Source organism: Bos indicus x Bos taurus, chromosome 20 (assembly GCF_003369695.1).
Source record: "Bos indicus x Bos taurus breed Angus x Brahman F1 hybrid chromosome 20, Bos_hybrid_MaternalHap_v2.0, whole genome shotgun sequence".
Taxonomy (NCBI): Eukaryota; Metazoa; Chordata; class Mammalia; order Artiodactyla; family Bovidae; genus Bos; species Bos indicus x Bos taurus.
Window position 1 is genome coordinate 8,920,198 of NC_040095.1, and position 144,179 is coordinate 9,064,376.

The 144,179-nt window shown below is 43.6% G+C and overlaps 1 protein-coding gene and 1 non-coding gene across 2 annotated transcripts; one reads left to right on the forward strand and one right to left on the reverse strand.

The window, feature by feature from the left end:
- Positions 1–23,259: 23,259 nt before the first annotated feature.
- Positions 23,260–23,331, reverse strand: TRNAC-ACA. The gene has a single exon. It is a non-coding gene; the product is annotated as a tRNA-Cys (tRNA).
- A 13,989-nt stretch (positions 23,332–37,320) lies between these two features.
- Positions 37,321–101,558, forward strand: ZNF366 (zinc finger protein 366). Its single transcript, XM_027520198.1, has 5 exons — positions 37,321–37,493; positions 79,578–80,929; positions 83,576–83,767; positions 94,448–94,622; positions 97,513–101,558. The coding sequence occupies exons 2-5, from the start codon at positions 79,592–79,594 to the stop codon at positions 98,034–98,036; spliced, it is 2,229 nt and encodes a 742-aa protein (XP_027375999.1). The 5' UTR covers positions 37,321–37,493; positions 79,578–79,591; the 3' UTR covers positions 98,037–101,558.
- The last annotated feature ends 42,621 nt before the right edge of the window (positions 101,559–144,179 follow it).

Genomic DNA, 144,179 nt, shown 5'->3' on the forward strand with positions numbered 1-144,179 from the left:
AAAAGTTTAGTAGTTGCCAGGACCTTATGGCAAGTTAATGCCAAGGAGCTCTGGACTCCAGAGCTGTGCCTTTACCTGTCACAGTAGCTGGGAGGAAAGAAAGCATATGTCATTATGTTGCATCACCTCCACTGTCCTTCTTGCCCCACCTCCAGGTGTAGGGCAATATTTAGGGCAGTTTGCTTGCTCTCTAGGGGCCTCTCTAATAAAAGCATGCAAGTCCTTTAACAATGAATTCAAAGCAAGAGACCATGTTATTTTATTTCTTGGAACAGTGAACTGGGTTGAATTCACTATAACTTATCATTGGCTCATTGCTTGAGGAGTTTTGGGCCTCCTCAAGATAATTTGGGAGCAGGGTTGCTGTTATCACTGTCTGGCCTGTTTACTGCCTCTGAGGTTGTCAAGGGACCAGAGTTCACTAGTGCCTGTCTTATACTTGGTGCGAAGCAAGTCCCTGAGTGGGGAGCATCAGGAGGGTCGAACACTGCAGCAGAAAACCTCCTACTCCATCTGACTACAGTGATGTTGGCAGTTACTGTGGAGAATAACTGAAAAACGATACTACGCAAATTTTAGTTTTAATTGTATATAAACATGTAAATTAGTAGGTACACACGTGAATTCATCAAATACCTGTAAATTCACTTGCCATCTTTTCATGTAAGGCTACCCTTTTGCTCTAATTATGGCTTGGCTGATGGGAGTTCTGTATTGCCTTTCTGGAATAAATCACACCCCTAGTGAGTCACCAACTATTTCCAATTCGGGTTTCTTTCAAGTGAATCAACAACCTAAAAACAATTTTCAAGTAAACTGAGTACAGAATACTTCTAGATTTGGGGGCTATTTCTCCCTAATCTTTTAGAGTTGTTTTTATCACATCTAATTTGACAGCGAGGTTTCTGTGTGTGTGAGATTCAACTTTATAAGTCTTTTCAAAGCATTCAAATGAGTTTTTATAGAAACAGTTCTCTTTTTTTCTATTTACATGCTTTGAGTTTACCTATGAATTGATTAAGTTATGTAATTATAGTAATAACACTCCTGGTATAGGCAGATGTGGGAACAGACCTATGCTTGGCAAACTGATCTTTGGCAAACTGAGTGACATAAAAGTTGGAGCTGAAGACTCCATGAAGGCCTGTAAGCAAGCTCAGTTCTGAGGGAGCAGATGAAAAGTTAACTGAGGGAAGGTGGAGGAGCCTGTATGCAGAGAGAGGCAGGGTTTCTGGGGACTCTGATGCACAAGGAGGAGGGAATAGCTGACTCCTTGAGCCATCTTATCCTGATAGCTTTCCAGTTCTGAATTCTGTTGTGATATATACAAGGATTCTTTCGGTAACTTCCCTTTTTTTCTGGGGTCATGAGTAGATCTCTGTTCCTTAATGCTCAAAGGACAGAAATGGAACAAGGACCCATTACCTGAATACCACATATAGACCACCAGAAGTCTAAGGTGGCCAGGGCATGGGGGCCAACACTGAAGGCTTCCAGTCTGCTCAGCACTCTGGCCTGCTGCTATTTTTCCTAGGTTGTCTTCTGGGTTTCCCTTAAGTCCCTTCTCTTCACTCTTGAGGACTCTCTTTCTTCCCAAATCATCAACATTTCTAGCTTTGCTCTGGCTTCTCTTGCCACTTGCTTTTCATTTTTCATCACTTTTTTCTGCTGCTTCTGTTTTTCTCCCACTTAATCCTCCTGGGCTTCTGAGTTTTTGACATCTCCATGACTGACTTCTATAACTTTCAGAGGTCCTGCTCTCCCAGATGTGCTCTTTTGTCTGAGGGAAGAACTGATTGCCTTATGTCTTCTGTAACCTTCAGGGTTTGAATCTGCCCAGAGTCTTCACTCCCAGAGGCCTTGGGGAATATTTTCAGGTTTGAGGCTGTTGTGGAGGATAAGGGGTGTCAGATGTCTGAGTAATATCACTTGACTTTTAGTGCGTTATTATTATTATTATCAGCAAAGTCTTGCCTTTGGAGTCTTTTGCTTATTTTAAAATTAGCTTGCATTCCACCAGCTCAAACTAGCTGAGCTGTAGGGGGCAAATGAGCCAAGGTGTTTGTTATGCTAAATTTCAGGAAAAAGTCAACCTGAATTAAAAATTGACCTCAGGGGGTAATGAACAAAATAAATGTGTTATATAATTAAAAACTGATGATAGTGCTGATTTTAATGCTATCTAGATAATGCTTGAGCATAGTAAGCGAATGTCCAATCGGGAAATCTCTTACAGTCCACTTTCTTAAGAGATTGGGAAACCTATTCTTTGTCTAGTTTCTGGAGTCCCATGGGTCTTTTACCTCTTAGGTAAAGCTGGAAACAGAGATCACATTGGCCTAATAACAGGAGAAAGTAAAGTGACCCAACATGTTTAAAACACCGCTTTCTCCTCTGTATGGTTACAGAGAGAAAATATGAAGTAAATTGGTTCAGAGTACAGCTTTCCCCCTTTTCCCTTGTCCCACCTTAAAATGTAGAAAAATAGGCTTCTCATCCCCGCCACCCCCCACCCCAGTCTTCCTGTGGAGCCTTATTACCCTGGAGTGTAAAAGACTTCTGAGCACCAAACAAATAAACAATCCAGGAATGCATCCCTTCTGAGAGAGTCACATGAAAGCAAAGCAAAGGAAGCGTTGGGAGGAAATATTGAAGGTGTGGCGCTTGGTTTCCTTCAGGGGAAAAGGTCATGGTGAGTTTCCAAGCCTCCACCCAGGCCTCCATCCCTTCCTCCAATCCTCCCTCCATCCCTTCTACCATCCATCCATATATGTAGCTTGGAATTAAAGTTTAGATGTAATTTTTGCCAAGGCATGTGTATTAACATGTTTATTTGAGGTGATAAAAATAAAAAAACAGAAAGCCATATTTTCCATGAGAACAGTTTTGACAATTATGTAACATGGTGGACCATTTTCTATAAATTGTATGAGCTAAGTTTGTAGTTTTCAAGTTTAAAAAAATTAAAGTACTGTATTGATTTAAAACACAGTGGAAATTCCACTCTTTGCATTTATTTACACTGATGATAAAATTTTTCGATGCCAGCTTAAAAATGTGTTAATGGGTATAGAGTTTTCCAAAAATATTTTGCCCTGGGAATATCAGAGCCAAAGAGGAGAATACAATTGGTGAAGAAAATTGTTAAGGGAGCAATGATGTTTTATTTAGAGAAGATGAAGAGAGGTGAGACTTCCTGCTGGTGTGTGTGGAGATTGTGTTCCAACAATTCAGTGCAATCGAACAAATGTTACAATCACTTGCTCTGCACAGGACAAGGTGTAATGGGCCCACAGAAATGAGTGAATGCTGATGGTATTTCCATGTCCTTAAACTAGGTTAATTTTTATTTTTAAAATGTCTATGCAAAAAAAGAAAAAACGAAAGTCTATGCAATACACCTTTGGGCGAGGGAGGTAGTAGGTGCCCTAATAAAATAAAAATAGGGTATCATAACTCCAAAAATGTTGTGAGTCTTGCAAGTGAACTGTCTTCCTCGTAGAGCGGATCAGAGCATCAAACTATTAGAACAATATCTGGCGTTTGCGGGACGTTCATGGCAGCGCCCTGCACATCATGGCAAACCAGACAAAGCCAAGTGTCCGCGGACACACACAGCCTGTACATTTAAGCAGCCGAATACTTTTACAAGCATTGCAAGAATCGACAAACTACAGCTACACACAGTACGGTCGAATCTCACAAACATAAAGTTGAGTAATAAAAAAGACACAGAAGAGGACGCAGGGTATGACTCTAGGTTCAGAAACAGGAGAAGCAAATCCTCGGGTCAGAAGGTAGCCAGGATCAGAGTTATTCCTGAGGAGGCAGTTGCTGAAAGGGACTTGAGGAGGCTTCTGGGTGCAGACTGGATTCCATTTCTGGGCCTGGCTGGGTATAAAGCTGACCACCTATGATTTGTTTATTTTTATGTATAAATATTACACTTAAAAAATGAAATAAATAAAACAAAGACAACAGTAGTCTGGTGTTAAATCAGTTTGGGATCAAATGGACAGATTTGCTACTCTGATTAATTGGACTTGAAGTAGGAAATATGAATAAAGATGTTTCAGGTGGTGGGAAGTGATTTGAATGAGTTGAGGATTTGGGAATGGATATTCAGAGTTCTGTGGTATTGTTTCTACCCCATCAGTTGTAAACCAGAGTTCTCATCTTTATCACACCTGACCTCAAGGGCTCTCAGACCTCTGGCTCTTATTTAAACTGTAAATCTTACACAATGTGAGCTCACCTTCTGGGTCAGAGGCTGGCCCATGGTCCGCTTCTACACATGCCTTTCTTCAGGTGTCTGCAATACAAATATCCATTCCCTTCACTCCCCTTCTGTGTCTGAATACATCCTGAGGTGGCTGGAGAGGAAGCTTCACCAGCCTGAGTGACCTGATGAGAAATCTCTCCTGTGAAAGCTGAGGGGAAGGACTTAGGAGTTTCAGCTTCTAGACACCCAGTGGGTGATGTTACAAGTATTCGAGGATCATCTTCATATGATTGACAGAGCAGGGAAAGAGAGAGAGGCCCATTCTATGAATCTCACAGGAGGTGACAACGAGCTATCTGAATGAAACAGCTTGGCACAGGCAGGGCTGAGAATCCCTCTTGAAAAACCGAGGCTGACTTACCTAAGACCGACACTGCTTTACAGTACTTTGGAAACACTAGAAATCGCTTTCAAGTTTTCCCAGAGATGACATGGCCCACTCCCGACTGGGTGCAGCTCCATGACATCAAAGCCATCCAGCTCGGATGGCACGTGGCCCTGTCCAGGCTGTCTTGGGGAGGGTCAGCTGGCTTGGAGAAAACAGCACTCCTCCACGTGACAGTCCTCACATGCTGCGGACCTGAGAGGGAAATCCTCTGGATTCTGACAGCGCTCCTGGGGCTCAGCCCCGGCCCAGCCCTGAGGCTGCCGTGGGAAGAGAGCCTGGAGAGGCTGCGTGGTGCTGCCATTGCTTCTCCAGGGACCAGAGAGAGCTGCAGCCTGAACGCCTTTGTTCTTCTCATCCCCCCATGGCCTCCGCTGACTGGGGCCTCAGAAACCCAGCCCGGCCTTTCCCTCTTTCTCCTCACTCACCCGCTCCTCACTCCCTCCCGCTTACTTCCACATGTTATTGGAGAGCAGAGCGCTTCTTAAACCTCACAGTCACCCAGAGTTTGTTCCCCAGTATTGTTACTGCTCTACAGGAGTCAGTTCCTATCCCTCCCATTCTCTCATGCTCCTCTCTCGCTTTCTCAGATTCTCCTGCTTGTGTTCCTTCCCGTGTCTACAAAGGCAGGAGAGAGAGGAAGGCCAGCAGAGGGCAAAGAGCACCAGAGCTGAATCAGGAGACAGAGGAGCTGTTTGGGTTTGGTCACTGATGTTTATGACTTTGGGCAAACAGTACAGATTCTTGTCTGGGCACCGGTGTTGTCATCTGCAGATGGAGTTGGGTGCCCCCAGGGCAGAAACCCAATGCCACATGTTGTGTCGGTATTGGTGCCATGAGAATGCAAAGAATAAAACTGTCCTGGCTTTTACAAACTTACTGAATAACATTACATTCTTTCTGACAAGCGTGCCACCACCCCCCCTCCCCCCCAGGGACTGGATCATAGTAGCTTCTTGTTGTCAGGTATAATTTAACACCTCATTTTATTTTTGAAAATTTGGTGAAATGGAGACGATTCAAAGCTTTTCTTTTGCTGCCACAGATGTCCACATAATTGCTGGATCCTCTCAGTGGCGAAAATGGTCTTTGTCCTTACCTCAGGGTAGACAAGAACATGACAGCCAAATCCAGAGAGATGAAGTAGATAAAGCAAACCAGAGGTTTATAGAGCTGAGCCTGGAAGAGCTGGAGATAGAATTGTACTAGGGAAGAGCATTGGATTATGTCTGACTTTTTGCAGAAACCGCTTAACCCACTTCTTTGTATCTTATAGCTCCCACTAACCCTTATGTTCAAAGGGACAGTCTTCTTTTGATTAAGCAAACCCAGATTCTTCTTAAATTTGTGCCCACACCCTGGTAATGATGTGAGCATGTTTTGATTACCTTCAAGCATCAAGGATAAGTGAGAATAAATGTTTCTCACTTTCTGAACAATTTACATGGAGATGGGGTTTTGTTGGATAAGAGGGGAGGAATATAAATGGGGATTTCTGTATGAATATTCAAAATACAAGCCAAAGACTCTGAAGTTTATGCTGGACTCAATACTTCAGTATGACCTAAGGATTAAATTTCTATCAGAATATGAACTATGTTGCTTTGCATTAGGAAGGAGAAGAAAATAAATATATCTCAGTGCCTGCTGTGTGCAAGGCACTTTATATATGTTAATTTATTTGATCCTGAACATAAATCTCTAAGGAGATATTTTATTCTCTTAACAAATGAAGAAACATGAAGAGGATATTCAGCAGCTATAGAACCAAAGCCAGAATTATAACCCACACTCTGAAGCCACTGTTCAGTGGTCTTGTTAAACCACATCTCTGCCATCTTTCCCCACCACATTTAATTTGGCTTTTAAAAATTAATGCATTCATTAGTTTATTTATTTTTGGCTGTGTTGGGTCTTTGTTGCTGTGGGGGCTTTTCTCTAGTTGCGCTGTGCGGGCCTCTCGTTGCAGTGGCTTCCCTTGCTGCGGAGCGCCGCTTTAGGGCACACGGGCTTCCGTGGTTGTGGTTCCCAGCCTCTAGAGCACAGGCTCAATAGCTGTGGTGCGCAGGCTTAGTTGTTTCGTGACATGTGGGATCCTCCCTGACCAGCGATTTTCCTGCATTTGCAGGTGGATTCTTTACCACTGAGCCACCAGGGAAGCCCTTCATGTAAGTGAAAGTCTCTCAGTCTTGTCTGACTCTTTGTGACCCCATGGACTATATGGTCTGTGGAATTCTCCAGGCCAGAATACTGGAGTGGGTAGCCTTTCCCTTCTCCAGGGGATCTTCCCAACCCAGGGATCGAACCCAGGTTGCCTGCATTGCAGGTGGATTGTTTACCAGCTGAGCCACAAGAGAAGCCCAGGGAAGCCCTTAGTCACTTCAGTTGCTCAGTCATGTCCAGCACTTTGCGACCCCATGGACTGCAGCACGCCAGGCCTCCCTGTCCATCACCAACTCCTGTCCCAAACTGATGTCCATTGAGCAGTGATGCCATCCAACCAACTTATCCTCTGCCATCCCCTTCTCCTCCTGCCCTCAATCTTTCCCAGCATCAGGGTCTTTTCCAATGAGTCAGTTCTTCACAGGTGGCCAGAGTATTGGAGTTTCAGCTTTAGCATCAGTCCTTCCAATGAATATTCAGGACTGATCTTCTTTAGGATGGACTGGTTGGATATCCTTGCAGTCCAAGGGACTCTCAAGAGTCTTCTCCAACACCACAGTTCAAAAGCATCAATTCTTTGGCTCTCAGCTTTCTTTATAGTCCAACTCTCACATCCATACATGACTACTGGAAAAACCATAGCTTTGACTAGACAGACCTTTGTTGGCAAAGTAATGTCTCTGCTTTTCAATATGCTGTCTAGGTTAGTCATAGTTTTTCTTCCAAGGAGAAAGTGTCTTTTAATTCCATGGCTGCAGTCAAGCCCTTAATTTAGTTTTAATTCATTTTGTTCCTGGTCATGTGCTAGTGGTGTGGCAAATACCAAAGAACAAGATGAACCCCTTTTGGAGGGGTTAGTAATTTGAGAGAAATTAGAGCCACAGAAACGAAGTGAGTATATTTCATGTATAAAACTCAACATGTAGGAAGATGTTGAGTTAACAAGTAAATGAAATTCAACTGAGTGAAAATAAATGGGTATTAAATGAAGGCCTATTAGGAATCCATCCTGGAACAGATGCAAAAGGCTTCATGCAAGAGGTGGCACTAGGCACTGAGAGATAAAGTTGGCAAGATGAGCAAGGAAGTGTGGTCTTGCTGGTTTGGGTTAAGAAATTCAGTCCTCTGTAGTGTTGTCTAGTTCTTTTTTTCTTTAGCTATACTGCCAGCAATTGAAGGCGAGAACTGAGGCATCTTCTGATAATTACCGTAGTTCAGCACTGGTCACACAGTAAGAATAAACAAATACTAGTTAACAAACGCTGGCTTCCCTGGTGCTCAGATCGGTAAAGCGTCTGCGTGCAATGCTGGAGACCCGGGTTCAATCCCTGGGTCAGGAAGATCCCCTGGCGAAGGAAATGGCAACCCACTCCAGTACTCTTGCCTGGAGAATCCCATGGACGGAGGAGCCTGGTGGGCTACAGTCCATCGGGTGGCAAAGAGTCGGACACGACTGAGCGACTCCACTTTCACTTTCACAGTTGCCTGGTACACTCATGCAAGCTCTGAAAGTACATATATATATATATATACCTGCTGCAAGTCCTTTAAATTTAAATAACCCAAAGAAGGGAACCTAAGTCATAGGTCATCTTCACCGTAAGTTTCTCACTTATTCAGATGATTTTTGCAACTATGTCAGGCTGTATGGATCTTCCCTCATGGCTCACTGGGTAAAGAATCTGCCTGAATGGCAGGAGACCCTGGTTCGATTCCTGGGTCAGGAAGATCCCCTGGAGAAGGAAATGGCAACCCACTCCAGTATTCTTGCGAGAATTCTTGGAGAATCCCATGGACAGAGGAGCCTGGCAGGTTACAGTACATGCGGTCACAAGGGTCAGACATGACATAGTGACTAAACCACCAACCACCACGGGCTGTACAGTTTATGAAAAGACCCTGATGCTGGGAAAGATTGAAGGCAGGAGGAGAAGGGAATGACAGAGGGATGAGGTGGTTGGATGGCATCCCCGACTCAATGGACATGAGTTTGAGCAAGCTTCGGGAGTTGGTGATGTACAGGGAAGCCTGGCATGCTGCAATCCACAAGGTCTCAAAGAGTCAGACATGACTGAGTGACTGAACTGAGCTGTATAGTTTATAAAGTGCCTTCAAATATGATGTCTATGTCCTTACAGTAGACTTTTGAGTAGAGATGGCAGGGATTAGATCCCCATTTCACAACTGAGGAAACCAAGGGGAAGGAATTTCCAAGTGTTTAGGCTATGATGTGTTGTAGAGCCTGAACTAGAGCAAAAGGCTTTCAAATCATTTTTATCCTGTAAAGATCTTACTACATCCAGTGCTGTGTATAAAACTGGAGGCTAGCTTAAAGTAAATTTAGCATATTTTCTTGAGAATTATGATCTTTCAATTTTATGACCATCCTTAAAGAAGTCCAGCAAGGTGGTTATTTTAGGTTATTTTGCTTAATGCTTAAGAGTTCAGATACTGTCATCAGCCTATCCAGACTTCACCATTGAAGCTCTGTAAGTTTCAATTTGCCCAAGTTTAAAATGGAGAGAATAATTATGCTTACCTTATAGGTTCTTTCTCAAGATTGAATGAGGAAACATATAGCAAAGATTGAGCATAGGACCTCTTAAGACATTAGAAGTTACTTCATTACTCCTTTGTAATTTTTTCTTTTTGCTTTTCTTGTAAATCATTTGCCATTGTTTTGTAACTTTATTGGCTTAAACTTTTTAAGATTTTTTGAGAGAAATTTTGCATATAATTAAATGCACCCACCAGCAAGATGTCAAAGTTTTAGTTGCACTATATGCTTACCAATCCTCTTCTTCATTTTGGCTATTTGTGGGCTTCCCTGGTGGCTCAGACGGTAAAGAATCTGCCTGCAAAGTGGGAGACCTGAGTTTGATCCCTGGGTTGGGACAATCCCCTGGAGAAGAGCAGGGCAACCTATTCCAGTATTCTTGCCTGGAGAATCCCCATGGACAGAGAAGCCTGGTGGGCTACAGTCCATGGGGTCACCGAGAGTTGGACACAACTGCGTGACTAAGTACATAGCACAGAGGTTTTGTAGTTGTATCTCACTGTGGCATTTCTGATGATCAGTGATGTTGAGCATCTTTTCATGTGTTGTTTTTTTTTTTTGCCATTTGTATGTCTTTTGTAAAGTGAATGCCCAAATCTGCCCATTTTTCATTGATTACTCATTATTGAATTGTAAGAGTTCTCTGTATATTCTGGTACTTCATCAGAAATATATATTATAAATATTTTCTCCCAGTCTGTATTCTTTTCATTTTTTAGTGGTATTTTCCAAAGAACATAAACTTTCAATTTTGATGAAGTCCAATTTGATAAATTTTCCCTTATGGTTTGTGCTTTTTGTGTCCTGAGGAGTCTTTACTCACCAAGATTGTCAAGGCTTTCTCCTGTATTTTATTCAAGTTTTACGGTTTTAGCTCTTATGTTTAAATCTATGTTCCATTTTGAGTTAATTTTTGTGTGTCATGTGAGGGAAGCGTTGAAGTTTATCTTTTGCCTAGGAATATCTAATTGTTTCTTCAACGTTTGTTGAAAAGATTATCCTTTCCCCATCAAATTTCTGTGGGGGAAAAAACAAATTTTATTTACCATCTTCATGTAGGCCTATATCTGGACTCTCCTTTGATCTATATGCCTATTGTTCCAATGACACCAGACAGTCTTGATTACTGTAGTGTTATTATGAGTCTTGAAATACACAATGTAAATTCTCCAGCTGTGTTCTTCTTTTTCAAAATTGTTTTGGCTTATCTAGGTTCTTTTTATTCTCTTATAAATTACAGAATCAGCTTGTTGATTTCTATCCAAAAAAAAAAAGGCTAACTGCTCTATCTAGCCTTCCATTCCACACCATTCATCTCTATTGCTTCTTTTCTTTGTAGCATTACTTGTAATTATATTATTATTTCTTTATTTACTTGGGTGTGTCTGCTTCTCTTGCCAAATAGTAAGAATTGCATTGACTCTATATATCAATTTGAGGAGAATTCACATCTTACATTTTCTAGTTTCCCAATATTGAGCATAGCATATTGCTGCATATATTTAGGTCTTTAATTTTTCTCAGCAATATTTTCTAGATTTCAGTGTAGAAGAATTGCAAAAACGTTCTTAAATGTATCCCAATGTATTTCATGTCTTTAAATGCACTTATATATTGAATTTTAAAGTTTTAATTATTTTTTCATTGTAATGTATTTGAGTAAGATGATTTTGTAAACCATATACCATATGGCCTTGTTAAAGTCACTTACTCATTTGTAGACTTCTTAGCATTTTCTATGTTTATAGCTATGTTTGCTGAATGTAAAGGCAGGTTTACCTCTTCCTTTCCAATCATTTATTGTTATTGTGTGTATTTGTTTGTGCATTGTGTAATTTGTTCCTTTTATTGTTGAGTCTTACTCTGCTTTTGGATAACCCCAACTTTTTTCATCTATTTACCTAGTAATCAATATTTGGGGTTATTTTAAGTTTTGAGCTATTACAAACTTATATTTTGTTTTACATTTGTTTACAGTTCTTAGTGTGTGCATGGGCTTTCATTTCTCTTTGGTAAATACCAAGGATTAGAGTGGCTGGCTCATGTTCACAGGTGTACATTTACCTTTGTCTGCCTGTAATGCAGGACACCCAGGTTAGATCCCTGGGTTGGGAAGATCCCCTAGAGAAGAGAATGGCAAGAACTCTTGCCTGGAAAATCCCATGGACTGAGGAGCCTGGCAGGCCACAGTCCATGGGGTCGCAAAGAGTGGGACAAACTGAGGGACTAACCCTTTCACTGCCTTTGTGAGAAAATGCTAAACTACTTTCCAAAGTAGTTGTACTATTTTACATTCCCACTAGCAGAAAACTCCATGAATTGGGGCTGCACGTAGCAATCACGTAAGGGAAATTTTGAAAATGTTGATGTTGGGGTCCTTCTTCCAGAGATTCTGGGTTAATTGGTCTGGGGCACAGCTTAGACATGGGGACTTTTAAAAGCTCTCCAGGTGGCTCTAAAAATAGGAAACTTTGAGGAACATCATCATAGTAAATTATTTTACACATTCCACATAGAAAACAAAACTAGATATGTAGTTGCTATTAAAAGCTGGTGTCAATAAGTACAGGATGATCAATATCTCGTGTTTTTTATCCGTGATAATTGTATGGCCTCTCATGTGTACCAACAAGGTTAAAACTCAATTTTAGTGTTCAGAATCATCATGTGAGTCCTCCCACCCCATCCCCCAACCTGCTGCTGCTGCTGCTGCTAAGTCGCTTCAGTCATGTCCGACTCTGTGTGACCCCATAGACGGCAGCCCACCAGGGTCCCCTGTCCCTGGGATTCTCCAGGCAAGAACACTGGAGTGGGTTGCCATTTCCTTCTCCAATGCATGAAAGTGAAAAGTGAAAGTGAAGTCGGTCAGTCCCCCAACCTAACCAGCGCTAATTCACAGAAAGCCCTGCATCCCTCTCCGGACCTCCCCCTCATTTTGATCTTGGAGTTGTCCAAGGTCAATTACTTGCAGTTTACTCAGTTCTAAGGGCCAGTTCTGCTTCTAAGCATCTCACAGAGAAAGAGGTGTAGAATCTACTCCCTCCTCCGGTAGGCCCTCCATCTGTTCCTGCCACACTGACACATGACCCTTACTTACGGTGGGCTGTGGCCACAGGGACGGCTTTGCTGGAAGCAACCAGCAATAGCTCTTCACTTACTAGAAAAATAATAAAGTTGTACTTCACCAGGCACCTGCCATGTCTGTTTATCTATACTTCCAAATCTCCAACTGAAAGAAAACATGAAAGGCTTTTTTCTTTGGTTTGTTTTTTCAGTTTTGTTTTGTTAGCTGGTTAGATGGAACTTGAGCCAGAAATGCTTCCTTTTAAAAGTAGCTACTGATATCTTTGCCTGCCTGGGACTTAAGTGTCCCCTCTCAATTATCCAAGCATAAGATGAATTGACACTTAATGCCCTGGAAGGTAGAATGACATTTATGACCTAAAAAAAGAAGTTTTTTGCCCATCGCAGTGGTCCATGTTATGAAGTAGTGTCACTCAGTCATGTTCGACTCTTTGCAGCCCCATGGACTGTAGCCCACCAGGCTCCTCTGTCCATGGAATTCTCCAAGCAAGAATACTGAAAGTGGGTTGCCATGCCCTTCTCCAGGGGATCTTCCCGACCCAGGGATTGAACCCAGATCTACATTACAGGCAGATTCCTTACCATCTGAGCCACCAGGGAAGCCCCTTTGTTATGAAGAGGTGGTCCATAGAGTTTAAAAAAAAAGTTGTAGGGAGGGAGATGAAGAAACTTTCTGGGACGAGAGATAGAAATTCTCTTATGTTTTAAAGTCCGGTGTGATTCTGACTGAAGTATGCGCCAACAGGAAAAGACATGGAGGGCTCTCTCAGGAAAACCCACGGGGAAGGAGGAGGGTCTGGCTGGTGATCTGGGCTGAGTAACAGGCCTGGATGTCCTGTGAAGAGACCTGGTTCAGGTCAGCCCACGGTTGTAGCTAGAACACATCTCCAACTTGCCAAGTGTAAGAGGCTCAATCAAAATGCTTGTCTTAGGAGCCCCAGCAGGGGGCCCTAGTCGGCCCATTTCCAGCCCTGCGTGTCGCCTGCGTGAGAGGGGCAACCCAGTCCCCAAAGCAGCCTGCTGGAGAACTTAAATCAGCAGCTAGTAGTCACACAGAGAATAAAAAATGTTTTCTACTGAAGTATAGTTGATTTACAACCTTGTGTTAATTACTGCTGCACAGCAAAGTGATGCAGTTACACACATATACACATTCTTTTTTCATATCCTTTTCCATTATGATGGCTTTTGAGCTCTAAATCAAGATATGTGCTGTAAGTGTAAAATGTAAACTGGACTTTGAAGACAATAAAAAAAAGATTGTAAGATATTTCAATAATTTTTATGTTGACTACATGTAGAAATGACAACTTTTTACATGCACCAGGTTCAGTTCAGTCGCGTCCGACTCTTTGCGACCCCATGAACCACAGCACTCCAGGCCTCCCTGTCCATCACCAACTCCTGGAGTTTACCCAAACTCATGTCCATTGAGTCAGTGATGCCATCCAACCATCTCATCCTCTGTCGTTCCCTTCTCCTCCTGCCCTCAATCTTTCCCAGCATAATGGTCTTTTCAAATGAGTCAGCTCTTCGCATCATGTGGCCAAAGTATTGGAGTTTCAGCTTCAACATCAGTCCTTCCAATGAACTCCCAGGACTGATCTCCTTTAGGATGGACTGGTTGGATCTCCTTGCAGTCCAAGGAACTCTCAAGAGTCTTCTCCAACACCACAGTTCAAAAGCATCAATTCTTTGGCACTCAGCTTTCTTTATAGTCCAACTCTCACATCCATACATGACTGCTGGAAAAACCATAGCCTTGACTAGATGGACCTTTGTTGGCAAAGTAATGTCTCTGCTTTTGAATATGCTGTCTAGGTTGGTCATGATTTCCTTCCAAGGAGTAAGCACCTTTTAATTTCATGGCTGCAATCACCATCTGCTGTGATTTTGGAGCCCCAAAAAATAAAGTCAGCCACTATTTCCCCATCTATTTCCCATGAAGTGATGGGACCAGATGCCATGATCTTTGTTTTCTGAATGTTGAGTTTTAAGCCAACTTTTTCACTCTCCTCTTTCACTTTCATCAAGAGGCTCTTTAGTTCTTCTTCACTTTCTACCATAAGGGTGGTGTCATCTGCATATCTGAGGTTATTGATATTTCTCCCAGCAATCTTGATTCCAGCTTCTGCTTCATCCAGCCCAGCATTTCTCATGATGTACTCTGCATATAAGTTAAATAAGCAGGGTGACAATATACAGCCTTGACGTACTCCTTTTCCTATTTGGAAGCAGTCTGTTGTTCCATGTCCAGTTCTAACTGTTGCTTCCTGACCTGCATACAGATTTCTCAAGAGGCAGGTCAGGTGGTCTGGTATTCCCATCTCTTTCAGAATTTTCCACAGTTTATTGTGATCCACACAGTCAAAGGCTTTGGCATAGTCAATAAAGCAGAAGTAGATGCTTTTCTGGAACTCTCTTGCTTTTCCCATGATCCAGGGGTGTTGGCAATTTGACCTCTGGTTCCTCTGCCTTTTCTAAAACCAGCTTGAACATCTGGAAGTTCATGGTTCACGTATTGCTGAAGCCTGGCTTGGAGAATTTTGAGCATTACTTTACTAGCATGTGAGATGAGTGCAATTGTGCGGTAGTTTGAGCATTCTTTGGCATTGCCTTTCTTTGGGATTGGAATGAAAACTGACCTTTTCCAGTCCTGTGGCCACTGCTGAGTTTTCCAAATTTGCTGGCATATTGAGTGCAGCACTTTCACAGCATCATCTTTCAGGATTTGAAATAGCTCAACTGGAATTCCATCACCTCTACTAGCTTTGTTCGTAGTGATGCTTCCTAAGGCCCACTTGACTTCATATTCCAGGATGTCTGGCTCTAGGTGAGTGATCACACCATTGTAATTATCTGGGTTGTGAAGATCTTTTTTGTATAGTTCTTCTGTGTATTCTTGCCACCTCTTCTTAATATCTTCTGCTTCTGTTAGGTCTATACCATTTCTGTCCTTTATTGAGCCCATCTTTGCATGAAATGTTCCCTTCGTATCTCTTAATTTTCTTGAAGAGATCTCTAGTCTTTCCCAGTCTATTGTTGTCCTCTATTTCTTTGCGTTGATCGCTGAGGAAGGCTTTCTTATCTCTCCTTGCTATTCTTTGGAACTCTGCATTCAGATGCTTATATCTTTCCTTTTCTCCTTTGCTTTTCGCTTCTCTTCTTTTCACAGCTATTTGTAAGGCCTCCCCAGACAGCCATTTTGCTTTTTTTGCATTTCTTTTCCATGGGGATGGTCTTGATCCCTGTCTCCTGTACAATGTCATGAACCTCTGTCCATAGTTCATCAGGCACTCTGTCTATCAGATCTAGTCCCTTAAATCTATTTCTCACTTCCACTGTATAATCATAAGGAATTTGATTTAGGTCATACCTGAATGTCTAGTGGTTTTCCCCACTTTCTTCAATTTAAATCTGAATTTGGCAATAAGGAGTTCATGATCTGAGCCATTATTGTCACAACTTTATCTATTTATTTATTTTTTAGTTTTGGGTGTGCTGGGTCTTCACTTCTGCATGGGCTTTTCTCTAGTTTCATTGAGTGGAGGACCACTCTCTAGTTGTAGTACACGGACTTTTCGCTGTGATGGCTTCTCTTGTTGTGGAGCACAGACTCTAGGGCACTCGGGCTTCAGCAGCCATGGCACGGTGGGCTCGGCAGTTGTGGCTGCCAGACTCTAGAGCACAGGCTCAGTAGTTGTGGTGCATGGGCTTAGTTGCTCTGAGTCATGTGGGATCTTCCTGGATCAGGGATCAAACCGATGTCTCCCACATTGGCAGATGTATTCTTTACCACTGAGCTACTAGGGAAGGCCTAAAAATACATTATTGAAATTAATTTCTTCCTAATGTGGCCACTAAAAAATGTTCAGTCACATACATGGCCCATATTTTTAGCTTGCATTGTATTTCTTTTAAAAAATTTTTTTAATTTAGTTAATTAATTGTTTTTGGTTGCATTGGGTCTTTGTTGCTGCGTGTGGGCTTTCTCTAGTTGCGGTGAGTGGGCTTCTCACTGTGGTGGCTTCTTTTGTTGCAGAGCACAGGCTCTAGGCACATGGACTTCAGTAGCTACAGCATGTGGGCTCAGGGGTTGTGGCTCGTGGGCCCCTAGAACATAGAGGGCTCAGTAGATGTGGTATTGTGTTGTATTTCTATTCCCATTCTCAAGTCTGGAGTCATTTGGAAGCAAGGACTATCCACTAGGATGCTTCAGTGTTCTTATGAGAGAAACCTCAACTCAAGTGGGGTAAATAAGAATGAGGAAACAGTCTGAGGCTGCAAGTGCTGGGGTTGTTAACACAGTGGTCCAGCGGCTTCATTAGGACTGGGGGCTTCGCACTTTTCCACTTTACTTTGATCTGGCTCAGCTCAAGGAGAATATGTATCTGTGGTGGTCCCCAAAGTCACATGCACACAGTTTTAATGTCCAGAGGAAATAAAGCGGAGGGAGTGGTGACTTGTCTTATCTCTCTTCTTAGGCGTGAGGAAGTCTTCTCCAGACGTGCCCTCCCTTCCCACCTCTGCCACGCTCTTATGTCCGATGGGCCAGAATTGGGTAACACAGTTCATGCTGAGCCACTCACCAGCTAAGTAACTGGATACTTCATGGCTTGAAGTAATGTGGGCTGAGACATCTGTTGGAAAGAGAACCAGGACCAGGACAGGAAGAATGGCTATTTTGGACTAAATAAGAAGCCCTGACATTCTTGGACAATTCAGGGAGAGGGCACATTTCTCACAAGGGTCTTTATACATTCTGCTATTCCAGCTGAGCTGATTTAGTTTGAAACATGATACAGCTGCTGTTTTATTTGTATCCTCAGGCTACTGAAGTTTAATAAGTATGTTTACATAAATATACCAACAAAGCAAATAAAATATCATAGCTCAATGTGGTGACATGGAGAGAGCACTGTATCTTCATCAAGTGAAAGTCACTCAGTCGTGTCCAACTCTTTGCAACTCCATGGAATTCTCCAGGTCAGAATACTGAAGTGGGTAGCCTTTCCCTTCTCCAGAGGATCTTCCCAACCCTGGGATCGAACCTAGGTCTCCTGCATGGCAGGCAGATTCTTTTACCAGCTGAGCCACAAGGGAAGCCCAAGAATACTAGCGTGGGTAGCCTAGCCTATCCCTTCTCCAGTGGATCTTCCTGACCCAGGAATCGAACCAGGGTCTCCTGCATTGCAGGTGGATTCTTTACCAACTGAGCTATCAGGAAAGCCCTATGAATGGAAAACAAAACATTAAAAAAAATGCCATACCAAAGGGTTCAGGACATTTTAATATGGAGGGGGAAATGGGGTGGAGGGTGGTTTCCACACCATGCAGCAATTTTGGGAACACCAGCTTAGCATCCTGCAACTTAATTCTGACACTGTGAACTAGAAGATAGTGTCAGACCCCACCAGTTAGGGCTCAGGCTCCGTCCCACAAGACTGCCCCCACATTGGTGTCAGATAACAACTGAGAGTCCAGGTTGTCACCTGTGCATCGGGCTCGGAAGCTGCTGCTTAAGGCTCAGAGGTTCCCTTGACCCCCTATTCAGGTTCACTTGATTTGCTAGAGTGACTCACAGAATTCAGGAGGAAACCAGTTTACTTACTAGGTTACTGGTTTATTATAAAAGGATCTGGGACTTTCCTGGTGGCCCAGTGGTTAAGACTCTGAGCTCCCATTGCATAGAGCATGGGTTCCATCCCTGGTTGGGGAACTAAGATCCCACATGCTGCTTGATGCGGCAAAAATAAAACAAAATAATAAAATAAATCTCAGAAACAGCCAGATTGAAGAGATACATAGGGCAAAGTTATGGGGAAATGCTGAGGACCTTCCCTGAATCTCCATGTGTTCCTCAATCTAGGAGTTCTCCGAACCCCAGCCTTCTGGGGTTTTATGAAGACTTTATTACCTAGGTAGGATTGTTTAAGTCATTGGCCATTGGCCTTTTTTTTTTTTTTTTTGAGGAAAAAACAAAGACAATTTTTTTAAATTGGAGGATAATTACTTTACAATGGAGAAGGAAATAGCAACCCACTCCAGTATTCTTGCCTGGAGAATCCCATGGACAGAAGAGCCTAGAGGGCTACAGTTGATGGGGTCCCAAAGAGTCAGACACAACTGAAGTGACTTAGGATGCATGCAATTACTTTACAATGCTGTGTTAGTTTCAGCTATACAACAATGTGAATCAGCTATAGGCATGCCTACATCCCCCCTGCCCTCGAACCTCCATCCCCCAGCCCCATATCCCCCTCTAGGTCCTCACAGAGCACCCAGTGGTGCTCCCTGTGTTATATCGCAGGTTAGCATTATCTGTTTTACACATAGTAGTGTATATATGTCAACGTTAGTCTCTTGATTCAACCTCCGTAGTCTCCACTCCTCTGGGGGACGAGGGGGTTTAGGGAGTGGCACTGAAATTTCCAGCCCTCTAATCACATGGTTGGCTTCACTGGCAACCAGCCCCCAGCCTTAGGTGCCTCTAAAGTCAAATCTTTAACATAACAAAAGACTCCTTTTGACTCACATCTCTTCTGAAATTCCAATGGTTTTAGGAGCTCTGTGTCAGAAACAGTGTTGAAAGACCAAATGTACGTATTTCTTATTACAAAGCACAGTATCACTGATACTCAGAAACTAAAGGAAAAATCTCTTTCTAAAATTAAAAATAGCAAATGTTTGGAAAGTTGAAGTCATGGGGCACGTGGAAAGTAGATTCTGTCAAAGTTCCTTTGTAAATGGGGCTAAGTGAACTGTGCATCATGGTGGACCAAGTTTTCTGAGTTAAGCAGGGTGCTGGGGCAGTATCTCCACAAGGGAACTGGGACTGAAATAACTCAGCTGACCATTCAGCAATGGCCAGACAGGTTCCACTTGCCCAGAGGGGCACAGACTAGAACTGGAGTCTGTCTAAAGTAAGAGCCACTACATGGTAATACTCAACCGTTCTGATCAAAGGACCTGTGGCCATTCAGTTCCCAGGTAGTCCTAGGATTCATGTCATTCTCAAGGTCAGCCCCAGGGATTTGGGGCTTTAAGTAGGCCTAGGGTCTCCAGATTTTTTTTGTGTAGTGCCCACTCCCTACACCCACCCCACCATTTGAGCGTATATCTCCAAAATGTCTGTCTAATTATACAAGCAAGCAATCATATCAATTCACTATAAAACATATGCAAAAGAAATTTTTTAAGGATAGAGAAAAATGTAATAAACCATGCTTTAAGGTTTCGTGCTAATATAATGACCCTATTTGATCATGAGTAGACATCAACTGATATTAATTGAGGTTTTCATTGATGTTGACTTCAGTTCAGTCGCTCAGTTGTGTCTGACTCTTTGCAACCCCATGGACTGCAGCATGCCAGGCCTCCCTGTCATCACCAACTCCCAGAGTTTACTCAAACTCATGTCCATTGAATTGGTGATGCCATCCAACCATCTCAACCTCTGTCCTCCCCTTCTCCTCCTGCCTTCAATCTTTTCCAGCATAATGGTCTTTTCAAATGAGTCAGTTCTTGGCATCAGGTGGCCAAAATATTGTAGTTTCAGCTTCAACATCAGTCCTTCCAAAGAATATTCAGGACTGATTTTCTTTAGGATGGACTGGTTGGATCTCCTTGCAGTCCAATGGACTCTCAAGAGTCTTCTCCAACACCACAGTTCAGAAGCATCAATTCATCAGCGCTCAGCTTTCTTTATAGTCCAACTCTCACATCCATACATGACTACTGGAAAAACCGTAGCCTTGACTAGATGGACCTTTGTTGGCAAAGTAGTGTCTCTTCTTTTGAATATGCTGTCTAGGTTGGTTATATCTTTCCTTCCAAGGAGTGAGCGTCTTTTAATTTCATGGCTGCAGTCACCATCTGCCATGATTTTGGAGCCCCCAAAAATAAAGTCTGCCACTGTTTCCACTGTTTCTCCATCTATTTGCCATGAAGTTGATGGGACCAGATGCCATGATCTTCGTTTTCTGAATGTTGAGTTTTAAGCCAACTTTTTCACTCTCCTCTTTCACTTTCATCAAGAGGCTCTTTAGTTCTTCTTCACTTTCTACCATAAGGGTGGTGTCATCTGCATATCTGAGGTTATTGATATTTCTCCCAGCAATCTTGATTCCAGCTTGTGCTTCATCCAGCCCAGCATTTCTCATGATGTACTCTGCACACAAGTTAAATAAGCAGGGTGACAATATAGAGCCTTGACGTACTCCTTTTCCTATTTGGAACCAGTCGTTGTTCCATGTCCAGTTCTAACTGTTGCTTCCTGACCTGCATACAGGTTTCTCAGGAGGCAAGTCAGGTGGTCTGGTATTCCCATCTCTTTCAGAATTTTCCACAGTTTATTGTGATCCACACAGTCAAAGGCTTTGGCATAGTCAATAAAGCAGAAATAGATGTTCTTCTGGAACTCTCTTGCTTTTTCCATGATCCAGCGGATGTTGGCAATTTGATCTCTGGTTCCTCTGCCTTTTCTAAAACCAGCTTGAACATCTGGAAGTTCATGGTTCACGTATTGCTGAAGCCTGGCTTGGAGAATTTTGAGCATTACTTTACTGTGTGTGAGATGAGTGCAATTTTGCGGTAGTTTGAGCATTCTTTGGCATTGCCTTTCTTTGGGATTGCAATGAAAACTGACCATTTCCAGTCCTGTGGCCACTGCTGAGTTTTCCAAATTTGCTGGCATATTGAGTGCAGCACTTTCACAGCATCATCTTTCAGGATTTGAAATAGCTCAACTGGAATTCCATCACCTCCATTAGCTTTGTTCATAGAGATGCTTCCTAAGGCCCACTTGACTTCACTTTCATTGATGACATAGCATATTTCAAAAATACAGATTCAGTCTTTTAGTATTTTTGGCAGATTTCTTTGCAGATCTGATTATTTTGTTTTTACTTTGTAATATGGATGAAAGTGTAGGGAAAATGTCAGCTCTTCCATCTTCTTGTTCTTTGCTTAAGCTTGCACTATTAATATTCTATTTAATTTGTAGTTTTTTGGCAGGAATATTTTTAAGCCAATTGTTTAAATTGTTAGTTGGCAGCATACACGCTGTACAATGTTACAATGTACTGAAAGAAAATGAAGGCAGGATGGTGTAAGGGTGAACCCCTTCCCATTGTGGAATTCCCAGTTTTCCCTCAGGATAATTTCAGCTCTGTGCTGTATGACCATCTTATATATGGACCAGGTAAGAGCACCAGTGTCATTAGGTATATTAAATGTTGATAAATATAAATTTCTTATGGAAGAGGATAAATACAAATATCTTTGAAAGTTCTACCCAGCCTTCTTTAGAGACCAGTGGGTTGTACTTTTTCATTTGCTAATTCAAGTTGGAGATTCTGGTGGGAGTATGAATGGTTGTTTAAAGGATGTTTGTTGTTGTTCAGTCGCTAAGTCATGTCCGACTCTTTGCGACCCCATGAACTGCAGCACACCGTGTTTTCCTGTCCTTCACTATCTCCCAGAGTTTGCTGAAACTTACGTCCTTTGAGTTGGTTTTTATGCGATGTTTAACTAAGTCCTTTTCACCTATAAATATACCATTTCTATATGCCATCTCAGGTATCTTCTTGCCTAGTAGCTGCCAAAGGCTTAAGAGAATTCAATTTTGTCTCAGTAGAGGGCGTCCCTTCCTTCTAGGACTGTAGCAAGCCCTTAGCAACAAGAGGCTGTCTTCAGACCTGGGACCTATGAAAAGAGGCCATGAGAGCAGTCTGTGTATCTGTAAGGGCTGAATGAAGTTCACTCATTATTCATTTCCTGCGGGGACTGAAGTCCAGAGAACTGCTTAGAACTACATGACTGGCTGATGACTAAACCCACACCTGAATTCAGGCCTGCCACCCTCTGTCCAGTACACTCTCGAATATTCCTCACAGCCCTCTGATGTGTGCTTGTTAAGCAATAGTAACACTAGCCCATTTTTACATAACGTGATTATTGATATAGTTGAGTTTTAATCTATCATCTTATTTCATGATTTCAGTATGTCCAACCTCTTTTATGATTCTTTTCTAATTTTTAAACTTTGTGGCTGCACTTGGTCCTCTAGGTATGAGCCAGCTTTCTCTAGTTGCTGCGACTGGGGGCTACTCTTCACTGGGGTGTGCAGACTTCTCATTGTAGTAGCTTCTCTTTCTGCAGAGCACAGGCTCTAGAGCTCAGGTTCCGTAGCTGCGGCATATGGGCCCAGCTGCCCCAAAGCATGTGGGATTTTCCTGGATCAGGGATCAAACCCACGTCCCCTGCATTGGCAGGCAGATTCCTAACCATTGGACTACCAAGGAAGTCCATCTTCTGTGATTCTTTGTTTTTTGACTTCCTTTGGATAATTTTTTTCTCCTATCTCTTCTTCCAGTGTTAGATTAAAAACTATTTTCTTAATATTTATTACTTTGTTTTTAACTTTGGATTAACTTCTCTAAGTGAAGTGAAGTCGCTCAGTCATGCCTGACTCTTTGTGACCCCATGGACTGTAGCATACTACGCTTCTCCGTCCATGGGATTTTCCAGGCAAGAGTACTGGAGCGGGTTGCCATTTCCTTCTCCAGAGGATCTTCCTGACCCAGGGATTGAACCCAGGTCTCTCACACTGTAGGCAGACGCTTTACCATCTGAGCCACCAAGGAAGACCAAAGTGAAAGTCAAGTCGCTCAGTCATGTCTGACTCTTTGCAACCCCATGGACTGTAGCCTACCATGCTCCTCCATCCATGGGATTTTCCAGGCAAGAGTATTGAAGTATGTTTCCATTTCCCTTCTCCGGAGGATCTTCCCAACCCAGGGATCGAACCTGGGTCTCCTGCATTGTAGGCAAATGCTTTACCATCTGAGCCACCAGGGAAATCCAACTTCTCTAAGTCTAGTATAAAAAATTTTTTTGTATATATTGATCTTTGCCATTGGCCTATGCAATTCAGAAATATAAGAACACTTTAATCTCATTTAACCACATCTCAATTCATTTGCTATTGTTGTCAAAATTTTAAATTCTATATAATTTTAAAATTCCATAGATACTTTGGTTTTTGCTTTTCATATTTTCCTTTATCCCAAACTTTACATCTGGATTATTTTACTTTATTTTGACATACATCTTTTAGAATCTCCCAAACTCTCTCGTTTAATAAAGTATTCATTCATTTTTATTATTGAGCAAGTGCTCTCTCTCTCTCTGTATATATGTGTATATATATATATATATACACACACACTCAGACTAGAAACAGAATTCTAAGCAGGCAGTTGCTTTCTTTCTGCATGTTGATAATACCATTTTACTGTCTTGTGATTTCCATTATTGATTTTTAGAAGTCAACTATCAATTTAACTTTATATCTTTGGTACCATGCCCTTTTCCCTATGGTTGCTCTTTTTTTTTTTTAAAAAAACAAAACAAAACAAAACAAAAACCTTGCTGAGTCCAGCTCCCCGCGATACAGGACCCGGACGCACCGGCGGCGCGGGCAGCCTGAGCCCGCGGCGCACCCAGAGCCCCGCGGTGCACCCAGGGCGGAAGTCTGGTTGCTCTTAATATACAGTCTATATAGAGTTGTTTCTTTGACTTACTATGATTTTATGTATCTGAGTGCATATACTGTATAGAAACAATTAGGCTTCTTGAATCTATGGACTGATGTCTTCCATTAGTTCTGAATATCCTCAGCTATTATATCTTAAAAAACTATTACCTTTGGCTCTCTCTCTTCCTCAAAAATAAAATCTTACTCAAACAAGAGTCTCTCTCTTGCTTTCTTCTTCAAACATAGCAAGGTGGTTTTATAGTTCATGGCTAATGATCTCAGCAGATATTAACTCCAGTGCTTATGAGCCTATTTTAAAATTTCTGTTGTTTTTGCTGGCTCATGCTCAATGTGTTTTGTTTCCCTGTATGACTCGTGATTTTTGACAGTGTGTTGGACATTATATTTCAAAAACTATTTGTAAGAATAATTTGAGGCTTAGCATGATAGCATCTTCTTCCAAAGAGAATTTTCATTTGCCTCTGCCAGACACCTGATGTCCTACCAGTCTGGATCCATCTCAAACCAAGTTCAAGGCTTGAGCTTCCAGGGCTCACCCAGATAACATACAGGCAGAAGGAAAATCAGTGCAGAGATTGGTTTACTCATGATTCACCTTACCTGAAGCTGCAATTCTTTGGGACCCCAGTTTAAGTGGAGGCAGTTTATTAGAATTTCTACCCTTGTTATGTTGCAAGTCTCACATTTTGCTTCCTGGCCCCAGAAATTTGTCAAAAGTGCAGCTCAGTTTTGCAGCTATTTCTTTAGGACTTCCAAATGCTCTGAGAGAAAAATCAGATTTGAATATCAGTCTTGTTCTCCGGGTTCTTTTCTTCTTGATTTTGACTTTAAACTCCTCACTATTTTGTCAACATTTTGATGCTTTTAAGAAAATGTTTTTATATTTCATACAGTTTTTAAGGTTTCTTTAGTGGGAGGGTTGACCCAAATTCCCTGGTCATCAATTACAGGGAGTAAAAGTTATATATTTTTTTATTTACCAGAGGAAAGAAAAATGTTCAGTCTTCTATTTCTAATTCACACTTATCAGTTTGTTAGTTCCTATAAAGCACTTTATACATGACAAAGATGTGCTATATCCTATAGAACCAAAACTACTTTGTAGTACTCATCCTTTCGAAGAACCCAATATAATACGATATGAAATGGTCCATAAGACAATTTGAAGTCATGACTTCCTCTGGTCTTTGAAATTCAGTCTGATAAACTTGCTGCACCAACTCATAAGAAAATAATGGAAGATCCATTGACCTATATATAACATACATACAAAATACCATAAACTTATTACAGGCAATTTCTTTTCCCACTGACTGAAAGCCTTTCCCTCTTTTCTTGTCTCTTTCAAGTGTTTCCTCTATCTTCACCATGTCAACAAGGCCTTCCCTAAAGATCCTATTTGAAATTGCAAACTCCCCCTTATTCCCATACTTCTTAATCTCCTGCTGTCCTCTTCTCTCCATCACTGTCCACTATCTTACACACTATATATTATATATCCTGGCTATATTCTTCACTACCCCTCCAATCTTGATAAATCTGCTTAACCTCTCAAGTTTTTATTCTTCTAGATATAAAAATCAGACCAAGAGAATTATCCCACCATTCATCATATGTATGTTTCACAGATGAGTGTAGTGATAGATTAGAAAGTGATTCTAAAAAAAAAAACCAACTATTTTAATAACAAAAAAGGAGAGAATTCTAGAACTGAAAATTGCCATATCAAAAAAAAAAATACTGTTTGGGCTTTACAGTAATAGAAAGAATAGGAAAAAAAAAAGTAATTAGTGAACTTTAAAATAGTTCAGTAGAAATGATCCAATATGAAGAACAGAGAGAAGAGAGATTAAAAAAAGAAGAAGAAAAAGAGCAGATCTGTAGGGACCTGTAGACATTATCAAAAGGCCTAGTATATGTGCAATTGGAGTCACTAAGGGAGAAGAGGAAAAAATGGTGCAGCAAAGAATATTTGAAAAAAAGAGAATAGATTGAAAATTTACAAGTATGGAGAAAGAGATGAGCCTACAGACTTAAGAAGGAGCGCAAACCCCTCATAGAATAGATTTTAAAACACACACACATATGCCCAGACATATGTCATTTGACATTTAGTCAAATGGCTAAAAACTGAAGTTAAGGAGAAAATTCCTGAAAGAACCCAAATGATTTTGTTATAGACTCACTCATTCCACCCTGGGTAAAATACTTCAGTTAAATTTTAGTGGACTTGGAGTACTGGGGGAAACTTTTCAGTGGAGAAGAAATTGCTGCTTTTCTCTATAGCACATCCTTTATGTGAGAAGCTCATTGATATCGTGAGGGTTAGATAGATGGAGGCTGGTGAATGGAAAGATTAGCAGCCCTTCATTTCAGTCATGGTTGGGTAAAGTCTTCTGGAGGGAGAAGTATGCCACAGGCTCTCTGGAAGACATAAAGATTTTGACCCAAATGACTCTGAAATCAGGGAAAGAGAAGTGAGATCCTCATGGTAAACTTGAGAATGGTCTGACCAAAAAGTCTAGTGCTTCTTGAAGCCAGGGGGATTTTTGAAGTGGAATTAGAGGAAAGAAATTTGGGGGAAATGGGAAAGACCCAGAAGATTTTGATTATTTGACAACATTTATTTCCTTACCGTTATTTTCTTCCTTTCTCTCACAATTTAGTCTAACCTTTCTTGGGGTGGGTAGTTCTCATGAGAAAGCGCTTGGAAAAATATGAAGGCTAATTCTTTCTTTCCCCTTTTACAAACAAATCACACGGTTCTGGAGGTAGTTATAGAGAATTCCATTTTCAGGGCAAATGGGGCCTCTTTAGTTACTGAAGGATGATTTTAATGACTGAAAATGAATGAGACCACCAAAGGTTAACCCAAGGCTTGCTGCTTGTCATTTGCTGCTAGTATTTTCCATATGAGACTGGAAACAAAGTCACGATCTTTTGTTTGTGATGTAAGCCTCTTTTCCTCCTTTTGTTTCCCTTCTCAGTCATACCAGCCATCCCTCATCATCTTCGTGTTTTAGGAAGCAACATCCTTAAGGAAAGGAAGAGCCGATGAAGTCCAAGAAAGAGTTGAAGGCTGTTTGCCTGACGCGGAGGCAACGACTCAGTGTTGGTCCCGGGGCTGCTCATGGAGGGGAAGGTGCATCTCCACTGCATCACGGCAAGTCTTCCAGACCTGTCTGCAGCTCTTCCTGTAACCAAGAGGCCTTTTCCTGTGTTTAAACTCACCACCAATGGCTATCCTACCAAAGGTAAACAGCAGCGGTCTAAGCAAACGGCTCTTTTCCCAAAAGAAAGCTTTTAACTTTTCTTTTGGAGGAGACAGAAGACGGTTGTCTGAGGACTGGGTGGAGGAGGAGAGAGGAGACATGAGACCAGAGGAAAGCCAAGTGACCCCAAACCCTGCCCTGCGTGTTTTTTCTTTCTTTCTTTTATTATTTTTCTCTTCACCTCCCTCATTATTTTTGGCTAGCTCTTTGGTGCCCGGCGCCTTCTATTCCCCGGCAGTTGCTTTGAACATCAGTCACATCAGGTCAACTGCCAAGCTGTGAGCCTCTGGTCACACGGCTCTGAGGCCTCCAGTTTGACAGCTTCAAAGTGCCCCACACGTGGTGATTTGCCTCCTTTGGGTTGGATGTTAAAAGAAGGGGAAGCCTGTACAAACTCATGACACCACTGGAATTAAGGCTGGGAGATTCTATCTCATTTTGCAGAAAAAATCATGACCAAAGAGGAGAGCTGGGGAAACCACTGCCAGGCCTTGTGGCCAGTTAAGTGGAAGGACGAGAGGCGGGTCTGCTTGTGTGTAGACCCGTGGGGCTCTTTCCAGTCCTTGAGCTTAAAACTGTGTTTCTCAAGGAGTCAGCCTGCCTCCAAAGTGCCTCAGCGATGGTGACATCTGAGATGGGAGGGAGGGAGGGAGGAGAATGCTTAATGGATGGAATCCCACCCTCCTCCTCAATGGAGTGTCTTCTCATTGCTCTCATTCATTCATTCACTCATTCATTCATTCAGCTAGTGTCTATTGAGCAGCTTCCATGCGCCAGTGACTTCCAGACACTGGAGATACAGCAAGGAACCAGCAAAGTCTAGGTTTTCACGAAACTTACATTTTGTTTTCTGTGTTAGTTTCTAAGTAAGATTACTTTTCAGTCAAAGGATTCTATCCGTTTTTTTCTTTCAAATAGAATAAACATCTTTCCAATATCTAGCTTTTGAAGCATTAACTGGACTCGTCTGACACTCACAACATTAAGTAGAGATTGTGCTACTACATAAAAAAAATTAGCTGCTGATATTCCAGCCTCTAACAATTTAAAATCTCCCAAGAAAACACTCCTAAAAAGAGAACTTGCCCAGAGAGTATCACTCACTGATGAAAGTGAGAGAGAAATAAAGATACAAATTGATGGTATGGATGGTGAGGCAAACACTAATAGTCCATTATATGACTACCATGGGTCACGGGTATATTCACTTCCCAGGAATTCCATGTAGCATACGATAGGCATGTGGTCTTTTAACGCCGCCCACTTTGGTGGTGGGTGGAGGTGAGTATAGCAATCAGTTAACAGCTTTGATGAGTTTCAAAGTGGGATAGCCACCAGCAAATATTCCCATGTGGGAATTTTGGTTTGAAAAGTTAAGGCCTAAAGTTGTAAATAGCAGCCTTCCCTGCTAGTGTATTATTACTAATTATCTTTTGAGGTATAACAAATTACCCCAAAGCCTGTTGCTGTTTAATTGCTAAGTCATGTCTGACTCTTTTACAACCCCTTGGACTGTAGCCCAGCAGGCTCCTCTGTCGATGGGATTTCCCAGACAAGAATATTGGGAGTGGGTTGTCCTTTCCTTCTCCAGGGGATCTTCCTGACCCAGGGATCAAACCTGCATCTTCTGCAGTTCCACCAGGGCAGCCACCCCAAAACTTAGTGGCTTAAAAAGCAAATGTTACCTCACAGTTTGTATGGTGTCAGGAGTTTGAGAGACAGACTGTGCACTAAATCGTGTCTGACTCTTGCGACCCCATGGACTGTAACCTGCCAGGCTCTTCTGTCTATGGGATTCTCCAGGCAAGAATACTGGAGTGGGTTGCCATTTCCTTCTCCAGGAGTTTAGGGACAGCTTAGCTGGATGGTTTGGCTCAGGATCTCTCATGAGGTTGCCATGGCAGAGGCTTCAGTCTTCTGAAGGCTTGACTGGGCTGGATGACCGTTTGCCAAGGTCCCTTCACATTTAAATTTTACTTTTTCATGTAGACTCTTAAATAAATCACATTTCACTATATATTTTAAAAGTAAACCACCGCACCATTGTCACACCCCAAAGACTGATGATTCTTTAATATCTTTTAAAAATAGTCTGTTTTTAGTTCTAAAATGTTTAAATCAAGAAATTTCACTTTAAAATTCATATTTTCAGCTTATTATTTTTAAAAAAATTAGATGATCTGGTCACATTAGGCTTCTGTTCTTACATGGTCACAAGCCACTTTATATGTCATGGACTATTTTTCCATGATTCCCAACACACCCTATTATGTTACACATGGGGTACTGGTTAAATGAACTTGTTCGGTTCATTTAATATTTGAGTTTATCCCTGGTCTGGTCCAAGGAGGCTGAAAGATGTGGCAATGGGGATGAAGAAGGGAGAAGCCTGACCCCCGGTGTGAGTTGGATCCCTGAAGATTAAGAAAGAAGACAGGCTACAGAAACCTTGGGTCTCACCTATGTAGTGCTGTAGAGATGACAAGGATAACCATAGAGATCTGGTTAGTATGGTCTTAAAAGCCTGGGTGGGCTTTCCTTTGACAGCATTTGGCACTGAGGGTGTAGAGGCACCAGCAGAACCAGGCACATCAGAGGGGACCATGAATCAGCCAACACACACCAGGGCTTAGTGCTATTTTCTTAGGGCTGTGAAAGTCCTGGGTCTGGTACAACCAAAGGAAGGGTGTGAGGACCATGGAAAATAATGACAGAACTTTAGCCAACTTTATCAAGGAAAGGGAACTCTAATCATGCTTAATGTAATGTATAAAAATGAAGTTGTTTCTTGTCTCTTGTGTGCTCCTGAAACATAGGATCTCAAGGCACTTGGAGAGAGCCTGTCAGTAGAAGAATAGACCTATATGATCACTCTGGAGGAAGATTGTGGAAAAATGAGCCCTACTGAACAATGGAAGTGAGTATTGGAGGAGGGTGGTTGCTTACCTCCAGCCTAACAAGAAACCACAGGTGCTTTTTAACACAACTACTGCCACTCCCCAACTTAAAAATGATTATGTGTATGCACGCACAGTCGCGTCTGACTCTTGCGACCCCACGGACTGTAGCCCACCAAGCTCCTCTGACCATGGGATTTTCCAGGCAAGAATATGGAGTGGGTTACCATTTTCTACACCAGGGGATCTTCCTGAACCAGGGATGGAACCCCTGTTTCTTGTCTCCTGCATTGGCAGGGGGATATCACTGAGTCACCTGGGAAGCTCCAACTTAAAAATACTCATTTGCTGATATCAAACATTTGGAGCTCAGAACTCATTTTTCTGTAGAAACCATGTGTTCCTTAAGTCCACAGGCCAGCTCTTAAGATTTAGTCCTGTAACTAACTCATAACACTACCCATCTACTCTGCTTCACAGACTTTCCTTAGGGAATTTCAGCCTGAGTCCTAACGTGGAATACCTAGAGTACATTTTCCCCCAGCCCTAGTAGCTCAAACGCTGAGTTCTGCTGCATCTGTCAGAGTCACCCCTCCTGGGCCAGCTTTGAGAGTGCCCCCAGCTTTTCAGTAGCAGCACTGGGTGTGCTAGAGCGCCTGTCACCAACCTTTTTGGCACCAGGGAGAGGTTTTGTAGGAAACGATTTTTCTATGGATGGTAGGGCGGGGGGTGGGGGGTGGGTAGGTGGTTCAGGCAGTAATGCAAGCGATGGGGAGTGATCTTGGGAGCAGCAGGTGAAGCTTCGCTCGCACCCTCTGCTCGCCTCCTGCTGTGGGGTCTGGTTCCTAATGGGCAGCAGACATCTGGTCCATGGCCTAGGGTTAAAGACCCCCGTGCTAGAGGAAAGGAAATTCTGTTGGGCGAATATTAGGAAACGCAGGCACGGGGCTACACATGAGGACAGTGACGCCAAGGCAAGCAGACAGGAGGCCGGGTGGAGCAAAGGCAGGTAGGTACTGAGCGACGGAGGCTCTGGAGATAAGGGGTGGAGTGGGGCACGGGAGAGGGTGCTGCTGTTCACAAGTGTGGATCTTTCATAAGCCAGCTGTTCGTGTGCCAGGCCATGCCTGTATTCACTCCCCAATAAACTCTTGTCACCCAGCATATCAGCGTGGCTCTCAAACCTCTCTAGACACTAACACAGCCACCTGCAGCTCCTGACAGCCCTTCTGTCCCAGCCGCATTTAGACTAGACTTTACCACTCTCCACCTGCTTCCACTCTTGCCCTCCGCGAACCAGTCTTTGCAGTGACCCACATAGGCTTTCTGAAATGCAATCTGAGTATGTCCCTCTCCCATGTGAAATATTTCATGCTTCCCATCCCTCTGAGGATCAAGTCCAGAATCTGAACTCGGACCCCCTGGCTGTCCCTTGCAAGACTGTTGCCTCCCCAGCTTTGCCTGACGCGCGCCTACTCCTTCTTCAGGCCTCCATATATCTTTCATTTTCTTAGGGAAACTTTCCCTGACCTTTTGTCCAGATTTGGTACCTGACTACAAGTTCTCCTAGCTCTTAGATTTCCTCTTCAGAGCATGGACTGCAATTTTAATTGTTTAGATATCCAAGTGTGTTTTACTAAATTAAAAGTGTCTCTCCTCTGCCAGGAAGTAAAATTCACATGTACATTGCCCATACCTGGCAGGGGGCCTCTGGTTCACAAGACAGGCTCACTAAATAGTGGAGAATGCGCCTTTGTGCCATACGTTTTTGCCTTTTCTACTATACAGCATGTTCTCCAGTTCGAGAGACCAAGTTTTACTATGTGACAGGCAGTGTTTATTTAGAGGGCAGGGTAAGTTACCTTTTGTTGAAATAGGGCTCTGAGCCAGAATTCCCTGGGTTTGAAATCTTACTAATTATGTGATACTGGAAAGTAGTGTAATGTCTCCCCACTTCAGTTTCCTCATCTATTAAACAGGAGGAGGAGATAAAGGGCAAAATAGCAGCGACTTCAGTGGGCTGTTGTGATGAGTAAATAAGTTGTGACACGTAGTTGCTTAGGAAAGACTTGGCACGTGGTATGTGTTGGAAAGACTTTAGCTCCTCTTCTTCACTCCTAAGACTATGAAAAACGGGTGTTATATCAGTGTCCCTACTTCTCAAATGAGGACACTAGATCCATCAGTTCAGTTCAGTTCAGTCGCTCAGTCGTGTCCAACTCTTTGCGACCCCATGAATCGCAGCACGCCAGGCCTCCCTGTCCATCACCAACTCCTGGAGTTCAATCAGACTCACGTCCATCAAGTCAGTGATGCCATCCAGCCATCTCATCCTCTGTCGTCCCCTTCTCCTCCTGCCCCCAATCCCTCTCAGCATCAGAGTCTTTTCCAATGAGTCAACTCTTCGCATGTGGTGGCCAAGGTACTGGAGTTTTAGCCTTAGCATCATTCCAAAGAAATCCCAGGGCTGATCTCCTTCAGAATGGACTGGTTGGATCTCCTTGCAGTCCAAGGGACTCTCAAGAGTCTTCTCCTACAACACAGTTCAAAAGCCATCAATTCTTTGGTGCTCAGCCTTCTTCATAGTCTAACTCTCATATCCATACATGACCACAGGAAAAACCATAGCCTTGACTCGACGAACTTTGTTGGCAAAGTAATGTCTCTGCTTTTCAATATGCTATCTAGGTTGGTCATAACTTTCCTTCCAAGGAGTAAGCGTCTTTTAATTTCATGGCTGCAGTCACCATCTGCAGTGATTTTGGAGCCCCCAAAATAAAGTCTGACACTGTTTCCCCATCTATTTCCCATAAAGTGATGGGACCAGATGCCATGATCTTCGTTTTCTGAATGTTGAGCTTTAAGCCAACTTTTTCACTCTCCACTTTCACTTTCATCAAGAGGCTTTTTAGTTTCTCTTCACTTTCTGCCATAAGGGTGGTGTCATCTGCATATCTGAGGTTATTGATATTTCTCGTGGCAATCTTGATTCCAGCTTGTGCTTCATCCAGCCCAGCATTTCTCATAATGTACTCTGCATATAAGTTAAATAAGCAGGGTGACAGTATACAGCCTTGACATACTCCTTTTCCTATTTGGAACCAGTCTGTCGTTCCATGTCCAGTTCACAGACTTTTTTTTTAGCAGCTTGTTTATAGTCCTTAATAGCATCATTTCATGCTACAGAGAAACTAGAAAGAAAGAAAGAAACAAATGCTCTCAAGTTTGGGGAGTTGGGGCTTGGAGGATATTAGGGCTTGGCAAGACCAAGAAAATAAATCAAAGGAACAAAGGAAGTTTCAAAGCAGCTTCAGGCACGGGCCTTGGCTCCCTCTTTTGCACGTTAATCTAACACGTGAGAAGCCGGCACGAGGGAGGGCAGACTCGGTGGCCATAGAATCTGGAGGGGAATGGCGAGAACATGGAACATGACTCAGAGCAACAGGAACTAGCATCTCCAGGTTGTAGCAGGAAGTGAGAACCATGACTCCCAACCTGTTCCGAAGCTCCTCCGGAGCTCTGCCAGCATCTCCAAAGACATCACCGTGTCCTCAAACTGAGTCCACTTGAATTCAAGAGAAAAATCCATGCCATGTGTCCCATGTGAGAGGAAGTGGGTATAAAGAAGCCAAACAAAGGGCTGTGAATCACTGGAGTGGACATTCTTCCTGGAGAGAGGGGAGTCCTGCACCAGGCTTTAAAAAGACATCTGGCAGGGACAGGAATATTCCTGGCAGCCTGCTGGTAATGGCCCCAAAATAGAAACAACCCAAATGTCATCTTCAGTAGAGTGGATATATAAAGTGTGGCACCGTCACAGAGTGAAGTACTCTCCAGCAAGACAGGGACTGAGCCACACTCAACAATAGGGGTGAATCTCACAAATGTAATACAAAACAGAAGACACAGTTCAATGCCATTTGTTATGTAAACCATGTAATATGTATCTATGTCAGGTTTGAGAACTGAGGACTGTGTGACCCTTGAGGAGAAGTAGAGGAGTGGAGGATCACAGGGATCTCATATTAGGTTTCTCTTAATCAGATGCGTTTGTTTTATAAAATTTCACTGACGTGTATGCTTACTTTTTTGCATACTGTTCTGAATATACGTGTGTGGGCTCAGTCCCTTGAGTTGTGTCCTACTCTTTGTGACCCCATGGACTTTTTGTGACTCTTTGCCAGGCTCCTCTGTCCATGGAATTTCCCAGGCAAGAATACTGGAGTGGGTTGCCATGCAATCCTCCAGGGGGTCTTCCCTACACATGGATCGAACCCATGTCTCCTGAGCCTCCTGTGTTGCAGGCAGATTCTTTACCTAATGAGTCATCGGGAAAGCCCATTCTGAACTTTTCTTATATTTCAAATCATTCTTCATTTTCCCACCCTCTATGGCCAGGGGTTGAATGAGTCTTGGGGTAAATAGATAGCCCTAGAGCTCTGGATAACCAGCAGCTGGGAAAGTACCAGTTAGGATGCTTCAGAAGTGGGAAGCCACTTTGAGTAGAGCTTGTGTTTCTGCAGCGTTGGTTCTGAGTCTTGGGTCACTGGTTTTGTCTCACTGAATTTTAACCTTGGTGTTTATCCTTGTCCCCTGATGTTATAGTCCTCTCTAATCGAATGATCTCTGTAATAGCCAATGCAATGTGAGCTCACCTGCTGGGTCAGAGGCCAGCCCATAGTCCACTTTCTACACATGCCTTTCCTCAGGTGTCTGCAATACAAACATCCATTCCTTTCACTCCCCTTCTGAGTCTAAATAAATCCTGACGTGGCTGGAAAGGAAGCTTCACCAGCCTGAGTGACCTGATGAGAAATCTCTCCTGTGAAACCTGATGGGACGGACTTAGGAGTTTCAGCTTCTAGACACGCAGTGGGTGATGTTACAAGTATTCGAGGATCATCTTCATATGATTGACAGAGCAGGGAAAGAGAGAGAGGCCCATTCTATGAATCTCACAGGAGGTGACAACGAGCTACCTGAATGGAACAACTTGGCACAGGCAGGGCTGAAAATCCTCTTGAAAAACCATGACTGCACAGGCCCCATCCACGCTGTCTGTGGCAGGTCAGCTGGCTTGGAGAAAACAGCACTCCTCCACGTGACAGTCCTCACATGCTGCGGACCTGAGAGGGAAATCCTCTGGATTCTGACAGCGCTCCTGGGGCTCAGCCCCGGCCCAGCCCTGAGGCTGCCGTGGGAAGAGAGCCTGGAGAGGCTGCGTGGTGCTGCCATTGCTTCTCCAGGGACCAGAGAGAGCTGCAGCCTGAACGCCTTTGTTCTTCTCATCCCCCGTGGCCTCTGCTGACTGGAGCCTCAGAAACCCAGCCTGGCCTTTCCCCCTTTCTCCTCACTCACCCGCTCCTCACTCCCTCCCGCTTACTTCCACATGTTATTGGAGAGCAGAGCGCTTCTTAAACCTCACAGTCACCCAGAGTTTGTTCCCCAGTATTGTTACTGCTCTACAGGAGTCAGTTCCTATCCCTCCCATTCTCTCATGCTCCTCTCTCGCTTTCTCAGATTCTCCTGCTTGTGTTCCTTCCCGTGTCTACAAAGGCAGGAGAGAGAGGAAGGCCAGCAGAGGGCAAAGAGCACCAGAGCTGAATCAGGAGACAGAGGAGCTGTGTGGGTTTGGTCACTGATGTGTATGACTTTGGGCAAACAGTACAGATTCTTGTCTGGGCACCGGTGTTGTCATCTGCAGACGGAGTTGGGTGCCCCCAGGGCAGAAACCCAATGCCACATGTTGTGTCGGTATTGGTGCCATGAGGATGCAAAGAATAAGTCTGTCCTGGCTTTTACAAACTTACTGAGTAATGTCACATTCTTTATGACATGCACACACACACATATATTCAGATAGAGAGATAAATTGATAGATAATTACTGGGGGGAGAAAACTGGATAAATTAAGGATCTTATAGTCCACTGAATCCAATAAAATCTTGCAGAGAGAATGAACCAGATTCATCCTTTCCTTGAATTCACTTGACCTGCTCCTTGTGTTCAGGTGTGGCGCTCCACCCCAGTTTTTCACCATTGATTGAAATAAGGAAGCACTTAAAGCTGGTTTTGTTGTGTTTTTTTTTTTTTTGCCGCCACAACGATCTGCGGCTGGTTCCTGCTTGTGGCAAAAAAACGATCTTAACCAGATGATTGAAGGGCATGGGATACACAACACAAATCAGAACTGTAAACCAGGCTTATTCCTGAGTGAAACACACCCTAAACAGAGCTTGCACTCCCTTTGCACTCCTAGGACCCCCTAACTGGGTAAAGAATAGTCCCACCATTATCTAGCTCCTTGTAGTCAACCTCCCATTCCTTTTCAAACTTTGTGGATGACTTACCTAAGGCCTGTACAATATTCTGAAGACAAATTAGAAATCACCTTCTGGTTTTTCCAGAGGTGACTAAATCCAAAGAGCGCTAGGAAAGTAAAGGACATGAGGACATGACGATGTGAACAACAGTTCTGAGATAACTATGTCCAGCAGCAGTGTGGTGAGTTGCTGCTGCTGTTTTTCATCCATCAGCAAAGATGAAATCTTGGTCCTCTGCACGAGGCTCAGCGACCAATGCATACATCTATTGTTTGGTCCTGGAAGAACGGAAAGCTCTAGAGTCAGGCTGAAGACTTGCAGCAATGCTGATGTTTCACAGAGCCCAGAGAGAGCCACACATTCGGGCTGACCTGTGCATGCCCGGCCTCACAGGCTGCGGGTTTGCCTTGGTTAGCATGACAGACCGAACTTTCCCTCCATCAGAGTGGACGAGACGGATTTGTTCCCCTTTCGTTGTGTCTTTTCTGCAAACTAGATGCCAGGCTGCAAGCTCAGGAGAGTCTGCCTTTCTGGAACACCATTTGTTTGGACAGGATAGGCCAGTAAGGCTTTTCATCTCTTTAAAGCTCCCAGGGCAGAGAGCATATTTGAGGAATTCCTTTTTTCAAAGTTTTTTTTTTTTTTTTTTGCCCCTTCCAACATTTTGTTTAAGAGAAAATGAGATGTCTATCTTCTGTTTCCTTATTTTTTTTCAGGAAAGCAAAGGGTTGTTGACTTCCTCCCTCTCCCCTCCCTTCCTTCCTTCTTCCCGAAGGTACTCATCTGAGAAAAAGAGAACGAAGTATTGTTCCTGTTCTCTTTCTTAAGTCATTCGAAACACTGTCCCTGCGAGTTCTTTAAGTTCCCTGCAATCTGTACACAAGGAGGGAGAAAGAGAGGGAGAAAGACAGAGAGACAAGGGATCAGGTAAACCTCGGGGGCGGCTGCAGCCACTCAGACTCAGGAGCTGGTAAGTTACCCACGCAGTCCTTTCTACTTCCATTTCAATGTCCCTGCGATGGATGTTGCTGTGGGCATCTTCCACAGAAAATGCCTTACTGGGTGTAATCCTTAATCAAAGGGTGTGACTGAAGGATGGCCCAGAATTGAAGCGTGTATGTCTTTTTTTTTTTTTTTTTGAGAGAATACTGATGTTCTGCAGGGTTGAGCCTGGCAGAACTGGACATAGAATTGCACTGGGCTAAGAAGGACATTGTGTTAAATCTGAATTTGGGCACAGATAAGCTGGTGGGTTAACCAAGAGCCACTGGAGTGCCGTGTCTCACTGAGAATTCGCTCTTCCTCAGTGCTGTGTCCTGGGAGCCTTCTCAGGGTGTCTGTAAAGAACTGTGGTTTGCTCTGGGGATTTTGTTACCCATTGTCTCGATGGAGGTGCCTGCTCTTGTTCTTTCCTTTTCATTCAACATCCCCTGCCTCAAAGAGGACTGTTAATTTGTGACTGTTATTCTGCCTCACTGAGGCAGGAGGAAGAAAAAGAAGAGAATGTCACTTTGAATTGTATTATAAGCAGGGGTGGGGTGTGCTTATGTGTTCAGGCTCCACATGTGGGTTGAGTGTAAATTTATTATCCACTGTCAGTTGAAGATGTCATCTGCCACACAAAAGAGGGCAAAGATTTAGGGGCAAGCAGCTTTAATTTTGGAAAACAGCATGCCTGTAGGATAGGGAGATTGAGATCGATCACTTGCGTCAGTAAGAGTGAAAAACCCAGCTAAACATTGAAGAATGTTTATTCAGTGCCTGGTTTTTTAAGCCTCAAATAGAATACAGCAAACCAGTCAAGATTATACACACAATTAATTTTTAAAAGTCTATCTTGCTTCCTTTAGATTCATCAGAAAGTATAATGTTACAAAGAACTCATCATGGCAAGCCACAAGGGAGTCAAGATCACATTGTCAAAAATAGACCAGCGAGGTTGCTCTGAAAGACTGTGTATATTTACTAATATTAATCATCCAACCCAGAGAGGTGTTGAATGGCTGAAAGACAAAGGACAGGCAGAGGTTTTTTCTTATATTTATTTCTATGAAATTTACTGATTGAAGTCATCTGGGATGTGAAGAGTGTAATAAAATTAGCTGTTCTCTCGTTTATAAATTAATTTGGCCAGACTATGCATTAACCATGCTCAAGTAATTAATCTTTATTTAAAACTGAGCCATCTTAATAGGAGTAAGAAAATATGATAAAACTGGACTATTATGTGGGTTTTGTTCCATTAGTCAGACTTCTTTTTTCTTCTCCTTTTTCTCCAAGCGACTTTCCTTAGGAGCACTATAAAATGAGCAATGGGAAAGAGATATGATAGCGTTTTCCTGCTTGTGGAGGCACAATTATACTACTAATAATTGAAAGTGGTTTCTAGCTCCCCTCCCACCTACCCTTATTCACCCTGTTTCATAGATCTTCAGGTCAAAAGGTAGCCGGGACCGATCAGCTTGGGCATTTTTTTTTTTTTTTTTATCTTTTATCAGCAAATGTGACTCAGTAGAAAACTCAGGGCTGCAATTTTTCGTGCTTCTTTCAGTTTCATTTTTCCTTGATAATATATTTAATTTTATGCCCGGTTAGAACGACATCAGAGGATACTATCTCATTTGGGTTATTGAATAAAAGCATCAAATGCAACACAATACGAAAAAAAATGACAGCAGAGTCACACTGACAAGTTAGGCAAAAGGTGGATCTGCCTTTGGCACAGAAAACAGCCCCTCCTGAACCTGTGTCTCCAACGTGGCCCAAGATTAAGGAGCTCAGGGTAGGTTCTTCACTGTAAAAGAAAAAATACATATTCAGTATTTCCATTTGAGTCGTTAAGTCATTGCCATGAGAATGTTGGATACTGGGGGAAAAAATGCAGCTCCCTAAAGAAGAAAGTCACTGACAAGCTTAGCCTAGTTGCTACCAATCTGTCTTCACTCAATTCCAAGGAGTGAGTTGGTATTTGTGGAAACTTCCAGTGTGTGATTCTTACTCGGAGTCATCAGAGGCTCTTCTGTGATATCATTAAGGAAACTCCAGCTTGAAATGAGCCAGAATTTGACACACAGAAGGTTGCATTAATTAATTTGGGCCAAAGCTGTACATATAACTAAACCATAAATTTGCTGTATAAATGTTAAATCATGTTAGCATGTGTCCTGTGGGCTGATATGTGAATTAAATGCGAGCAAGCAGAACATCAAAGCACAGGCTTTGTTGTTATCCAAATCTGGGTTGAATTCCAGCTTTGTCGCTTACTGTCTGACACTTAATTTTGGCCAGGTAATTAACTCCTCTAAGCTGCAGTTTCCCCTAACATAAAATTGCATCTATGTAATCGAGTTGTAGTGAGGATTAAACAAGATTATTTATGTAACACAATTAATACAAAGTGTGGTAAATAGTAGGAGTCAACCCATGTCAGATGTGATTTTAAAGTCTTATATTAATACTTAAAGGTACTGTCTTTTGAATGCAGAGAGTAGAATATATGCACTATAATTTGTATCAGATCCTTGATCAATACTATACCAAGAGTCTGTCAAAAAAAAAAATCATCCCTCATAGCTTTGGAGTTGGGCACACATTGAGTGAAGCTATCCTGAATCCCCAAATCTTGCAAAACAAAGGAAAGCAGAGTTTAATGTTTTGATGTTTATCTCTGCTGATGGCAGAAACAGCCAGATTTCGCCTCATTAAAGTGCCAGCTGTGTTCAGCAGAGGAGGGAGTAGGGGAGAGCTTGTCTTGGGATGAAAGCCTGCAGTTTTCATCATGAAGAGACTGCATGATGTTGTGGACGTTTCATTCTCCCTTTCACCCACTTCCCCAAGATCGTGAGCTCTGAGTTGTTGATGACCTTTTCCCTGGCAGTGGAGGGCTAGAGACTTTTTTTTTTTTTGGAGACCATTGTGGCAGTTCGTGACTCAGCCAGAGACGAAAAGATTTGAAGGGACATGTTCCCCTCACAGTAAAGACTAAGCACACTCAGTGACCCCTCTCCTCAAACATTTTAGCGGCAAGCCACCGATCACCAATAAAGAGAACACGGGTGTCACTACTGTGGGTGTGCGTGTGTGAGAGAGAGAGAGCTCCAACTGCTATTTTTCTCTAACTCTAAACTTTAAAACCTACATGCTAGTTAGTCTATCCAGTAATAATGATACTTAAACTTAGTTAAGCTTCCCTCTCCACTTTACCAGAGCAAAACACAACCACAAAAACGACCAGAAATCGACCACCAATGTCCCGAACCGTTGAGGCTCCTTTGTTAGAGTCAGAGGCCCTCATACAATAGAGACTCGCTTGGAGAACTTAACCTTTGGAGAGTAGATTGCAGCTGTGTTCTACCCTGAAGTGCAAAACAAGCGTCTTCTCAGGTGGCTTAGGATAAGAGAACAAAGACCAGACTGGAGTCAGGGCGCTTCTGCCAACCTCTGCTGCCCTCTCCACGTATGACCTGACAGGTCTGCACTTGCTTGGACCTCGGTTTTCTCTGTAAAATGATGAAGTTGGATGACACCAGTGACTCTCAAGGGCGACTGTGTGTGTGAGTGTGTATTAGAATTCATCTGGGACTTGTTCACACTCTTCTGCCCACTGTACTAGATGATCTGTAAGACTCTCATGCTGACATCCTGTGATTTTCTAAAATGGGTGATGACTGTTTTGTTCTATCTTCTTCAGGATTGCATTGACGTTAAAATGTATTTTTACATTTTTGTTCTAAGAACCATACTTTTAAGCATAATTCCTATTCGGCATTGGTTGTTCTCTTTAGAAATTAGTTTCAAATATATCAATTGTTATTCTAGAAGCTGTTAGTTTTATGGAGTAAGGAATATGCAACCAATCTGATCAATATTCTACAATGACATATATTATAAAGAGCAATTACTTACAATTATAAATATTGGAATTCTATATGAATAGTGCTTTTTGATTTATGCATTTATATATTATTTGTCTCTTATAGTGAGCATGCATTCTTTCTTTAATCAAAGAAAACACAGATACTGTTTTCATATTCACTTTAAAGAATATAGATTCTTTAAATATAAGATTCTTTATATAAGTTTTTTGGTTTTATTTTCACTTTTTATTTTGGTTTTATTTTATTTTGGTTTTATTTTCACACAATGTGTGTTTTGCTGAGCCTTTATTAGAAATTAGATCCCTGTCCCTAAGTTAATACTGACATGGAAAGGTGAAGGATTGATAATGGTGTTTGAAAAATCAGCATCCACAAGTCATGTTTAATCTGCTATCAAAAGAAAACTTTGTGTGGCTAATAAGTAGAGCAGCGATGGATATAGTTCTCCACGTGACAGAGAGACAGCAGATACTTTGATGTGCACTGTCAGAAACAGCTAGCCTGATGATGGCTATTCTTTTTAACTATTCAAATATCAAATGCATTTAGATAAAAGAATAAGAGCTTATCTTCATCAGAAGTTATGTATAATACATAAATTCACTAGAAAGTAAGCACCATGAGGACAGGGCCTTCTTTTGTTCACTGCTGTAAGCGTACAGCCTAGAATATATAATAGATGCACAAAATATTTGTTGAACGAATGGTAAATAAGCGGGCTGTAGAGTGAAACATGCCACTTTTCGTTAATACTAAACACAGCAGTTAGTAAGTTAAAAATCAGGCAAACTCTCTGGGATTCTGGACATTGCCAAACTGCCGGCTTGACATGTTTATTCCCCACCTGAATTGACTGAATGGCTTACTCCTCCATCACATCCCTGGGGCTGCTACGTGTATAGTAATGTGTCATCTTGGTAAGGACCCTACCCACTTGTTCGTGGGTGATAAACATTTACCAGATACACAGAAAAGACTGTTGGTTGCATTTTGTTTTCCATTTCTTTTCTGGGCAGATGATGGGTTAGCACATTGTTTTTGGCGAGAGAGAGCGTGGTCATTTGTTTTTCCTTGACTGAGGCAGTCGTGAGCCAGGATTTAGCCTTGTAGGAAATGCTCAGTGCTCTCTGGTTTTTACAGGCAGGGCTGTAAATCCAAGTTAAAGGGATGCCACTTGGGTTGAGTTTACACAAACATGAAGGAGTGAATTCAGGGAGGGAAACATGATATCCTTGTGGTGCACAATACCCTTTCCTTTATATAATTATGCACTGGAGACAGCCAAAATGAACAAATACTGGCCTGTGGCAGTTTTGCACTTACATGGCAAATGTAAAAGTGGTAAATATATGTATAAATGTGATAACAACTTTGCTGTCTTAGTTGTTAAGACCTCTCATTGGTAAAGCCTATCTCTTTGGTGCCAAATACCAGGACCACACAAAGGAATTCTTCCCCTTCTCTTTCCCTATGATCTGTTACGGCCCCACTTTGACCTCATTCTGTGATGACCACTGGTGTTAATGGGGAATGAGATAACCTCAAGAGCACCACCACCACCCGCAGCATTTATGGAAGAGTTTTTAGCAAGTTTGGGGCCTGCCAAGAACTTTACGTACATTATTTCACTTAACCCTCCCATTCTAAGAAGTAGGCGCTGTATTCTCCCCCACTTTAGAGATGAGGAAAGGCACCTACCTTGTTTAACAGATAAGCTAGAAAAAGTAAATGATTTACGCAAGGTCACTGAATTGATGTTGCTTGTTTTCAGGTTTCTCATTAAAGAGGAAGCAGATGATAACTTTTTTTTAAATTAAGTATCCCTTAAGGTGTGCATGCATCCTCAGTCATGTTGCTTTGTGACCCCCCCCCCACACACACACACGCAGACTGTAGCCCACCAAGCTCCTCTGTCCATGGGATTCTCCAGGCAAGAATGCTGGAGTGGGTTGCCATTTCCTCCTCCAGGGAATTTTCCTGACCTAGGGGTCGAACCCACATCTCCTGCACTGCAGGCAGATTCTTTACTGCTGATCCATCGTGGAAGCCCATCCCTTATGGCAGTGTTCCTCAAATGTAGTCAACCAACAGTATGGTATCACCTGGGAATTTGTTAGAAAAGCAGAATCTCAGGCTGTATCCCAGACCTTCTGAATCAGAATTGGCATTTTAACATGATCTCCATATGATTCAGGTGCACATTCATGTTTGAGCAGCACTGCCTTAGGGTTTTGATCTGTTGTATACACAGATTGACATAGGTCCCTGTCCTATGGAGTTACAAAGCCCTTTCATAAACTCTGAACTTGTCCAAAACAGCATTACTCCCTCTTGGATAATGGTGTTACTGGACAAACTTCAAGTCTATTCAGCTCTGAGCAACATTAGGCATGACTTTTATGGTCTCAACTAGCAATGTGATACCATACAAAGGGACCCTGATAATCTCAGAGAGTAAAGGTCTGGGGTATTGTTATTCAAGTGTGTTCTGAGAGCCGAACATCAGAGTCACTGGGATAGATTCCTAGACACTTCTCCAGCTCTGATAAATCTGGGGAGGGGCCTCAGAAGGGAGCATCTTCCTTGTGGTATCATCTTGTGGCTTAAGGAAGACCTAGCAGGGGCAGTGACAAGTATGGGGAACATCATTCCAAAAAGGTGTCCAGCTTTTTCAGCAGTTTGAAAAAATATTTAAATGCAATAGTACAAGATAGAGTATCTCAGATTATCTTCTTCCAGGAAAAAGAGGTATTCTGCCAGCTTCTTCCTTTGAAAGCTAGAGGACGGGGACAAGAGACCCCCTGCTACCCACCTCTGGGAAAAGAGGGGCGGGTCCCCAGCATCACCGCCCAGGAGCAGATGCCAGCACACACCCCTCACTCTTCCCAGTTTGAAAGAATCCTTAGAGCTTCCTCTGCACTGGGGACTCACCGTTCTGGCTTAGAACAGAAATCAAGAGGGGGCTATTGTTGGAGGGGTGGGGAAAGGAAGCCGGGCCGGAAGATTGCAAGGGAGAGGACCGGAATAGCCTCTGGTTGGCTTGGGCCCGGACAAAACGCCTCTGCCTGGATGGAGGTAGTGGCTTCTCCCCCTTAATCGAGCCCCTCTGGCCCTCTTCCACAGGAAGTGTAGGGAGAGAAAGAACTTTGAGTTTTCGGTGCTGTTTTATGGAACACCCACCACAAAAGCCACTGCTTGTCTCTTGCTGTTTTTCTAATTCAGGTGGTTTTCTTCCCCATAGCATAGTGGAGCTTCCTCTCCTTCCCTCCACACCTAGTAGCTTTTTCAGTTAAAAAAAAAAATGTACAAAGAGGGATCTTTCTTATCCTGAAAAATGTATGAAATGAAAACTTTGAAGGTGCTATAAGGAGCACCATACTTAATCCATCAAGGTGGGGCTTCTGAACTTTTAGAACCTGAACTCTTAGGGTGAAGAACAAGCAAAAAGCTCTACAAGGTTACTTCTCGGTATATCCAGAATCCTAGCCCCTACTGGATTTTTTAAGAGAGCGGGGCAATCGTGGTCTTTCTCGACACTTAGGAGATGGCCAGTACACAATGCAGCAAGCAAGCTGCTGTCTCCTCCCACATGCCCACAGCTCCTCTGCGCCCAGCGTTGTCTACACAACCCCCCAGGGTGGAGAATTCTTATCTGCTGGCTGTAGCCTAGGCCATGAGTCTTAATGAGGATGTTGGAGAAGGAGAGAAGAGCCTAGGTTTTGGAAAAGAAGGTGCAGCTCAGTAATACATCATTTTGGTGTGTCTGCACAAGCTTTAAGTGCTCAGATGTCTCACACTTTACACTAGCTCCTCTTGCTCTTTCGGAGCCTCCTAGGAAAGGAATTGTGGTATCACATACTTGGTGTCTACAGTTAGGAAGGACATTCAGCTGTGAGCAGATCCTACCCCAGAAGGATTAGGATAGAAAGTGCCAAGTGTATTTGCCTTCAACCATGTGGATTTTTTGGGAGACAGTGTTGGTTTACTTAATAATGTGTTATGTCTTCTGTTCATGGCACATGTGCTTTACACACATGTGTATAAACACAGATACATAGAGACTATCCAAAATCACTGGCTCTTATAAAAGGAAACTGTGGATTAACCCCTAATTGTTTATTTGACCAAGAATGTAGTATCTGATTCTCAGTCCCCTGTACTTTCATATAGATTTACTATTGTAATTAAATTTTTCCTAGTGATGATAAAAAAAAAGATCCCTGAATTTTGTTAGCTAGTGGCAGTGGAGGAGAAGAGAGGACTTGTGTTATTGCAAGAAATTCATAGTGTTCCATTAACTTATTGTGTGTTGATTTGAGAATGTTATTAATACAGAAGAGAAAGCTAAACTCTGAGTTAGTGATAGAGGCTTGAATGTGCTCATTGACACATGGACAGAAGGCAAGTGAGTGAACCTAAAAACATATGGAAATTTAATATACGACAAAAATAGCATTGCATATCAGAGAGGAAAGTTAGATTATGTAACTAATTGTTGGGACACCTAGAGAGAAAACCAACTTATATCTGTTCTTTATTTCGTAAAATTCAAGATAGATCAAAGATTTAAAATGTTAAAAATAAAAACATAAAAATAATAGGAAAATGGCAGATTTTTTTTAAAAATCTCAAAGTAGGAAAAGTCTTTCTAGTTTTATCTAAAAGCCTTAACACTTGTTATACATTAAAGTTAAAAAGCTTCTATAGGGCCCAAATTCAATAAGCAAGATCAAAATAGCAAATAAAAAACTAGGGGAAAAATTCTAAACATATATATCACAAAGAACTTAATATGACCAGAAAATGGGCAGATGATATGAAACACATTTCATATTAAATGAAATGTAGTTAGTTCTTAAACATGTGAAAAACAAAAGATAATATGTTGTTGTTGCTCAGTTGCTCAGTTGTGTCCGACTCTTTGTGACCCCATGGACTGCAGCACACCGGGCTTTCCTGTCCTTTACTATCTCCCACAGTTTGCTCAAATTCATGTCTACTAAGTCAGTGATGCCATCCAACCATCTCATCTCTGTCGTCCCCTTCTCCTCCTGCCTTCAACCTTTCCCAGCACCAGGGTCTTTTCCAATGAGTCAGTTATGGCATCAGGTGACCAAGGTCTTGGAGCTTTAGCTTCAGCATCAGTTCTTCCAGTGAATATTCAGGGTTGATTTTCTTTAGGATTGACTGGTTTGATCTCCTTGCTGTCCAGGGACTCTCAAGAGTCTTTTATTCATAATAAATAAATGCAAATTAAAACTATGAGATACCATTTTTTACCTACTTGATGAGACAAAAATTGAGGCCCTTGTTGGCATATTTGTTTCTGTGGATCTGGAGAGTACTGTCATATGTAGACGGTGGAATGCAGAATTAGTAAAACTTCACTGTAGAGAGCAATTTGTGAGTGTCTATAATAATGTAAAAGTCACTCTTCTTAGAAATTATCTTACAAATATACTTAGATGATGTAAAAAGATATACCTACAATGCAAGATTAAAAAATAAGATTAGTATAGCATAATTGTTCATCAATAAGGGATTAGATCAATTAAGTACATATCGATACATAATGAAAATGCTTCTGATTTTAAGTTCCATGTTCTGATAATTTCCTTAAGGATGGTCACTTCACATCCATCTACATTCCTCTTGTCCTTTCCCTGCCAGCATGTCACCGAATGCCATATATAAAGCCACAGCCAGAGGCTATGTTCCTTCTCCTTCAGTTGCCTCTTAATTTATAGTGTCCCTATTCCCTTGGCAACATGTGAAATATGAGTGTCAACCAGGGTGAGTAAACAGTCCTGGAAGCCAGGTATGAGGGCGGGTGGCAAGGCAGTATAAAGGAGTGGTTACAACCCCTGCTCTGGGGGCAGCTATTTGAGATCAAGTCCCTACCCTCTCGCTCGCCAGTAGTGTGATCATGCATAGTTTAATTTTTTCATCTGCATGACAGGTATAAAATAGCACCATCCTCTTAGGGTTTGTTGTGAGGATTAAGAGTGATAATTCATGCAACTGCTTACTCACATTGCCTGCCTCATAGTAATATTCAATAAATGTTAGCTCTTTTAATTAGTAATCTGAACTTTCCCTCCTACCCACAGGACCTGAAACTCTCTTGGAGGAGGAGGGAAGAGAGGCATCTAAGTTATCAAATTGTGTACTCATTAGCATCATGAACTTGGAATGCTGGGATGATTGAAGGGTTTTTTTTTTTTTTTCAACCCAACAAGAATAAAGGGAGAGGCTGGAGTAATTTCTGCTGCCCCCAAGTCAGTGTCATTGAGGGAAACTTCTTCCAAAATTCTATGCCCTGGAGTCAATTATATCCTGAAAATATGATGAATGCAGGCTGTAAAACTGCAAGATTGTATGTAACATTATGCTGGGAGTTGAGCCAGTTAAGCAGCAAGTTTCAATTTGCATGAAAAATGTGCCTTAAATTACATTTGGATCAAACTATCATTAAATATTAATATTAGGGCCATAGTATAACTTCCTGTCCATGTTAGTCATTTAATAAATACGAGTTGCAGTTTCAAACCAAACCAAACCAGACCAAAATCTTCCATCACTATGATGTGCATATATGCCCCTGTTTCCCAGCTTTAGTCTCAGTGCAGCACAGCAAGGGATGAATCTAAACCCAGCCAATCTGTGCGTCTCTGTAACTTCAAGGGTCCCAGCCATGGACAGCAGACCTCTGGCAAAAACAATAAAAAATATCTGATGGCTTTTCCATCAACTGAATTTCCCTTCTGTGTGTAAGGTGATAGTGAACCCTCTCTACGTACATCTTACATATATATAAGGAAAGAGACACAGGAAGAGATTAAACAACAAGGATTACTTCCAGACACTTTCTATCTAGACTTTTACCAGATGTACAGACTTGCTATAGGTAGCAGTTTAAGAGTGGAAAACTCATTGCTGCCAGAAGACCTGGATTATTCAAAGTATCTTTCTTTGTATGCCTTATATGTTATTAGATCACATTCTAGAAGCTTCCAGACATAGTTTAGCTTAATGGGTTGCCCTGCTTACTAATTCTTTCATGTGTCTGTTCTCCCTAACTACATTGGAACCATATTTGTCAGAGACTGTTTTTTAACAATTTTTGTACTTCCTCAGACAAGAACCCTCCAAATTCTTGTTGGTCTCATCTTAATCCTCTCTGAGATTCTTTGTAAAAGTTCTTATTATCCCCGCTTTAAAGATGAGTAGACTAAAACTGAGAGATGATGGATGATTCAGCAGAAATCATGCAGCTCTGTGAATCTGCAGGGTCTATGGAGTTATTGCAAGGAGTTAAGGGGTCTCTACTTGGATGTCAGATGCCTACTGTTTGTACATTAACTAATGTTTTGAAAGTATATGTACCTCTGCTTTCAAATATGGTTCTTTATAGCATGGTAATTAATGAAATATAAATTAATGTAAAATGTAAAATTAATGTAAAATTTTTAATTACTGAATTAAAAATAGCTTTTGGTTATTTTGTATTTTTACTGGGGATTTGCAAAATGAGTTTAGTTAGTTAGTTATGGAATTTATGAAATTTACAAAGGGAATCATGCTGAGAAACCTGGAAACCACTGTCTGTAGACCAAAGCTGGGGTTTTCCAATAAATTATATGGAGGTGCTTTGAATAATCTAGGTCTTCTGGTATAAGTGAAATTTTCCACTCCAGAACTGCTACCTATAGCAAGTTTGTACATTTGATAGAAGTCTAGATAGAAAGTGTCTGGAAGTAGTCATTACTGTTTAATCTCTTCCTTTGTCTAACAACTATCTCCCCAAAGCCTCCTGGTTCCTTCCTTTGTGACCTGTGTGACCTGGAGCAATCTGCTTAACCTATTTGTGTACCAGTTTCCTTACTGGCAAAGTGGGGGAAAGTGTAGAGCCTACCTCAGAGGATGCTGTGAGGTCCCATGAGTTAATACACGTGATAACTTACACATTCTTGCTCCATAAGAAACATTCAGCAAGTGTGGTGGTTGCTGTGGCACCGCTTGGCACTGTTCTTGTCACAGAGTTGGAACCTGATGGACCTTTTTTGGGATGAATTAATGAAAAGTGAAAATGTGGCGCAGGCAGCAAGGGCAATCCAGATCCATATAACTTCTCCTCCACATCTCTTTAGTTACAGGCAGGGTTTTTATGCAGATGCTGCATTTGGGAGTTTTTGCTTCAGTGAACTCGAGATAGAGAGATGATGAGGTTTCTATATCTTCTGGGCCAGCAGCCTTTACAAATCTATCAATTTTATGCATTAGATTCATCAAAATATGCATTTAATGGATCAGGCAGGAAAAGTCTGGGCTTGGAGCTCATGTCAAGTACAGGCTTTATTCCTCATCAAAAACTATAAAAGGAAACAAGACCAGTAGACCGTCTAGATGGGAGGAGAAAAGCATTGCTTTCTTGCCACAAACCAAAATGCTGAGGATCACAGTTATGAGAGGGTCAAAGGAAGTTAGAATGACCTTTCATAGCAGGCTCAATGTTTATCTAGCTTAAAATTTCACTTCCAGATCATCCCATGGATAGTTATTTAGCTTTATTCCATAAACAACCTTTAAGCCAGATAGAAAGTTTTTCTGTTTTTCTTTTTTTCAGTGTTTGCAAAATGAGGTGTTGACGGCAGGAAAAAAGAAGCCCTCACTAGACTTTTAAAAATGGGCCACCCTGAGTGTCACTGCTGGCTGACATAGTTTTTTCTAACAAAGGTGTCAGGCATATGGGCCAGTGCAGATACAATCGGCTTTTCCAAGTTGGGTGCTTGTCCCAAGGCCAGGCAATAATAATCCTAGCAGCTACTCACCCTTGGCTGTCCCATGTGGGCAAGGCTCTATGCTGGTGCTATGGACACTACATGAATAAAACCCAATTTGAGCTTTCTATATTCACCTCCATCCATTGACCCTATTTCTACTCACTGCTACTGCTACTGCTGCTAAGTCACTTCAGTCGTGTCCAACTCTGTGTGACCCCATAGACAGCAGTCCACCAGGCTTCCCCGTCCCTGGGATTCTCCAGGCAAGAACACTGGAGTGGGTTGCCATTTCCTTCTCCAATGCATGAAAGTGAAAAGTGAAAGTGAAGTCGCTCAGTCGTGTCCGACTCTTCACAACCCCATGGACTGCAGCCTACCAGGCTCCTCCGCGCATGGGATTTTCCAGGCAAGAGTACTGGAGTGGGGTGCCATTGCCTTCTCCGTTTCTACTCACTGGGACCACACAAAACAAATCCAGTCCTTCCATGTGTCGGTTCTTCAAAGAATTCAAGTAGAAGGCATCAAATCCCCAGACCTCCACACACCTCCTTCTTGAGACGCTGGTCTCGTCAGCCACCTCAGGAAGGTGGGGTTTTCTGTCTCCCCTCCAGCAGGCCGCGCCCCTCTGCATGCTCCCCACTGTGTCTCTGTCTGCAACATTTGACGCAGAAACCCCTCCCCTCCATCCCAATGGTTCGGCCAGTGCATAACCAGGGCTCTCTGAGGCCCATTTCAGGTCTAGAGCAATTGCTTAAATTTTCCCTCAGGAGGTCCAGATGAAAAGGCCTGGAGTAAAAAACAAAGAACTTAGAATGAGAATTATTGATTTGTGTTATCATTTTTCTAAACTTCCAGCCCTAATCTTGTTTCAGGTCCTTCTCCTTCCTCTTTATGACCATGAGAATCTCTTCTTACCAGTGTTGTTAGGAAACCAAAAAATACTAGTATAGTTATTATTTATTGAGTGTTTTGGTTTTGGTTTTTGGTCAGGTGTTTTATACGTCTTATTTTATGAAATCTCAGAATTAACCTTGTGAGGTGGTTTTCTTTCTTGTTTATTTTGCTTCCATATGAGAAACCTGAGCCTCAGAGATTAACTGCTCACAGTTGGTAAATGAAGACATAGAATTCAAACCCCTGGCAGCCTACCTTCCTAGTTTATGCTCCTTCTACCTCACTCAGCCTCTCTGTGACATAGAAGGTTGGAACATTCCTAGCACTCTATCTGACCATACTACATGCTCAGTAAATGTTAGTTTCCCTTTCTCTCTTCATCCTCCCCCTTTCTCTAGTGAATGCAACCTAAAAATGAGGAAGAGGGTTGTGAGCTGACATAAGTATATGCCAGACCCCTGAGGTGGCCATGCAACATGAACCCCAATGTGAGGTGCCTTCAGCCCTCTAAGCTCTCTCATGGGGCTGTGGGCTAGCTCCAAAGGGCCCCATCGACACCTAATAGCCAACTGGTTTAGTATCATGCGATGTCTAGGGGTTCTTTCTAACCAATTTGCACCTTTTATAGCTTCTTCCTCTTTCTTCTAATAATTCTATTCATTCCCCAAACTCCAGTTAAATTGAAAGTCTCTTCAGAACTACCAGCACTTCAAAGCTGGTCCTGCCTCATTTGGAACTTTGGGTGCATAAAACAGGGTAAGATGTAGACAGTGAGTGTCACCTCAGGGGAGGAAGGAGGCCTCGGGTGGGCTTCTCTTCGGATCCTTCTGCCGTCACTGGGGCCCTTTACGCCCCTTGGAGAGGCTTCTAATGCAGCGCTGCCAGCAGCTATCTGACTCAGGTTCAGTAGTGCTCAACTGGGGACAGTGCATTCCACTACCACCCCTACCCCCAGGCGTCTGGAAGCAGGGAGGGTGCCTTTTGGTTATCACAGTGACCAGGGGGTACTCCTGGCACCCAATAGTTGGGGGAGGGCAGGGATGTTAGAGTTCTGCAGGGAAGCCTCACGAAACAGCTCCCCTCGAGAAAGTCCGGACTATGACTCTGCCCAGCACAGTGCCTCTCCTTCCACAGATGCTTAATACGAATCTTCTGAAGGACTGTGCCCCTTGGTCACATTTCCTATTTTTCTGCATATCTCATCTCTCACTGAAGGTTCTGAAATAGAGGTTCTTGCTTGCCTCTAATTTCTGGAAGAGACTGCAGAGGTGGAGGTCTTATTCAGCTCTGTCTCATATATACTCCCTTCCTCTTTCCTTCTTCTATTCTCAAGAATTTGAACAGTGTAGAGAACCACAGCCCTAATGAATGCCTTCTAAATGGATCAATTAGATTTACCCTCTGGATAGGTCTCAAAGACTAAATTTACTAGAGTAAATTTAGAAGGAAACTAAATTTACTAGAGTAAATTTAGTAGGAACTTTTCTCTTCCAATGTGGAGTCAAACACCCTAAAAAAGTACAAGGTTGATGATCTAATTCAATGAATTGTTAATGATTAAGTCTAAGTGAGTTTGAGCAAGCTCTGGGAGTTGGTGATGAACAGGGAAGCCTGGTGTGCTGCAGTCCATGGGGTCGCAAAGAGTCAGACATGACTGAGCACCTGAACTGAACTGATTGGACTAAATGAGCAGCAGTGGCCCATTGGCTTCTTCTCTCAGACTCATGAAGTCACAGCCTGGATCAGGCAAAGGAAGGGAGAGACCTCTCAAGAAGCCAGTGAGGAAAAAGCTAAAAGTTTGAGGTCTGACCATCTTCATCCTTCTCCCCAAAATGTCAGAAAAGCAGGTACTGAGTAGATCAAGGCCCTGACCTTGCTCTAGTACAGATAGCCTGTTACAGAAAAGTCAGAACCAAATCCCTACAAAAGGTCTGTGCCCTTGATGCCAACTCCTTCGCAGCACCATATTGCTTTCAGGTAGAGCATTCTCTGCGGTGGGAAATTTTCAGAGTTCATTGGTTTTACTTTATGGCTGATTTCCTTGATAAGACACACAGAGAGGAGCTTCTCTTCTCATTATGGGAATTCCCAACTCTGCACCTCTCAAGGGCTCTCTCATTTTCTTAAAGGGTATGAGGGGATGCTTTAAGAAGTCTTAAAGTTTATTTTCATTCTTCTCAAACTGGAAACAACCATCTCAGGGCTGCTAAGGAAGAGCTGAGAAGGATCCCACAGCAGAGAAATTTGGTAAGAAAGGAAAGAACTAGCTTTTATCTAGCACTTGCTATGTGCCATGAATATTGCTATTAGGTGTCTGGTTTTAATCTTTCCCCAGATCAATGAAGTAGTGTATTAGTCTGGATAGACTAGGTAATGCTTCAATGACAAGCAAACTCTAAATCGCCATGGCTTAAAAAAGAAAGAAAGAAAGAAAACAAGGATTTATCTCGCCCTTCCATTACATATTCATTATGTGAATCAACAATGGCTTTGACCTAGGTCATGTTAACTTTAGGACCTGGGCTGACAGAACAGCTATACTGGAAATGTTTCAGGTTGCTATGGTAGAGGAAAAGAAAATTATGGAAATCGTGGACTGATTCTCAAAGATTCCAGAAGGAAATGACACACGTCACTTGGGCTCACATTTTGTTGACCAAAGCTAGTCACATGGCCATGCCTATATGTAAAGGGAGTAGGGAGGTGCAATCTGACAATGTGCTCAGGAGAAGAGCTAGAAATATTTGATAAATGAGGAGTGATTATCCTGTTGTTATAGCTGAGAAAAGAGAGGCCTAGGGAAGTTAGTAGGTGAGGGAGCGGGGTTCTGTGCCCTTAGCTCTTTACTCTTTTACATACATGCTGCTGTACCTTTTCTGCAAATGCTGCCGTGAGCTTAAGTATCTTCGGGGCTCGAGGGCATGTACACCTTGGGGCAGACATGTTAAAGCCAAATCCAAGTCATTGTGGCTTAGCCTTTATTTCACATATTTTTATTCTCTTTAAAGGTCTTCAACATGTTCAGTGTGAAATTATTATGTAATAGAAATTTATCTTTGAACACATGTCCCAGATTTTTCTTTTTAATCATAGTCTCAAGTATCATAGGTTTCTTTGCTTACTGCTTTTATTTGTTGAATGATGAGAAAAAGGCCACTCTGCCCTTAGCTTAATAAAGATGCTGCCTGGTGGATATTCAAGATTCAGAGGAAAAGATGCCCCAACTTATCTTCATTACCTTCAAGACAGCCTTAAAAAAAAATTACTTGCTCAAATGAACAATAAAATAACAGGACCGATTCTACTAGCCCTTAGAAAATCAATCCTGATATTTCATGTCCAGAGAGCTCAGAGGAAGTGCCACGTTGTATCAATTCTTGTCAGAGTTTTCTAATCCATGTACTGCTAATGGGAGAGAAAAATCTGGAAAGGAAATCCTAAGTGATCTGCCATAGGTAGAATTTCAGACTTTAGCCTGTCCTAGGTTTTGCATTCTACTCCATAACCTATCCATATTTGTTTGCATTTAAAATGTTTTAAATTACGCACCACTAAAACTGATAAGCCAAAAAGATATTATACAATTTATTCTTTGGTTTTCTCCATCCATAGAAACTTGACTTAAACCCTTCTTAATCCACTAACAACAATATCCTTATCACCTGAGAGTAGGTCCCAGAGGAACAGGGATCAGGATTGGGGTAGAGCTGGTTCCTCCTAAAAGCTAAATTATCCAAGAGCCAGGAGAGAAAAAAAGCGAGGAATAGGAGGAAGGGTAGGAGTCAGGGAGGAAGGAGAAGAGGAACTGTGAAGTGGTGTCTGGAGACAAGGAGGCATGAGTACAGCCAAGGAAGAACCACAAATATGGTCTTAAAAAACACAGAAAGCACTCAAGACTAATTTACTGATCACGACAGTTGTTAAATAACTGCATTTTTAAATTGGTTATATTTTCCTTATCCATTAAAAAAAGACAAAGTACTTTGTCCAAAGCACAGCTAGTTGTAGCCTTAGGCAAATTGTTTAACTTTTCTCCGTTCTCAGCCATAAAACAGGAACTCAAATGCTGCTCAGCTTAATGAAGTGTAAAGTTTGCAAAACTCTTTGAAGGCAGAGAGCGCAATTTAAGTATTATGTATTATTAAATAAATGCCTATTTAGGAAAGAAACTCTCCATTAGCATTATGTGTACCCTAACTAGTAGTTAACACCCGGGAGAGCTGGTTGTCAAAGTTTTGATGACAGAAGGGATCCAGGCATCCATCACTTAAAATGGAAAATAAAAGAACAAAGAAAGAAGACCGGGCAGTAAGGAATGGAATGTGCCATTAAGGCATTGGCTTGGTTCAGAGAGAGATTCCCCGAGCTAAAGAAGGCTTCATTTACTGGCATGGAAAAATATGGGGCCAGGAAATTGCTCAGAGGTCTCCTGTCTTTTCCTGTGCACATGGAGATACTCTATGTGCTACTGTTTTGGATCAGAATCTCAGTTTTAGAAATAGCCTGAGTTGTGTCCTTGGAAAGGGAGAGGGCTGTGTGGTATATTTGTGTGTGGTATATTTGTGTGCGGTGGGGATGGAGGAGGGGCAGGTGGGAGAACATGGGGAGGAGCTATTTAGATGTTCCCTGGAGCCAGATTGCTTCCTTGGCCCTACACACAGTTACCAGAACTGAGCTGGGACAGTGAGCAGCTGACCTGGGCTTAGGGAACCTCCAAGTCTCTTGAAATAGCTCCAAAGTGGAGCCAAGCTGGCCCTCCTAACACAACAGGCCAGCTCTGTGTGGTCATGCTGGATGGCTGGTTGCAAGTCCACCTGTTTTTCAGGTACATGGGCTGAACCTTAGTCTTGGAGTCAACAGACATTTATTTGGCAACAGCCTCCTGACAAACACTGTTTTAGGCACTGGGGGTATAACAGGAAACAAAAAACAAACATTCCTGCCCTCATGGAGTCTGCATTCTAGTAGAGAGAATTGGACAATGAGTAAAATAAGTTATATAATTTGTTAGAAGATACGGAGAAAAAATAAAACAAGGAAGGAGAGAGAATAGGGAATGTGGGGTGGAGGGATCAGAATTAGGGTGGCCTCATTGAAAAGGTGATATTGAACAAAAACTGGAAGGAAGCAAAGAGAGAATCATGTAGGTATCCAGAGGAAGAGCTTCTAGGCAAAAAGAGCAGCAGGTGCAAAGGCTGTGAGGTGGGAGAATGCCTGGTGTGTGCAAGAAACAACCAGAGGCCGTTAGGCTTAGAGTGGAGTAAGAAAGGGAGAGTGCGGTGGGACATGAGGTCAGAGGGGTAATGACATCATGGAGAACCTGCAGGCCCCAGGATGAGCTCAGACTTTAAACCCGAAGATTGTTGGAGAGTTTTAGGCAGGGGAGTGAAAAGATCTGACTTCCATTTAATAGAATCAATTTGACTGTCGTGTTGAGTAGGCCTTGAGGAGCCAAGGGTGAAGGAGGAGAGTTGAGTGGTTCTATTAAAAGGTAATTCTCATCTGTTTCAAAGTAAAGGTCAAAGATCTTGGAAGAAACCTGTGGCTTGGACCATAGTACAGGTAGTAGAGGTGGTTGCATTCTGGATGGACACTGAAAATAGAGCTCATAGAATTTGCTAATCCATAGCTGGGGTGGGGGCTTCCCAGGTGGTGCTAGTGGTAAAGAACCTGCCTGCCAAGGCAGGAGACATAAGAGATATGGGTTTGATCCCTGGGTCAGGAAGATCCCCCGGAAAAGGAAATGGCAACCCACTCCAGTATTCTTGCCTGGAGAATCCCATAGACAGAGGAGCCTGGCAGGCTGCAGTCCATGGGGTCACAAAGAGGTGGACATGACTGAAGTGACTTAATCCTTAGCTGGGGTACTCAGGTGGTCTGTCCAGGAGCATGTTAATGAACTGTGAAGGAACAGTGATGAGGGGTGTTCCCTTTCCACTCTAGTAAAGAAAGAAGAGGCAGGGTTGGTTCTTATTGGTACAACCACCTCACCTTTCTTCCTTTATCCTTCCCATTAATTGAGGGCCTGTTATGTGCCAGGCAGTATAGTGGGATACAATAGTGAGTGTGAGCTAATGGGCTCACCACCATCATGGAGCAAAGAGTTTACAAAGGGAGTTAGACATTAAATGAATAATCACACAAACAAATGAAAATGACTGCTCTGATCTGTGCTGCGTGTTGACATTAGTATACCTGCCCTGGTCAGGAAGTGCTGAGGAAGGGACGCTTTGAGCTGGATCTGAATAAATGGATATCGTTCAGACGACAGAGGGTGGAGGGAGAGCAAGAGTATTACAGGAGATGGGAACTGCATGTGCAGAGGTTCTGAAGGGAGGGGAGTATGATAGGGATGAGGAACTGAGAGAAGACCAATATGAGTAAAATGCAGACAGCGTGGGGAACATGGGCAAGGTGCTGCTGAAGAAATGGATCAGACCGTGCTGAGCTTGAAGGTCACGTTCAGATTTTGAATTTTATCCTGAAATAAATGGGAAGCACTAGAGGCCTTTGAGGAGGGGAATGACATGGTTGTCTGTGCTCACTGAGAAGCTTACTGCACTGCTACGTGGAGAATGGATTTCCAAGGTGGAGTAAGAGCGGTGTGGAAGACCAACAATGAGATCAACGCAGTGGCTCAGGTGAGATCGTGGCTGCCTGGACCAGGCAGTTGCTTGCGGAGGTCACGATGAGGATAAATGTAGAGATCTGAGAGGTATTTGGAAAGTAGGACTTACTTTTAGATCAGTCATGAAGGTTGATGGAAGGATAGTTCAAGAATAATTTCTAGTGCTTTGTTTACAATACTCATACAAGTAGATGTAAGACTCTCTTACTTGCAGGACTCACTAATGTTAGACCAAGCCATGGGAAGTTAAGAGATTTATTGTTCTACACATATTTAAAAATAAGATTTATTGTTGGATGGTTTGGTTAGCTTCCAGCCTTAGTGCTAAGAGACCAGTGGGATAGATGACCTCTCCCAGGTCTCTCCAGCCGCAGGGCCTGGCTGTACAATGAACTGATGGAATCCTGCATTGAAAAGATAATCTCTGAACTAGTGTTGTCCAATAGAAATGTGAGCCAAAAAGAAATTTATATTTTCTAGTAGCCATGATAAGAAAGTAAAAAGAAACAGATGAACTTAATTTGAACATTATTTTTTATAACCCAATAAATAAAATGTTATTTCAACATTAATCAACAGAATAATTATTAATGAGATATTTTGCCTTTTATTCATTGAATTTTTGAAATCCAGTGTGTATTTTATATGTACAGCAAGTCCCAAATCAGATTATTCATATTTCATGTGCTTAAAAGCCACATGTAGCTGATGAGCACTTATTTGGACAGCACAGCTCTAAACCATCAGAGTAGCCACACAGAGCTTAAATCCACACAAAAGCCCTAGACATAGAGGTCCTTCTGTAGCAATTTTAAAAAACAAAATAAGTAGGATCCTAAATAGAGCCTCTAAGAGTTTAAAATTGAAGACTTTGTCATAAATTAGCGGTGTGAATTTGATGAAGAGAGTTTACTCCTCTGTGCCTCGGTTTACAATAAGGAAGTGTGGTGGGGCTGGATCATGTGTAACAACTTCTTCAGTATTAACAATCATTGACTTCAGGTGAAGGAAGTCCAAATAGTTTTTCCTTCTGTTTATATTAATTATCAGAGCTCCCAAAGAGATCTTTCCTTTCAACCTTCCAAACTCTTCTATGACATCTGAGAGGTGGAAAATTGGCTAAAATTGACAAAATTTCAAAAACCTGTCTTTCACTCCAAAGCCAAAAAATTGGATTTTCTAGAGAAACTTGAATATTGACTGGATATTTAATGATTAAGGAAACTTGATTTTTGCAGATATTACATTATAACTAAGTTTAAAGAGAAAAGTGCTTATGTTTGAGATATGTCCTAAAATAGGTATAGATGGAACAATAAGTTGTCATGGATATACTTCAAAATCATCCTAGTTGTGAGGTAGCGGAGTGGGTGGGTATAGATGAAATAAGCTTCGTCATAAATCAAACTTGGTGTGAGACATGGAGATTCACTTTACTATTCTTATAGTTTGAGTATTTCCATAATAAAACTTTTTTAAAAAGAGAGATTTCCAGACTTTTTTAGGTTCTCCTACTGGCAGGATTTTCAAACGTCCCCCTTAAATACTGTGTATCCTTCATGGTACAAATGTACATGCCTGCTTCAACTTCAAGATTGCACCATTCTTATTTAATACTGTAGCAGAACAAAGCCCCAGGCACAAAATTCCCATCATAGTTTAAATATGTCTGGTGGTTTTAGTGGTAATATAACCTTGCCCTCTTGTCCTTCCCTTTGGGACAGGTTTAGGGTCAATATTTATAAGCAAAGCTTGTGCCCTCTGTGTGTCAGGAAGAGCCCCACACTCTACCCGAGCCACAGAGGGGCCCAGGGAGCACAGTGATATAAACACACGGACAAAGTACATTGCAAAGCCACAACAGTGCAGCTGCTCAACCCGTGGGCATCAAGATTTACTTCTGGCTGGCATCATGGAGACTATCTGCTGCAGGGGCAGGTAGGGTCAGAGGAGCGACTCAGAGGGAATGTGACCTCAAAGGTCGGTCATGAGGCCCGGCAGCTGGGACCCACAGGCAATGTGTGCGTATAGGTCACTTGTCGCCCTGGGTTGCCAGAGCACTGTCTAAATTTCTGGTGTAATGCCCTCTCTAAGTTCAGTGAGAGATTTCCAGCCCCCTCCTCTCCACCCTGCCCTTCTGAGCATCATGATGGATGAGGTTCCACCGCCATGGTGGATGAGGAGAATGAGGAAGCTACCTCCAAGTTTCCTCCAAGGCATTGTCTGGAGCTGAGTAGTAGATAGGCCCCATCTTGTAGGGCCAATCCTTTAGGTTCCCTTGCCTTACAAGCTGGCTCTTCTGGGTTCCACACCTTTGGGTGTTTGACCTCCCACCAAGAATTAAGAGCAGCCACTCCTTTTCACTCCCAAAGAATACCATTGCTAACGCCTGCATAAAACAGTGTCTACAAAGAAAGAGAACAGAACTCAGTCTGAGAATGTTTTCTTTTTGCATTTTCATCAGTCAAAGTAGTATTGATTTTAGGGTACCAACATATGGCATGAATGTTAATTTTAAGGAAAATCTGGCACATTCAACAGGCTGAACCATGCTACTTTCTACACGTGTGATACTTGGCAATACAGGGCCAGATTTTCTTAAATGTCAGGCATTTTAAGAAGCGGTTTCTCAAAATTTTAAATTACATACACATACAAGACAAATGGAAATGCTATGGAGATGTTTTAGAATAAAATAAATTTGACCCCTGGGAGAAAAATGAAAGAAAGTCAAAGTTGCTCAGTTGTGTCTGACTCTGCAACCTCATGGACTATTTAGTTCATGGAATTCTCCTGGTCAGAATACTGGAGTGGGTAGCCCTAGTTCCCTTCTCCAGGGGATCTTCCCAACCTAGGGATCAAACCCAGATCTCACGCATTGCAGGCGGATTCTTTACCAGCTGAGCCACCAGGGAAGCCCTGGGAGAAAATGAAGCAACAACTGACCAGAGGCTGTGAAAGACCATCAAACATCAGCAGAGTGCTGTTTTAACTTCTCTGCAACATATTGTAACCCACAGTGTGTTAAGCAGATGATAATCTGCAAAGAATGTCCAGTCTTTGGGGTGGATGGAGCCTTGACAGTTCTCGAGGATTCATCCTGTCTGTTGACAGAACTCACCTATTCTACCTAGTTCATTGAACAGGTGAGAATTACTAGTGAAAACAGTTTCCCCTGAGTCTTAGAACACTCCAGCATTCGGCAGTCCTCATGATCAGAACAGTCTGGTACTAAAATATATTGAGCCTGGAGTTCTAAACTTGTTTTCACTATTTCCCTTAACCACGTTGGTTTATCAAGTTCACCGCAAGTTCAGACCTGACTTTCTCATTGTCATCTACATACTCTTGGGGGTACTTTTCTAGGTCATCATCCACATCATTGATAAAGTGCTTCTTTACAGATTGCTCTGTCTCTGCTTATGAGTCTCAGTCCAGATTTTCATATCCCTATAACAAGGAGAGATTGAATGGTGTAGTTCCCAATAACACTGATAAAACAATGCAGAGGGAGGAGGCAATTAGGAGTAACACAAAGCTTTAAAGGGACCAGCACAGAGTTCCCTCATCCAGTGGGAAGGTAATCTACGGACCGAGATTCCAAACACTTAGACTCTAGAACTTTAAAACTCCCATGTCCTCCCTATCCCTCTGTCAGATGGAAGCATTAATAAAATCTGAACAAGATAATGCCTGAAACACTCTCTCATGCTTAAAACATTCTAAAATTAATTTTCACCTCAGGGATTTTTTTGTGGGGACTAAATGTAATAATGGATATGAAAGTTTTTGAGAAAGTTGAGAATTATCTCAGTATGTCACCACAAAGTCACAATTCTCTGAATAGACCTAGATTTGTTTTTTATTCCTATTACAATGTTGAGCCAAGTTTAGGAGCTTATTTAATTTCAAGTGAAAAATGAAAGGTTCCATAGAAGGTAAAAAGATATATTTAAAGAAGTGGATAATTTAAGAATAAATTAGGTTGACCTTCCCAGAAATCAATTTTGTGATATGTGTTGAGACCTGAAAATTCATATCTTTTGACTAGGTAATTCTATTTCTGGAGAATTTAATTTAAGGAAACAATAGAAACTCAACCAAGATTTATGTATGAAGTAGTCTATCACAGAATTAATTATATATTGCATAGAGATATATAGTAAATAATCAGTATTATAAAAGAAAATGTATTCATGCATAGTAAAAGACTGGAAAGAAACAGACCAAAAATATTACCACAGTTACTCTGGGTGGTGGTATTACTGATCATTTTCATTTTCTTCTTTAAACACTGCAGTATTAAATTTTTAAATGGTAATGAATTATATTATTTAAAGGTCATTAAAAATAAATTGTATAGAGTTGCTCACCTTAATCTAATTCTAGTCCCAATTCATTTTATCTTGTAATCCGTCTTGATCAATAGCCAGCTTACCTAAACAGATTGCATGACTTTCTTCCAGTTTTTCTGCTAACCACCACACTGCGTGGGCTTTGTATCCTGTCATTTGCCAGCAGCCTAGATAGCGCTGAGAGAGCTGAGTCACCTGTCAGTTGTAAGGTATCTACATATGGTGCTCTCTCCTTCTTTGAATATCTCACACACTCTTCACATGAAGTTCAGAAAACAAGGATTGGCACAGAACTCATTTCTTCTAGAATAAGCTATACCAAGGGTCACTATATTATGGCTTGCTTAATTCTCCCTCAGAAGTTCTAAGGCAGGATCATTCTCCACTTTCATTGAATTTTTCATCAGTCCCTATAGAGTTGCTGAAACTCAAATGTTTTGAAATTATAGGTAATGCCCTAAACTCTAGACTGGCTTTGCTCACATTTTTTGTTATTATTAAATGGACCCAAATGAGTCACCTCTTACCAGGTGAGACCCTCAGTGGAAAGGTGTTTAGTTCTATCTGTTAGTCTCACCAGTTCTTCAATCAGGACAAATGCAGATGAGCACTTGAAAGGGGCCATTTCTCAAGTGCCCCATTAAATGATGTTATCAAATGTACCCTTTTTGTAAGAAAGCCAGAGAAGATCAATAATCTAATAGAATCAACCCATTATTGGAGGGGGCAGGAGGAGCCAGCCCATCCCAACCACTCAAAGTCAAAAATCTATAAAGGACAGAAAACAGGCCATGGAAAAGCACTTAAAAGAACTCTTTCTTTTCCTAATCCTTCCAAGGAAACGGTCTTTACCCAGAATCTTCTAGATTCAGCCTTGTAGCATTCAGATTCTTATAACACGCCCATCAGTATCTTAATTGACTTTTTCTCACCACCTCATCAATTTGTCACACAATTCTTAGTCAACTTAGATCCAGTTATTTCTGCACACTTTTACATTGATTTAGAAAATGTCCTTCACACCAGTTTCTGTCTCTAATCATAAAATGTCATTTGCATTAGGATGAGTTAGTTTCATGAATGGATTTTTCTCCCATATGATTTTGTCTTTGATGGAGCCTCAGGCTCTGTAAACTTCATTCCAGACATTTTTGCAAAACAAGAGTTTTGGAGACTGCTTCCTCTTTAAATATATCTGCTTCTTTCTCCCTCTGTCCAAATCCTCAGAGTTGAAATCTTGGCTACGTTTGTATATGTGGTTTCCATAAGTTTTAAATCTGACATTCAGTTCAATCTTTGTCTCCAATAGCATTCTCTCCAGTCAACCAAACTGTCTCAGACAGGTGTAGGTTTTTATAGAGAGATGACACACACCCATGTGAGTGTGTGCATGCACACACACAATTTAAATATGCCAGATATAACAGATATAATCCTGTATGTTTTACCTAAACATTGCCACTTTGATGATTCCGTAAGAATTGCATATCTGGAGTTACTTGAAACTAGCCAAAATCTTTTTTTATTTGTCTCTTGAATTGGTCTTGTGCATTGCTTTTTGATGGTTTTTGCCCAGTTTTCCACTTTAAGTAGTTACTTTTGTGACTGATTTGTAGAAGATCTTAGATATTAATACTAGTTCTGTGTCCTGTGTTGCAAATATTTTTCCAGTTTGCCATTTCCTTTTTGAATGTTATGTGACTTCTGACATATGGAAATTTTTTCCTAATATAATCAAGATACTCCACTTTTCTAGTTCCTAACTTTTTGTTGTTATTGTTCAGACGTTCAGTCATGCCCAGCTCTTCGCGACCCCATGGACTGCAGCACAGCAGGCTTCCACGTCCTTCACCATCTCCTGGAACTTGCTCAAACTCATGTCCATTGAGTCAATGATGCCACCCAACCATCTCATCCTGTCTAACTTTTAGCCAAGCGTTTTGAAAGGTCACAGGTTTGAGGCAAAGACCTGTGAAAGTCATCTGATACCACATTCCCTATCATGTCATTGAAAGAGCAGAGCAGGGGTTAGATCTGGGAGAAAGGATTGGATTTACATGTATTCTTTCAAAAAGAACCCCTTTTGAAACTCGAGGAATGGAAGTAGGAGGAAGGCAATGTGGGGAGGGGTGGGGATGCCACCAGTGCCTTTAGGAGAGTAATTTATGTGAACAGAAATTGGATGACTATTCCATAACCTTTTCAAAGTTCCTAAGCTTTGGGCTGATTTCAGGGGATTTTGGGGGGGCTAATTCCTGCCCAGACTTGGGCAACCTGAATGATTCAGTGGCCCGGGGCTCCCTGGGGGCAAGGAAACCCTTTCAGTGGCTAGCAGTGTGGCAAGAGGTGAAAGTTGCTGCCTTCCCACAGCTCTGACCAGTCCTCTGACACATGCCACCAGGGTACCTTCGCAGAGTTTCACACTTTGCTAGAATCTTTCACATGTTCTATCTTGCTTGATTATCTTTGCAACTATGTCAAATGAGTAGGATACACCAAGGTTTCCCACCCTCATTTTTACAGAGTAGAAGCAAACAATTTCAAATTGAACTGACTTTGCAAACTCACTCAGTGATTGAGTTATGAAGTAAGGTGAGGAGCACAGGCCACTACGAAGGGGCAGTGTGGCCAACTAGAAGGTATACAGGCAAAGAAACTGGGCACGTCTGCTATGAAATGCCAGCCCAGCCACTTACTTACTGTCTGACCTCAGGCAAGTAACTTACCTTCTGAGCTTCTATTTCTTATCTATAAAATGGAATAATGGTGACTGTCTTGCAGGATTGATGTGGGGATTAGGTGATATAGGATTCCATCTTCTTCAGGTCTTTTATCTTACTGGTTTGTATGTTTTTGAGGGCCTCCTTGAAGATATATGGAAGGAGCTGTCTATAGACATTCTGGAGACAGAGAGAGCACGGAGAGCCTCTGCACAGGGCTTGGCACAGAGCAGATGCTGGAAAACCCAGCTCCTCTTCCATCATGTGGAGAAGGAAATCGCAACCCACTCCAGTATTCTTGCCTGGAGAGTCCCGTGGACAGAGGAGCCTGGTGGGCTGCTGTCCATGGGGTTGCACAGAGTTGGACACGACTGAGCGATTTCACTTTCACTTTCCACTTTCATGCATTGGAGAAGGAAATGGCAACCCACTCCAGTATTCTTGCCTGGAGAATCTCAGGGACGGGGGAGCCTAGTGGGCTGCCGTCTATGGGGTCACACAGAGTTGGACACGACTGAAGTGACTTAGCAGCAGCAGCAGCTTCCATCATGCCAGCTTACAAGCTCCTGAGACCTAAGATGCTCCCAGAGGCTTTCCTCTGAGGGGTCCTTGTTGGCTTATAATCCCACCCCTCCAGAAGCCCTTTCCTATCATAACATTTAGAATGTTGCTGGCATTAAAGAGAATATGACTCACTAAAAAATAACAATTATTTGCTCAGTCGGTCATTGTATAAGTAGGCTCAATGGCTCATACATAAATGTAAATGATCCTGAAAGAGGATTATTGAAGTAAGAGTCCAGCAAAAGGCCTCAGGAGAGGCGAAGAGCAACAGTTGGCAAACCACTGCCTCAGGACCAAATCCGGCCCCCCACCTGCCCTTGTAAATAAAGGGTTTTTTCCAACCATACAATATGGTAGCCTTTAAAGTTAATGTAATTTAGTGATGTTTAATTAATATTTTTTCCAATTTTATTAAGATATAGTCCTTTCTCTCTCTCTTCCATTTATATACATATCACCAATAAAGTTTTATTGGAACACAGACACGCCCATTTGTTCACATGGCAACTATAGCTGCTTTTGCTCCAACAGCAGGGTTGACTAGTTGCAATGGACTCCGTAGGCTTCACAGAGCCAAAAAAAATTTACTCTTTGCTCCTTTATAGTAAAGGTGTGCCAACAAGTGGTTTGTGAACTACCACTTTCAAGACGTGACCTTAGACATTATTTATACTCATTATACCTCAAGTACCTTATCTATAAATAGGGATTATAACGGTAGTGAATGAACAAGAGAATCCATGTATAAGCCTTGCATACAGTGAGTCCTCAGTTAACAATAGCTGTCATTATTAATATTTATGCCATTGATTTACAGCAAAGGCCCTTGGATAAAACCGTTACCTGTCTCAGGAACAAACACCTATGCATTTACCCTAGTTTCAAAGGTCCCCCATGCAGATATCAATAGCAACTAAAAGAGCCACCTTTTCTTGCCACAGTCATGTTTTCTTAAGAAGAGCCATTTCAATGCCATTAGCTCAGCTTCTAGGATGTTAAAAGCTTACGCTACCGTTCCTCCACACTTAATGTGGACATTTGGATCAGTATTACTATTTTCCAATAGGCTGTGTACCCTATCTGGGAGAGGGGGAATTGAATGAGGCATTTTGTTGGAATTAAATGTCAAGAGTACCAGCTGCTTCCTTCTAAAATTATGAGCTAGATATTCCAAAAGGTGTGAACCATCAATCAAAGTACATTGGAAGATTTTACATCTAGTTGTTTGTTGTTAGAAAATTAAAAAAAGATTTTTAAAGAAAACCAACCTTGACAAATGGCATTGAAATCCATTAAGGAAGCTGAGAAAATAGTAGTCCCACTTGTCTCCTAAATATAGTGGAAAATGCTTTCTCAGTGTAAAGAAGAAGTCTTGTCCTCGGTCCAATCAGCATATGGAGGTGATTTCCAAGAGAGAAGTGAAAAAAAAAAAAAAAAAATCCCGCAACTCAACCTTTCAGAAGTATCATAGTCATGCAGGGAGAAAATCTCGTACCCTCTTCCTCATTGTCAACCTTTGCAGGTTAAAAGAGCCAAGAGGACCCATCCCTGTGGTGGGGGTTGGGGATGGGTGCAATTCTCCAGCCCAGCTTCTTGCAAGGTGGCTAGGCCTGGGAGGAGAGAGATTAGGAGGGTCTGCCCACTTTCTCACCAGGTACAGCATTACCTATCCAGGATGCCTTCTTTTGTGGATTACCTGCACCCCAGAAAGGCCACTGCTATGGGCTGTATCTCATCAACTCAGCCTTGGCATGGAGAAGAATCTTCTCCTCACCCCCACAGCCCAAATCCAGGAGCCTGAGTGGGTGGTGGAAAGGCAGGGATGACTGTGAGTCACAGGGGTCCTTTCATCAGAATCCCTCCTCCACCCCACTCCCATGCCCACTCATGCTACCCTCGTTGTATAGGCTCTGTATTCAGGCAACTTCTTAAAGTAGTTCTTAAGCTTGAATGACCATGACAATCACCTACAGAGCCCTTCAAAAGCATCAATGCTTGACCTGGGGCCCCACCCCTAGAAATCCTGATATAATATAGGTCTAGGGAGGGTGCTAGGCATTCCTTTTTTTAGGTGTGTGTGGGGGGAGTGCTACATATTCAAAACCTCCCAAATAATCCAAATCTGTTGACCTACTATGTGTCAGGCAGTCTTTTAGGTGGGTTGAACAGTGATGAGCATAGGCAAGGTACCTGGTCTCATGAAGCTTATGGTCCAGTGGAGAAGGTGGAGAATAAATAGATGAATGGCCAAGATATTTTCTAACACACTATTTTCCAGGTAGTACTTACCAGCAAAATAAAGCTGGGGCTGAGTAGGAGAGAGCTGGCAGAGGGGGGATTGTTAACTTTAGATTGTGTGTGCTTAGTTGCTCAGTTGTGTCCGATTATCTGTGACCCCATGGACTGTAGCCCTTCGGGTTCCTCTGTCCATGGAATTCTCCAGCAAGAATGCTGGAATTGGTGATTGTTCCCTTCTCCAGGGGATCTTCCTGACCCAGGGATCAAACCCAGGTCTCCTGCATTGCAGGAGGATTCTTTACCATCTAAGCCACCAGGGAAGCCTTTACATTTACAAACTTTAGATTGCATAACTTTAGGTTGACTTAAGTTGTTTTCATACCTTGGCTATTGTGAGTAATGCTGCAACAAGTGTGGGAGTGCAGATATCTCTTTGAGATAACAGCTTTGTTTTCTTTGGGTATGTACCCAGCAGTGAAGTTGCTGAATTGTATAGTAGTTCTATTTTTAATTTCTTATGGAATCTCCATACTGGATGTACTTTTATTTCGTTAATACAAGACACACACAGAATAGAGCAATGCCTGTGAGTATGTGTACAGGTTTGTGTGTGTGTGTTTGAGGCAGAGAGGAAGAAAGTAAGGACATAAATGTGGTAATATCTCATTGAAGAAAAAATGAGAAAAACTGAGACGTTCCAATAACCTTCATTTCTGAATTTGGACAACTCCTCCCTACACTAATGTCCTTTTAGATTTTCACAGTTGAAATGCCTAAGGAAGGACACAAAACTGTCCAAGATATGAATCTTGCTATTATTTCAATTTCCTAGACGAGTAATTAAACCCTCGAAGGTCTGATCCACCGTGGCATTTTCCCCTCTTCTCTCTTTTCCTCCTTTGCCTTCAGCAGGGGAACTCTGCCCTCCGAGGAGGCTTTTGGGCAGTTCTGTCCCTGCAGCCACCTGACTCCAGCTCAGAACAGGAGCCTGAGAGCAGAAGCCTGAGAGTAGATGTGTGTTTCTCCCCCAAGTCAAGCCTTTTAACTGGCCACTGTAGCTGCTTCTGAGACAAGGAGAAATGGGAGCCATTTCTCCTTGTTTAATCTCACATCCTCTTCATGCCCAAAACTCAGATTTAAGAGACTGGAGGTTGATCTCCCAATAGATGTGCTACCAACAACATATGAATCCAATGTAATGCTCACAATAATAAAGAATCAGTGATGTTTGCTACTGCGAAATATTTCCACATGGCAAATTAATTCATACTGATTATGAACTGGCAACTAATGGTAATATTAATTTTATCAGAAGAAAACACAACCTAAATTCACATGTGCTCTTAAAGCCGCAGACAAATCTGTTTTAAAAAGCAAATATAGCCATGGATGGTAGGAGAATCCGGGTCCAGCAGCAACTCTGTGATGGGTACCTCCGTGGCAATCTGTGTCATGCAGGGCACAATGGGAGAGAGAAGAGGATGAATCCTGGGCTGAAGACAGCTTACACATAGATTGGAAAAACAAAACCTACCCATGAAATAATTAGCTTAATTCAAGGAAAAACACTGTATTTAGTTCACCCCTCCTTAAGATCATGCAATAGAATTTATCTTCTTGGGAGAGATAATTCGCTATAAGAGTAGCAAAAGAAGTTACAGGAAGAAGCTGAATTTAAGTTCAGTCTGGAAGATGAGGTGGGTCAATAGAAAGAATATTCCTGGATGACCAACCAGTCTAATCAAGGGCAAAGAGGTAAGAGTTAGTTTGCCCCATGTAGAAAACAGTGAAAGAGTGTTCTCCACTGGGTTGAGGGGATTTTAGAGACAAAGGGAATTGAATTGGACCTGCTTATAAAGGACTTTGAAGGTCAGAGAGAGAGATTTACACTTGATTTGCTCTGTGTATCAGATGGGGAATATATTTAGCTACAAGCCACAGAACTCTGAATACATTTTCTTAAGCAAGTAAAGGATTTATTTTCTTAAATAACAAGAAATACAGCACCAAATGGATGCAGGAGTTGCACAGTGACACTTTTCCTCTTGCCTTCAGCCATACTTTGTGGAAGGCATTGTCATTAACCTTATCACTTCACTGTTCCAATATGACTGCTCCATCTCCAGCCTCGTATCCATGTTTCAGGCAGAAAAAAGAGACAGGAAAGGATAAAGTGGGTGGTTTCTGCATTAGGAGTGCAAAAGCTTTCTCAGAAGTTCCTAGCATCCTTTGCTTACATCTCATTGGCCAATACTGTGGCACAAGGCAACTCCTAACTGAAAGGATGTCCAGGAAGGGGAGTGTTCTTGCCAGGCACGTCATCACCATAAGAAAATTAGGGTGATGAATGTTCAGAAGATGGAATTAGCATTGGTATTAAAGAGATTTGGAAGAAAGGAGAAGTACGATCTGGAAAAGTGGATGGACACTGTTGAAAGTAATCCTGGAGTAATGTGCTGGGCACTTGAACTAGAGTCCTAGGTATGGGAACGGAAAGAAAATGAGGTGCTAATAGTCACGTCAAAGGAACAATGAACAAAATGTTGTAAAAACCACCAAAGAATGAATGGTCAAGGTGGTTAGGTGTTGGCAAATTGACTTCTCGGTCCTTTTTTCTATGCAGAAAGTTAACATTTGGGGTGGATGAGAGAGAACTTATTAGAAAGGAGAACCTGATAAAGAAAAACCTCAGAATCAGAGACATGCTGAAGCAATAACAAATCCTAAACTGTATTACATTATATATTATTACAGATAAAAACAGAATAAAATCATTTTAAGACTAGAAAATTATTGCAATTTGAAAATGAATCACTTAAAAATGTTAGTGAGTACCAGTCATTGTACAAGTCAGAGAAGGCAGAGAAAAGTTTGGGAACTGGTCCTGACCTCAAGGGGGTCACAGAGTGGTGGGGAGGCAGATTGCTGCAGTACTCTGGGAGGAAGCTATATCAAGGGTGTGGGTACAGACTTGGGGACTGAGAGGAAAGAGGGACTAACTCTATCTGAGGGCTGGAGCACACTTTGTGCTTTGACATTTTATGATTTTGCAGTGGCATAAATAGAATGATACTTCTGGTCTGAAAGGAGCTTTTAAGTTAACTACCTCGAGGTTCCGGGGTGGGGAGGACTTGACATCGCCCACATCCAACAGTCTCATCCTTAGCGTCTTGGAGTTCCTTCTCAGTCCTGGGGAGAGAGCCGAGGAAAAACTCAGGGCTGGGCAGAATGGAGAAACGGGATTCATCATATTTGAGTGTGATTCTGTAATCACTGTGAATCCTGAAGTCAGACTTATCTTTTTGGGGAAATGAGACAGTCAGTTCAGATGCTCAGTCATGTCCAGCTTTTTGCGACCCCATGGACTGCAGCACAACCAGCTTCCCTGTCCATCATCAACTCAAGGAGCTTGCTCAAACACATGTCCATCAAGACGGTGATGCCATCCAACCATCTCATCCTCTGTCGTTCTCTACTCCTCCCGCCTTCAATCTTTCCCAGTGTCGGAGTCTTCTCCAATGAGTCGGCTCTTCAAATCAGGCGGCCAAAGTACTGGAGCTTCAGCTTTAGCATCATTCCTTCCAATGAACACCCAGGACTGATCTCCTTTTGAATGGACTGGTTGGATCTCCTTGCAGTCCAAGGGACTCTCAAGAGTCTTCTCTAACACCATAGTTCAAAAGCATCAATTCTTTGACGCTCAACCTTCTTTATGGTCCAACTCTCACATCCACACATGACTACTGGAAAAACCATAGCTTTGACTAGACGGACTTTTGTGGGCAAAGTAATGGCTCTGCTTTTAAATATGCTATCTAGGTTAGTCATAGCTTTTCTTCCAAACCTGAACTTTCAAGATTGAATGTAGTTTACCTGTGGTTGAATGTAGTTTATTTGTGACTTTCTTCATGTGGTCTTTGTGGTTGCTTATACTTATTTCCTTGATGATACAAGCCTGGGTCATAAAGCTGCATGCCCAAAGTATAAACCAGGGTAAACTCTGCTGTTAGGTAAGCAGAGGAAGGTTCAGAGGTTCAGTGACTTATCCGAGGTCAGAGGTAAAAATGTGGGCGCCAGAACTCTAATTATTCTGCTGCCCGGGCATCAAAAGATGTTGGGCAGAAAAAGAGTCCAGGGAAACGTATAAAGAGAATTGTTCAGCTTTCAAAAGGAAGGGGATTTCAATACTAATTTTGTCTGAATATTTGCTGTTTGAAAGACAATATGCATTTTTATATTTTAAATGCAAGTATTTGAATAACTAAGTTACTCACAGTATATAATTGTATCAGTTGAAAGGGTATGTAATTAAAAGTCTCCTCTCTGTGCAGGGAGTTGTACAACTGAGCAGCATCTTCCTACAGACTGATGGAACTGTTCCTTCAGACTAGCGGCTAGACTTTCAAGCCTTCTGCCTCCAGCCATACAGTCTTTCTCTGGCGAGGCAACTAATACTACAAAATTCCTGTATTTCTTTCCAAAAATAGACTATGTGTACAAGTACATGGGGAGATGAGTCTATATATTTTATAAGTACATATATTTTCCAAGAATGGTTTTAGTGAGTAGAATGAATACAAGAATCAGCAATGAAGCAGGTCAATGAAAAAATCTTGAACTAAAAAGCATAAAGGAAAAAGGAATGACTATTCACCAGAAGGCAGGAAAAGAGCAGGAACCCGACCCATGTTAAAATAAAAAGAAAGGATGAGGTCTCAGATCCATCTGCCCATTAGGATGGGCATTTCCACAAAGCTAATGAGTATTTGCCTGGAGATCACGGAGCACTTGGTGCTGTTGAGTAAGCAGGAGAAATGGTGGTGGCCTGCCCTCCTGGGATATTGTTTGCTAGAATGGTGACATACTCCCTCAGAGGCCTCCCTCAGGCATGTGGTCACTGTCCCCTTAGGCATTTCCAGAGCCCTCCCACATTCATTCATTTCAGTGTTACAGGACATTCCATCTTCCAGGTCAACAGAATAGGGCACACACTGGCCAAAGATTCTGAGCCAGGATAAAGCAGAGGGGACCATGTTTTCTGGGAAGCACAATCCTAGTCATTGCCACACCTTCCCGAAAGCCCCTTCCTCACTGGAGATGTTCTTGGCAGTTCATTGATGTGAAGTTGGCTCAGGATCAATTGGAACAGGCCAAGTAAACCAGTCATTTCTTCTTTCAAGTAATGGCAAAATTCTGCTTGGGATCATAGAGCAAGAGCAAGCTAGAACATGGCACCTGCCAAGTAAATTCCCAAGCAGTTATTGAATCCCAACAATATATAAGGCAACAGGCATGTTTCTGACTTTCTACCAGATTCTGTTAGAAATACAAGCTACTCACCCACACAGAAAGGGGACTAGCAGCACAGGACCCAGTCAATGAGTGGAACAAACACGATAGACTTCAGAAAAGTGGGAAATGTTCTTCCAACTCTGGTGGAAAGGCAAGTTTCACCTCTGAGTCTCCATAAAGCCTCCAATAGGTTCAGAAAAGTGGGAAATGTTCTTCCAACTCTGGTGGAAAGGCAAGTTTCACCTCTGAGTCTCCATAAAGCCTCCAATAGGTTAGGTTCTTTCCACCTCCTGCCCTGTAGAAACTTGGGACACTCTGGTTAATATCTTCAATGAAAGGTATCAGAAAGAAGATAGCTGGCTACACAGGTAGACTTCACAGAGTATCGGCTCCTGGTGGGACTGCCATGATTCAGGATTTGGTCAGCAGGCTTGCAGATTCACCAGTTCCATTTTTTAAGAGACTCCATTAATCAGTCTTGGGGGAAATGATTCATTCACAAGAGTGATCTATGGACCTAAATGTCAATATCAACCTATTAATTGACAAGGGGTAGGAGCATATTTTCTAGTCACCAGAATGATCTTCCCCACTAAAGGCAGAGTAACTTACATTTCAAAGCATGTTGGAGCAATTAGAGAAGACTATTTGCTGAACACGCAAGCAGGGCCAAAGATTAGAAGACCTGGAAGGATACAGTTTAACGCACAATCCCTGCCTCACAAAGTTCTTGCTGAATAGAATACACACAAAAACAAAAAACCTGGTATCGGCCATATATAACATCTCCCCTTTGGACAGAGCAGGAATTTGGATCATCAAATTCTTAAAAACAAAGACCCCTCTTTATACACCATATGTGTGTTATTGGATGCTTTCTAAAGATATGAACTGATTAGAGTGTAGAGTCTGGTCATCTTAACTACTGCTGGGTATTTCTCAAATATCCTCAATTATGTCTTTTATAATATACAGAAGGGCATTTTGTACATTTCTTTTATATTTTTAAAATTAGTTTGAATTTATGCACAGTAAAATTTATTTCTTTTGTTCCATGAGTTTTGACAAATATGACAATTATGATACAAAACAGATTTTTGCTCCCCTTTCCACAAAACTATTGCCTTGAGTGACATTTTTGAAATAGGTTCCTTCCACACATGGCTAACTGCATCTATTATGTGTTGGTTCTTACTACTTTTGCTTGCCAGAGGGTCACATTTTCTGGTATTATCTACCGATTCGAAGGTCCAACAGACCAAATATGCTGTCATTTTCAGAGACAGACTAAATTCAGACTAAATTTTAAACATGCATGTATTTATTGGCTTAGCTAGGAGTGGGTATATCAAGTTTACTTAATTTATGAACATGAAATAATAAAATTTAGATATATTCTAAGGATACTCCAAAGAAATTAGGAGAAAAATTCTAACATTCCAGTTGGAGCTCCATCCCTGGCTGATATATTAGCTCTGAGAGTTGGGAGAGAGAACTGCTAAGTCATTATCTCCAATTCATTTCCTTCCTTTAAATGGGTCACGAGGACAGTGATAACCCTACATGCTAGCAGCTGTTCCAGTGTTCAAGTAACTAGTGCTTTTCAGAAACTAGATCTAGGCATTAAGCACTTTCCTAAATGAAACCCACATTCATTAACCTACGCAAGTTAGTAGCTGAATTTCTTGTTGTTTTAAGAAGGACTCTTTAAAATCATATCTATATCTATACGTAAATAGTATGTATGCACGCTCATTATGGACAATTTAAACAATGGAAAACAAAATTTGACTTTATGTTATGTCTTGGTGGTATTTAGTAACTTAAAAAAAAACATTATGTGAGTTCAATTAACTATTGCACATGTGAATAGGTCTCATTACCAATTAATATTTTCTGACCAACCTAGGAAACTCAACTCATGCTATGGGCGGATAGATTACTTTTTATAATAAAATGAAAGGAATTCAGGTTTACAAACTAAACAGGGGACACAGGAGCATCCAGAAGGGCCCTGGGGTCTGGCTAACAGGCATCTGGTTCCCTCTTCTGGAGTCTCCATCTAATCCAGGGAGTGACAAGGCAGACCATTTATTTCTTGAGAACACAATGCTCTACCTGCCAGATGCATACAGAGATCCTTCTGTTCCTGCCAATATCGGGAACTCAAGACTGAATCATTACTTGCCAAACACCTGCAGATGAGGAAATCAGCAGTACAACCACATATATAGTAAGACAATTATGTTGAATCATCAGAATGTTTAATTCTAAGATTCAAAGTCTTTTTCTGCTACCACAAATTCAGAAAGAACCAGGTGATCCAATAAAATCCCATTTTGGAGGAGCCTTATAATAATATCCCTTTGTATGAATAGAGAGAGGTTGGCAGTCAATCCACGCATTTCCCCTCCTGCCTTCCTGCTATCCTCCCATGACTCCCCACCCTTCGCTGCTCTCACTGCTGCTTCTTATGCTTCAACTTCTCCACTTGCACCTCCTCCCTGCTTCCATCTTTGCTGAGGTCAGAGCTGCAGGGCTGACCACGTAAATACAATGCCACTCTCTCAAACTAAAAGGGAAGTCAGCGTCTCCAATAGGAAAATGTAATGTTTTCCAAGGAAACACTGGGAACCTTCAAGGAATAAAGAATATCAGAGAATATATTCTTTCACCAATTTCAGAATGAATAGAAATCAGTGTTGTGGAATGAGGATAAACAGATCTGCCCCTGGGATGCTGACTCAGAGTGACTCTTCTAATAGCATTTACTGGACTGAACTTCCATTCCAATGAGAACCACAAAATACCAGTAATTTTATCTGGGGGATATTTATATTTTGGTGCAGTAGGTGAATTCCCAATTAAAGGGCATTATTAGAAGAATTTTTTTCCCCAAAACTAAATGTAGTTTCTTCTTGGTTAAGCCTTGTATTTCTAATTGATCTTTATGGTTCAAAGAGGAGATTTTGTTTTTGTTTTTAAAATCCATTCATTCCCCATTTCCTCATTAACTAACTCTCATGGGTAACACCTGTTAGACAAGACATCCTGAACCCCATTTTCCTCTAGAATAGATCAACCCAGTATTCTCCTCCTCAAACCATGTGCTTCGTGACTTACAGCCTGTTGGGTTTGGTGGCTGAGTATACATGGAAGAAAGCCAGGGACCTTAGAACATTCTTTGACTACAGCAATGAAAATGCATGATTATTCTAAGGCTGCTCCCTCTCCACCCTCACGTTAGTACAAAGGATAGACTGCTACTAACTTCCCAGACATTTCCTTGGGGTGGAAGAGTGAGGGTAATCACCCACTCCTGGTTTATGCTTCACAGTTTCAATCCAGGGGTCTTTCTAACTGCCACCTTTTGGACTTTCCAGGCACCTCTTTTCTGACTGAGTTGCAGAACCTTGTACCCTAGCATTAGTACAGCCAGGATTTAGGGCTTACCCTGAATCTGAGAGTCAATTCAGAGGATGATATCCTTGGGAACTGAGCCAAACAAAAGCACACGCAAGGTGTATATATTGGGTTCTTCCCACAGTGACTGCCTGAGAATTTATGTGTCCTCATGATCTGATTAGGTATGTCCTCCAAAAGTCACCTGCGGTCTATATAAATGTAAGATATAATAAAATTCAACATAAAAGTTTCCATATGGAGACTTTAAGAATAAAAGTAAGAACCATTCATTTCTTCTCTCATCCCACAGCGGTTTATTGATCACCTGCCTTGTGCCAGGCATCACGCTGGGGTCTGGAAACCAGCAGTGTATCCAACAGACCCAGTCTCTGCCCTCACAGGAGCAGGAGCTGCAAGAGCTGGTTTGCCATTGTTGACTCAGCACTGCCCCAGTGTCTGAGACTTTGAATTTGACATACAGGTCCTCTGTCTCTGGGAAAGTGACCTCTTATATTAGGCAGGGACAATTCCTCAGCTTCCCACAGACTGGCTAAAATAGCTCATGAGACCACCCCGTCCCCTTTGTCCCAACCCAATCCCAAAACCCTTTTGTAACCAAAGTCATCTGTTACGAACGTAAGACTTGAAGATATGTCCATAATAGTAAAGAGCCATAGAGAAGGGATGAGAGAGTATCCTTACACTAGAAGGTTGATTCCCATACTAAGTAAATAAACTCATCCTGGTCTTTCCCATTGGCTTTTTTGAGTGTGGTTCACAGTGCCTGTTGGGACAAGACCAGCTCAAGGCAAATAGGTATAGCCTTGGTTGGAGGAGGCCCAAAATGCCAGTCACTATTGACCAAGAGCTTCAGCTTGGAAAACAGACATGAGGTCAGTTGGCTTCAATCCCTGATTACCACCTCAGGCCTCCCTTCCTGTTTATCCTTTCTTACCACGCGAGAGTACAGTATTAAACTGTCCAGTGTTAATAAGCTTTCACAAATACACCTTATTTTAAGTATCCAACAACCCCATGGGGATATTTCAACCCCTATTTCACGGATGAGAAAATCAAACCTCCAAATTAACTTCCTCATTTTCCCACAGCTGCTAACACAAAGCCAGCATTCAAACCCAGATCCTCCGGCTTCAAACCAACGCTCTTTGCATTCTCCCATAGCTGTCTACTTTGACAATTTCAGTTCTTTATTTTTGCACATTATTTCAGCACATCCTGGTAGAGAACTGGCTTCTAACCTGCTGTTTTTCTGGGAGCAGCCACGGACTACCAGCCAGAGGGCTTGCAGTTCCTCACCCCCTGTGCTGACCCATGCCTCTCTTGCCTCCTGCATGGGAATCCCACATCTTTCATGGATGCCAGTGGAGCTATTTTTAGAGATAGAGGGGAACGTGTAGGTTGCAAACATTCAGGTCTTTCGGAGTCTGTTAATATTTTTGCAGAGGCCATTCAGGGTTTTAAGTTGACTGATAAAAGGCCTCCTGAGGAGACATCTGTTCTCTGCTCTCCCCTTCAATACTCCCCATCCCTGATATGGACTTGGTTTTGGGGTGTAATTCTTTTACCGCCCACCCCCCTCCAGGGCCCTCTTTGTCACCTTAGATTGAAAAGACAGCTGACTTCTGTCTCAAGAAGGTCAGGAGGAAGCAGATCTAGTTCTCCTTGACCTCTGTAGGGATCGGCAGTGCTCTTTAAGATCTTTATGCAGGAAGGGGATGCTGCCTTACCAGTCTGGAGAAATGTTCATGGATGAATCTCAATGCTTTTCGAAACCTCTTGAGTTACAATTTTATTCTAGAGAGGGCAGACTACTATTTTAGAGGTGGGGTATATATATGCACAAGTCAGAAACTGGGGGGGGGGGGGGGTGGAATTTTTGCCATATTAAAATAGGGAGGAAATTAAAATGTGCATATGTAAAACCTCTGAATTTGCAGACGTAATTCTGCGTTCATGTTAAAAATCACATCATCTCTTCAATAATGTTTCTTCACTTTCATAGGTCAGTGGTGACAAAATAAAATTGCATTTGCCTCACCAGGGTCTACAGAAAATCACTGGTCCTCTCACCTCTGGAACCCTCACACTGCACTGCTCAGCAAGTGGTCATTCCCAGGGGCCAGAGCCCTGGGTGAATCCAGAACCTATCCCAGCCCTGTCTTCAGTGGCTCGAGGCCAGACCTGACTCCTGACCAGGCTGACTGGTTCTCTGAGAGCGTCTGCTGAGCAAAGGGGGCCAATCCCATTCAGGCCCAGAAGATCTAGGTAGAAAGGGCCTTTCTGGAAATGTGAAGTCAGCCATCTGGTTCTTTCCACCTGTACCCAAGCAAGGAGGCTACAAGACTGGCAAGGAGACATGTGTGAGGAAGCATGGCCCCTGGCTGAGATTCTGGCCCCAGAGGCTCTCCCAGACATGCCAGGGAAATCACAGGTACCACAGGAGTCACCAACACCGAAGACCAAGCTCTATGATGACGCCTGTGTGAAGGAAGAGACACAAGTGCAGTCTGAGAGACTCACAATCTTAGGATTTTTTTCCCTGATGTTGCTTCAGGTGGAAGAGTAGAATGCACAGATTGCCAACATGACTCTGTTAACACTGAAGTATATGCTTTTCTTAATCACACTGATCTTGTCTGCTCGATATACCCCAGCAGCCTTGCTGGGGGTGGATATTCAGATAGTCTGAGATCTGTAAACAGTAAAGTCTGTTCTCCTGTGTGGCCTGCAGTATCCCCATGCCCCAGCAGCAAAGGCCCTTAGACAGGGAGAGGCAGTGGAGATCAATTCACTTAGAGAAGAAATAATCCTAAAAGACATTTAAATCGCCATTTGGCAGATGCAATTGCATCTCAAGCTGAGAGAAGGTGTCCTAGTTCTGACTCCTGAACTGAGTAGAAGTGGGATTTCAGCAGTCACTTCATCTCTCTGGGCCTTGGTACTCTCGTCTTAGATGGGGAAAATCCCCAATGAATTCTCAGGTTTCTTCTCAATCCAGCCCGTTCTCATACCCTGCTCCCACCCCAGCCCCAGCCATGGTTTTGTGATTGGGTTTTCACTGGAAACCTAGGGTCCCACTCCAAGAGGCCAGTGCTTTCTACATTAGTAACCGAGTTTGCAAGGGGGAAAAATTATATTTTAAACAGCCTTAGGATAAACGGGGATAGGTATTAAACAAACATTACTCTCTATAAATTGGTACTGACATCTAGCCAAAAATGTTAATGGAAAAAAGGGGATTTTTTTTTTTAAACAATAAATTTCTTTCTTTTTAAAGGAGAATTGCCAAGGATGCAGAAGGAACTGAAGATGGTCAAAGACGAAGATGTGCATTTCAGTTTGGGTGTGAAGAGGGCCCCCTCCTTTCCCCACGGCCTGCAGACCGTGGTTTCCCGAGGGAAGGCTCCCCCAGGACACCCCTTCCCGGAAGCTCTCCGGGGGCCGTTTTCCCAGTTCCGGTACGAGCCTCCTCCAGGAGAGCTAGACGGATACCCAGGGGTCTTTGAAGGAGGAGGGTCTCGCAAACGCAAGAGCATGCCCACCAAGATGCCCTATAACCACCCCGCGGAAGAAGGGGCTCTCGGCCTGCACCCCGAGGAGAGCAAGAACCCGGGGGTCCCGGACCTCCCCCTGCTCTTCCCGCCGCCGCCGCCGCCGCGGCCCAAGTACGACTCGCGGATGATCGACCTGTGTAACGTGGGCTTCCAGTTCTACCGCAGCCTGGAGCACCTGGGCAGCAAGGCCGTCAAGCAGGAGCCCGTGAAGCCCAGCGCCGTGTGGCCTGCGCCCGCGGCCCCTCCGTTCCTGCCCGCGCCCTACCCCTACTACCCCAAGGTGGCCCCGGGCCTCGTGTTCCCCTTCTTCGTGCCCTCGGCCTCACCCTTCCCCTTCAGCCGGCACACCTTCCTGCCCAAGCGGCCGCCGGAGCCGCCGCTGCCCCGCAAAGCCGAGCCGCCCGAGAGCGAGGAGACCAAGCAGAAGGTGGAGCGAGTGGACGTGAACGTGCAGATCGACGACAGCTACTACGTGGACGTGGGCGGCGCGCAGAAGCGCTGGCAGTGCCCCACCTGCGAGAAGTCCTACACCTCCAAGTATAACCTGGTGACCCACATCCTGGGTCACAGCGGCATCAAGCCGCACGCCTGCAGCCGCTGCGGGAAGCTCTTTAAGCAGCTGAGCCACCTGCACACCCACATGCTGACGCACCAGGGCACCCGGCCTCACAAGTGCCAGGTGTGCCACAAGGCCTTCACGCAGACCAGCCACCTGAAGCGCCACATGATGCAGCACAGCGAGGTGAAGCCGCACAACTGCCGCGTCTGCGGCCGGGGCTTCGCCTACCCCAGCGAGCTCAAGGCCCACGAGGCCAAGCACGCCAGCGGGCGGGAAAACATCTGCGTGGAGTGCGGCCTCGACTTCCCTACCCTGGCCCAGCTGAAGAGGCACCTCACCACGCACCGGGGCCCCATCCAATACAACTGCTCCGAATGCGACAAGACCTTCCAGTACCCCAGCCAGCTGCAGAACCACATGATGAAGCACAAGGACATCCGGCCCTACATCTGCTCCGAGTGTGGCATGGAGTTCGTGCAGCCCCACCACCTCAAGCAGCACTCCCTCACCCACAAGGTACTGAGGGGCTCCCTGCCAGGGGCGGGGCTCCCGGCCAGGGGCAGGGCTGGCCCGTCTTTGGAGGAGAGGACCCAGGAGCCCTGCGTGGCTCCCCACCCCTAACACGTGTAGAGCCCTAATGTTCTTCTTCACCTTGAAATGGGAGAGAATGAGGAGCCCAGCCATCAAGCCCTTTCCCATCTAGACTTCTAGAGTCTCAGGTGGGCCGGAAAAGAAATAATGCGGTTTGGAGAGGAGGGTGAGGAAAGATGAACGACACAGCACAGCGGGTCCTTGTGCTGTTACTTAGCCTTCCAGATTTCCTAAGATTTCATGTTTGGAAACTTCATCCAGGGCACTAGCATGAGTGTGTCATCAGTCCCAACGACCCAAGACCAGCTTTGCACCAGGGATACACTAGTCAGAGCCTTCTAGAAAACTCTGGAAAGTTCTCTTGGTCTTTTTCTGCTGAATCTGTGGCTACCTCTTGGTTTAGTTTCTCCTTTCAGCTGCTTCATTTACAGGTGACTCTGCGGGGAGCAGAGTCTTGGCCTGGGTTCAGCAGGATCCGTGCTTCCCCCCCTGAGCTTCTGCCAGGTGGTTGCAGTGCTCTCTGATTTGTATTATAGGAGGCATGAGTGCATTCTTCCCTTCCCCTGTCTCAGATATTCAAGGAGAAATATAGGCCCACATGTCTGCCTTCAGCCTAGTTTGCAGCCAAAGCCCTAGAGTCTCTCAGGATGAACTAAAACAAGTCCCTGGTGTGTCCCTGAAATCTTACCCAGCTAAGCTAACTTAGGTCAACTTTGAGCTTCCAAGAGGGGAAGTTTGCCCCACTGACCTCTACTCTATCACCTTGACTTCAAGTGGTTTTATTGGCAGAAGAGACTTCTAGCGAGCCAGAGTTGCTAAAACAATCTTTCATTCTGAAAGGTCAGTGGAGGACTTTGCCCAGCCAAAATAACATTTCTGCTCTGGCTTTGTGGGTTTCATCTGATCGGTTAAGACCAAACAAGACAAAATGTGTAGCTGCCTTGGCTCTGCACAAACAGCTGCCCTGCAAAAGGCTCCTTAGAAACCCCCAGAGAGGAGGTGCCTGCCTAGTGCAGGAGCCATCATCAAAAAGCCTGAACTGAGAGGCAGCGGCCAGAGGGACTGTGTGCTGATTTCAGGGATTCCTATATGTGTGGAAAAGGAATCAGATACATTGTAGAATGTATGAAACTTCTGTAAGATTGTTCCTATACTTGAATATATGATGTAGTTATCATCTCGATCACAACCAAGTATAGGAATAATCTTGAGAATAAAGATACTGAAGTAAATTTTAAAACTCATTAAGAAAATAGTTTTTGTTAATAATTTTAAACTCACTGTTTGAGTATGCAACACATTTTAAAAATTCATCTTCTTAGGAGGACATTAAAATTTAGATCTCTCCATTAGCATAAATCCTTTCTCGTCTGCAGTCACCTAGAGTAGACAGTATTCCAGTTAGGAAGAGCCCAGCACTCCATTTGAGCGCTTCATCTAGAAAGGCTGAGGGACCCAACTAAGATTATGCAGTCAGTAAATGGCTAGGCAGGGACCCTAACTCCCACCCTTTAGTGCCAGGGGCTCACCAAAATTGAGGAGTGGTACTTTCTTGTACCATGTCCCAAATTAAAGAAATGGAAATATAGGCAGAGAGAACCTTGAAACAACTCCCCGCCCTAGTCCCTATGAATGAATACCAGGCCATATGGGTTTTATAAGGTACAGTTGTTAGCTAAAGACTTGTCTAAACCTGTAATAACCCTAGTTTTATTACCATGGATCACTACGTTTTCCTCCCCAAAAGTCATTCTGGGTCAAAATTTCTTGCAGCAGCCATTTCAGGGAAGCACTGGTCGGCCAGGATTAGGTAATATTCTACTCACGCCGTGAGTGAGTCCCTAGCCATGCTTCAGTTGAGGGCGTTGACGCTAAAGTATTCAAACACTTCTCCACAAACAGCAGGGAAACTAGAAAATCTTCTTTCCTGTTTTCTAATCGAGAAAGCTATCCTCTGCCAGATTTCTCTGTCGGCAGAAGCTGGCTTGGAGGAGCTTCATAGTCAAATCACACCCAGGCCACCATGGCCTGCAGGAACCCAGGGTACCATCTCAAGAGGTCATTATCAAGCTGTGATTTTTTTGAAGTGTGGATCTGTTTGTTTTTGAATTTTCATGTCCTTTAATGAGAACTCTAGAGAACGTTGGTTTTCATACGGGAAATGATATTATAAGTTTAGGAGGTTTTGTTTTTTCATTATCGTGAAAGCTGAATTAGAGACTCATTTTACATAACATTCTGCAGTGCTCTTACCCAAATCCTATTAATCCACGAGAGCTGTTACTGCAGAATTAACCCCAAGCAAGCATCAGGAACAACAGAAGCAATAGCTGTCTTTTCCTCTAACCGTCTGGCTAGTTCATGGTTTTCAGAAGAAAATAAAAGATTATGTAATCAACACTTTTTAAGAAAATAGTTATTTGACAAGGCTACAGCCATACTATTTGGAACTCAACATCTGTCACTAAATTCTTGGTGGATTTATGTGTCAGAGAGAAAAGCAAAGACTGCTGTCCTGATGGCAGTCTGTACCTGCTCACCATGGTTCTTTTGAATCTTGCCTCCTTCCAGGGCGTGAAGGAGCACAAATGTGGGATCTGCGGGCGGGAGTTCACGCTGCTGGCCAACATGAAGAGACATGTGCTGATCCACACCAACATCCGTGCCTACCAGTGTCACCTCTGCTACAAGAGCTTTGTGCAGAAACAGACCCTCAAGGCACACATGATTGTCCACTCGGACGTGAAGCCCTTCAAATGCAAGGTGAGCAGGGGGCCTGAGGGAATGCGGAGAGGAAGGGCTCAGCGCGTGTGCGTGGTCAGTGGTGGTCGACTCTTTGCAACCCTGTGCCCTGTAGCCCGTCAGGCTCCTCTGTCCATGGAATTTTTCAGGCAAGAATACTGGAGCAGGTTGCCATTTCCTACTCCAGGGTATCTTCCTGATCCAGGGATCACACCCACATCTTCTGAGTCTCCTGCAATGGCAGGCAGATTCTGTACCCCTGAGCTACCTGGAAATCCCGGGAGAGCTCAGAGGGCTCTGCAAATGCGGGGGGAAAAGTCTCCAGGGAACCTTGTCCTCAGTCCCCTCAGAAGGGCCTCTGAGGCTCAGCGTATGTCTGCGGCCAGACCCAGGCCATCTGCTGTGTCTCCACCACAGCTGTGCTCAGCTGTGCCCCAGGAGTTGCCCTGCTTGTCTCCCTGTGGAATCGGTCAGTGTGCAGGGCCTGGAAGCAGCCAGACCCGGGAGAGCTGAGGGTGGAAAATCCGTTTGGAGATTGAGGTTTTTACAGGATGAAGGTGATGTGGAGGGCTCCTGTTCTAGAAGGCAGCAACCAGGTGCAGCCCTCTTCCCCTGACAAGCCAGAGACAACACAGAGAAGTCAGAGAAGCTTCCAGCCCTGTCTGCTTCCCTTCCCCTATGCCACCCCCGCTCCCGCCCTCCTGACACTTGGACTGAGCAGTGTAATTTGAGGGTAGGTCTCCTGGAGGGGATGAAAGAGGTTTAAAGGTTAACCCCTCCTGTGACCTCAGAAATGCTTGCTTGGGCAGAGGAACAACTGAATGCTTCTTGTTTATTCCTGAGTACCGTGGAGCATCTTTGTTACCGTCCCTGTGTCGCATTACCTTGGTGGGGTTTTTATTTTGTGTGCTGAGATAAAGTGTGAGCTGGAGACTTGTCAAGCCTAAGGCACCGGCGGGCACTGCTCAGAAGTGCTCGGGGTGTCCAGGCTGCCCCGTCTTCCCATGTTGTTCCCACTCCTCAGGAGGAGAAATCTCGCTTAGGGTTGGATAGTTTGACTCAAGGAAGGTACTGACAAGTGACCCCACAGCCATGAAGGGAGGGCTGAGAGGGGAGCAGAGGGAAATCACGGAGTTCAGATATCATTAGAGCCTTTCTGTTTGAAGTGGCTGTTCCTTCTGTGCTGTGTGTCTGACAGAGTCCCAGTGACTTTCTCTGTCGATCCCTGTTTCTGGAGTAGGGTTCCCTGCTTCCAGGGGCTGTTGCTGCCTTCATCCCTCCGCAGTATGTACCCCCACTTGAAGGAACCCCCTGTGAAGCTGACTTCTTTCCTGTGCTGGCCCCTCCTGGACGGGGTGAGAGGGGTCAGGAGCCAGAGCTTCCCTAGACCTGGTGGGCATTCTCCGGAGGTAGGGGAGGGAGGGGTCTCCCTCCAGCCCTTTTCCTGCCACCCACTTGTGTTTCCCCTGCTCTCCTTCAAGTTCCCAGTGGTTTGAAAGTCAGTTTATGTCCATCTGGAGTGATCTGAGCTGAAAGGGGAGGAAGCTGTATGCAGAACGATGTACATAATTTGCAGGGCCTGGTGCAAAGTGAAGATGGGGGCCCCTACTTCAGATGTTATTCACAATTTCAAGATGATGAAAGCAGAGCATTACACCAGACCCAGGACCCTTCTGAATTCAGGGCCCCATGTGATCACACGGGGCTCACACTCATGAAGCCGGGCCCAGCTGCACGAGCCTGTGGATGCCACAGACCAGCTCTTGTCTCCCTTTAGACATGCCTTGGGTTCCTTCCCACCTCACTGAGTCTCTTGAACCCTTCACTTTTTTTTTTAGATTAAAAATTTTTTTTTCTGGTCATGCCATGCAGCATGTGGGATCTTAGTTCCCTGATCAGGGATAGAACCCCTCGTCCCTGCATTGGAAGTGTGGAGTCTTAACCACTGGACCACCAGGGAACTCCCAAACCCTTCACTTTTCACAGAGCTGTTCCCACCCTCCTGGGGTTTACTGTCTGCTACAGTAGAGGTGCCATCAGGGGCTCATTGCCCCTCTTCGTTCCTTGTACCTCTCTTCATTTCTTGTGCTGAGTTTACTCTTGAGCTTCAAGGAGGAACGGTATTTTTATCTGCTGGTGGCGGAGCACACGAAGTTGTTAAAATATGCAGGCGCCATTGCATGGTTTGCAGTCCCCTAAAAATCCATGTTCATGCAGCCCAACCCCCTCCCACTTCACCAGTTCAGGGCCAGCTGTAGCGGTTAAACCAGCAAATGTCTCTGAAATGGAGGGATATGATAAAGCAGAGCCAACTCAGGAAAAGGGCTTGCAGGCTGTGTGTGATTTGGGGGCACAGAGGCACTTCTGTTTCTGTACCTCAAGGGCCTCAGAGGGGCACAGAGGATCTGGGACCAAGGGTCCCTGAGAATTCAGACGGTTCTCCCTGGTACCAGGGCACAGAAGACCGGACTCGATGGGGCCAGGGATGCAGTGAGCCAGGCCTCACTCACCCTGACGGTAGAGCGCCACACGTGCTTCAAGGGTATCAGCTGGTCAGCTGAGAAGCCCAGTCGGACCGCTCCTTGACGGTGGATAAGGCTCCAGATATCTGCTCCAGATATCTACGTGATAAAATCCCATAAGAGAGGGGCTTGAAGCGTGAAGTGCCAGCTCCTATATGAGGCAATGGAACTTCTCAGTGGGAGGTGGGCTTGGCCATCTGCAAAGGTCACTTCTTTCTGGTGAGCGGGTCCTCCAAGGAGACCACAGGGGGTTGGAGGCTGCCTGGAAGGGAGTGTCAGTCATTTAAACAGAAAGGCCTGGATGTCAGAGTGTATGTTTGTCCAACGTAGGTGGCCCTTCTCCGTTCTTAGACAGTTCTGACACAAGATCGGGTGTGAGTCGCCTCATCTGGAGCGCGCACCTCCCGACAAGGGCGGACGCGCTGCCAGGCTCTCCCTCGCTTTGTCTGCGCCTCCCTGCCAAGCGCCGCCTGCTTGGTGTCTGCATACCTTCACTCTCTTTCATCTCAAAGGAATTTCAGAGCATGTCTGAGCACGTCTGAACGTACAGATTATGTAATGAGGGCATGTCTGTGTGTCTGTAGACTGGTTCCAGACACCACAATGGGATGGGCCACCTCCAGATGGTGTCCTGTGACTTTGCTTCTTATTCATGTCATGCTGGACTCTTGGAAATCTGGTCCTGGGTGGGGTTTCTTCGGGTCTGGGAGTTGGGAGAGGAACAGAAGGCCATTTGCTCATTGCCATGCAAGTCACACCGCTCTGAGAGGAGCGGCTGGCCGGCTGCATGGTGATGCTGGAGCACAGGCCTGGACAACTAAACCTGACCTTTATCATCGGGAAGGGTATTTCCCTTTATGTGATTGACATGGCTGGAAGAAAAGAGGCAGAACTTGCTCCAGCCATACTCCAAGAGTTTACTCTTATCTGTTGTTGTTCAGTCGCTCGGTCATGTCTGACTCTTTGTGACCCCATAGACTGTAGCCCACCAGGCTCCTCTGTCCGTGGGGTTTCCCAGGCGAGAATACTGGAGTGGGTCGCCATGCTCTCCTCCAGGGGATCTTCCCAACCCAGGGATTGAACCCACATCTCCTGCTTTGGAAGGTGGATTCTTTGCCACTGAGCCACCTGGGGAAGCCCTGACTCCATCTCCTTTACCCCAAAACTTGCAAAAACAAGGTATGGGGAAGAGTCTTTAAGTAACAGATTCTAATTTCCTGGGATTCTTACCACTAAAAATCCTTCCTAACATCAATCCCTCCTACTGTGGTCACATGAACTGATTCTCCCTGGCCCTGGCTCAGTGGAAACAGCTGTCCACAGCAAGCAGAAACATTTGTTTAGTGCGGGATTAAGCATTAACAATAGGATGGAAAATTGGAGGAGAGGAAAGGTTTCCATTTAGTTTCTTTTTTTTTTTTCTTATGAAAAGTTACTGCCCTTCTGGGTTCTTTTGCTGTTGGCTCAACTTCTGGACTCCTTGCTTCTTGGAGCCAGCTGGAGCTTCTCCAGAGACCTGTGCCTGTAGACTTAAGCCATGTTTCAGAAATATGCTTCCCAGATTCTGCGTAAGCACGAAGGACTTGATTTGGATGCTATCCTTGTAGCGGCCACGCTCCATAATAGCAAAGAACCAGCTGCCGTCTTTGGGAAACCTGTCCAGGAAAAGCAGTCATCCAGAATTTCCGGGACAAATTCTCCTTTGAGATGGGTGAAGCTGGGAGCTGCCTATGTTATGAATCACCAGGTCATCTGCAGCCTGCCCGAAGCAGAGGGCTGAAGGCCGAGGGAAGAACAGATAGAAAAGGATGAGTTCTCCCTGAAAAGGGTCCCCACTGCCTCTGCCAACTTGGCTCCATCTCCCCCTCAAGCTCTCAGATGCTCCAACCCAGTAGGGACTTGTAGGCACCCAGTGCTTGGGATCAGGGTTCTCAGGCTGGCATTGAGGGGGTTAAGGCAGTGACCAGATAGCAGCCTTTTGGCAGCAAAGCCCTCCTCAGCAGAAGGAAGGATATAGCTGTATGAACTGCCTGCTTAACAATGCCTCGCATGTCCCCAGGGGCCCGCCTGCAAATAGATTTCATCTTGCTTTCTCTTGTACTTTTCAAAGCTTCCTGTTTTCTCACGGTCCTTTTGGACAGTTTACAGTCTCTCTCTCCCTCCCTCCCTCTCTCTCCCTTTGAGGAAAGGAACACCCTTCTTATTAAAAGAGAGAGAGAGAGAAGGATGTAAGGGAAGGGCAGCTTAACGGAGGCCATTCTCCGGGGCTGCAAGCTGCTGCTCTTTGACCTTTCCTCTCAGAGCAGGGAAACAGGCTTCCTGGAGCATCGCAGTCTCAGTTGTGTGCCTCTGCGTGTCTGGTGGGCCTCTGGCGACCGGCCCAGTGGCTGCCCACTGCCATGGCCCTGCCTCTGTGCACAGCGGCTTCCCTGTGACTCCGCTGTCAGCACTGTCACTGGGACTCGCGGGAAGTTGCCTGGACCGAGGAGGGACTGGGCGCCAGGAGGCGGAGTTAGGAGCTTCTATGCCGAGAAGGGGACAGGGCACCTGCTCGCTGTTTAAAGGGCTGATGGAGGGTCAGGGAGCCAGGTGATAGGCTCCCCAGAGCCTGCAATCTAGGGTGAACCTTCTCTCCCCATCCACATTTCCCAGGGCTGCGTGAGCCACACCTGCTTCCGTTTCTATGATGCCTCAGGTAACCTGGCAGCTGTTTACTCGAAGGATTCTTCACTTGTTCCTTCCTTAGTGGGCCTTCCACGTAATTTGGTTTTAAAAGACAGCACCCTTATCCTCAAAGAACTTAAGCATTTCTGGAAGGCGAAATGTACGTGATAGTGGCAGTAATGAGCTAATATTTATCGAGCGCTTACAATTTGCTAAGCCCTTTACCTGGACCAAGAGCTCGCGTGGGATACTGTGATTACCATGGACATTTTACAGAAGAGAAAATGGAGAAAATTCTGTATCGCTCTGGGGTTTCACTATCGTCTCTCTGCTCTGCTGTCTATTACACTTTGAGATCCACTTCCCTTTTTTAAAGTAGGTTTAAAGGTGGGTATAGGTGGAAAAGCTGATATTTAATGTCACAGGCACACTAATACTGCTCATTAGAGCAACTGAGAGTTAAGGAGGGCTGGACTGGTTGAGATGACCACCTGCAAGATGAAATCTGACTCCTCATCACTCCAGCAGCTTCCTGTATCAACACCTATCCTGGCTTTAATTTCCGCAGACCTCGGTAGGAGGCGATTCAGCAAGTCTTGACTTGGGCAGGCTCTGCACCTCACGTCTTGTGACTTAAGGGGGCTGTGTATATGACTGCTTTCCAGGAGAAGCTAGAGTTTGGATGCTCCCCCACAACCCTTCTCCCTGTCCACCTAGCTCCTCTCCTCCACTACAGTGATTCTGCTTAGAGCTCACACCAAACCCCACCTGAAGGCACCATCTTTAATTGACGCAATCCTCTTTTTCTGGCCTCTCTTCACCAATTGGTACTGAAAGGCCTCTCCAACTTTCACAGACACAGAAAATCTCCATATATTTGTGTGTTGTCATGTGAGGACGATCCTCTAAGAAGGATGACAAGGCCAGGTGTTCTGGATAAGAACCCAAGGGCTCCGTGGAAGGGCCAGAGGCTGAGAGGAAGAAGCTAAGGGTACCTACCACTGAGATGTGAATGGTATTCAGGTACTTCAAGTCCTGAGTTAATTGCTTCTATCTTTCTGCCACTGAGGATTTTGGTTTGCAAACTAGTGTGAATAGCTTTAGTGGTAACAAGAGAGAGAGTTAGTGATGGCTGCTTTGTGGAACTTTTGCATGAGGAAGTCATATTTTCCCTGACTTGGTTGTTTATTTCCTAACCATACACTTAGACATTCATTAAATGTTATTATATATGTAGCCTTGTGCTGAATTACTGGGGTTGGCCACACAGAGAAGGAAGGTGGCTACATTTCTGAATACCAGAAATGGTATTTTATTTGAGGACACTTTTAGTGTCCTCAAAATTTTCAGAGCTAACACATTATTTCTTATCCCTGGGAAAGCTCTCCATTGGCTACCAGTAAGCTATCATAAACCATAAAAAAATGGTATATAAAACCATGGTATATTAAAAATATAAAAATTTTATAAACCATGGTGTATAAAAATTAAGTTTTATCAACAACAACAAAATTTGTCTCCTTTACCAATCACACATAAAATATATAGCTGATGAGTCATGTTCCACAGTGGATCTTCTTCCCTGAGGCTATAAACCTTGACTTCAGGAGACAATCAGTTCAGTTCAGTCGCTCAGTCATGTCTTTGCAACCCTATGAACCGCAGCATGCCTGGCCTCTCTGTCCATCACCAACTTCTGGAGTTTACCCAAACTCATGTCCACTGAGTCGGTGATGCCATCCAACCGTCTTATCCTCTGTTGTCCCCTTCTCCTCCTGCCTTCAGTCTTTCCCAGCATCAGGGTCTTTTCAAATGAATCAGCTGTTCACAAAGTATTGGAGTTTCAGCTTCAACATCAGTCCTTCCAGTGAACACCCAGGACTGATCTCCTTTAGGATGGACTGGTTGGATCTCCTTGCAATCCAAGGGACTCTCAAGAGTCTTCTCCAACACCACAGTTCAAAAGCATCAATTCTTCAGGACTCAGCTTTCTTCATAGTGCAACTCTCACATCCATACATGACTGCTGGAAAAACCATAGCCTTGACTAGATGGACCTTTGTTGGCAAAGTAATGTCTCTGCTTTTTAATATTCTGTCTATGTTGGTCATAACTTTGTTTCCAAGGAGTAAGTGTCTTTTAATTTCATGGCTGCAATCACCATCTGCAGTGATTTTGGAGCCCCCACAAAATAAAGTCTGACACTGTTTCCACTGTTTCTCCATCTATTTCCCATGAAGTGATGGGACCAGATGCCATGATCTTAGTTTTCTGAATGTTGAGCTTTAAGCCAACTTTTTCACTCTCCTCTTTCACTTTCATCAAGAGGCTTTTTAGTTCCTCTTCACTTTCTGCCATAAGGGTGGTATTATCTGCATATCTGAGGTTATTGATGTTTCTCCCAGCAATCTTGATTCCAGCTTGTGCTTCCTCCAGCCCAGCGTTTCTCATGATGTACTCTGCATATAAGTTAAATAGGCAGGGTGACAATATGCAGCCTGGACGGACTCCTTTTCCTATTTGGAACCAGTCTGTTGTTCCATGTCCAGTTCTAACTGTTGCTTCCTGACCTGCATACAGGTTTCTCAAGAGGCAGGTCAGGTGGTCTGGTGTTCCCATCTCCTTCAGAATTTTCCACAGTTTATTGTGATCCACACAGTCAAAGGCTTTGGTATGGTCAATAAAGCAGAAATAGATGTTTTTCTGGAACTCTCTTGCTTTTTCGATGATTGGAGACAATATCATTTATTAAAATGATAAAACATCCTTTTGTCCCCATGTACCACTAAAATGACCCAGAAAGTTCAGAACTGAATGAATTGATCTAGAAAGGCATGAGTATAGAAAATACGCCCTCAGCTATGATGATCATAAAAGGTTGCTTGTCCAAAACTGAGGAAGAATCTGGCAGTAGCCCTCATGCTGTGTGCACGCCTGTGTGTGTTGGGTGGAGGTGGACTATCATATGAGGGGCAGAGGGGCTGTGGCCACAGGCAGGTGAATTGCTCTAACCCCAGAGTCACAGCAGTTGCAGTAGCAATAAGCTGTGGGTCATTATCACAATAGTAATAGTTCCCTTGTCTGTAGTGTTAAGGATGATGAAATGTCTGAAAATAATAAAGAGACTATTCTTGTGCCACAACAAAAACAAAAGGCACTCCACATATTCTTCAAGATTAGGTTCAAATTTTGTCTCCTTTATAAAACCTTTTCAGACCAATCCAGCTTCTAATACCTCAGCAACCAGAGATGATAACTAAAAGTGGAATATCAGCCTCCATGAAGCCATTGAAGGAAGAAGGCACCCATTTATTCCTTCAGTTCTCTCTCTCTGTCCTGCCTATAATACCACCAGACCCATCCAGGCTTGGACAAGTGCAGTAGCTTAATTGATCTTCCAGACCCTAGCCCCTCTCTCCCTGCATCTCTTGTGCTTATCTCCCCATGGCTCTTGCTCTTTTCAGACCTGCTTAATGTGCCTCACCCCTTCACTCACTCAGCAGAGGCTTAATAAGGACCTATCATGTGTCAGCCTGATGCTAGGCAGGGATTATAACAAAAAGGCAGGCAGAGCCTTTAGAGATGCCTCTGTCTAATGAAGGGCTGTTCAGCTCAGCAACTTCAACAGCAGCATTGTTCCAAATAGTCAGGAACTATCCCGTGAACCAAATGAGAGACATCTTTTCTAAGATGACCCATGACTGGAAATACCTAGTCTAGAATCTCTAGATACATTTTTCTTCTTAGCCAGGGCAGAGAACTGAAACTAAGCTTATAAAGAAAACTCCACCAGAACTTTCACATGTGAGCAAAATTGAGCCACAGGCTGATAGATCTTTATGAACTGTCTCTGTTGAGGATAAAAAGAAAGCAAGTGTCCATACTTTTTCTTAAGTTAGACCCACTCTCTCAGCATCTCCCCTCTTGGGCCACCTTTTCCAGATGAATGTGGTGAGGATGCTCTGAACACTGGGTGTGGGGCACCAGCATGCTGCATTCATTCTTGCTAGTAAGGAAGTGGAAGGGGGAAAAGCGCTTAAAACCCCCAAATGTGAATCATTTAAAAATATAGAACCAGCCATTCATTGCCCATGCATAGATTATCTGTGAAAAATCTGCAGTCCCAGGATGGCTTCCTCTTACTGCCCAGTGTTCTGTTAGTCTAAGTGCCTGAGGTCACAGATGTTGGCCAGCTCAGCTCTCACTGCCATGGCCACCTGAAGACAATATGGTCTGCATTAATAAAAGTTCCACCCAGAGCTCCTCACTGGCGCCGACACCATGTCTCAGTGAGAAAGGAAAACTGGCGTCTGCTTCAGTGGACACCGCATTCCACGCCCTCTCTGCAGGCCCCGCTCACTCTGTTTCTCTACCCTCTGGTGTGGGCCTCGGAGGCTGGGAAGGGAGGAGGGAGAGAGCGTTCCTCCCGTGAACCTGGAGTCCCAGCACAGACAGAGTCCTTCTCGGCATTCCTCACAGCACAGCCGAGCAAGGGCTGGAGCTTCCAAACCCCACTCTGGGGAAGCCTGGGGACAAGAAAAGCAAGGAGAGCACGCACAACAGCTGCTCCTGTCTCCCACCCTCAGCATCTGCACGTCCTGCCTTCAAACAGGCAGTTCTGCTGTTCCCATGGGACCTAGGGAACCGCTGGTGTGGTCCATCATGTATTTGCAATTTGATGGAAATAGGAATGAGAAGAAAAGAAGTGACTAAAACAGGTTGGCTTTTGGATACCTAGGATGATATTTTCAGTACTTCAAATGTCTACCCAGAGAACAGACACAGTCCTCCCTTTATACACTGTTCCTTTTAACTCCCCATAGTCAGCAAATTAAAAAAATTAGAGGAGCATTGTTGATACAGTCTAATGGAAGAGTTATGTTGGGGGAAACTGTGTGATACATGCTGACTGATGATATGGTCTCTGGTGTCCAAGGACCTGAGTTCATCATCCCAGTTCTAGCACCCATAAGCTGTGTGTGCCCTGGCCAGCCTTTCATCTTAACCCCTCAGTTTGTCCATCCGTAAAATGGGGATGAGAACGGCACCTATCTCATAGGACTCATGTGAGTTAAGTGAAATAGTCCGTGGCAGACTTGGGATAGGGCTTTCCATATTGTAAATACTCCATAAATACTAACCAAGTCATCATATCCTTATCATTATAGTGAAGGATACTTTCAGCAATTGCTTTTCAGAGAAGATTTTCTCCTTTTCGAAAGGTTGTGTTCAAAAGAAGCTTCAATAGCTTTGCAGTTTTTACCTTGAGTTTAAAAATTCCTGTACAACAGGAATAAAATCTCATGAATCCATCCCTCCCTGCTCCACATCTGAGCCTGGGCTCAAGGCAGCCACTCCCTGACTTCCTTGGGGACACTTTATTTGGAAGCAGTTTAAAAATGCCAAGATTCAAACAAAGTAACAGCTCGTCCATCCTCACCCAGGCCTGAGTGTGGTTGTCTGGGCAAGGGTCCCACCCGCGAGTAAACTGTTCTCCTGGTCACTGTCTCGACAGCTTTGTGGGAAGGAATTCAACCGGATGCACAACCTCATGGGCCACATGCACCTGCACTCCGACAGCAAGCCCTTCAAGTGCCTCTACTGCCCCAGCAAGTTCACCCTGAAGGGGAACCTGACTCGCCACATGAAAGTGAAGCACGGGGTCATGGAGCGCGGCCTCCACTCTCAAGGTAATCGCCCTTCCAGGAGCCCTGCGGTGGCCGGGCCCAGCAAGTGACGGAATGGGAGCTGAGCTTGTCTTTAGGGAGCTCTACTCCGGGGGTTATTCCTACATTTAAAAAAGGGAGCATCGTCTTCAAGACCACAGCAGAGTAGCAGGAGCAGGTTGGCAACATAACTATAGCAAACACAGAGTGAATATCTGGAGGTTGTAAGTGAAAGTGATGTTGGTTAGAGCATCATAATGGTGCCGGTCGGCACCATTCTTCATTCTGTGTTCCAGGCCCTGCAGCGAGTGCTCTGTCTCTGTGAATATTTATAGTAACTCCAGGCTGGAGGAACTTCTATTATCCCCATATTACAGATGGGGAAGCTGAGGCTTTGAAATATTAACCTGACTCAACTGAAAAGTGGCTGACTGAGAATTTGAACGCAGACCTTTCTGACTCTAAAGCCACACTGTATCCTCTTGATCGCACTGCTGTTACGGGGCAGGCCTGCAAGCTCTGTTACGGGGCAGGCCTGCAAGCTCTGCTGGCAGCTGAAGTGTGTCTGGTCTAGGTGTAGGTCTGGCAGGATAGCAGGCTAGGTCTCATCTGCCTGCTCACAATCAGAAACTCACAAGGACAGTTTTCCTGCTTGGAAGGGCCGGTTGGCCACAGGCCAAGCAGGGGCTTCTATCTCCCCCACCGAGTCCTAACTGAACTGATGGAAAGTTCTGCCTCCTGTTATCTTCTCAGTCCCTTTCTTTGCAGGAAAGAGTTAATTTCCAGAAGTACTGAACTCAGTAGGTTGTCCTTCAGTAAACGGGCAGTAAATGCTCTCTGTCCAGTGTGGTGTGCTCCATGCCCTGGCAGACGCAAGGGGAACTGAATCGCCTTGGTTTGCCCTCTGGGAGGTCTGTGTGCGGGGAGAGAAGACACACATATATGTAACTTGCAGTAGCTCGTTAACTGGGCTGATGATCCAAGCACAGGGCAATGCTCTTAGATGTTATTGCTTGTCCCCAGTATTTCACAAAGTAGACTGTGTTGTTCTCATTTTATGTAAGAGGAGACCATGGTCAAGAGGTGTTATAGAAACTGCTCAAGGTCAAACAGCAAGTTGAATGCAGAATTGAGATTCTAACTCAGGACTTTCTGGCTCAAGCCAGTGCTCACTGCACTGGGTAAAAACACAGGTGGTTTGTTCATATTTGCTGCTTCTCCCCCCTCTACAAAAGATGTGGTCAACTAGGCACCCGTATTCATAAGTAGAATGCATGCATGCATACCCAGCAGGAAGCAAAACGATTGTAGCTTTCAGATTTCTGAAACGCCCTCTGAGTTTATGATGACTCCTGGGTGACAGAAAATTGATCATCCTAAAACAAGGCGTGGAGTTTGTATAAAAGCCCTGAAAAAATGCTTGTTAAAAACAAAAGCATTTTTTCCCCTTGAGGATGTTCTTTTCCTGAATTATTCTTTGCATCCAGCTATTCTGGATTTTTCCAGAATTAGGTGAAGTTTGCTCAGCCACCACGGCTGGAGACATAGAAGGCAATGAGGAGACAGTGCTCCATCTGACAGTCTGACTCGGTCACCAGAACTTACTCCATGTGGATGCTCACGTCCTAACAGGCACCTAAAGACTGTCATTCTTCTGGAAAAATCAAGAGCATCACTGTATTATCAGAGAGTTGCTTTGAAAGTTTGTAACAGACTTCCGACAATGTTAATGCTTTCATCTACAAAAGGCTTTGGCATTTCTTCACTCTAGTTTTTGAAATAGCTCAAGAATCATGACCCAGATTAAAAAGATCCTCCCTGTGTCCCTGACAAGAATAAAGCTACAGATAGCTTCATCGCCTGACAACACCGTAAAGTAGGCAGCCCTGGACATCGGCTTCCTCGGTGTGTCCCCAGCTGCTTCTCCCTGGGCACCAGGGTCTGGCCACCCCCTGGCCCTCCCTGCCCTCCTCCTCCTCAGTCATCCCCACCTGTCCTCCAGGCCTGACCACTGGCCCCCCACGGATGGGGCGGGTCGCGCCTCCCACTTGTCTGTTGCCTCCTGAAAAGCCCATCCCTGAAAGTGAGGCCTGCCCACCTCCCCGTGTCCAGCAGCGAGGACACTTGTGGTTGGGCAGGGGGCTTCGAACGTCTCACCGGACCTTCCTCTGCCCTGCCAGCTCTGTCCATGCTTGGGGAGCCCTGGACCCAAATGCAATATCTGGTTTTTTCCCACAATGAAAATATCTTTGTTATTTTTTTCTTATGGTAAAATATGTGTTCACTGTTAAAAGTAAAAAGAAATATATTCGAAGTGAAAAGAAAAATGTAAAAATCACCTCATAGTTACCCATTTTTGAGATTTTGACATATATCCTTCCAGATATTTTTTGATAGATAAAATAGAGGCTACACTATAAGTATATACATTTTTACTTAAAGTATATAGAGAATACCTTTTATAAGCACTAAGAGGTATCGACATATTATACACATAGAAGTACCTTCTATACACATAATACCTTGACTGTTCTTTATGGTCTGAGCCACCAGGGAAGCCCCATGGAGGTACTACTATTTATGTAAGCAAACCTCTGTCCTTAGATGGATACGTTGTTTTCACCCATCCTTATACAGTTTGTGCATTTGCCAGACTATATTCATAGTTTAAGTTTTCAGTTGTGTGATTGGCTAAGTCAAAGGTGTGCTTATTTTTAAAGTTTTTCATGCATGTTGCCACAATCCCCTGAAAGGAGTCACACGGATATAGATTCCAGCTGTGACAAGGCCCATCTCTCTACAGCCTTCTGGGGATTTATCTAGTTTTAAAATGCAAAATCAAGCTATGCTAACCAGCCCTGGGTTCCACCCAGCGACCCCTTCGGCGGCCTGAATGTGCCTTTGCTCCTGGCAGGTTTTGGAAGGGGGAGAATTGCGCTGGCGCCGACGGCGGGGTCCCTGCGGAGCCTGGAGCAGGAGGAGCCCTTCGACCTGTCCCAGAAGCGCCGGGCCAAGGGGCCAGCCTTCCAGTCCGACGGGGAGAGCGCCCGGGGCAGCTCCTGCCACGAGGAGGAGGACGAGGACAACTGCTACGAGGTGGAGCCGGACAGCCCGGGCCTCGGGCCCCGCGGCCCGCCGCTCTGCGCGCCGCAGGACCTGTCTGCCAAGCCGGAGCCGGGCCCCGGGGAGGAGGCGCCCGCCGAGGAGGCCTCGCCTCCGGGGGCCCGCCCGCTGAAGAGCCGCGACAGCCTGGGGCCTGAGGGCGGCCCCGAGCGAGAGTTCGCCCGCAGAGACGAGCGGCCTGGCCTCCGGGTCCTGCCGAGCACCCGGAGGGGCCCAGCCTTTTCTGATTACTTGTACTTCAAGCACAGAGATGAGAGTTTAAAAGAATTACTGGAGAGGAAAATGGAAAAACAAGCAGTGCTTTTGGGGATCTAAGTGGACGGTTTAAGAATTACACTTGGAAAATGAGAGCTAGGCAGTGCAGATACAGCTTTCTGCATGAGCTCTCATTTGCTGGAGAGGAGAAGGGCGCGAATCTTGACAAGGGGCGCAGACTAAATGAGTAGAGAAGGAAATGCTTCTCAGATCTTGCATTTGGGCCCTTGATTTTTAACACACATGGAGGGCCTTCTTCAATGTTGTTTCATGGATCTCCAGTACAATTAACTGTACATACTCTTCTAGACATCTAATTGTAAGCTGATGCTGAGGTGCTTTTAGAAATTCTATTTTCCATTGACTAACATGGTAAATTTCTTTCTAGTTGCAAAAATATGGTGCTTGACATGTTACTTTATTAATGACTCGTTAGTTGAATTTGTGAAAGTTATATTTTTCCAGATAGATGAAAATTGTAGTAGTGGTATATATTTTTAAAATCTCTTTATTCAATAATCAAAAAAATATCAGAAATGACAGAGGAGGGTGAGTTTTTAAAGAGGATGTTCTTGAGTAGTTGCTGCAGATATAAGATAAAATTTCAAGAGAATGTGATTAATTTTGATTAAGGAAAAACCAGCAGTGCTTAGATTCCTGCCTGGGTCTGCCTTGTTCAGCTCCCGCTGCCTTCATCAGATATCGCATTGGAGCATATTTTCTGATGGCCCAGCAGTGCTCAGTGTCTGCAGGCTAACCCTGAGTCCTGAGCAGGGCTCCCTCCTGGGGACCTTGCTCCAAGGCCTCATCCTGTGAAGCAGCTGCAGGAAGAGTTGGCAGCCTGTGAGCAGTGGATTTGTCAGTGCTGGAGCTGCGGGGCTGGGGGTGGGGGTGGCTGGGGGGAGGAATTCTCCCTGAAATTAAGCTCTAACTTGTTTAGAGTATTGGAATAACCATTGCTAGGAAAGCAGTTGCGGGGCTGTGTTCTCAGTGCTGCCTGCACATTAGAATCATCTCAGTAGTAGTAGTGTTAGCTGCTCGGTTGTGTCCAACTCTTTGCGACCTCACAGACTATAGCCTGCCAGGCTCCTCTGTCCCTGGGATTCTCCAGGCAAGAATATTGGAGTGGGTTGCCATTTTCTTCTCCAGAGGATTTTTCCAATGCAGGAATCAAACCCAGGTCTCCTGCGTTGCAGGTGTATTCTTTACCATCTGAGCTATAGGGAAGTCCCAGAATCATCTCAGGGAGCCTTAAAAAAAAAATACTAATGCTGGGGCCTGGGCCCCTGAGGCCCTGATTTAATTGGTCTAGAGGGGAGCTCTGGCATTGGTTATTTTCCAAATTGCCCCAGATGACTCTTATGTGTAGCGAGAGTTGAGAAAGATCGACTAGGATAAAATAGTGGCTCTCACGACCCCCTCACAAGGATTCCATAAATATTTCTGCTTCTGGCTTTACTCATTAAGATAGAAAGCAGGAGACCTTGAGATCATTCTGCTGACTTAGGCCTTCTTACCTGTTCTGTCAGAGCCTCACGAGAGGAGGCACACACACACACACACCCCCACACACACACTGTATTAACACACAGTTTTTTTTAATAGGAGATGATGCCTGTGATATTTATGATCACTTAATATGTTTAAAAATACATAGTCAGCCTACAGTGACTGTTTCTTCCTAGATTCGTGAATCATGATTCCAGTGAGTGGTGGTGGCTGTGAAGTGTGATTTGAGCCCAGCAGGTGGGCTTTCCTTAGGCACTGGATTCTGACAGATAAAGCAGTGCTGACCAGATGTCACATACATGTGACTGCCCGTAAGCAGTGACCCTCTGGTACTGTGTCTGAGTTTATGTAAAAACTGCTTCTTGGTAGTTTCAACTCTTATTTGTAGAGCTAGGTACTGTTTATTATTTGCTTCTTCTCCTCCCAAAATTCCCAGTACATTTCATTAGACAGTCTGACCCATCTCTGACTGTGGGATGCCGTTTTTCTTTTTCTCTTGGTCAGGTGCTTCCCCATCAGCCTCATCCAGTCCTCGTCAGTCACGCACGCACTTTGTCAGCCCCTGATGCGACTCCTCCTGCCACTTTGGTTAGGCTCCTTCCTCCAGCGTTGCCACCACAGCTTGCCAAAGCCGCTTGAGTTCCCTGCAGCCATCCTTGCTTGTCTCAGGGTCAGGGCACTTGCAAAGGGGATGGTAAAGGGAGGATCGTGGGTTTCTGCAGTTACCAGAACAACTCTGAGTCAAGAACCTATCCAGAGGATAGGACCCAAAGGATCCAAACCTATCCTTCTGAGGGGCCATTTGCTTTCCATTCATCATTTTTAATATAGCTCGTCAGTGCCTCCAATGATGTCACTCGGAGACTGGCAGAGTGGTCTCTGAAGCCTCCAGCTCTCATGGGCCTGTTACATATTCATTCTTTCAGCAGCCAGGTGTTGAGCACCTGCCATAAAGGCTGCAGATTTCAGTTTGTTCTGGGTGTGCCAAACTGGAATAGGAACTAGGAGATCTTGAATAGCAAGTTTATAGACTTTTCCACCCAAAAAGAGTCAGGTGGGAGTGTTTGAGGAACAAGTTAATGTTGAGATGGAAAGAGCATGGTCCAGAATGGTGGTTTCCACATTGTGTGTTGAGAAGCAAGAGGTCCTCTTAGGCCTTCTAGAGCTGCTAGAGGAGGAGAAATTCTCAGCCTTCATCCCCACTTCACTCAGAGCAGCTCCAATTCCATCTGTTTTATTTGTTAGACTTCCAAGTAAAATTTCATTTGGAGGAAGAAAAAAGGGTCTAGGAAAAGTAATAAAAAAAATTGTTATGGAATGTATTCTAAAGCCTGTTTTTCATTCTTGACTCTATGAGAGACTTAGATATAATTAGCTATAACCTGCTGATTAATATGCCCTGACCTTCTGAGAACCAAGTCTAAAACCTTGGTTTTGTGTGTGACCAACATCCTGATTTGCCTGGGACAACCTAGGTTTATACCTCTTGTTCCCACTTAGTCACTAAGAGTGTCATCTTAACTCTCAAAAATGTTCCAGTTTGGGTGATGAATTATATGGGCACCCTATGCGTAAGTACAGAGTACAGAGCTAAGGGAAGGGATGGCCAACCTTGCCTAGAGCTGTTAATGATGAGCCAGAACGCAAGCCTGAAAGAGAAGCCATAAGGCCTCTCTCAGAGAACTAAGGGATGAAACCATCCAAGGTCATCAGCACTTCCCCGGCCAGGACAGCATGACGTTTATCACGTTATGACACTTTGAGAATAGGTCACTACCAGATGCTTTCCAGGCTTTTGACCGCTGTCTTTGAACCGACCAACTGACCCATCCACGTGGCATATTTTCTGTTAATCTTTTTATTCCAGCCTATGATTACCCCCTTTTGTTGCCTTTCAACTCATTCTCTCTTTTTAAAAATTTATCTTCTCACTGGCCATGAGACTGAGGCTGACCTTCCATGATCTCACAAGGGTATCTGGTATATTTGTATATGAGAAGTTGCGTGAGACAGCCAATGTGCACACTGTATTTATTAAGCCCTGAAGGCATTTAATAAAATATTAACATCGTGTTTTGAATTATGATCTTTGTCTGCTTTGCTGGAACAAAATGTAACAGAGCTAACATTTAAAATCCTTCACATATTTGGACAATATTACACCAAATGTTGATTTTGTACAGAATTCTGGCTTGCTATTTAAAACTAAAACTTGAAGTATGTAACAGCCCAAGTTGTGAATATTGCTTTCTGCCTCAGTGAAAAAGCAGTTTACCTGAAAATAGCATGTAACCTATATTTTGTTAATTTAAACAAATAAAGACATGTTGGAAAAAAACTGAGCTAATCATTTGCGAAACCTGAAATTTTACAAGGAAGCTTCCTTTCTCAGTGTCTCACCCCTGCCCTGAGACCTCCCGGCAGAGCGGTTCCCACCAGGGTGCGTCTCGGCCCCAGGGAGACGTGGGTGATGGATTCTCGCACCAAGCTTCCAAAAACAGATGAATGAACCTCAGCCCATCAGCAGGCAGGTGACGTATTCCGCACCCTCTTCTCTCCTGTCCAGAAGAACTAGTTCTGGAAGGGTGTCATGGGAAAGTGGGAGGCTGGAGGCAGCACTGTGTTGTCCTGTGTCAGGTGCTTTGTGCGGTGTGCGCTGCAGTGGGCAAGAGCACAGACTCTGGTGCCAGGTTCCCGGGCTCAGTGCCCAGCTCTCCCACTTCTAGTCTTTGGGTCCTGAGGCCAGTTTGTGAACTTCTGTCTGTGCCTTAGTCTCCTCATCTGTAAAATGGAACCAGGAACAGCGCCGTCCTCACCAGGTCATTTTGTGGGTTAAACGAGGTAGTACATGAAGACACTCGTGTGCATGGCTCGCAGCATATGCCTCGTAAGACTTAGCTGTTACTATTCACATCAGTGAAGCGGCCAGGAAATGGGACACTCAGCTCCCCCTCTTCAGCAGAGCACCCAGAGCTACGTCAGCATGGGAAGTTGTCCATCTCCGAGGAAGCTTCCCTTTTAAACGTTACTTGCTGTTATGTGCCAAGCGATGTGCCAGGTGCTTTGCACGCTCAACCTCATTTGAACCTCACACAACCCTGATAGGCAGAGGTGGTTGTCTCCACTTTACTGATGAGGAAATGGAGGTTCAGGAGAGGGAAACAACTTGCTCGGAACAGCTTCATCAGCAAGTTCTTCCTTTGCCCGCCAAGCGGATGGCCTGTGGCAGGCTCTCTGGAAGCACATGCTAAGACAGATTTGGGTGCGAGGTGTTTATTAGGGACGAGCACCAGTTAAAAGAAGCACGAGGAAAGGGCACTGAGTAAGAGAGAAGCAGGACTGTGCTGCTCTCATCCGACATGGCGGGCAGCTGGGGGCAAGGTCCACTCATTCGAGTGGTACCACGCTGGGCAGAGACATTCAGGCCTTGGGGCCCCCCACCCCCACCCCTTGCCCTGTCAACAGAAGCTGCACTCCCAGGAGGAGCCTGACCTCAGGAAGGTGTGACTCTGCACAGGGGCAGACTCTCAGACAGTCAGGGAGCTGGTGGCTAGAGGTGAATGCTGCCCCACTCCCCACAGCTCAGCACGAGGCCCTCTCTGAAGAGAGACTGGGTGACTGCGTCTGCCACAGCCTACCGCTTGCATCACTCCAATCCACTTCCTCCTGTGCAATCACAGAACACCGCCTCTAGGATTCCAGTGGGCCTCTCTGCCTGAGGAAAAACTAAGAAAAGGGAGATTTGTGGAATAAACTTCAGCCCCGCTGCAGCAGTCAGTCTCAGAGACACACTGATGCTCATTTCCTCCTTTCTCCATTACCTGTCTAGATCCATCTCATTGTCAGATACCACCTCTGCCCGGGTCAGGGGCTTTCCATGTAGCGTGGCCCAGACACTCGTCTCCAAAGGGCCTGACCTTGGTCAAGGTGTTGCTGCAGACTGAGTGCTTTGGTCTCCCTTCTAATTTATATATTGAAACCTTAACCCTAGTGTGATGCTATTTGGAGGTAGGACCCTTGGGAGATAATTGGGTTTAGATAAAGGCATGAGGATAGAACTTCATGATGAGACTAGTGCTAAGACCAGAGTCTTCTCTCTCTCTGCACTGCAAGGATGCAGCAAGGAAGCGACTGTCTGCAAACCAGGAGAAGGGTCCTCACCAGACACAGGAGCTGTGGGCACATGATCTTGGACTTCCCAACCTCCAGAACTGTGAGAAATCAATGTTTGCTGTGTCTGTCAGTCAGTCTGTGATATTTTGTTACAGCAACCCAAATGGACTAAGATAGATGCTCTTCTCAGAATGGGGTTACTGGGTTTGTTTATTTAGAGTCATTGGTGGGGAAGGAAACACCAAGAGAACCCCAGGTGGGTTCCACGCATATTCCTCCCTGACCCCTTACGTGACAACAGCTCTTCTCTCTCCTGATGATCAGGTCTTTTCCCTCTGCCAAGATGGTGACTCCTATGCTTGTCTGCAGGTCCCTGGAGACACGGAATAAAAAGTACCCAGGTGACAGACATGCTGCTGCTGCTAAGTCGCTTCAGTTGTGTCCAACTCTGTGCGACCCCATAGATGGCAGCCCAGCAGGCTCCCCCGTCCCTGGGATTCTCCAGGCAAGAACACTGGAGTGGGTTGCCATTTCCTTCTCCAATGCATGAAAGTGAAAAGTGAAAGTGAAGTCGCTCAGTCGTGTCTGACTCTCAGCGACCCCGGGATTTTCCAGACAAGAGTACTGGAGTGGGGTGCCCTTGTCTTCTCATGGCTTATCATTAAATGGTCCTCTTGCTATGCCACAAGTGGAAGTGTACCCTCTTTGAGTAGGAGCACTTCTAACCTTCCAGAGCCCAGAGTCACAGCAATAAGAAATACTGAGTCCCCCACCATGTCACTACAAGTGAAACCAAGTAGGGCCACTCCTGCTTCCAGCCTTGGTCCCTGCACTCTTCCTGCTGAGAGTATAGGACCATATAAAAGTCTTTGATTCAGTGCATATGCTGGAGGACGACACTCCCTCCTCGTGGAGTATTTCCTCCAAGAAGAGCTCCAGGCAGCTGGCCCCTTCTGGGTGGTGTGTGTGTGATACGACCTGTAGATCCTGTGGTCACGGGCCCATCCCTCACCTCATTTGCTGTAATGTGAATGCTGTGGTCTGATGTTACACTAAGATTCTGTGTCCATAAAACAAACACTCCATAACCATACCACTTGCATAAGCGTGCTGGCTGAGGTCCTACCAGCCGGAAGGGCAGACCTACATATGAAGTATGTGTCTATTCCTGTGAAAAAGTCCTTTCAAATCAAAAGGGACTCAATATAAATAAATAATAAATAATAATAAAAGGTCAGCTTCTCACCAAGTGACTAGTTGTGCTTCTTGAGTAATGCTGCCTGCCATATTGGAGCCTCGGCACCATTCTTTGTGGCTGGCATGTTGGATATTCAGCAATAGGTTAGCCTTGGTAAATGGAGTTCACGCTGTTGCACTCATGTGTAGCTTCCATCTGTGCCACTGTGGCCACTTCATATGTGCTTTGTTATACCACTGGACTAGCTGTTGACAGAGGGTTGAAGTCAACTCGCAAGTCAGTTGTCTGCCTGACTTAATCTCTGCCTGACTTTAATATTCTTTCATGGTGAATGCTATCTGATGGGCGTTAGCATGTGATACAAAGACTCTCATACTCTGTGTTCACTCCCATATATCTGTCCACTCTACTCTAAAAGACAATAATAGTGATTATCTACTTCAATTAGAGTGGTCAGAGAGTGACATCTAATTTGAGAACTGAAGGGTAGAAGGGGCCAGCCATGGAAAAGACAGGGGAAGAGCATTTCAGGCAGAGCAGGCAGCATGTGCAAAGGTCTTTGACTGAAGGGAACACGGCCAGGGAAAGGACGGCATGGAGGGCACAGCAGGAGAGGGAGCGTGCTGCAAGGTGAGGCTGGCGTGGAGAGCCTCTGAGCATGGGGATGAAATAATGAGATCTGCGTTTTCTAAAGCTCATTCTGACTATTGCGTGGAGAGTGGGTTGGAAGAAAGCCAGGATGATGCGGGGAGACCATTAAGGGGCAGTTTCAATAGTCTGTGCAAGATAATACTGGCCTGGATTAAAAAGATAGCAAAGAGGAAGTTAGGAACGGATGGTTCTAAGTCTGTCTGGAGGCTCCCCAGGTGGTGCTAGGGTAAAGACACTGCCTGCCAGGGTAGGAGACGTGAGAGACTTGGGTTCGATCCCTGAGTCAGGAAGATCCCCTGGAGGAAGATATGGCAATCCACTGCAGTATTCTCGCCTGGAGAAGCCCCACGGACAGAGGAGCCTAGCGGGCTACAGTCCATGGGTTGCAAAGAGTCGGACATGACTGAGTGACTAACACACACATGTATCTGTTTGGAGGTCCAATTGGCTTGTTCTACCGAAAGCAGATTTTAATTTTAATAGATAAACATACATTTTTCCAAGTAAAAAATAAAATGCCACTTGATATAAAGTTCATCTCCTCACATAATGATGGAAAGGGTGAATTAGATTTTCATAGCTATCATAAAACCCACGCTCTTTACTTGATTAGCAAGAGAACCTACTTGCCAAATAGTATATGTACAAGTAAGTCCATCTGGTTTCTCTCAGTTTTATTCTGGGTTATGATCAGTGAAGAAGGAAATAGTCAAGACTGAGTGAAGCTTCTCAGACACGGACCCTGGGAAGAAACGGTACCAGTGGAGACAAAGGGGCACAGAGTTAGAACCCAGCAAACCGAGGGCACGAGGGGGAGCCCCAGGACCCCAAGGGGAGGCTCAAGGAGTTCTTATCTCCACAGGCCCTGGGGCCATCTCTGATCCAGCCAGTAAAATAGTACATGTTCCTAATAATGGACTTGCACGGTCAAAGAACAGTTCATCATCTCTACCATATTTATTAACTAAATGCACTCCAAACACATTTTCATTTTAAACTATTCAATTCTCAAAGGCTGACAGTCCAGTTGTCTGGAAAATTTTATCCAGTGCACACATTACTTTGCAACAGTACAGAATAAATAAGATGTTGTCACATTTTAAGTCCCAAAGTGAATTGGTCCATGGCACCACAGAAAGCACCTTAAGAAGAAATAAGAAACAAAAACATGTAGTAGGAGACTGCCCCTACCCTTAAGGAACACACAGTGCTTACAGGCCTATGGAGCCTGGCAGGAACACAGCTCAGGGCCTTTCAAATCTCCTTACTCCAAACCTGCAAAGCTTTAAAGCTAAAAACTGTCCTCCCTGTAAAAACCCAGGTGGGAAGACAGCCTGGTTCCCTGAAGCACCAGGGTACTTCATTTTCTGCAGAGCAGACCTGAGCCAAGAGTAACTTCCAGTCCCATTATGAACTTGCTCTGCAAGCGGAGGAAGACGAGCTCATTTGAGAGCTGGGGAGTGACCCTTATAGGGTCCCCAGGGACCCAGTATCAGTGGCGCTCACTGCTTCCTCTTCCCTGGATGCAACAATATATTAAGAGAGAAAAAAAGGAGGTTGGCTCTTTTCATGATTTTCCTTTTTCATTTTTGTTGAAAATGGAACTGTGTTCTCTTGATCCTTCAAACAAATGGAGGGGAAGTGGAAGCCCAAGGGTTTCTCTTAGGTTCCCCGGAGAGGGTGTCTATGTTTGTAGTGCGATGTGGGAAACGTCCTTGTGTATCTGCTGCATTGTCACGTCGTACCAGAGTGATTTGCAGTAGGAAGTGTGGGATGAATACAATTTCTGTGCAAGAGAAAGTGATGGAGCCACGCTCTTTGAATCAAAGATCTCAATTTGCCCTTCATCTCCAAGACGTGCTTCCCCTGACCTCCGCCTCCCATCTTTATTAGATGATGAAAGAAACACAAGAACACTCTCTGAACTTGACCCAAACAGTAAGTCCAGCCAGAAGTCCTTGTTATTCAGAATGCACTTGGGCAGGGAGGGGAAAAAGAGGACATGCCAGAGATCACAGAGGCCACGTGAAGGAGGCATGTGAAAGTTGCTGGCATCGCACCTGAAGAATCATTTCAAATTGATGTTTGAAGTATGCACTGCAAGTCTCTTCCCTGGGAAGATCTTAACAAACAAATGGCCTTTGGAAGAAAAATGGAGAGATACATTAAGAGACATCCAAAGATGTTACAAGGATATTTCATTCATTTTCACAATTCATCACTTTGAGCATGCTGCCAAACAATTTTGTTTCTTCTTCTAGAAAGTAGTTGTAATGAAGCTGGTCTCCAGCCTGTGTCAGATGAGGGAATAGATGAGGTAAAACTTATCAATAATTCTGGACTTGCAGACACAATGGCTGTGCATTTGCATTGTTGAAGGGCAGTTTTCCCTTCCAACCTGTAGCAAGCCCAGTGAGGAAAACAGTGTCACTAAGAGTGGCAGATTATCCAAGTCAGAGTAACATTTAAGATCCTCAGCTGTGGTTTTGCAAAACTGGATATACTGAAGCTTGAGTCAACTACCTCTTCTCACTCCTTAAAAACCACCTGAAAATAAAAGAAATATGAAATCCCCAGCAATAACCACATCTTTACAGGAAGAAAAAGCAAAACAAGATTATTTGGAGCCTTAATTGACAATGTCATCCTCCCAGGGACATGCGATAAACCTTCACCAAATATGACGATGCATCTGGGAATAAAGCACTGCAAGCAAGAAGTCACTCTGAGTGCCTGTCGGGAGAACACAGGTGATTTTGTGGATTTCAAAGGACTTGTATTTCCAGAAGCTGTGTGTGCCTCCGTGATGCTAATCCTTTTACCTTCCTGCAGGGACACTACACCTTTGATCTCAGGCTTATCTAATCAAACACTCTCCTTATTCAGGCTGTTTGCTCTCTGAGCCAAGGGCTTGGCCACCCCTGCACAAACTCCAGCAGGTTTTTAGACAGACTTGAGACTGCATGTGTCCACCATCTCTCCTTCTCCTTGGACTACTGTAAGAAGGGTATAAAATTAGCACCTGAACTTACCAGGAAGATCCTTCAAGAGGATCTGTACAAAATGCTACTATTCAAAAACATGCATCTTTCCATTATGCTTAAAACTCTGTGGAGTAGGAAGGGGCTCCCAGGAGAGCAGTGTGAGTATCCCAGTGAAATCTCACTCCTAGAGAGACATTTATTCAACTGGTAAAAATTAGCGAAAATAACCATTCAAAAAACTTTGGAAATTAGCCAAAAACCTTACAATTTAAGAAACCATAGACTTCTCTAGCAGTCCAGTGGTTAAGACCCCGAGTTTCCCCTGCAGAGGGTGCAAATTCAATCCTGGTCAGGGAACTAAGACCCCACATGCCGCACGGTGCAGCCAAAACATTTTTAAAAAGAGAGAGAGAAAAGAAATGTCTATTCAACAAAATCTACAGAAACCGAGTAGGAACAGTGGAAGGCATGGCTGCACGTACCCCTCCTGCTGAGATCCATGTTGTCGCCATGGGCTTGACAGCTAAGTGGCAGTTCCCATCTGCCCAGCTCCGGGCAGAAGACCTAACCTGGGTGGGTGGCCTGGCGATAGAGCCAGTTCCCCCACCCAAACCTTTGCCCTCTAGGGAGGAATTGGGTGGAGTGGCCATGAGCACAGTCTCTCCTTCTTTCCACAGCCCTGTGTTGTGCAAGAGCTATTGCAGTGGATGTAGAAGCCAAGGGGCAGCTTCGATTCCTCCGCAGTTCCTGGGGTAGGAAAACTATCCTAGGCCAGCCAAGCAGCCTGTGAACATCAGCAGATCCCATTTCCCGGTCTCTGTGCTATGAGACGCCTATTCTGAGCGAGGTGGCAGCAGCTTAGTGGTGACGTTTGTATAATAAGGTGAAGATAATATAGTCACGGGTCACACAATATATTCTTTTTTATTGTGGTAAGATATATGTAGCCTAAAAATGGCCATTTTAACCTTTTTTAAGTATGCAATTTAGTGGTATTAAGTACGTTCATATGTTGCACAACCTCACCACTATTCATTTCCAAAACCTTTACATCATCCCAAACAGAAACTTTGTACCCACTAAACAATAACTGTCCCTTTTCCTTCACCTCTGGTAACCTATATTCTTTTTTCTGGCTCTACAAATTTCACTACTCTAGATAACTTCATGTAAATGTAATCATATTTATATTTGTCCTTTGTGTTTGCCTTATTTTATTTAACCTTTTCAAAGTTCATCCATGTTGTAGCACATATCAAATTTTTATTCCCTTCTAAGATTGAATTGTATGATAAATGTTTTGTTTATACATTCATTTGTAATGAACTTGGGGTTATTGCCACTTTTTTGGCTGTTGAGAATAATGCTGCTGTGAACACTAGTGTAGGAATAACTATATCAGTCCTTACTTTTAATTCGTTTTGATGTATACCTAACAGTGGAATTGCTGGGTCATATGCTAATTCTGTCAGAGAAGGCGATGGCACCCCACTCCAGTACTCTTGCCTGGACAATCCCATGGACGGAGGAGCCTGGTGGGCTGCAGTCCATGGGGTCGCTAAGAGTTGGGCATGACTGAAGGGACTTAGCAGCATGCTAATTCTATGGATAACTTTTGAAAGAACTGCCCAGCTCTTTTCCACAGTGGCTGCACCATTTTACATTCCCATAAGCAGTGCACAAAGTTCCAGTTTCTCCACATCCTCTCCAACACTTCTAATTTTGCAGTTTTTGGATAAAAGCAAAAGTGGCACCCCACTCCAGTACTCTTGCCTGGAGAATCCCATGGACAGAGGAGCCTGGTGTGCTACAGTCCATGGGGTCGCTAAGAGTTGGACACAACTGAAGTGATTTAGCGTGCACATATGCACACACACATGGAGGACAGTGGCATGCACACAGCCGGAAGCAGTGGAATACATATCTAATCAGGATCCAAATTGCTGGGAACTATCTCCTTGTCCAAGCTTACAATTTGAAGCTAAAAAAATTTTTTTTTTTAATTAACAAAAACATTCTATGAAACTTTGTTTAGAGAGAAAGAACATGGGTGGCTAGTTTAGTACAATTATGAATTATCTAGTGACTGAAGTCTATATTTAGTCTCTAAAACGAGGAACAATATCCATTCATCAAAACCCTGATACTTACTCTTAAAATGAAAAATCTGTCAGTAGTATAGCCAGCCATTATTTTCCCATTTGAAAATTTTAAAAAGGGCATCAGCAACTTCATTTACTTGTTTAATGAAAGTTTATTGAGCATCTGATATGTGACAAGTCCTGTACTGGGAGGGTCTGGAGATACAGAATGAGCATCACACAATGACCTCAAGAGGCCATTATATAAAGAGGGCATTGATATGCATGTTCTAATAAACAACAATCAATGGTTGTATAGAAAGTTCTCAGATTATAAGCAGAATTATTAAGTTCCTATTGAGGTGATGATTCTGTAATTCTACTCATGTAAATTGTGTGCTGTGTGTGTGCTCATTTGCTCAGTTGTGTCTGACTTGTGACCCTTTGTCCATGGAATTTTCCAGGCAAGAATACTGGAGCAGGTTGCCATTTCCTACTCCAGGGGATCTGCCCAATCCAGGTATCGGACCCGAGTCTCTTGCATCTCCTGCATTGGCAGGTGGACTCTTCACTGCCGAGTCATCTGGGAGCCCTCATGTGGGTTAGCTATGTATAATACTAGCAACGGCTGCTCAGATGCCTTCAGTGGAATTGGTAGAGGTGGCCTATCCAGACACCTCTCCCTCCCCCACAGTTTAAATGTCTTCCCTGGCATTAGAGATTCCTTTTCTGGGGCTTTAGAAGCTAACTGTGAAGAAAGACTTGAGTGCTAAGTATTCTAAGAACCGTGCAGCATGCTTCCTGCCCTCCGGTGATCTGCTTCTGTTTATTTAAGCAATGAAGTATAACATTTCTCCTGGCCTCTCATAAGGTGCCTCGTTTAAGAAGGGGTTTTAAGTCAAGGCTTTAGATTGAATTGAGAAAATGTCAAAGCCCTCACAATTTGAGGTTTGACACTTGGGGAGCCCAGAAACGTCCGCGGGCTTGCACTGCTGTTTGTCTGAAGGCTCATCTGAGACTTGCCCCTCCCCCACACCCCCCACCCGCCGCCCCCAGCCACCTTATGGAGAATCAACAGAGGAGTCTGTGTTTCTCGGTAGCAGCCTGGGAATTGTTCCACCAAGCCATATTCACACTTGCATTCCGGGAAGAGCTGTATTTCCCCTTAGATTACTCCAGGTCACTGTGGGCTATGGATGCAGTAGTACTGAGCGGTTTTAGTAAAAGAACATGGTATTAAGGCATAATCTGGCTGAGCCACCTGTCAGCTGTGTGACCTTGGACAGACTACTTAACCTTTCTGAGCCAGTTTCCTATCGGCTAAATAGAGATGTTGCATATCAGTGGTGATAAGCACAGGCTCTGGGCTTGAACAGACCTAGGATCTGGTCCTGGTTCCATCTTACACCAGTGATGTAACCTGGAGAAAGTGATTTTCCCTCTTTGCACCTCAGTTTTCTCATCTGCAAAGTTAAGAATCACACAGCATCTGCCTCATAGAATCATGAAATTAATAAGCACTCAGTACAGGTTTAATAAGCACTCAGGATAGGCTACCCTCTCCAGTATTCTTGGGCTTCCCTCATGGCTCAGCCGGTAAAGAATACACCTGCAATGCAGGAGACCTGGGTTCGATCCCTGGGTTGGGAAGATCCCCTGGAGAAGGGAAAGGCTCCCCACTCCAGTATTCTGGCCTGGAGAACTCCATGAGCTGTGTAGTCCATGGGGTGGCAAAGAGTCTAACCGACTAAAAGCGACTTTCACTTTCACTCATTTTCACAGTACAGGTTAACTCCTATTACACTTACCCCAGTGAGCACGGGGGGATGTGCTGGAACAGGACCTGACCTACAGGTGACTTACAAACCATGAGGGTGTCTCTCCCCGCTCCTCCTGAACAGACCCGAACACAAATGTGGCATCGCTGATGTTGCTTCGGGGCTGATGGCATGAGGTTAGGGAGAACTCTCCCACACCTGCACCCCTTTCCTTCTCATTTTACTCCACTCCCCTTGCTTCCCCTCTAAGAAATCACTCTTGTGGGTTTCAGACACACACACACACACCCCTCTTTCTGCCATGGAGTGCAGTCAGCTACAGGGAGACAGATTCTTGGCCCGGGCTAACTAGTATTTGCATTCTCTTCATTTGAGCTGCATCAAAGGCAGCAAAGAGGGAAAGTACCTCCCCAACTGTGACAGACCATCAAGCAGAGTGACAGAGCCAGGTGCACTTGCTGATATTCCCAGCACCAGCACCAAATTACAGCGCATTAGTGCCAGCTTCTGAGAAAGTCAGATTTATGTTGCTTCCGGTACATTTAACCAGGATGACTTTCAACTTTTAAAGGAAGAACAATTTAGCAAGCAGATAGCACAGGCTTTTAAGGTTCTTATTACACAAGACAAACACCTGGATTTTACCCCAGACCTATGGTATGCTGTGTTTTTCAAACTACAGACCTTGACCCATGAGTGAGTCATAAAATCAAGTGGGTTGAGACCAGCATTTTTACAAAATGGAATAGACTAGAATAGAAAATATCCAAGAGTTTTACGCACGATAAAGCAAAATGCTTTGGGTGACCCTTTTTTTAGATATACTCAGGTGGATGGATTGCATCATAAATGTTTTGGTTACTGTTGGTCATCGTCAAAGTAGTTTGAAAGTCACTGAAATACTAGATGTACAGAAATACATTTGTGCATTTTATGGAAACAAAAGGGAACACCCACTCCAGAGTAAAGAATTATATGCAGGTAAAGAAGTACGTCAAGGCTGTATATTGTCACCCTGCTTATTTAACTTCTATGCAGAGTACATCATGAGAAACACTGGGCTGGAAGAAGCACAAGCTGGAATCGAGATTGCCGGGAGAAATATCAATAACCTCAGATATGCAGATGACACCACCCTTATGGCAGAAAGTGAAGAGGAACTAAAGAGCCTCTTGAAAGTGAAAGAGGAGAGCGAAAAAGTTGGCTTAAAGCTCAACATTCAGAAAACTAAGCTTATGGCATCTGGTCCCATCACTTTGTGGGAAATAGATGGGGAAACAGTGGAAACAGTGTCAGACTTTATTATTTGGGGCTCCAAAATCACTGCAGATCATGATTGCAGCCATGAAATTAAAAGATGCTTATTCCTTGGAAGGAAAGTTATGACCAACCTAGATAGCATATTGAAAAGCAGAGACATTACTTTGCCAACAAAGGTCTGTCTAGTCAAGGCTATGGTTTTTCCAGTGGTCATGTATGGATATGAGAGTTGGACTGTGAAGAAAGCTGAGTGCCGAAGAATTGATGCTTTTGAACTGTGGTGTTGGAGAAGACTCTTGAGAGTCCCTTGGACTGCAAGAAGATCCAATCAGTCCATTCTGAAGGAGATCAGCCCTGGGATTTCTTTGGAAGGAATGATGCTAAAGCTGAAACTCCAGTACTTTGGCCACCTCATGCGAAGAGTTGACTCATTGTAAAAGACTCTGATGCTGGTAGGGATTGGGGGCAGGAGGAGAAGGGGATGACAGAGGATGAGATGGCTGGATGGCATCACTGACTCGATGGACATGAGTCTGAGTGAATTCCGGGAGTTGTTGATAGACAGGGAGGCCTGGTGTGCTGTGGTTCATGGGGTCGCAAAGAGGCGGACACGACTGAGCAACTGAACTGAACTGAACAGGAAGCACAAATCCTTCTGTCCATAATGGTGTAATTTTCCTTTATCATAAAATGTGTGAGAGAGAGAGAGAGGAGGTGAGGGGACAGGGAAAGACCCCCCAGAGAGTGTGTTCGCATCCTCAGTGCCTTTCGGGCAGTCTCTTCCCTGGGGACTGGAGCTGTCTCCCTGATGGAGAAAACCCAGCTGACTGGACTCAGCTCTTCTGGATCCCACAGTGATCGGGCAGACTAGATCTTCACCTCCTGAAGTCTTTTCCTTCTTTGAGCTCTCTCACAGTGTCCTGGCACAGAAAGTGTTTGAGAACTTTGTATCGACCTGAAGGTCGGTGCGGGACACAGGCGAGGACTTGCTGAGGCAGCTCTATTTTAATGTCTTTGTCAGAGGCTCCCATAAGGTTTTCACGCATTTGCCTTGAGCTCACGTGAAATGGTCCTTGTGTGATGGTACACTGGGGTCTTTAGGCAGTTCCCTGGTCACAGCTCCCTACAGATCAGAGCTGGAGCGTGAGTTTGAAACATGTGTATCTGCAATCCCAGTTCAAGGGTTTTGTTCTGCACTTTGACCTGCGCTCGTGTAGGAGGAGGACTGGGTACATAGGTACTGTGAAGGATGTTTTGAAATATAAGAAGACTCCAAATGCCTACAGATAGGGGATCACCTAAATAAATGATGATACCTACTTGCAGAAAATGAAATGCTTTATAGCTGTGGAAAAGAATTAGGAAGCTGTTTATGTATTGATACAGAATGATCTCCAATAGGGTGAAAAAATAAAATCGCTATAGTTTAAAAGAAGAATACTTGTGATTCTAAAGAGTCATGGCACTTGAGAAGTGCTGGGGTGGCTGAGGCGCTCCCAGCTCAACTGTCCTGCTCCCCAAATCCAGCTCCCTCCCTCCTGCCCCTCAGGTTCCTATTTTTTCCTTTCTCTCTGTGTGTCATGAATCACCCCCAAACTTAGCAGCTCTCTGTGTGTCATGAATCACCCCCAAACTTAGCAGCTCAAACCCACTGTTATCCTGTGGGTCAGGAATTCAGGCAGAGGCTGGTGACAGGTGCTGCATATGTTTGGTTGAGGTGACTGAGCTTACAGTGCCTGAAGCAGTGAGAGGTGGGGACCACAGCTAAGCTGTAGCCATGTTAGAACAACAGCATCTCTTCTGTTCTAAAGACCTCCTGAGGAAAAAATTCTACTCCCAGGCCAATGACTGCCGTGGCTGTGCCTGCAGCCTGTTGCTTACAGTCTGTGTATGCTGACCTCTTGGAGAGTGCTGCTGCTGCTGCTGCTGCTGCCGCTTCAGTCGTGTCCAACTGTGTGTGACCCCAGAGACGGCAGCCCACCAGGCTCCCCCATCCCTGGGATTCTCCAGGCAAGAACACTGGAGTGGGTTGCCATTTCCTTCTCCAATGCATGAAAGTGAAAAGTGAAAGTGAAGTTGCTCAGTTGTGTCCGACTCTTAGCGACCCCATGGACTGCAGCCCACCAGGCTCCTCTGTCCATGGGATTTTCCATGCAAGAGTACTGGAGTGGGGTGCCATTGCCTTCTCCGTCTTGGAGAGTACATACACATTATTTACCCAACATCCCTTTTTGACTAGCTCATTAGTGCTTCCTCTCCCTTTTCCTTGATATGGTGAAACAGTCTCATTCTTATGATGTCTTTTGCCTTCACCATCTTCTTCATTGTGTTCCTATTTGCATGAGGGAAAATGGAAATACAGACTGAAAATCTAAACTGTATTCCCTTACAGTCATTGGTTAGTTAAATTACTGGGGTCATGCAATGTCTTTGTGTGTCCTGTTCTCTACCACTTATTGCTCCCCACGAACATCTTTTCCACAGTTTTCTGCATCTTTCACATGCCTTAATCATTTTAGAGCAAGCTAATTTAATTATGAAAGGAAGTAGTGTGGAGAGGCGGAGAAGGCAATGGCACCCCACTCCAGTACTCTTGCCTGGAAAATCCCATGGGTGGAGGAGCCTGGTGGGCCGCAGTCCATGGGGTCACTAAGAGTCGGACACGACTGAGTGACTTCACTTTCACTTTTCACTTTCATGCATTAGAGAAGGAAATGGCAACCCACTCCAGTGTTCTTGCCTGGAGAATCCCAGGGACGGGGGAGCCTGGTGGGCTGCCGTCTATAGGGTCGCACAGAGTCGGACACGACTGAAGCAACTTAGCAGCAGCAGCAGTATGGAGAGGTGGTTTGTGGACTGGGCCTCTCCATAGCCATCAGCCCTCATTTCCATCACTTTAGAGCTGGCTCCAAATAAATATGCAGTCTAACTCAGTCTAGCTTCAGTTAATCCTCCTAGCTCCCTCTCCCGACGATGTTTACATCCTGAGACTGTCCTGCACTGTTCAGGAGCAGCTGCTGGCTTGGTTACACTGTGTGCCAAACCATGCCTTTGATGTTTCAGCTTCTACGGATAAGGGGATCAGCTGACTGGTCGGCATTCTAGGAGAAAGTCTTTTGATTTTTACTTTGCTCTCAGATTAAGAAAATGAATGGTGTTTCTTTCTTTACAAACAGTGGTTCTTATTGAGTCTGCCCAGTACCTTTAAGACAGGCTGCCCCGTCCACGCTCCAGAGGGTCAGTCATGCAAAAAGAGTGCCAGTCTCCTAGCCCCACTCAGAACAAAATTATCTTTCCTGAGTCCTGCTTTTCCTCCTCTCTTCTTGTGCAATTCTTGAATCCCTGGAGCATGAACTTGAAGTCCCCCATGTGATGCTTAGCATTCTTTTAGACAAATGTGTTTCACTCTCAACTGCCTTCACGTCTAAGTACTCCCAAAAAGCTTCTTTGCCTAGTAAGTGTCAGAGCCTAGGATCCATCCCTGGCTGGCTGTTCAGCCATTTTCAGATCTTGTGACTTCATTAAAGATGGTTAGAAGGAAAGGAAACTGAGTCGTGGACAAATTTCAAATTTCCAGATTAGTGTGTCTATGAAACTAAAAGGGCATCCTGATGATAGGTTCCAACGTAGAATCCTCACGGGGCTCTCAGCCTGACTGGGCTGCTGGGGTTTCTCAGGTCACCAACTTCTCCTCCAAAGTCCAAGCCTTCCTGGGCTTGATGACACCTGCGTTTGACATTTAGACTATTTGTCTACCCTGCCTCAGTTTCAAATACAGTCCCTGGAAGTATGAAGTTTTAAAAAATAATCCCCCAGTTGTACTGTCATTCTGATTTGTTAGGCAGGGGAGAACTCCAGGATGATAGGAGAAAACCTTACCAAGAAACTTTGCTGTGTTCTGTTACGCCTTTAACTCCCTTAAACTCATTCTTCCACCCACTGTCGTCATCTTCTAAGATTTTTTTCTCTGAATCAACGATCCTGAGAGTGGTTGACTCCTCCAGTATCTGTGTGCTCAGTCATTTTCCAGGTGAAGATGTCCTGAGGAGCTTTTCCATGGTGAGGGGCAAGCTCACCTGTTCTGGTCAGTCTAGAACTGAGCCGTCTGTTTGGAGAGTGTTTCTAAAGGAACGCCTGCTGTAAGTCACCTGCCACATTGGAGCAAATGATAAAATTTGAAGAAATCTACATATCTAGATAGGAGTTTATGCAGGAAATGAGAAGAAATAGGCATCATAGTACTTTTTATTCCTTCACACTGACTATCCTTTCTTTATAGAAAGGTGGTCATGAGAGATGAATGGCTAGCTACATGACAGGCACGTGTGCTCAGCTGCTTCAGTTGTGTCTGACTCTTGGCAACCCCACGGACTGTAGGCTGCCAGGCCCCTCTGTCCACGGGATTCTCCAGGAATACTGGAGTGGGTTGCCATGCCCTCCTCCAGGGGATCCTCCTAGCCCAGGGATCGAACCAATGTCTCCTGCACTCCTGCATTGCAGGCGGATTCTTCACTGCTGAGCCACCAGGGAAGTCCCACATGACTGGCATAGTAAGTTCCTCGCAAAAGTTGAGGGCCACTTATAAAGTCTGGAAGGAACACATTTAATAGGTTGATCATAAATAATGTTCCTGAAACAATGATGAAGGAAAAAAAGTCTAAGAAAAAGAAGTAACATCAAATATTATGAAAGGTACAGGAATGAAAGAAAGAGGAAACAGAGTATCGGGAGATCTGTAAGCAGCATCTACATGAAAGGGCTATTAAGGTTATTAAAGGGACGATTAGTAATTTTCAGGAGGAAGTAATGGGAAAGATTCAAGAACTACATTTAAGATTTTCCGATATCTAATAATAAGCCCAAAATATGGTTGTTACAGTAATTCAGTATTTTAATATGAGGTAAATGCATTTGTTTATTGGTCCTCTTTTCTAGAAGTTTTGGGAGTGCAAGGTAAATAGAATCTTAGAGACATTATTAAAATTGGCAGAGATTTTGGTATTCCTAGGACTTCCTTCCACTATTCAGATACCTGTGGGAAATCTCTCCCTGTTCAAGACAGAGCATTTCATAAATTCTTAATGCTCCTTGGTAACAACATCTCTTCAGAAGCAGATGAATGATCAATGCTTAACTTTGAGAAAAAAGCTAGATCCTGTTGGTAAAGTGGAAGTGAGGTGACCCTTGGGAGACAATAGATAGTGGACATTTGATATTCTTCAGCAGTCCATTCACTGCCCCCCATAGGTAATTGCACCCCAGCCCCCTGAGGAGTGATTCCTTGCCTCCATGTCATGCGGTTTTAAGGAGCTTGTCAGTCAGCATTTCCTGCCTTGCCCTAGCCAAGGGACGGCTATCAGACCTAGCTAGGCCAATCAGATACACTGTCTCTCCTAAGACTTTTAATTTTAAGTGAATTGACATAAGGAGAGAATAATTTTCACTAAGTGAACTCCTGGTTCTTTCAGTTTCAGAGCCTGGTTCCAAATCTTCTCATTAATCTGAATTTCCTGATAATCTTCCCAACAAATCCCATTGTTTAACTCAGCCGTAGTCTGTCTCTGCTGCTACTGATCTAATAACTACATTGAGTATGACACCCCTACACTATAATACATAGAGTATTATATTCTGTGTCATCCTTATGATAGCCCAGAGGAAAACAGAGGACATGAATGAGGCATCTATCTAATATTTCAAAAACTCGAAGAAGAGATAGACATGTTGGTATAGCTAGAACCTATTAAGGGGGAACTGGCTTAAGACGATAAAAAAATAAATCTAAAAAGTGATTTTTAAAAATTATCTTGGTGTGAGGGAAAAGCAAATGGGCCACTTCAATGAAATCAGAACACACACAGAGATCAGAGAACAGTGCATTACTAAGGGGAGAAAGACAGATTGGTGTAAAAGAGTAAAAATTGTAGCTAGAAGGCTGAAGCCAAGGAAAGAAACGAATCAAAACTTTCAGAAAAATCTGGAGTCATCAAAAGGTCTTTTGTTGAATATGACGAGAACACAAATGACCAGGATTGTGTACCAAGGCTGATGTCCTAAGGCCAGTGGATGACAGGAGAGAAACAGACTTCACTACTCTTACTTTACTTCCATCTTCTCTATAAAAGTGAAACATGACAGTGTGGAATAAACATGGTTACGAGGTCACTGACATCCAAGATAGGGGCCAGGATAGGTAACGAGGTGTTGCTCTGTGAAAGACTGTCGGCTCCAGACCTGAATGAGTTCTATCCCAAGGGGCTGAGAGAACTAACCAAAGTAACTGCAGAATTATAGCCAGTGATTTGGGGAAAATCAAGAAGAATAAAAAAGGTGACTGAAAATTGGAAATAGAATGAAAAAGGTGCCTGAAAAGAGTGGAATAGTAAAATAATATTGGGGTTTGGAATCTACAAATAGTCAACTTAATATGAAGCCTGGTTATTTGGTTACAAAACTTAGATCACATCACATCACTATATGGGGATTCTTACACCTTAGGTCCATCAGAATAAGATGGAAAACTGGGTTAAAAGTACTAATACGTGGATTTCTAACTGGTTGAAAACTACTATCTAATCGATTTTGAATTCTGCCTTCTGGAGGGCAGGATCTTGGGCTATGCTGCAGCAGTCTGTTCTTGTCCATCTTATACAATATTTTTTCATAACTTGTACCAAAACACAGAGGCCACTTTGTGGCTGACTCAGAGCTAGAAGAAATACTAAATATAAAATGATCTCTATGAGTCATTTATGTACAGAAGTTTATTTATGGATAATTTAGAAAGATGTTTATTAAGAACCTGGAAAGATATACAGCAAGGTATTCATAATGATTAACTCTCAGTGAGTAGCATCAATGAAAGTTTTAATGTTCTTTTTTGATTATCTGTATTTCCTAATTTTTTGGTAATGAACAAGTATTTATTTCATAATGAGAAAAATAGACTTATTTCAATAAGAAAAATTCCGTTGTCTGGAAAAATATAAAAACAAGCCAGATGAAAGTTAACAAGAATAACTGTTGTACAGCTTTGTGTTAAGGTAGAAAAAAAAAATTATGTAAGCATAAAATGGGGAAATTATGGGTCTGAGAACAGTTTATTTGGAAAATATTTGGAAGTCTTTGGCTCAAAGTCTATATGTGCCAAAAGGGTTGATGAATGCAATCATAGCATTGATAGAATATAGAAATCTGGGAGGAGGGAATTGATGGTTCCAGTGACTTCTGGCAGATCCCATAGGGGCACTGTTCTGAGCTCCACATGCTAAAGATGGGCATTGATGGCCTAGAGGAAGCTCGGGGAGGGTCATCTGAGCAGTGACAGATTTGAAGAACAAGGCACTTGAGAACACAAGAAAGTGAAAATGAAAGTTGCTTAGTCGTGTCCGACTCTTTGCAGCCCCATGGACTGTATAGTCCATGGAATTCTCCAGGCCAGAACACTGGAATGGGTAGCCCATCCCTTCTCCAGGGGATCTTCCTGACCCAGGAATCAAACCGGGGTCTCCTACACTGCAGGCAGATTCTTTACCAACTGAACTATGAGGGAAGCCCAAAGGACCTAGGTTAATTGTTCTAGGTCGGAAAGGAGTTAAAGGTTATGTGACAGTTGTAACAGCTCAGTCAGCAGTGGGACAGGACAGAGGAGAATCCACAGACCAGATAAACCTACCGCAGAGTGACTATGATTGGGGAAGTTTCTAGCACCTGAAAGCCCAGGAATGGGGATGGAAAACAGGAACATCTTGCAGATGACAACAGGCAGAGGTTCAGGAAAGCAAGTATCAGGGGCATCTGCCAGCAGAGAGAGGAGACCCCGTGTATCCTGGTACTGGAAGTTGTCCAGTTGCTAGAGCTGGCATTACAGGCAGGCATCAGAATGGGGGTCAAGAGAGGAGTCAATTAGCGCCAACATGTGGTTCTCAAAATGTGGTTCTCAGGCCAGCAGCGTCAGCATCACCCAGACACTAGTTAGAAATGTAAATTCTCACGCTCACCCCGGGCCTGGTGAATTAGAAACACCCAGCGATCTATGTTTGAATAGGCCCTCTGTGGTTCTAACGCGTGCTCAAACTTGAGAACCTCTGGCTTAGCAGTTAAGCAGGGAACTCTAGAGCCAGAAAGCTAGTTTAAATCCAGGCTCTGCTAGTAACCAGCTATGTGATCTCAATTTCCTCATCTATAAAATGAGGGTAAAAATAGTACCTACCTCATAGGGTGGTCAGAGAAGGCAATGGCACCCCACTCCAGTACTCTTGCCTGGAAAATCCCATGGATGGAGGAGCCTGGTAGGCTACAGTCCTTGGGGTCACTGAGGGTTGGACACGACTGAACGACTTCACTTTCACTTTTCACTTACATGCATTGGAGAAGGAAATGGCAACCCACTCCAGTGTTCTTGCCTGGAGAATCCCAGGGACGGGGGAGCCTGGTGGGCTGCTGTCTATGGGGTCGCACAGAGTCGGACACCACTGAAGTGACTTAGCAGCAACAGCATAGGGTGGTTGTGAGAATTAAATCTTTTGCACAAATACAAAAACACACATACACAAACATACACGCAAAGCACTTAGACCAGTGACTCTGGCATATTTAAGCATTGCAAATGTTGCTTTTTATTATGAGTTATTAGAACTAGGGTATTGGTGAAGTAGAGCCAACCGTCTTACTGCTCAATGGGAATGGCAGAGGTTGAAGTTCAAGGCTGCTTCTCCCTGGGTCTCTGACTGCCTGCAGTGAGGAGTAGGCAGTTCCAGCTGTGGAAACCGGGGAGCTCAGGGAGCCAGGTGTGCGAGTGTGACAAGTGACTTTTGATGTTCAGACTGTGCTGCCTGCTTCCACGTTACTCCTAAAACAGTGAAACAAAGGCTAAGGGATGAAATTTAGAATGTTTTGTTTTAAGGCAAGGAAGAAACTGGTGAAATAAATCTCTTCCAAAACAAAACAGCCCTTTCCTACTGTGTGCAGATAGTCTGAGACTAGGTCATCACTTACAAGAAATATCATAAAATTGACTTTTAAACGGGGAGGGAAGCTGCATCTCAGTGATAGCTTCCACTGTTTAGAATCTAGGCATCTAAAGCTTTGAGTGCTGAGCGTGTACTAGGCGCTGCCTCGGCCCCTTGTTCTATTGACATAAATGGTCCCCTCCCCCACCACTCCACGCTTTTCTTTTGACGCACATTTATTTCAGCTTTGAAATCCAGATGTGACCTGATTTTCAGTCTAGGATGAATTAATATGTAGCAGGATGAGTTCTTATAATATTAATTGTTGCCTCTTGGTCATTTTTCTCTTCCTTCCCCTAGACATTTGGAAAAAAACAAAGGGAATTTTACCCACTTCTCCCCAGTAATAAAGGATAAGCGGTTACCCTTTTTTCTAACCTCCAAGGAGCAGTTAACAGATACTCCATATGTGATGCTACGTGTGCACATGGACACACACCCCCGAAGGAAAGCTGCCAGGCGACCCCAAAGAGGCCTTACTGTTTGGGGTTTGTTTTTTTTTTTTTGCTTTCAAAGGCCTAGGAATTGCATGAAGAAAGCCTTTTGTGTTTTGAAGATAAAAGAGAAGAGTGTTTCTTATTTGGGTCGTTGGTTCTCGGATACTAGGAGAGAGGTAGGGCTCAGCTTCCTTGTGGGCAGGGGCTACCAGCAGGACCTGTGTGATGCCTACAGAGGCCAGGTGCTGAATGACTCTGCTGGCTTTACACCCAGACCACTAATGAAGGTGGAGATCTGATGAAACTGTGGCCAGCGAGCAGCAGCGGTGTGCAGAAGAGGTGGAGTGATGCTGAGGGTGACTGGTGTGAACGGATAACCAGGTGCCATTCCTGTCCCCTACACACACACACACACACACACACACAAACACACAAACACATACATCTTTGGAGACACACCTATAAGGAGCCAGTGTCCAGGTGCAAACCAAAGAAAAGCGAGACTATGGAACATGACAGAGATACTGACGTTGGGCTGATATTAACTCTTCCAAATGGGATATTGGGACCTGAATTTGTTTTAGATAAGATAAATAATGAGTATTTGAGGAAGGAATGAATTGCCTAGTTTAAGACTTAATTGGTAAAAAAGAAAAAAAAAGCCACAAACTCTTCTTACATTTTCTTAACTCTTAAAAATCTTTGGGGAGGCAGGATGAAATGATGCTTGAGAGAGGCAGAGCAAGGAGGAAGTACCCCTTCCCCCTGGGAGTCAGTCCACTGTGGAGATGCTGGCGTGAAGAGGGCCGCAGCATCGGACCACACCTGGGACGTGTCCCGGAACTTCCAGTCTGGTTGGGGCCTCTCAGACTAGGCATCGATCACTATTGCTTCCCATTGAGCAGTTTGGCTTAAAAATGGAAGGAAGGAAGGAAAAAGTAACTTTGGGCAGCAGTTAGCCCTAGACCACTTAAGGAAGACGAGCGCAATCCTATGACAACTCTGTACAAGAAGACCCAAGGGTGTCTGAGGCACCAATGGCCCTCGCTCCCCCACTCCTACTTTGGGAAAGCTGCTGCTGCTTGCTGCTGCTAAGTCGCTTCAGTCGTGTCCGACTCTGTGCGACCCCATAGACGGCAGCCCACCAGGCTCCCCCGTCCCTGGGATTCCCCAGGCAAGAACACTGGAGTGGGTTGCCATTTCCTTCTCCAATGCATGAAAGTGAAAAGTGAAAGTGAAGTCGCTCAGTCGTGCCCGACTCTTAGCGACCCCATGGACTGCAGCCTACCAGGCTCCTCCATCCATGGGATTTTCCAGGCGAGAGTACTGGAGTGGGGTGCCATTGCCTTCTCCAACTGGGAAAGCTACACTTCCGCAACCCCTGTGTCTAGACTCTAGTTCCCTCTGCCCAGCCGTGTTCCCCTGGGCCCCCCACAAGACACCTGGTTTAGACCTAACACACCAGCAGGCGCCCTCGCCCACCTCCCTGCATGACTCACAGCCTCGGCTGACATGACACACACACAAAAAGCATCATGGTGAATGATGCCTCTCTCTTTTGGGAAAAAGTATCTGGAAATTATTTCAAGGGCTCAACAAAGTTGCAAAATGTCCATGTTGTATGAGGCCTGTGGGGCCTTTCTGTCATCACTTCAGTAATGCAGGGAAGTAAAACACAGAGCAGGGGCCAGTAATGAGAGCTCAAAGGCAGGCTCTGCCTTTGATTTGCCTGAGCCTCTGATGCTGTGAGCCGAGGGCTGGAGGCCGGGGACAGGCCGCTGTCTCCCTCAGTGGTCATGAGTGATCGTAAGCACACTGCTTCCTCTCTCTCTGCAGGTCCGATGGGCTTCTACTTACTTAAGGCTGCCTTGTCTTTGGTCTCAGTCTTGAACGTGTTGATGGACTGCTTGATTTGAAATCTGGTTAGAAAACAGACCTAGGGGAGCTGCCTCAGCCTAGGAAGAGTAAATTCCTGCACCCGTGGCATGTTTTATAGCCTCAGACGGAGGCCCTTCATTTCTGAGAGCGTGGCCAGAGGCGGTAACCATATTAGGTTGTTCTGTGAGAAAGTGATTCCCTGTCTTACTTTTGAGTTCGTGTAAGGCTGTTGGAATGTGAGAAGGCTGTGAAGAAGGCTGAGCGCCGAAGAATTGATGCTTTTGAACTGTGGTGTTGGAGAAGACTCTTGAGAGTCCCTTGGACTTCAAGGAGATCCAACCAGTCCATTTTGAAGGAGATCAGCCCTGGGATTTCTTTGGAAGGAATGATGCTAAAGCTGAAACTCCAGTACTTTGGCCACCTCATGTGAAGAGTTGACTCATTGGAAAAGACTCTGATGCTGGGAGGAATTGGGGGCAAGAGGAGAAGGGGACGACAGAGGATGAGATGGCTGGATGGCATCACTGACTCGATGGACGTGAGTCTCAGTGAACTCCGGGTGTTGGTGATGGACAGGGAGGTCTGGCGTGCTGTGATTCATGGGGTCGCAAAGAGTAGGACACGACTGAGCGACTGATCTAATCTGATCTTAAGGCTGTTTGCGCTGATGCGATTAATTTTAAAGAAAGTACTGGTGTTCTCATTCTCATCATTTAAACACGTGCACATACACATTTATAAATAGGAGACCTACTATGGGCCTCACACTGGGCTGGACTTGGGGATAGGAAGTTGAGAAGGAAAGGTCTGAATGTTTGCTATTCAGCAAGAAGAATCACTAAGCCAAGGATCAGAAGGCAGAATCTGTGGGATTCCTTGCTAGATTTTTAAGTTGCATCATACTGCATATTTTAACAGTGAGGTAAGCTCAAGAATTCAGGAGAGCAAATGTTCAAAAAAAATCTTCCCAAAAAACGGACACTCATGTGAATGTCCCCCACACATCCTCTCACTTTGCATGTAACGGGGCAGTTAACGCATAAGGCCACTTAGTTCCTAGCATGTTTTACCGAGGTGCGTACGAGGCACTTCTTAACAGTGGTTATCACTGAGTGATAGGGTTAGACAGGATTTTAATGTTTTTCTGTTTGCTTTTCTACTTTATAGATTTCTTACAATGAATATGTATTGCCCTGGAAATTAGGAGAAAATATTATTTATTAAATTTAAATACTCAAAACTAGCCAAAGCTTTATGAGACAGGCCCTCATTTATTACTGTGAGAGTGCACTTTGGGAGCCACTTTCTAGAAAGCGTTTAGCAATGCATCAAACACTTAAAATTCCGCACACCTGTTCCCATCTTGATCTACCTGCTCTCAACTTACTTAGCTCCTCTGCCTGCCCCCGGTCTGCTCTTACTTCAGGGGGCTGATCCCTGTGGATTATATACTCCCAGCTCTCTAGTCACCTGGTCATGGGCACACAAGTGAGGAGCTGGGGGATGAGAGGAGAGGGGAAAATGTGTCCCCTCCCACTTTCAGGAGCACCTCTAAAAGCCATTGCTGGTGATCCAGCTCCTGCCCAGCAGTCCTGTCCTGGTTTTAGACGCCATTGGATGTTCACAGAGGCTGAGAGTGGCTCCACTCTTAAATTGTAGATATCCTCACATCCCCTGATGGCTCTGTAGCCACTTCTAGAGTCTGCATAGTCAGTGTTTTGCATGAATTCCACACTGCTAGAAAAACTTGAGTGATTTTTTTTTTCCTGATCAGACTTTAACTGACCCATCACTCACTTCTAGTTATCTGTCATAGAGAAACCATCAGAGAAGGTGACATCAAAGATTTACACAAAAGAAATCCATAGCAGCATTATCATTTGGAAAAAAATAGAAACAACATATAATAAACATTCAACAAGAAGTGTGGTGGGTTGAATTGTGTTCCCCAAGAAGATATGTTCAAGTTCCAACTCCCAGTGCCTACAATTGTGACAATATTTGGAAATATGGACCTTACAGATGTAACCAAGTTGAGATTAGTCTCATTTACAGTGGGTCCCAATCCAATGACTGGTGTCTTTTTAAGAAAAGGGAAATAGAGGTATAGACACTCAAGAGAGAAGGTCGTGTAACAGTGGAGGCAGAGGTTGGAGTGATGCAGCCACAAGCCAAGGACGGTTGGCCACCATCAGAAGCCAGAAGAGAGAAAAAGGATTCTTCCCTGGAGTCTTGAGTGGAAGCATGGACCTGCCAATATATGGATTTTGGACTTCTAGCTTTCAGAACAGTGAGAGCATACATTTCTGTCATTTTATGCCACCTGATTTGTGATAACTTGTTTAGGTAGTCCCAAAAATCTAATATAGTGAACTAATGGTTAGTAAGTGTTTTTTAAAAATTGGAATTACCCAAGATAACTGATGTGTGTGTGTGTATATATATATATATATGTATATATATAAAAATTGGAATTACCCAAGATAACTGATGTGTGTGTGTGTTTGTGTGTATATATAATCTATCTAAAAAAGAAACAGAAAATTTAATAACAGTGCTCATTTAAAATGCACATTCCTGGATCCTAGATATTCTGTAGCCATGCTGATGTAATAAATCTGGCTTAGCAGACAGTAGAATGTTCTAGAAATCTTAGCCATCATCAGATGGTAGCTTTCTCAGTCACCCCAGGCTGGAGTCGGCACAGTTGGACCTTAATCTTGTCTCCTGAGATATAATTTAAACGATTTAAGAGACTGGCAGTGGGTCTACGGCCATACCACCCTGTACGTGCCCGATCTCGTCTGATCTTGGAAGCTAAACAGGGTTGGGCCTGGTTAGTACTTGGGTGGGAGAGACTGGCAGTGGGGGGTGGGACTGCTTTTCTTGGTTTCCACTCTCAGGTAGTCTCAGACTTCAAGGAGCCTTAATTTGCAGCTAACTAACTTGTCAGTCTTACTTAGGAGAAATGGGCTCCCTTCAGATAGCACTGAAGCCTGAAGAGGTGTTTGCTGGCTTTCTGATGGTCTTACAGAAGGTGCTTCCAATCCCAAATCACAGAAATCAACCCAAGATAACTTAAACATAAGTGAATGATTGATTGAATGAATGAATCAGAAAACCCCAGCAGGAGTTGAACAGTCAGCTTGAAGGTGGTCGGGTCAAAGGCAGATCAGTCACACACATGAGCAGCAGCTCCAGGCCACCACCCTAGCTCAGCAGCATGGATCCTCATATCTATGCTCCTCAGTTCAAACTCCCAAATTCCTAGAGACAAATCTGATTAGCTGCATACAGGTCAGGGGTCCCCTGGACCAATCCACTGTAGTCAAGGACAGTGACTACACTGTTCACTGTAGTCCAGTGAATGCAGCAGCTGGGAGCCCATCCACAGCAGCTGTGATTAGGTGTCAGTTCCCCCAGGAGGAAAATGAGAGCATGGCCACCATCTCAGGAGGCTGCTACTCATCTGACTCCCTTCCCCAACCCCTGCCCTCAGTCCCTCTCTGAGAACAGATCATAAAACTTCTCATAGGAGAGACCTTTTCTGTCTTCCCTTCCCAGTCCACACTCCAGTCCAGACCAGCCCTCTTCTGAAATGCCCCAAGTTCTCTTTCCCCACAGGTCCTACCCATGTGCAAAGTGAGTTTTTGTTCATCTTGCACATCTAGGAGCTTCTGTGAAATCCCCTCCTGGGAGGGGATTCCTTTAGGATCGGTGAGATGATACTGCTCTTTAGACACCAGGAAATCAGAGCCTGTGAGTCTTGGTGTGGGTTATTTTTCTAGTGGCAGTTGTGGGTCAAGCTGAGTCATTCATACTAGTTTCCCTTGTCCTTTGCACGTTGGACAGCGAGCTGGCTGATTGGAAGGCATAGTCTTTGGACAACTGCAAAACAGGGCTTTTCCCAGTGGAAAGGCTGAGTGGCCAGAGCAGGGAGTGAAAAGTGAATCCAGGCACAAGGCACACTGATAGAAAGCATATCAGTTTTGAAAAATGACATATCTATACCACATCAAGTTTCTGCTCCCCAGCTTCTCCCTCAAGGCTTATCTGGCCACATGGTTAAAAATCAAGGCAGTTTCTTAGGGTACCTTCATACATTATTCTTTCTTCACAGACACTACGCTAGGTACCACATCATCAGGCATTCGCTGTAACAGCAAAGTTAGCTCTTAAGCCTTGTGGCAAGGCGCCACAAAACTTGGCTATGTTGTCCTCTGAATTGAACTAAAAAACATCACGGAAATGTTTAGCTTCCATTATAACTGAGTGCCATTGGGGCCAGTTGCATAACTGATCTATGAGTGTTTTCTCCTCAGTAAGTGGCATAATAATAGTCCCTCCCTCAGGGGACTGTTGAGATGATTAAATAAGTGTAATAAATCAGGCCGGTTCCTGGCATGTGGTAAGTACTCAGTAAGCGTTAACCATCATGACCATCTCCTGCAGCCTTTAAGTTTGATACTCCTAGTCTCTGTGAAAACATCCTGCATTGTAGATATTAGTTTTTAAGTCTTTTTCACCCGTAGACGAGGGCACCAGGTGGGAGCCGCTTCACACCTGCGTCTCTGCCAGCCAAGGAGTCAGTGATACTGGATACATGTGTGAGCAGGTGTTGAAAAATAACAGGGGCTGTTATTAGGGCTGGGATGCAACAGAACTGTGACCCCAAGTTTCTTCAGCCTGTGAGGAGAGTGAGTCTGTTAATTGAAGGATTTGCCCAAAGATCAGAAAAAGCGAGTAGAGAGGACTATTTAGGAGTTTTGTGTGACCCTGGGCAAGTTGTTTAACATTCTAAGCCCCAGTTTCTTTATCTGTCACATAAGGATAAGACCACACAGCACTGTGTGAGAACTGAGTGTGGTAACAGGAGTAAAGTGCTCGGCACATGACAAGCATGCTGCTGCTGCTGCTGCTAAGTTGCTTCAGTCGTGTCCGACTCTGTGCGACCCCATAGACGGCAGCCCACCGGGCTCCCCCGTCCCCGGGATTCTCCAGGCAAGAACACTGGAGTGGGTTGCCATCTCCTTCTCCAGTGCATGAAAGTGAAAAGTGAAAGTGAAGTCGCTCAGTCGTGTCCGACTCTTAGCGACCCCATGGACTGTAGCCCACCAGGCTCCTCCGTCCATGGGATTTTCCAGGCAAAAGTACTGGAGTGGGGTGCCATTGCCTTCTCCGATGACAAGCATAAGTAATAACTATACAGCAAAAATACAACTATAAAACTAAGAGTTTCCCTACCAGAAGTTATGAGTAGCTAAATGACAAAAATCAATAATACCAACACCTGATGCCTTCAGCTGTATTTTTACCAAGTACTCTCTAATGCTGGGGAAGATTGAAGGCAAAAAGAGAAAGGGGCAGCAGAGAATGAGATGGTTAGACAGCATCACCAACTCAGGGGACATGAATCTGAGGAAACTCTGGGAGATACTGGAGGACAGAGGACCCTGGTGTGCTGCAGTCCATGGGGTCCCAAAGAGTCAAACATGACTTAGTGACTGAACAACAACAACAGCCCTCTAATAGTGATTTGGTTTCCTATGTCCACTTACTTATCTAGAAAAGAGCTGGAATTCATCAGCCAACAGGAGCCCACTGGACTCTTTCAGGTTTTGTTTAAAATTTGCTGTCATCGTGTTCGACTCTTTGCAACCCCATGGACTGCAGAACTCTTAAGCTTCCCTGTTGACTCCCGGAGCTTGCTCAAACTCATGTTCATTGAGTCAGTGATGCCATCCAACCATCTCATCCTCTATCATCCCCTTCTCCTCCTGCCTTCAATCTTTCCCAGCATCAGGGTCTTTTCCAATGAGTCAGTTCTTCACATCAGGTGGCCAAAGTATTGGAGTTTCTGCTTCAACATCAGTCTTTCTAATGAATATTCAGGACTTATTTCCTTTAGGATTGACTGGTTTGATCTCCTTGCAGTCCAAGGGACTCTCAAGAGTCTTCTCCAACACCACAGTTCAAAACCATTGGTTCTTCAGTGCTCAGCCTTCTTTATGGTCTAACTCTCACATCCATACATGACTACTGGAAAAACCATAGCTTTGACTATACAGACCTTTGTTGGTAAAGTAATATTTCTGCTTTTGAATATGCTGTCTAGGTTTGTAATAGCTTTTCTTCCAAGGAGCAAGCATCTTTTAATTTCATGACTTTAGTTACCATCTGCAGTGATTTTGGAGCCCAAGAAAGTAGTTTCACTGTTTCCATTGTTTCCCCATCTATTTGCCATGAAGTGATGGGACCAAATGCCATGATCTTAGTTTTTTGAATGTTGAGTTTTAGGCCAGCTTTTTCACTGTCCTCTTCCACCTTTATCAAGAAGCTCTTTAGTTCCTCTTTGCTTTCTGCCATAAGGGTAGTATCATCTGCATATCTGAGGTTATTGATATTTCTCCCAGCAATCTTGATTCCAGCTTGTGCCTCATCCAGCCTGGCATTTCTCATGATATACTCTATATAAGTTAAATAAGCAGGGTGACAATATACAGCCTTGACATACACCTTTCCCAGTTTTGAACCAGTTCGTTGTTCCATGTCTGGTTCTAACTGTTGCTTCTTGTTTAAAAATGGGCACTTACTTCTTGTTTACAATGGGCACTTATAAATTTTATCTGAGAGTCCCGCTGAGCTGGAACAACTCCTGGTGAAATAAAGGGCTGTTTCTGGGCCTGCAAAGGCACAGGGTAGCCCTTCTTCTTAGGCCACCCAGCCCAAATGTATTCACCAGAAACACCAGTTCACCTCTTCCCTGTCTGTCTTTAACAGCAAGAAACCACTGATAGATGACAAAGTTAAATAGAATGAAGCATGGTGTGCCATTTCAAATCTTTTAAATTTTGAACCATGTGAGTATATTTGCTTGTTCAAAAATCATATTTTTAAAATACTAAGCAATTAATGGAAAGAATCCATTTCTGCTACACTTAGTAATTTTCTAAAGTCTTTTATGTTCCAATGGTTGATTGACGCCCATGACCTAACACAGTTAAAATTTGCATTTTAGTAATTCCATTCTTAAGGATATTTACTTTCTAATTCTCTTTTAAACCTTCTGCTATTTAGTTATTGATTTCTATTTTCTCCTGTTTTAAATCTCAACAAAATTTTTGAGGGGAATTTTTTTATTTTAAATTTGAAAAGGAGCAAGGCAGTTCCAATGATGGCCAGATAGCGTTTTCGGGGTGGCGGGTGAAGGGAGGTGAGGTAAAAGTAAAAAGAAAAGAGGAACAGTTTTTAATGCACATTTTCTGTTTCCATTCATTATGAGATCCTTCTGATATACGGTTGAAGATGTTCCTGTTGAACTTTCCCTAAATCTCTAGCCACCTGTGTAAACTGAATGAATGATTAGCTCAGATCTTCAGGAGATCCTTTGATTTATTGAAGACTCTCCTGACACCGTTTCATTCTGAGGCATGGGGTACGTGGTGTACCTGGGGCTTCACGGTGAGACAGAAAGTGGGGCGCGAAGGGGAGGGTGGCCAGGCTGCCCGCCTCTGCTTCAATTCCCTTACCCCTCCTCAGGGCACCTCCTACCTCAGGCCACCCCTCCTCTCCACCTTCCCGAGTCTTCCCCACAATACCGACACACACAGACGCACACTCAGACTTAGTGCCCGGGTCTACCAGAGAGGTGGTCAGACGTGAGCGTGCGTCAGAATCCCCTGCAGGACCTGTTAAACCCAAGTTTCTGGGGCCCGCTTCCAGAGTTTCTGATCCAAAGGCTAGGGCTGGGCCCAGGAGTTTGCACTTCTGGCAAGTTCTCAGGGCGATGCGAAGCTGCTGACTTGGAAACCACATTGTGAGGACCTCATATTTTTATCTTTCCTCTTCTACAGGCCTCATCTCTGCTTACAGTTACTTAGAAAGAATCCTTATCTATCAGTAATGTGATTCTAGTCTAGTGTTTGGTCTTTGGAGGCAAGTAAGGGAGGTTCACAGACCCTGGTATTTAATGGTGAACCAGACTCTTCACTTCTCAGCCTCAATTTCCTCATCTGTAAAGTGGGAATACTAATATCTACCTCATATAAATAAATAAAGTATTTAATAGGTCTAGACCATATTAGATACTCAATGAACGTCAATTTCTTTAACCCCACTCCCTTTCCTGATGTGTAACAGGCAGATTAACTACTAGAAGTGTTAACCCTTCCACAAATGCCCAGGATGATAAGAGTGATTATTTATATTTATACAACTCTTTACATTTACAAAATTAGTTAATACACATAGTCTTCTGAAGGAATTCTGAGAATCTGCATTTTTAACAAACACCAGTGATAATTTTCAAAGTTGGAAAGCAACTAATATCCTGATTAATCTTCACATCAACCTGCAAGGTGACATTTTTTTATCAGATTGTTTTGGAAGAAAACTTTTATTAAATGAATAATCCTTAGTGAAGCCTTGAGATGTATTATTTACTTCATTTTACAAGAACAGGGACATTAACTCACTGCTAAAAACCTATTTGACTTTTGTGAGCCTTAACTTTCTTTACTCTAAAATTGGAAAAAAGACCCAACAGGATTGTTTAAAGTTCTTGATAAGCTGTTAAATAAAGTCAGCTACCTTAGCAGAACATCTGACATACAACAGATTATCTGTAAATATTTTCTCATGATTTTTCTTGAGCTGGTCAAAACAGGGGCTTCAGAATTGAGTTGCATGCTTTTTTTTTCTGGTAACATGTTCAAGTGTTACCTGAAACATCTGGTAATCTGTTCAAATTAAAATAACCAGTCATCTATATAAAATGATAAAATAGAAAATAATCAATCTCCTAATACATTGACAAAGAAAAACTTTAAAAATAATTTTACATACTGTAAAATTCAGTCCTTTCAGTGATAAATTATGTAATACATATATTTATCAGATTTTATAGATAAGACATGAGATTCAAAGAAATTAAGTGCCTTGCCACAGTAACACAATGACACAATCCCAAACCTATGACTTATGAACTCAGTTCTTCAACACAGAGATAAAAATCTTTCCTGGTAGTATTTTAGGCACCAGAGACTGAAAAGTGGGGTGAATATTTTTGCCTCAAAAAACTATTTTTGGCATCACCTGATGCCTGATATGTGACTTGCAAGGGAATCTGAAAGGCTGGATGGTCAATTCACATTCAGTGTTGTCCAAGTATGTGGCTCCTGTACCATCAAGGTAAGGCAGGAAGCTCCTGATGCAGGTGTCCCGCGGCCTTTCAACTCTGAATGGCTGACCAAGCGCCTTTGTGACCCTGTTGACAGACAAGCTTCCTCCTCTTCCATTCCTCCTTCTAGAGCTCAAGCCTTAATAAGGGAAGGATACAGTTGCTCCTAAATGGGGTTCTGGAAAAATTTTAGTCCAGGAAAGAGCATATCTTGGCTTAGACCTTTACAAGTGGGTATGGCCATAAGCCAACACACCACCCGTTAGGTTATTTATACTGCAAAAGGAAATGATTTCCTTGTAAGCCACCTCCTTTCAGCTTCTGCCTAGTTCAAAATGTCCCATAAACCAAAAGTCAGAGTTGAACTTAATGAAACAAAATATTTAGTAGACAAGCACATGGCTTCTTATAACAGAAGTGAAATTCCATGCAGTTATCTATATTAGAGCCCCACTGTTTAAGTGGCCATTTTTAATCAAGATTGACTTGATTTTCTGCAACAACTTATATCTTTTTTACTTGACCTCCTCACCTCCCCCTCTCTGTTCTATTAAAAAAAGAACTAGCATCCAAATCTGAGCGAGACGGCTCTTTGGGACATTAGTCCACCATCTTCTCCATCTTCTGGCTTTCCAAATAAAGTCATTATTTCTGGCCCCTCCTTGCCAAACAAAAAAAAAAATTGACTTGATTTTCTCTGACCTTCCCATCCCAGAACTTCATTTGCTTTTTGGAAACTCCTCTAGTACTCAAGTGTAAGGAATGCCCCTCAGGCTATCATGGAGATTTTTCTGTTACTTATTTGAATAAAGGATGCTTGACAGAGAAACATTGTCTATTGTCAAAGCCAGGGTTTCCCATATGGCTCAGTGGTAAGGAATCTACCTGCAATGCAGGAGACACAAGTTCAATCCCTAGGTCAGGAAGATCCCCTGCAGGAGGAAATGGCAACCCACTCCAGTATTTTTGCCTGAAGACTCCCATGGACAGAGGAGCTTGGTGGGCTATAGTTTATGGGGTTGCAAAAGAATCAGACATGACTTAGTGAATAAACAATAACAGCAAAACTAGCCAAAAAGGAAAGTGACCCCTGGGTTGGTACAGAGTCTGACAACTAGAAATTGATTTCTTATAGTTAAGGACATTCTATCTCTGTGGTTATGGCAGCAACATCATATAAGCCAAAAATTTCCCCATGAGTTTTTGGAGGAAAATCCCATTTTCTCATCAAAGAAATGTAGTTTATCCTTCTGTCTCCAATTAGAAACAGAACATGATTTTTCTTGATGTTGATATCCCAAGAATTCACAGTTAGTCCCACTGGGAATATGATACCTGTAACTCAGCAATTAGATCTGGTGCTTATGGACAAGAGCTTGAGTAGGGTTACCTATGCTGAACTGTGAAATTCTTTAGAATTCAAACCCGCTTTTTTACCCTCTTCTTACAGGTGAGCATGAGCCCAGATTTAAGTGGGTACTAATGGATTCTTGGAAGAATCAGTAATTATCGGATAGACTATTTTTTACATCACAGACATGGCTAATTTATAGTGTTCACAGACGATCATGATATCAAATCAGAAACATTAAAACCGATTTCTGCAATCTAGCTTAAAACCCAGAACAAGAGTTTATGAGCCTGGTGAGAGGATGAACACATAATTGCCTCCTGGAAATATTCTGAAGATCACAAAAATATAAATCACAAGCCATTATTTTCTTTACAGACTGGGCATTTCTGCATTTGGGAATGGAAGCTTTTAAGAGGAGTACCAACTGGTTCAGTCCTGTGGTATCCAGAGGGGGCCTTGTTTCATGGATGTGGACAGGGCCGTTCATCTCGAGCCAGCTTCCTGCAGTGTGCTGCTTCTCTGCCCAGATGGATTTCTTAGTCATGGAGTCCAAGACTTGGCTCAGGGTCCTTTGTGTTCGGTTTCGGTACAATTTTACTTAGTGCTGGACCTGTACTGATTTGCATTATAAAATTCTGGACGTCAGTTGCAAGCCCAGTTCCTGGCCTGGTAGTCAGATTCCCAGGGGCATCGGCAAATGTCTCTTTCCTGCTTTAGCACGTGACTGCAGTGTTTCTTACATCAAAGGAATTCTAACCATGGCAGGGGGTCTTGATGTCCAACAGGCCGAAATGCAGGTAGGTGTTATTTGTTTGTTTGTTTGTTTAGCATATGACCAGTAAGCATGTATAAAAGAACACGAAGACTGGAGGTGAAAATGGTTTTGCTACTTTATTTATACCACTTTCTATTAAACACTCTTTCTGCTACTTACTGGCTTCTGTCCGCCCACTCGAAGAAATGCTTACTCAGAAGTCCTCTTCTAATCTTTAGGCTCCACACTGAGCTTCCATCGATGGAATAATTAGGGGAAATACTGGTTGCTAACTTTTCAAAGTCAAGTTTCAACTTAATGATCAACACACTCTAGTAGGAAAAGTGCTACAAAGGAAGCTTAAAAAATAACAAGTGTTCTATCTCCCCATACAATTCTTTTAACTTCAAAATTCCTATACTTAAAAAAAAACCCAGTTCAGTGACTAATAACTATCTAACAACCATAATAACAAAAATAGCTTAACCCTATTTTGGAGGATTCATTCTTTTTCTCTCCATTTTACCACTTCCTACTCAATCATCGTCTATTACTTTTTTTCACACCACACTCAGAAACCGATAACACAAAGTCACTGAGCATAAACATTTCTAACTTACCTCTTTCTTACAGTTTTGTTCCTCATTTTCCTTCTCACTTCCCCTTAAGGATCACCCTTAAGGAAGATTTTTCTCTCTTTCCTAAATGGGCTCAAGCCCATAATTTGTCCCATGAAAGCTTGTGCAGCATCTTACTTTCTAAACGGTTTCTCATTGCAAGATGGTTTTAAGACTCTAATCCCAACACAGTGATCCAAACATACGGTGGTTATTTTTGAAAGAAAAAAATAAATTCCAAGAAGTCTGGTCACAAATCAGTAATAGGCCCTGCAAACAGTTATAGCCACCAACAAAATCAGAAAGATTTTTACCTCTGCTTACTTCATAAATATCCTTGGTCTTTATTTTCTTATACTAATTATAACCACCATCTTAAACTGTTTAAAAAAAACAACACAACTGCAGTGTACCATTGGGGTCATTAATGTTCCTCTTCTCTCACATCAAGCTTCTATTGTCTGCTTAGTATATTCTTATTACCGTTTTCAGTCCATCCCAGCGTTCATTTGCCTTTATGCCAAATGGGTTGTGCCCGAGGGCTTGAAATTAAGCATGCAACCATCAAGCATGGCCAGCCCTCCCCTTTGTTTCATGGGCATCCCTGGGAGACTGTCACCACTCTGCTGAAGCCCTCCACAACCTCCTGAGTGAGCCATTTCCCATGGTGTGTGAACCACACTCTATCTCTACTTCTCTCTGGAAGTTTCGATTCTGAAAACTTGCTAAAATTGAATCTCTTCTTAATTTCCCCCCAACAAATTGAATTCCTCTCTAGGGGTACACTTTCCTCTCAGAATGTTTTTTTTTTTTTAATAGCTTGTTTCTTTTTATTCTTGAATAATATTCCGTTATGTTGATGTACCGTTGTTTGTTTATCCATATGTTTATTAAAGGACACTTTGGTTGCTTCTAATTTGTGTGTGTGTTTGTGTGTGAGAGAGAGAAAGAGAGAGAATATGAATTAAGCTGTTATAAAATTCATGTGCATGTTTTTATGTGGGCATTAGCTATCACATCATTTGGGGAACTAACTAGGAGTGTAATGGTTAGCTCATGTGGTATGACAATATTTAGCTGTGTAAGAGATTGCTTCCAAAGTGATTACCGTTTTGTAATCCCGCTAACAACAAATGAGAGTTCCTATTGTCCCTCATCTTTGCTGGTAAATGCGTTCTCAGATTTTTGTATCTGACCTTTCCGATAAGTGTGTAGTGGTATCTCATGGCTCTAATTTCACCAGTCTACTCTAAAAGGTGATCTTATTTCCATATTTCCATTGGAACATTTCCATTGTGTCTTATTACCATCAATTTTTCAGGTGTTTTATCTTTAATCTGAGGTTTAAATAGATCTTCTGCTCAGCACAACTTCTGCTGGTTTTTTTAACCTCATCTCTTACTTTTTGCTGCCTGCTTCGTAAGCCTCTTCCTCACTTTGAATCAGTTTTGTGTTGGTGTTATCCCTTTCTGCTCATTTATAAACAGGCAGAATATAGGCTGATTCTCTTTCTCCAAAAGATTTTTTCTTACCTTAAAAAAAATACGAAGAAAATGTGTTCTGTTTATTTCATTCCTCTTTTTTTTTAAATTTAAGTGTAAGATTTACAATACTGTATGTTTCAGGTATACATTGAAGTGATTCAGTTGTATATATATTTTTTTCAGATTATTTTCCACTACAGGTTATTACAAGTTATTGAATATAATTCCCTATGCTATATAGTGAATCTTCATTGCTTATCTATTTTATATATAGTAGTGTGACTGTTAATTCCATACCCCTAATTTATCCCTCCCTGATTCCCTTTCCCCTTTGGTAACCTTAAGTGTATTTTCTATGCCTGTGAGTCTGTTTCTGTTTTATATCTAGATTCATTTGTATTACTTTTCAGATTCTACATATAAGTGATATTGTATGGTATTTGTCCTCTTCTACTTACTTCACTTAGTATGATAATCTCTAGGTCTATTTATGTTGCTGCAAATGACAATGTTTCATTCTTTTTTTTTTATGGCTGAGCAATGCTGGCTCAGCAGTAAAGAATCCACCTGCCAATACAGGAGACCTGGGTTCACTGCCTAGGTAGGGAAGATCCCCTGGAGAAGGAAATAGCAACCCACTCAAGTATTCTTTCCTGGGAAATCCCATGGACAGAGGAGCCTGGAGGGCTGCAGGCCATGGTGTTACCAAAAGTAGGACATGACTTAGCAACTCAACAATATTATATATATATGAAAAGTGAAAAGTGTTAGTTGCTCAGTCGTGTCTGACTCTTGCTATTGTAAATAGTTTTGAATTAAAGAGTTTGTCTTTTCTAGATATCTGCTCAGGAGTGGGATTGCTAAATCATATGGTAACTCTATTTTTAGTTTTTAAGGAACTTCCATACTGTTCTCCATAGTGGCTGTACCAATTTACATTCCCACCAACAGTAACCATTCTATTCAGTTTTTAAATACATTTAAGCAGTGGTTACCCCCAAATGTGAAATTGGAGCAGTTTTGAGGTAATGATTGGGAGTGAAGTGGGGCAACTTTACATTTGATTTTTACTATTTTCACTTAAAAGTTTTTATGATAATATGGTATTGCTTTGCTGCAAAAGCTAATTTCTTTTATTCAAAAATGTCTTTACATTGTTCAGAAAGGGAAAGAATTTCTACCTCAAGTATTTAAGCTCCTCTAATATTGTAATCACCAAGACTGTCATGACCGAAGTGTTATTCATTGAAAAGAAGAGGTGAACAGAGACAGGGGGAGACTATAAACCTTGGGAAGAGAACTTTGTTCAGAGTCAGCCTCCCTGTACTTGTGTTTCGGCTGAGGGCACGTGACCAAGTTCTGTGAGCATCGCAGTATGAAGGCTGACCACAGGGAGAGTTCAGATAATTATGAAATAAAACCATGTAAGTTAGTCTAATGTCCTGTTATCAACTTCTGATCCAAAAGGGCAAGGTGTCTCTTAATTTTTCCTCTACATGGTCTTATAGAATTTTTTCAAAATTAGTACACGTTGCTGTGTCATGAAACACACACATGCACATACACTCACACCCCAAAAAGCTCCTATTCTCCTGAGACGGAGAAATTTAATCAAGTTTTTTCCTAATACCAGAACCCCAGGGACAGAGGAGCCTGGTGGGCTGCCGTCTATGGGGTCGCACAGAGTCGGACACGACTGAAGCGACTTAGCAGCAGCAGCAGCACTAGCTATGGTATTTTCCAGAGTTCCAGCAGGTATTTAGAGGATAAAGAGCTCTGCTGATGCAAACCAAACAGGGCAGCCTGCAGGACCCAGAACAAAGCACTGACAGGTGGAGAAGGGAGAGGAAGGAAGAGGGAAAAGTGGAAAGATTCTCATAGAACATCACATCCAGGTATCAAAGAATGTATTTTAAAACCCAGTCACAGCCATATGCCTCAAATAAACCTGCCTGGTGGAGTTAAGCCTCAGGGTGCTGGCAGCCAGAGTTGCAGGCCTGGAGAATTAGAAGTGAACTACCAGCCTCTAGAAATACTCTTTTCAATGACAGTCTATTTAATTGTGACATTTGTAGGTCGCAGGATTCCTTCAAGCTCCAGTGTAGGTCCAGGCCCTTTAAATAATCTGTGTTTCAGTTGCCTTTTTGCTTCTCATAATCTGTTTGCAACTCTCCAGGCCTTTCCCAATGTCCTTACTCTAATACTGCAATCTGAAAGTTACCACTCTCAGCATCATGCTCCAAAATACTGACTTTTTCTAAATTCCTAAATAAAGAGGATTCTATCTACCGAATTAGATATGTCCTCAGTGCTTTCCATGCATCAGGTTTTAACCACTGGCATATGTCTTAAGGTAAGAATTGTTTATTTCTGCCTTCTCACTTCATTAAAATACCTTCCCTCTTAAGGGAAGTTTTTGAGCAACATTCTCTGTTACCAACTACATTAAAATCTCTCTGGAAACCATCCTCTGGCAAGTACAGTCTTCCTTCTACAAAAAACTTTTCCTCGTGGTAGAATCATAAGCAATAGTCTCTGAGGATGTGTACATCAACCCCTTCAACTGACTGATGAGAAAAAGTCCTTCCTGCTTTGTCCTTTTTTAATGACAGCGTTTAGATTTCAACGCATCTCTCCTTCTCTCATTTATTCTCTGTTATCATTTATCTTTCAACCAAGGTCAAAGATCTCCTGGTGGTGGTGGTGGTTTAGTCTCTAAGCTGTGTCTGACTCTCGTGACCCCATGGACTGTAGCCAGCCAGTCTTCTCTGTCTGTGGGATTTTCCCGGCAAGAATACCGGGGTGGGTTGCCATTTCCTTCTCCAGAGGATCTTTCTGACCCAGGGATCGAACCTGCATCTCCTGCATTGTAGATGCTTTCCTGCATTTCAGGCAGATGTTTTACTGCTGAGCCACCAGGGACGCCCCTAAGATCTCCTACATCTCTAATAACCTAAGATAAAAACTATGGCGTTTCTTTCTCCCAGAGAACTTTTCCTATATTCCACTCCACGAATCAGGTTACTGATGACATTGGAATTCCTTCTCTAAGTGTCTAGGAGGCTTTCTGGTTGGGATGTGGACTTTTGCTATGAGTGGTTGTTTCAGTCGTCAGCTCCGGGACCTGGTGCTAGCACACTTCTGCCACGCCTAGACACACTTGGCTCCAGAACTTTTCTGGATCCTGTGGTAGAGTCAGTGGGGTTCCTACAGTGGGCACCTTCACAATCACTGTCCACCCAGCACACACACACTTGGTTCTCACAACATGGAATCGTGAAGCAGAATTACTGTTCCCATTTTAAAGGGGAAGAAACAAATCTTGGTGATCAAATGTCCCATCTGAGGCAGCTTAGCTAGCTGGGGACAGAGCAAGGATACAAACCTCAGCGTGCTGGCTCCAACACTCCCACGGCGCTCTTCTCTGTGTTACTGATTAAGTGCTCTGTTTTCCTCCTCTCTTTCATGTCCTCTCTGCTCATGCCTCAGTTCATGTCACCAGAAGAGAGATAAGAGAATGAGAGAGAGGAAAACACCACCATCCCTCCCGTGGTCCACCTAGCTTCGAGGTCCCCCCCAAACCCTCTGTTTTTTCTTTTATAATCCCTGGAAAGAATCAATAGCATTAATTTCGGACCCCTTGCTCTTTCTTGCTCTTCCACCCTCCTGTTCACATTAATTTAATGCTAGGCTTACTGCAGCATTTCTCCAATAGTAACTTTCAGATTGTGTTTTAGGTTATTTTCTACCTTTATTCATTGCAAGCTCAGTTTGCTCCACTCTCAAAGTAGTCTCTTAGAGGTCGTGCCTATCTGTAAACTCTGCCCCTGTCCCTGTTTGCTTCCGCTGAACACTTGGATATTTTGGGGCAGCTTTGAAGATACAGCTAAGGGGACAGAGGAGAATATATGTTCCCATGGACCAGTTTATGGTAGAACCGCCCCCCTCCCCACACCCTCCAAAAAAATGCTGTCACAGCAAAACATGATCCATAAAATAAAAATATGATAAACTGGGCTTGATTAAAGTTAAACCTTTTGTGCTTTAAAAGACCCCACGAAGAAAACCAAGTCTCTTGACTGAGAGAAAATATTTGCAAATCATGAATCTATTGAAAGATTTATATCCAGAATATATAAGAACCTGCACAACTCAATAATAAGAAGATAACCCAATTTAAAAATGAGGAAAAGATTTAACTAGAGATTTTAATAAGCATATGAAAAGGTGTTCATGTCATTACTCATCAGCGAAATGCAAAGTAAAACAATGAGTTACCTTTTCACATTCATTTTAATGACTAAACTCATGACAGGCAGTAACAAGTGATAGAGGATGTGGAGAAATAGGAGCTGTCATATACTGCTGATGAGGATGTAAAATGGTAGAGCCACTTTGGAAAATAATTTTATAGTTTCTTAAAAAGTTAAGCATAAACTTACTATGTCACCAAACAATGCCACTCTGAAGTACTCAGCTAAGAGAAATAAAATCAAACATCCACACAAACACCTGTACAGAATGTTCATCACAGTATTATTTATAAAAGCCAAATTTAGGCCCACTGAAAGAAGCCAGATATACACGAAAGTACACACTGTATTCCATTTATATTGAATCTATAGAGTCAGAAATTAGTTTCTGAAGCTGAGGGTAGAGTGGACATAGACATAAGACACTGTTTGAAACAGTGGATAAGTTCTAAAACTGGGTGTAATGATGATCATATAACTTCCAATTGTTTAGAAATAATTAAACATTTATAATAGGTAAAGTATGTGGTATATAAATTAGAGACTGGTTTTTTATTTGAACTTTGCTAAGTTTCTTAACTTTCTTGACTTTCAACCTGTTAATCCACCTTGCCTTGCTTGGCATTTTTCATTTCTGAGAACACTCTAGCATTCCAGAGGAGGGAGGGTCCAAACACATTACTCTGCCCCTTGGTACCGCTTGCCCTTGCTTGGCCTCTGAGCAACACAAACTACAGTAAACTTTAAAGTCACATTGATTTCTTTTACTGAGTTATCAGATTTTGACAGTGTTAGTCAATGTCTTCAAAACCCAACATTGGATAAACAGATACATTTGAAAGGCTGACTTTTAGACCTAAGAATCATTTCACTTTGCTCAGTCAATTAAAAATTTTAAAGACTAGTGGTAAAAAGAGGCAACATATTTTGCCTTTATCAAGGTCAAATTTTTCACCAAAATCTGGGTTGTCTGTTACCTATTAGATTAGGCTTCTTCCTACAAAGAGGGCATTAACCTATTCTGGTTTTGTGTTGGTAGAAGGTCAAGAATGTTTGCCATGTGTCCTCATCCATTCAAACATCGTGTGAGTGGCCTGCTTTAAGGCTATGCTATTCAGACTTATCTTGCTTGGGAAAAGGGCCAGAGTGGCTGAAGAAAGCAAACCGGCGGGGCTAACAGACAGAATCTCCTCGCTTTGGCTTCCAGTCACTGGAATGAAGTTACATTTCCTTGTTGGACTGTTTACACAATTGTTATTTCCACATAGATTATAACTGGGCTCTGCGCTGCCTGCCTGAGACATCATACACCAAATACGTTTTAACATGTTGAAGTAAGAAGCTGTATGATCCTTTGCTTGGCAATCATTTTCAGCAACAACAAAAGAGCTTTGAACAGTGGAGGAAATTGGGTTGTGATTCATTAAAGAGCTCCAACTTAAGTGCCATGATCTGCATGGATTCCTTGAAGGGCTCAGAAGCTTGAATTCTGCCTGTGCTCATATAGGCCTTTGGCACTTTTGGAAATGGAAAGGCATCTGATTATGCACGTCTCCAGAAGTGTAGCTTCCCAAGCCAACAGCTAGTTGCTGGGAGACACAATGAAGTATTTCCCTTGATCATTTACTGGGACTCAGTCGATAGCTTACCTGATTGACTGATG

Bases quoted from the DNA above. Each gene is read 5' to 3' on its own strand.
- ZNF366 (XM_027520198.1), top strand. From the start codon at position 79,592: ATGCAGAAGGAACTGAAGATGGTCAAAGACGAAGATGTGCATTTCAGT. The intron at 80,930-83,575 runs GTACTGAGGGGC...GCCTCCTTCCAG, and splicing joins AGCACTCCCTCACCCACAAG to GGCGTGAAGGAGCACAAATG. The intron at 83,768-94,447 runs GTGAGCAGGGGG...CTGTCTCGACAG, and splicing joins TGAAGCCCTTCAAATGCAAG to CTTTGTGGGAAGGAATTCAA.